This window comes from Camelina sativa, chromosome 15 (assembly GCF_030686135.1).
Source record: "Camelina sativa cultivar CO46 ecotype springtype chromosome 15, ASM3068613v1".
In the NCBI taxonomy this organism is placed as follows: domain Eukaryota; kingdom Viridiplantae; phylum Streptophyta; class Magnoliopsida; order Brassicales; family Brassicaceae; genus Camelina; species Camelina sativa.
Window position 1 is genome coordinate 28659243 of NC_141894.1, and position 122558 is coordinate 28781800.

General features: G+C 38.0%; 13 protein-coding genes, 3 long non-coding RNA genes and 8 pseudogenes across 51 annotated transcripts; 17 read left to right on the forward strand and 7 right to left on the reverse strand.

Moving 5' to 3' along the window:
- The first annotated feature begins 12291 nt into the window (after positions 1-12291).
- Positions 12292-12392, forward strand: LOC147927265 (small nucleolar RNA R71; annotated as a pseudogene).
- A 2420-nt stretch (positions 12393-14812) lies between these two features.
- On the forward strand, positions 14813-16876 carry LOC104774230 (bifunctional fucokinase/GDP-fucose pyrophosphorylase-like). Of its 4 annotated transcripts, none has more exons than XM_087486694.1 (5): positions 14823-15193; positions 15450-15686; positions 15866-16212; positions 16324-16450; positions 16545-16876. In XM_087486694.1, the coding sequence occupies exons 3-5, from the start codon at positions 16180-16182 to the stop codon at positions 16850-16852; spliced, it is 468 nt and encodes a 155-aa protein (XP_087342820.1). In that variant the 5' UTR covers positions 14823-15193; positions 15450-15686; positions 15866-16179; the 3' UTR covers positions 16853-16876. The 4 variants fall into 4 exon arrangements, with proteins under 4 accessions (XP_087342819.1, XP_087342820.1, XP_087342821.1 ...); XM_087486695.1 differs by having other exon boundaries at positions 14823-15175; XM_087486693.1 differs by having other exon boundaries at positions 14813-15175; positions 15866-16450.
- Positions 16877-18321: 1445 nt separating this feature from the next.
- On the forward strand, positions 18322-18804 carry LOC147927266 (uncharacterized). The gene is made up of 2 exons (XR_015581306.1): positions 18322-18423; positions 18525-18804. It is a non-coding gene; the product is annotated as an uncharacterized LOC147927266 (long non-coding RNA).
- Positions 18805-21128: 2324 nt separating this feature from the next.
- Positions 21129-22256, forward strand: LOC104773935 (putative F-box protein At4g21240). The gene has a single exon (XM_010498607.1). It carries the CDS (start codon positions 21129-21131, stop codon positions 22254-22256), a length of 1128 nt encoding a protein of 375 aa, XP_010496909.1.
- Positions 22257-27897: 5641 nt separating this feature from the next.
- LOC147927267 (uncharacterized) lies at positions 27898-29025 on the forward strand. The gene is made up of 3 exons (XR_015581377.1): positions 27898-28302; positions 28402-28477; positions 28806-29025. It is a non-coding gene; the product is annotated as an uncharacterized LOC147927267 (long non-coding RNA).
- A 5435-nt stretch (positions 29026-34460) lies between these two features.
- LOC147927268 (small nucleolar RNA R71) lies at positions 34461-34561 on the forward strand (annotated as a pseudogene).
- Positions 34562-36196: 1635 nt separating this feature from the next.
- LOC147927269 (uncharacterized) lies at positions 36197-41551 on the forward strand. The gene is made up of 5 exons (XM_087486912.1): positions 36197-37354; positions 37606-39457; positions 39535-39681; positions 39790-40319; positions 40427-41551. The coding sequence occupies exons 2-5, from the start codon at positions 38746-38748 to the stop codon at positions 41327-41329; spliced, it is 2292 nt and encodes a 763-aa protein (XP_087343038.1). The 5' UTR covers positions 36197-37354; positions 37606-38745; the 3' UTR covers positions 41330-41551.
- Positions 41552-48886: 7335 nt separating this feature from the next.
- Positions 48887-50140, forward strand: LOC109129199 (bifunctional fucokinase/GDP-fucose pyrophosphorylase-like). Of its 2 annotated transcripts, none has more exons than XM_087486913.1 (3): positions 48887-48961; positions 49141-49725; positions 49820-50140. In XM_087486913.1, exons 2-3 carry the CDS (start codon positions 49455-49457, stop codon positions 50125-50127), a joined length of 579 nt encoding a protein of 192 aa, XP_087343039.1. In that variant the 5' UTR covers positions 48887-48961; positions 49141-49454; the 3' UTR covers positions 50128-50140. The 2 variants fall into 2 exon arrangements, with proteins under 2 accessions (XP_087343039.1, XP_087343040.1); XM_087486914.1 differs by lacking the exon at positions 48887-48961 and having other exon boundaries at positions 49157-49487; positions 49599-49725.
- Positions 50141-55631: 5491 nt separating this feature from the next.
- On the reverse strand, positions 55632-76104 carry LOC104747594 (uncharacterized). 26 transcript variants are annotated; one of them, XR_015582947.1, is made up of 18 exons: positions 75846-76104; positions 75723-75754; positions 75575-75626; positions 75192-75359; positions 75021-75099; positions 74878-74935; positions 74598-74762; positions 74365-74442; positions 68836-68896; positions 68568-68671; positions 68342-68376; positions 68086-68119; positions 67875-67943; positions 67155-67227; positions 66975-67034; positions 64162-64197; positions 63763-63819; positions 62721-63037 (listed from the first exon to the last, which is right to left on the reverse strand). It is a non-coding gene; the product is annotated as an uncharacterized LOC104747594 (long non-coding RNA). The 26 variants fall into 26 exon arrangements; XR_015582946.1 differs by lacking the exons at positions 62721-63037; positions 74878-74935 and adding an exon at positions 55632-55989 and having other exon boundaries at positions 68314-68376; positions 75026-75099; XR_015582938.1 differs by lacking the exons at positions 62721-63037; positions 64162-64197 and adding an exon at positions 55632-56084.
- LOC109129314 (protein IN CHLOROPLAST ATPASE BIOGENESIS, chloroplastic-like) lies at positions 58999-62515 on the forward strand. Its single transcript, XM_087489112.1, has 6 exons — positions 58999-59158; positions 59378-59470; positions 59655-59734; positions 59965-60068; positions 61454-61511; positions 62240-62515. Exons 1-6 carry the CDS (start codon positions 58999-59001, stop codon positions 62513-62515), a joined length of 771 nt encoding a protein of 256 aa, XP_087345238.1.
- On the forward strand, positions 69789-74108 carry LOC147927270 (uncharacterized). The gene is made up of 6 exons (XM_087489114.1): positions 69789-70596; positions 70694-71297; positions 71376-72034; positions 72124-73198; positions 73285-73857; positions 73997-74108. Exons 1-6 carry the CDS (start codon positions 69789-69791, stop codon positions 74106-74108), a joined length of 3831 nt encoding a protein of 1276 aa, XP_087345240.1.
- Positions 76105-81758: 5654 nt separating the features above from the next.
- Positions 81759-82340, forward strand: LOC147927271 (secreted RxLR effector protein 161 pseudogene; annotated as a pseudogene).
- Positions 82341-83162: 822 nt separating this feature from the next.
- LOC147927272 (RNA pseudouridine synthase 1 pseudogene) lies at positions 83163-83537 on the reverse strand (annotated as a pseudogene).
- A 1436-nt stretch (positions 83538-84973) lies between these two features.
- On the forward strand, positions 84974-85658 carry LOC147927273 (FRIGIDA-like protein 4a pseudogene; annotated as a pseudogene).
- Positions 85659-85746: 88 nt separating this feature from the next.
- LOC104747596 (FRIGIDA-like protein 4a) lies at positions 85747-87323 on the forward strand. The gene is made up of 3 exons (XM_087488510.1): positions 85747-85880; positions 86240-86415; positions 86513-87323. Exons 1-3 carry the CDS (start codon positions 85835-85837, stop codon positions 87020-87022), a joined length of 732 nt encoding a protein of 243 aa, XP_087344636.1. The 5' UTR covers positions 85747-85834; the 3' UTR covers positions 87023-87323.
- A 1641-nt stretch (positions 87324-88964) lies between these two features.
- Positions 88965-90234, forward strand: LOC104748819 (prefoldin subunit 2 pseudogene; annotated as a pseudogene).
- On the reverse strand, positions 89443-90619 carry LOC104747597 (mitogen-activated protein kinase 11-like; annotated as a pseudogene). Its single transcript, XR_015582284.1, has 4 exons — positions 90439-90619; positions 90226-90355; positions 89997-90140; positions 89443-89906 (listed from the first exon to the last, which is right to left on the reverse strand). The product of XR_015582284.1 is annotated as a mitogen-activated protein kinase 11-like (transcript).
- Positions 90620-90921: 302 nt separating this feature from the next.
- On the reverse strand, positions 90922-93541 carry LOC104747598 (uncharacterized). Its single transcript, XM_010469258.3, has 5 exons — positions 93274-93541; positions 92992-93189; positions 92809-92910; positions 91841-92096; positions 90922-91750 (listed from the first exon to the last, which is right to left on the reverse strand). Exons 1-4 carry the CDS (start codon positions 93475-93477, stop codon positions 92025-92027), a joined length of 576 nt encoding a protein of 191 aa, XP_010467560.1. The 5' UTR covers positions 93478-93541; the 3' UTR covers positions 90922-91750; positions 91841-92024.
- Positions 93542-93839: 298 nt separating this feature from the next.
- On the reverse strand, positions 93840-98197 carry LOC104747599 (serine/threonine-protein kinase STY8-like). Of its 2 annotated transcripts, XM_087488511.1 has the most exons (16): positions 97603-98197; positions 97121-97235; positions 96939-97018; positions 96739-96849; positions 96580-96634; positions 96339-96449; positions 96172-96222; positions 95809-95981; positions 95616-95723; positions 95295-95368; positions 95032-95207; positions 94844-94939; positions 94636-94716; positions 94487-94540; positions 94248-94396; positions 93966-94201 (listed from the first exon to the last, which is right to left on the reverse strand). In XM_087488511.1, the coding sequence occupies exons 1-16, from the start codon at positions 97803-97805 to the stop codon at positions 94090-94092; spliced, it is 1749 nt and encodes a 582-aa protein (XP_087344637.1). In that variant the 5' UTR covers positions 97806-98197; the 3' UTR covers positions 93966-94089. The 2 variants fall into 2 exon arrangements, with proteins under 2 accessions (XP_010467561.1, XP_087344637.1); XM_010469259.3 differs by having other exon boundaries at positions 93840-94396.
- A 2085-nt stretch (positions 98198-100282) lies between these two features.
- On the forward strand, positions 100283-102691 carry LOC104747602 (uncharacterized). Of its 3 annotated transcripts, none has more exons than XM_010469261.3 (4): positions 100283-101636; positions 101727-101992; positions 102109-102197; positions 102323-102691. In XM_010469261.3, the coding sequence occupies exons 2-4, from the start codon at positions 101750-101752 to the stop codon at positions 102471-102473; spliced, it is 483 nt and encodes a 160-aa protein (XP_010467563.1). In that variant the 5' UTR covers positions 100283-101636; positions 101727-101749; the 3' UTR covers positions 102474-102691. The 3 variants fall into 3 exon arrangements, with proteins under 3 accessions (XP_010467563.1, XP_010467564.1, XP_087345728.1); XM_010469262.3 differs by having other exon boundaries at positions 100283-101613; XM_087489602.1 differs by lacking the exon at positions 100283-101636 and having other exon boundaries at positions 101643-101992.
- Positions 102692-103674: 983 nt separating this feature from the next.
- Positions 103675-104775, reverse strand: LOC147927274 (uncharacterized). Its single transcript, XM_087487373.1, has one exon. The coding sequence runs from the start codon at positions 104773-104775 to the stop codon at positions 103675-103677; it is 1101 nt and encodes a 366-aa protein (XP_087343499.1).
- A 1503-nt stretch (positions 104776-106278) lies between these two features.
- On the forward strand, positions 106279-108720 carry LOC104747603 (prolyl 4-hydroxylase 5). Of its 2 annotated transcripts, XM_010469263.3 has the most exons (8): positions 106279-106781; positions 106878-106971; positions 107368-107465; positions 107556-107653; positions 107803-107932; positions 108016-108203; positions 108297-108406; positions 108500-108720. In XM_010469263.3, exons 1-7 carry the CDS (start codon positions 106588-106590, stop codon positions 108368-108370), a joined length of 876 nt encoding a protein of 291 aa, XP_010467565.1. In that variant the 5' UTR covers positions 106279-106587; the 3' UTR covers positions 108371-108406; positions 108500-108720. The 2 variants fall into 2 exon arrangements, with proteins under 2 accessions (XP_010467565.1, XP_087345729.1); XM_087489603.1 differs by having other exon boundaries at positions 106349-106781; positions 107368-107653.
- Positions 108721-110048: 1328 nt separating this feature from the next.
- Positions 110049-111010, forward strand: LOC109129202 (putative defensin-like protein 256; annotated as a pseudogene). The gene is made up of 2 exons (XR_015582956.1): positions 110049-110182; positions 110749-111010. The product of XR_015582956.1 is annotated as a putative defensin-like protein 256 (transcript).
- A 6700-nt stretch (positions 111011-117710) lies between these two features.
- LOC147927275 (uncharacterized) lies at positions 117711-119606 on the reverse strand. Its single transcript, XM_087487374.1, has 4 exons — positions 118962-119606; positions 118717-118854; positions 118229-118421; positions 117711-118102 (listed from the first exon to the last, which is right to left on the reverse strand). The coding sequence occupies exons 1-4, from the start codon at positions 119604-119606 to the stop codon at positions 117711-117713; spliced, it is 1368 nt and encodes a 455-aa protein (XP_087343500.1).
- Between the last annotated feature and the right edge of the window lie 2952 nt (positions 119607-122558).

Below are 122558 nucleotides of genomic sequence, written 5' to 3' on the forward strand. Positions count from 1 at the left end.
TTCCGTAAAATTACCAATCCTCTCAAATTTGATTATAACTAAGCAGAAATTATCACATATTTTATTTATTTGAATCAAAACTCAGTTATATATTCATATAAAAAAAGAAAATATCTATTTTCATAAAGGCAGTATTGTAAATGAATATAACCATCGTTTTATAGATGAAAAATATTTTTATATAAAACAGCCTATAGTCATTAAACATTTTGGCAATTATAATAGATTATATATATATGGTTAATCCAATATTGAATGTACTTATTACTTATTTTTCTCCGCGTAAGATGCTGGTTAATTATCCCGAGTCACACATAAATAAATAGTATAATAAATATTAGAGGGGAAGAATAATAGTTAGAACTTATAACAATAACATTTAGGTATATGATGTAGCATCACAATGTGTGCGTCTAAGGAAGATGGTCGGCAGAGGACGGTCGGGTTCATTGCTCTCACACACTCCTCTTTTTTTTTGGCAGTCAGAATCCAAAACTTTTTCAAACTTTTATAATATTTTATATTCAGTATCTTTTGTTGTTAAGATTTCAGTTTGAATGTATTATGACTAGAACTAAATATACAAATTCCTTTAACCTATATGAAGTTGTAGATAAGTCTTTGTCGTCAAGATAGTTTATTGGACAATCATCTCAACCGTCAATCTTTCTGTTGATCACCGGTTTTCATCTCCCAATAAACTGAATATTCCAACTGTAGAAAATATAATAGAACGAACTGTGATATTTTATTTTTCTTTTTACCTTGATACTTCATAATCAGATATTTTTAAAAAAAAAATAGAAATATAGAAATCCATATTGTTTTCTATAATACAATTAGTTTTCTAATTAAAAAAGCATGGAGTAGACATATATATATATATATATACTTGTGACAAAAAAAATAAACAAACATATACGAGCCAATATGCTCTCATTTTCTGAAATACCAACTTGAACAACATTTCTTAACAGCTAAAAACAAAAATTTTGGTTTGGATTCATACCAATAGAATGATAATCCTCGATGAATAGATGGTTGTATACCTAGAGACTGAATATAATTAAATATTACAACAATTAACAAAATATATCAAACTGCAATAAATTTCTCACAGTGATGAGACGTCATTTCTAACTAATTCTCTTTTAACTAATACAAATATAAAGAAAATTTAAATACAATGATAAGAAGTTATTTATATATAGATTAAAGATGTAAACATTTGAACAGACACAACTGTTTGTAAAAGACACAACTCTATATTCAACAGACTCAACTTTTTAGAGAGACGCAACTGTAAAAATTTTCTGTCAAAAATATAAAATAAGAAAATTTGAGTACAATGATGAGAAGTCACTTATATATAAATTTATAAAAATGTGAATATCTGAGTAGACACAACTATTTGTAAGAGACACAACTCTATATTTAACAGACGCAACTTTTTAGAGAGATGCAACCGTTGAAATTTTCTGTCAAAAAAAATATTTACATAAATATTTCACGAAAAGGTACTACGAAAAATCGCAATTGTTGTTGACATTTTTTCAGATTGTAATTATTATATTTGAATACAATGATGAAAAGTTATTTATATATAGATGAAACGACCGACTTTTTAAAAAAAAAATAATAATAATAAATATAATATAATATATAAACTACAACTAGTGGTCTCATACCCACTAGCTACCTAACCACAATCACAATCAATAGCGGAATAACAAACCAATAAATATCCAATAAACCAATAACCAATAAAATAATATCCAGTACAACATAACCAGATAACCAGCAATCCTAAACAATGTTCTAGGACTCAACTCTAGCAACCTAACAGAAGCCAGACAACCAAGCGAACCACTAGAACATCCTCCTCTTCATTGCCTGGATTCCACGATCGCACTTTGCCTTTACCTGCACCACAAACACATATTGCAATGCATGAGTATTTTATAAACACTCAGTAAGGCAATCCTCCCATCTACTGGGCTATACACACAAGCAATAGAGTATCAATAACCAACACACAACAATCAACAAACGACAAGTAACCAACCAGGACTCAGCATCGACCGACGCCAACATGCATCGACCGATGCCAGATGGGGAAGCATCGATCGACACAGAAGCTGCATCGACCGATGCAAGTGTAACTTGCATCGACCGATACCCAATCCGCATCGACTAATGCATGCTCGACGTAACACGAAAACCATAGAGTTTTACGCGCCGTCCTCGCACTTGCATCGACCGACGCAAGATATGCATCGATCGATGCAATGTCGAGCACCGTGTTTTCCCCGAAGCTTCTCGCCGGATCTTCGTTCCTACAACCACAAAACTCGATCCCAAGCCACAAGAAAGCTTCCTAACGTCCATAGCAACGATCTAACAAGTCTAACATCACACAACAAACAGATTAAAGAGTCCTCTAGCTTAGATAAGCCATGGTCATGCACTTACCTTTGCCACAGAAGAATCTGAACCTCTAACAGACAAGAACAAGCCTCTAGGAAGCTCCTACAACGATCCCAGCTACAGATCTCACCAAGAAACGTCTCAAATCTCCAGAAAACACCAAGAACTCTCAAATAACTTTTTCTCTCTTTTCGTTTCTCTCAATAACGGCCACCACCCACGAATGAGACAAAAACTCGCATTAAGGGTTTTTCCTTCACCCAAAATGCAGCGTTTGACTTAAGTCAAAACGCAGAGAATTGAGTCAGCATCGATCGATGCTCCAACCGCATCGATCGATGCACACCCTAAACCGGGATTCCGGTTCGCGGGTGTTACAATTCTCCCCCACCAAACTAGATTCGTCTTCGAATCTCGAACAACCATCAGCCAAGGACTTCCGTGCAACCGTCTCCATGGTCCACACTCGTCCGACCGATCTACAGAAGGTCACCTCTAGGCGATAGACTCAAGCTCCAGGCGTCATTTGCTCTCAACTTTTTGGACTTTCTTTTACTCATAGGCCTAGACCTTGAGTTCTTATTGGCTCCTCATCATACCTAAGTCAGCATGCCAAATGTTGGCTCCTTATCGGGCCTAAACCCGCATGCCATAATATATAAGGAAAAATCCAAACTCGTCTCTCGGGTCGTCACCCTACAGCGCGCCTCCGGTCCGTCGTCCAAAGTCGATATACCAACCATACTCCCAAGCCACAAAGTCTCTGAATATGGCAGTATTAGGAGAACCTAAGTCCTTCAAGAGCCGCGAGCAAACAATTCTGAACACGTCTGAGTCCTATCCCTATCCAGGTTTCCTTCCCGTGGCTCGCGTAAAACATCTCAGTGTCCTACCAACTACATATCCCCTCACTGGAATACCTCATGACCACACAAGGATCATATACATGCCACAAGGGCCGCCACAAAGGCCAAACAAAATGTCCTAAAGAGGACCGCCACCAAGGCCAAACAAAATGTCTACATTTAACAGACGCAACTTTTTGGAGAGATGCAACTGTTGAAATTTTTTTGTCAAAGAAAAAATATATTTATATATATAAGAAAAGGTACGACGAAAAATCGCAACTGTTGTTCGCATTTTTTCAGGTTGTTATTATTATATCTATTAAAACTTTTAAAATTTTTAAATATTATAATATATTTTTTGAAACTTTTTAAAGTTTTAATTTAATTAAATTAAAAACTGGATCAAACCAAATATACTTTTAAACTTGGACGCCTGATAAATCAAGGTTTCCTGCTCATTCGTTGTTGGAAACATATTTGTAACATCCGTGTTCCGGGAATAGAATTTGGGATGTGTTGAGTAAACCAAATGAATGGGTTTTAATTGATTTTTAGTTTAATTAAATCCTGGTTTAATCAAATTAAACCAAAAACCCTTAATCTTCTTCATAAAAATCACGCCTCCTCTCTTTTTCTTACTTTTGTCGACAATATCAGAGAGAGGGAGAGAAAGTGTGAGAACCCTTGATTTTTGTGGTGTAAAGGAGGAAGAGATCGAGAACAAGCTTTTTCAGAGAGAAATAGAATTGTTAGAGTTTGGGAGAAGAAAGATCCGACGGGTCAAATCATTTCGAAAGGTATCGAGTTTTGGTAGGGTTGTAGCTAAGAGATTTTCGTACACTCTCCTTTTTACAGAAGTGAATTTGGGTTAATATTCTAGGAGATATTGGAAATTTCGTGGGGCGTTTCTTTTCATTCGCGGATTGAGATCAGCGGGTGTTACGGGGACGATTGCGGTTTCATCTGTTATCTAATCGTGCTGAAATGTTTTGGGCAGCTTCTGGACGTATAGTCCTTGCTTTTCACCGGAGGGATTAGAAAGTTAACGGTTCGTTTTGATTTCGTAGTTTCACTTGTGAGGTTGTTCTTTTCTGATTTTTCTATCAGTTTGTTTTCAATGTTTGTTTGTTGTTGTGATTGGTTGTAAGAGCGAGTTTGGTTGTTCTTGGATATTGGAGAGCCTCTCATTTGGTTGTAGTTATTTTCGTGAATCACTTGTTAAGGTAAGTGTAGGACTATGGTTATCTAAGCTGGAGTTTTCTCTAATCTGCTTGTTTATGTGTTGTTTGGCATGTTGATTGTTGATTGTTGATTGTTGATTGTTGATTGTTGATTGTTGATTGTTGATTGTTGATTGTTGATTGTTGATTGTTGATTGTTGATTGTTGATTGTTGATTGTTGATTGTTGATTGTTGATTGTTGATTGTTGATTGTTAATTGTTGATTGTTGATTGATGGTTAGAGATGTCTCTATCGCTTGTGTGTATAGCCCAGTAGATGGGAGGATTGCCTTACTGAGTGTTTATTAAATACTCATGCATTGCAATATGTGTTTGTGGTGCAGGTTAAGGCAAAGTGTGACCGTGGAATCAGGGCGATGAAGAGGAGGATGTTCTAGTGGTTCGCTTGGTTGTCTGGCTTCTGTTAGGTTGCTAGAGTGGAGTCCTAGAATGTTGTTTATGATTGCTGGTTCTTTGGTTTATGTTGTTTGGATCATTAGTTTATGATTTGGAATTAATAGAGGCTATTTATATTTATTGGATATTGGTAATTGGTATTTCCGCTATTGATTGTGATTGCGGTTAGGTGGCTAGTGGGTATGGGCCCACTAGTTGTAGTTTATTTATTACTATATTATATTTATATATTTATTATTTATTATTTTTTTCTAAAAAAAAAGGTCGGTCGTTTCAATATTAATCTTATTTATACTGGTTCTGAATCATTGTCTAAAAATTTTCTAGCCGATGTGGGATATTGTACGTAGTTCTTTTATTTTCATAAATTTAAAATTTTCCTTTTTCTAAAAATTTATGGACATTTAGAAAATGTTAATGAATGACATGTCAAATCCTGATAGTAGTCCTGGACTTTCGGTTTTCTCGGTTTAACCGGGTCAGTTTATTCGGTTTTTCAAAATTTCGGTTTCTAAAAAATCCTACCGAATTAAACCGAAATTTTATTCGGTTCGGTTCATTCGGTAATCGGTTTATTTGGTTCGGTTATCTGCTTTAAAAACTATTCCAAAGTAAACCGATTCATGTTTTATTTCGGTTAATTCGGTTAACCGAATATGAATAACAATCATTTCTCTATGGAAATCATAAGATCCAATGGCTTTTGATCGAAATACCGAACCAAACTCCAGCTTCAAACACAAAAACAAGGGTTTCACAGCTTTAATACGCTTAGGGAATTAGATGGAAAAGTTAGGATTCAAGCGACATCAGAACTGAAAAAATATGAAGCTTTTATACTGCTAAAACTTGAAAATCGGGAAAATGAAAGAGATTTGTTCTCTCACTTTTGATTATCAGATTTGTGAGAGGCAAAAAGAAATAGAGAAACGGCTGAGAGAGAGGCAAGAGTGGAAGAATAACACAGTAGAGTTAGAGTTTTCTATTTATTAAATAGATATTAAATGGTTGGGCTGTAATAATATTGGGCCTAACCATACAATTTATCCATATAACATATTCTCCATTAGATAAGCCTAAAAAACCTAGATTTATTTAAACGCAACTAACCTATGCGTTTTGTTTATCTTTCTTTTTTCTTCATTCGATCGTCTTTCTTCAGTCATCCGGCGGATCTGCAACTCGATCTCGTTTCAACAGCTTAACCATGGCGGATCTTCAACGATAGGTGATGGTTGGAGGAGAACCAAATAACCTTTTGGTTATGGCTTGCCGAAACGAACCGAACTGATAACCGAAATTCTCAAAAGTTTATGCCGATCGGTTTACTCTTTCTCACAAGTTTTGGCGCCGATAACCGAAAAGCTCGGTTTTCTCGGTTATCGCCGAACGCTCAGGACTTATCTGCACTAGTCATGGACGTTCGGTTTTCTCGGTTTAACCGGGTCGGTTTATTCAGTTTTTCAAAATTTCGGTTTCTAAAAAATCCTATCGAATTAAACCGAAATTTTATTCGGTTTGGTTCATTCGGTAATCGGTTTATTCGGTTCGGTTATCTACTTTAAAAACTATTCCGAAGTAAACCGATTCGTGTTTTATTTCGGTTAATTCGATTAACCGAATATGAATAACAATCATTTCTCTATGAAAATAATAAGATCCAATGGCTTTTGATCGAAAAACCGAACCAAACTCCAGCTTCAAACACAAAAACAAGGGTTTCACAGCTTTAATACGCTTAGGGGATTAGATGGAAAAGTTAGGATACAAGCGACATCAGAACTGAAAAAATATGAAGCTTTTATACTGCTAAAACTTGAAAATCGGGAAAATGAAAGAGATTTGTTCTCTCACTTTTGATTATCAGATTTGTGAGAGGCAAAAAGAAATAGAGAAACGGCTGAGAGAGAGGCAAGAGTGGAAGAATAACACAGTAGAGTTAGAGTTTTCTATTTATTAAATAGATATTAAATGGTTGGGCTGTAATAATATTGGGCCTAACCATACAATTTATCCATATAACATATTCTCCATTAGATAAGCCTAAAAAACCTAGATTTATTTAAACGCAACTAACCTATGCGTTTTGTTTATCTTTCTTTTTTCTTCATTCGATCGTCTTTCTTCAGTCATCCGGCGGATCTGCAACTCGATCTCGTTTCAACAGCTTAACCATGGCGGATCTTCAACGATAGGTGATGGTTGGAGGAGAACCAAATAACCTTTTGGTTATGGCTTGCCGAAACGAACCGAACTGATAACCGAAATTCTCAAAAGTTTTTGCCGATCGGTTTACTCTTTCTCACAAGTTTTGGCGCCGATAACCGAAAAGCTCGGTTTTCTCGGTTATCGCCGAACGCTCAGGACTTATCTGCACTAGTCATGGACGTTCGGTTTTCTCGGTTTAACCGGGTCGGTTTATTCAGTTTTTCAAAATTTCGGTTTCTAAAAAATCCTATCGAATTAAACCGAAATTTTATTCGGTTTGGTTCATTCGGTAATCGGTTTATTCGGTTCGGTTATCTACTTTAAAAACTATTCCGAAGTAAACCGATTCGTGTTTTATTTCGGTTATTCGATTAACCGAATATGAATAACAATCATTTCTCTATGAAAATAATAAGATCCAATGGCTTTTGATCGAAAAACCGAACCAAACTCCAGCTTCAAACACAAAAACAAGGGTTTCACAGCTTTAATACGCTTAGGGGATTAGATGGAAAAGTTAGGATACAAGCGACATCAGAACTGAAAATTAGATAAGCCTAAAAAACCTAGATTTATTTAAACGCAACTAACCTATGCGTTTTGTTTATCTTTCTTTTTTCTTTATTCGATCGTCTTTCTTCAGTCATCCGGCGGATCTGCAACTCGATCTCGTTTCAACAGATTAACCATGGCGGATCTTCAACAATAGGTGATGGTTGGAGGATGATATGCTCAAATTTACCCTAGAGCTACTCTCTCAAATTAAGAGATCAATGCAGTACTTAGGGGTCGAATTCCACAAGGACTAAAGACTACACAATAAATTATAGAGTTTTATAATTAAGCTAAACAGATAGATTTAAATAAAGAAAAGCAATGCAAAATATTAAATAAAAACTGTTGTAAAATTAATGGATCAAAAAGCTAGGCTTAGGGAATTTCTCAGGAAATTATGAATATTAAATCAATCAATTAATTAGGATTCAAACAATTAAGAACAGATCTAGAACTCTAAACACTTTTGTAAAATAAATCAGTTCTCACTGCAAATATTATCTAAATTTAAAACCAGAAAATCCAAATCTCTTTGTAAAATTCTAGGTAATAAATCAGCTTTAAAAACAAGTTTAGATTGTTCACAAAATTATTAAATCAAATCTCTTTGCAAGAAATAATTTTGCTCATCAAAAGGTTTTATCAGGAAAATCAATTATATTCTCATATCAATTTATTTTCCTAGGGTATTAATTCTAGATGGCCAATCAAGGATTAATATGAAGAATAACCTAAGATTAAGATCTAGATAGATAAAGAATCCTAAATAAACAGATCTAATAATTCATAAAATCCTTGTGAAAAACCTTAAACCTAACAAGCAAACTACTCAGACATAATCAATGAAGAACAAGACATGATTCTGAATAATAAGCAATAGAGATTAAAAGAATAAGAAGGAGTTTAGAAATTCTTCTCTACAAAGCAGATCTCTCTCCAATAGCTCTCAAAAATCTCTCAGGGTTGCAGGAAAAATAAAACTTGATAGAATAAAACTTGAGGGTTCGGAAAACCTAAAAACTATATATATATGTCCTAAAACACGTCAGGGACTTGTGTTGCAATTATGGAAAACTTTGGGCAACTTTGTAAAACTTCCAAATTTGGCTCTATCGTCGGTTTAGACTGGGTGTCGATCGATGCTAAGGCAGTGTCGATCGACACCATCTCCTCTGATCGATTCCAAGTTGATTTCTTGAGGATTATTGCTCCAAACTGATCTAGATTGCTCCACTTTGCTCCTTTCATGCTAAAAACCTGTAAAGACTCAAAAACAATCTAGAAACAAATGAAAAGACACTAAAAGACTCCTTATATCATGGTTAAAAACCATAAAAACCATGATATATCAACTCCCCCAGACTTAGCCTTTGCTTGCCCTCAAGCAAAACATAAGCTTAGACCTTTGAAAGAGGTTTGAAAACAAGGAACTCACTCAATTGCATAATGATTCTTATTTGCACTCTTCATTTACCTGACTCAAGAACTTACTTCTTATACTCAACCATAATTTGCATCAACATTCCTTACTCAAATCCCACAATCCTTTGGAATCTCTGAAATCTCCATTGTCATCTCATTAGTCAATATTAAAGCACAAATAAGGTGAATTCTTACCTTGGGTGTATCGAACAGTGGCATATGGACTCTTTTCAGGCCAAGACATTCTTCTTACATCTCCTTTCCTCTCTCTTTTCTCACTTCCATTATTTTTTTTTCTCTTTTCTTATTTTTTTTAGCAAAGGTATAAGCGAATACCGGGGTCATCGGTAATTTACCTACCCCTCGCTTCCAAGCTTTGTGTGATCATTTGACTCAAGAGTAGAATAATGAGGTCACTGGTAATTTACCTACCTCTCTAAACTGATCAAAATCGTTTCATCTTTTATTCTCTTTTTTTCTGATTTTTTTTTAAAGCACTGAAGGGAAGAGAGAGGGGAGACATACTTTGAAAAATTGCATTGTCTTGTATGGCCTGAAGAAGAAGTCTAGTCCACTGATTTCCAACCCCAAAGTAAGAGATTAAGTCCGGTTAAAATCTTGATAAAAGTTGAGACAACGTTAGATCAATCAGATATCCATTGAATAAGGGCTTTCAGGATTGTTGATAAGGCTCATAGTCTTTCTAAGCTTCAGTTCTGAGATCAAGCATAAACAAATAATCATTAGAGTGTTAGCCAAATAAGAGAAATCATTAGTCAAGATCATAATTCCCAAAGACAAAAAGAAAATTTTTGAAAAATTTGACTCAAACTTTATGGTTTTGACTGACACAACTGAAACTCAAAAACAGAAATCATAGTTAGTAACTAACCTCCCCCAGACTTAAACAACACTGTCCCCAGTGTTATCAAGTAAGAGGGAAGCAAAAATAAAAATAAAATAAATAAAAATCAAAATCAAAAGAAAAAGAAAAACCTACCAGTGGGTTGCCTCCCACTAAGCGCTTGTTTTCAGTCATTAGCTTGACTGTGTTGGAGCTCAGGCATCCGGAGGATCAGAACATGGCATTGAGGTCCTCTTCATCCAAGGTGGTGTATAAGCTTTAGGTGCATGAGGTCTGCCAAGGATGTTAGGAACAGGACCAGGACGGGACTTAGGTATGGGATTGCTTCTCTTATGTCCTGCAAAATCATCAACAGAAGAAACAAGCGCTCTACGATAATCTCGTGGCTTGGTTAACTGCAAAACAGTTTTTGTCTCTTTGAAATTCTTGTTGATGATAGGAGGAAGTTTAGGAGAAGAAGATGCATACCTTGGCCTTACCTGAGGGCTCTGGAGTGTGGATTGATGACTCTTCTGTTTGGGAACAGGTTTCTGACTTGAAGCATCAGTTTTGGACAAGCTTTGTCGCGGTCGTGGAGGGGTGTCGATCGATACCCTCTTGGTGGCATCGATCGACACTGAGCTTGATGCTCGTGTTGCAGAAACTTTTTCAACAGAAAAAGTCTGTCCATCAATAGTAGGAGCCCTCCTCAGCTTATCCATCTCAAAATTCAAACTCAAACCATCCACATTCAGTGCTATATGTCCCTTCTTCACATCAATGATGGCACCAGCTGTAGCCAAGAAAGATCTTCCTAAGATGAGAGGATCTTTAGGCTCTTGATCATACTTCAGCACCACAAAGTCAGTGGGAATCATGAAGTTGCCAACCTTAACTGGAATATCCTCTAAAACACCTTCAGGAGTTCTTCGGGAGCGATCAGCCAAGATAAGAGAAATCTAAGTTGGCTTGAATTCTGTCATCCCAAGTCTCAAAGCAACAGAATGTGGCATCAAGTTGATACTAGAACCAAGGTCACAAAGTGAGTGTCCAAACCTTCCTGTGGAGATAGAGCAATCAAGTACAAAGCTTCCAGGATCTGGTAACTTCTTAGCAGTCTTACATTGAATGATTGCACTCACTTCCTTAGAGATAACCACCTCCTGCTTTCTCTCCTTCTCCCTCTGAACAGGCTGGTTCAACAGAATTGCACTGACATCCTTAGTAAGAAGTGCTCCTTCTTCAGGACTCAAACCATTGGATACCATTCTCTTCACATACCGCTTAAGAGGTGGTGAAAGCTTTACTGCATCAATTAAAGGCATCTCAATCATCACCTTGTCCATCATTGATTTGCATCTAGCTTCCTCCATCTCTTGCTTAGACTTTCTTGGCTTGGGAAAAGGAACCTTAGGTTGGTACACCCTTTCAACTGTTGGAACCTGAGATTTCGCAGCTTTTGGTTCCATCTGAGATGAGTGTCGATCGATACCCAGGTGGTGTCGATCGACACCATCATCTGAAACCGAGAATTTTGTCGATTTTTCACCCAGTTCGGCAGAAGCAATTTCAACAGCATCTTCATCCCTCACAGATATGGCATTACAAGCATGCTTGAGATTTGACTCAGTTCTTCCAGGAAGAAAACCCTCTTGTCGTTTTATAGACCCAGCAGTCTGAATAACCTGATTCTCCAACTTCTTGACATGAATGTTCAATGCTTCTATCTTCCCATTCAGCTCAGTGTAGACATTGTCAATCTTTCCATTGAAAGTCACTGTCAAATTCTCTTGACCTTGTAGAAGCTGCTCAAGCATGGCCTCCATTCTACTCTCAGAAGAAGTCTTAGGAGGTGGAGACTGATAAGATGAGTTCCCATAGGTTCTTGTATAGCCATTGTTCTGTTGCTGCTGCTGATACTCTGGCTTGGAAGTGTAGCCTAAAGAGTTCCCACTGTAAGGCCTATTGCCTTGCTGATTACTGAATCTCTGACCCTGATTTCCATAGACAAAGTTGACATCTGCTTCTTCATTCCTTGTCTCAGGTTGTGGCTCAAATGTCTCAACGTCAGCAGCAAAGTGAACTGACTTCTTGCCCACAAGGAGATTATGCACTGAATCAAGCTTAGCATTAACAGAAGCTAGCTGGTTTGAATCATATCCTCCATGTAATCTCTTCCTTTCAGCATCTGCTCTCTTAGTACTATTGCTAGCAGCTAAGTTCTCAATCAACAATTCAGCATCTTCTGGCATTCTTGTCTTGAAATTCCCATGACTTGCAGCATCTAAAGCCAACTGATACTCCCAGTCACACCCTCTGAAGAAGATACTTAGCAATTGAACCCTTGAGAAACCATGGTGTGGACAGTCCCTTTGGTAAGCCTTGAATCTCACCCAAGCTGCTTTGAAGGCTTCATCTGGTCTTTGCTTGAAAGAAGACAGCTTGATTCTCAACTCATCTGACATTGCATCATCATAGAAGTGGTTGAGGAAGGCCACCTTGACATCACGCCAGCTTGTCAATGATCCAGCAGGCAGCTGTTTCAACCACTGAGATGCCTCTCCTGCAAGTGAGTAAGGGAAGAGTTTGCAGAAGATGTAGTCCTCAGTTAGCCTTGATGCTAGTCACCAGATCCTCAAAATGCTCAATGTGATCCAAGGGCTTCTCATTGGGCAAAGCAGAGAAAGGTCTCTGCCCAACTAGTTGAAAGTACGCAAGTTTCAACTCAAAATCATTCCTCTGAAAAGGGGGAGGAACAATAGCAGACCGGTTCTCATACACAAGATCAGCCCGGTTGTAGTCAGCAATGGTCCTGATCAAGTCCCGGTTTTGCTCCTGTCGTCGAACTGGGTTTTGTACGTGGTTGGCAGCTCCACGCACGTCTGCAGGTGGGTGTCGATCGATGCCACCTGGTTGGTGTCGATCGACACCAAGATCCGGCTCATCAACGACACCAGCTTGCTGGTTCACGACAGCCTGTTCGTTGACAACAGGTTCAACAATCACGTTTCCTTCAACATCAAGCTTTTGGCCCTGCTCATTGCGCAAGTGGCCCTCTTGATCCCTCAAAACACCAGCCTCATCACGCATCAGAATGATCGTATTAACCATCTTCAGAGATTTAGCTGCTTTTCTGTTCTCACGTTCAAGTTTTCCCAACTCTTGGTTTGACAAATTCACAGTAGGACCAGACTTGTTGCTCCTTGTGTGAGGTCTAGGAGGCATGCACCTGAAACACCAAAGAGAAGAAAAACAAAAACGTGTAAGTTTCAAATAAAAAGAAAAATTTAGACAAAATCTAAAACTCAAATCTAATGGTAGATCAAAGAGTCCCCGGCAACGGCGCCAAAATTTGATATGCTCAAATTTACCCTAGAGCTACTCTCTCAAATTAAGAGATCAATGCAATACTTAGGGGTCGAATTCCACAAAGACTCAAGACTACACAATAAATTATAGAGTTTTATAATTAAGCTAAACAGATAGATTTAAATAAAGAAAAGCCATGCAAAATATTAAATAAAAACTGTTGTAAATTCAATGGATCAAAAAGCTAGGCTTAGGGAATTTCTCAAGAAATTATGAATATTAAATCAATCAATTAATTAGGATTCAAACAATTAAGAACAGATCTAGAACTCTAAACACTTTTGTAAAATAAATCAGTTCTCACTGCAAATATTATCTAAATTTAAAACCAGAAAATCCAAATCTCTTTGTAAAATTCTAGGTATTAAATCAGCTTTAAAAACAAGTTTAGATTGTTCACAAAATTATTAAATCAAATCTCTTTGCAAGAAATAATTTTGCTCATCAAAAGGTTTTATCAGGAAAATCAATTATATTCTCATATCAATTTATTTTCCTAGGGTATTAATTCTAGATGGCCAATCAAGGATTAATATGAAGAACAACCTAAGATGAAGATCTAGATAGATAAAAAATCCTAAATAAACAGATCTAATAATTCATAAAATCCCTGTGAAAAACTCTAAACCTAACAAGCAAACTACTCAGACATAATCAATGAAGAACAAGACATGATTCTGAATAATAAGCAATAGAGATTAAAAGAATAAGAAGGAGTTTAGAAATTCTTCTCTACAAAGCAGATCTCTCTCCAATAGCTCTCAAAAATCTCTCAGGGTTGCAGGAAAAATAAAACTTGATAGAATAAAACTTGAGGGTTTGGAAAACCTAAAAACTATATATATATATATATATATCCTAACACACGTCAGGGACTTGTGTTGCAATTATGGAAAACTTTGGGCAACTTTGTAAAACTTCCAAATTTGGCTCTATCGTCGGTTTGGACTGGGTGTCGATCGATGCTAAGGCAGTGTCGATCGACACCATCTCCTCTGATCGATTCCAAGTTGATTTCTTGCGGATTATTGCTCCAAACTGATCCAGATTGCTCCACTTTGCTCCTTTCATGCTAAAAACCTGTAAAGACTCAAAAACAATCTAGAAACAAATGAAAAGACACTAAAAGACTCCTTATATCATGGTTAAAAACCATAAAAACCATGATATATCAGAGGAGAACCGAATAACCGTTCGGTTATAGCTTGCCGAACCGAACCGAACTGATAACCGAAATTCTCAAATGTTTCTACCGATCGGTTTACTCTTTCTCACAAGTTCGGCACCGATAACCGAAAAGCTCGGTTTTCTCAGTTTGGTTTTTTCGGTTATTGCCGAAGGCCATGACTTATCTGCACCATAGAAGAGTTTAATCATTTTTATTTAACCTTTCCGTACAACATAATTAATCGCATGAATTGGGCTTTTGTAAGCCAGACGAGATACCTTAAATAAGCCCAATAAGATAGGACAGTGGAAACAAAAAAGAAGGGTTTCTCATAATGTTGAACAATCAGTAAAGATTGGGGGTTATAATCGAAATAAGAGAAACTATCGGCCCCTTATTAAAAAATTCTGTAAAACGGCGACAGGCGACTGAGGCGAACGAGCTAAAGCGACGGCTCGGCGACGGTGGGATTTGTTTTCCCGGAGGTAACTAACTGACTTAGCCACAGTTTCGCGCAAGTCATGGTACCATTTTAAGGCTCTCGGTGCGCCATCCCACTAGGTTCCCGACTTGGGATAGCTAGCTCCACTGTTACTTTGGCTGCTCCTGATCCGGATGGCAAGCGGATCGGGTCTGGTTCTACCACTCTTAACGCCATTCCATTATGAGCAATTAGGTTCCAATCCTGGTCCCGAGGTAAAATTGTGCTGCCAGGTTAGATAAATCCATAATTTTGAACAAAACAATCCTTGCATGAGTTTATTATATATAGAATGATCAGTAGTTGTGGAACCTATAGTTATTTGATGAATCTGGGGTTTACCAATAACAAAGTAAACTCTCTGTGTTTCATGATCTGGATAATTAAGTGACAAAACCCACTAGATCTATTTGTTTGATTAAGCATTATATAGCATTTTTTTTTTTTTTTTTTTTATAATGATTTGATGGTTATGTTGATGATCATCAGGTGGAAGTTGCAAGTGGTACTTGTCCTACAGAGTCCTCTCCAGAGTCTTGGGTTAGATTCCTCTCTGAAAAGCATGTACTGATGCTTCATGCTGGAGGTGACTCCAAAAGGGTTCTATGGGCAAATCCTAGTCTTCCTCCCACTTCCTTATCTTGCAGCTGATGATCCTGTTCCTCTCCTTTTTGATCATATACTGGCAATAGCTTCATCAAGACAGACAGACTTTCAGAGATGAAGGTGAATTTCCCTACTTTATTGCAGTCTGCAAGTGACATATTGAAATGTTCTCGTTGTCCATTCTGCAGCTTGCCGTTTAAGCTACATAAATCAGACAAGAGTGTGTTTCGTCGTGTGATACTTATTACCTATTTTTAAGGGGTGTCTGGAGACTGATCTGAACTTTTTAACTTGTGAAGGTGGTTTATTCATTATGACTGGAGATGTCCTCCCTTGTTTTGATGCATTTAAAATGACTCTCCCTGAAGGCGCAGCTTCCATTGTTTCTGTGCCTATCACTCTTGATATTGCTTCCAACCATGGTGTCATTGTCACATCCAAATCTGAGTCCCGTCCTGAAGGCTTGTATTGTCAGTTTAGTTGATGATCTTCTGCAGTAACCTACAGTAGAGGAGCTTTTCAAGAAAGATGCAATCTTACATGATGGACGGACGCTTCTTGACACTGGGATAATATCTGCAAGTGGCAGAGCATTGGATGCTCGTGCCAACCCATGATCTCTGAGCTTCTAGGCAGTAAAAAGGAGGTCACTTTCTCATATTTAGGCAGTTCGTTGATAAAGAATGACCTTGTTCATGAACATACATTGGCTTCTTACAGAAATTTTGGGGTTATGGAATGGTTTCTGACTTTACAGATGAGTTTGTATGAAGATTTGGTGGCTGCTTGGGTTCCTTCAAGCCATGATTGGCTGCGAACCAGACCTTTGGGTGAACTTCTGGTTAACAGTCTCGGGAGGCAAAAGATGTACAGCTACTGCACCTGTATGTTTGTACTGTTCCAAGACTAGCTAACTAAAACAAAATTTTCGATTGTACATGGTTACTTTTCTAATCCCTTAGTATCATCTTGTGTCAGATGATTTGCAGTTTTTGCGTTCTGGAACATCAAGTGAGGTATTGGATCACTTAAGCGGAGATGCTTCAGAAATTGTAGGTCGAAGACACTTATGTTCCATCCCTGCAACTACGGTTTCAGATATTGCAGCGTCTGCAACTACGGTTTCAGATATTGCAGCGTCTTCTGTTATTTTGTCTAGTGAAATTGCACCTGGTGTCTCCATTGGTGAAGATTCACTTATATATGCTTCAACAGTTTCTGGTGCTGTACAGATTGATTGTAGATTTGTGAATGATTTTTGGGATATTTCTTTTACAGAAAATTGATTTTTAGGAGACTTTTACAGAGAATTGATAGGTGAAGATGGAGTTTTGTCCTACCTGTGGGAACTTGCTGCGTAACGGGGGTGGTAAATCCAGATTATTCTGTTCCACATGTCCGTTACAAATAGATTTTTTCACTTAAACAACTGGAAGTAGCTGCTACTGGCTAGTGTATATAAGATAACCTTAAAAAGTCGAACTAGTTTGGAGTAAAAAGTTGAAAGTTCAGAGAAGTAATAACTAAGTAAACGAGGTAAGAGGGAGAGTCAGCGAATAAGACTCAAAGGTCAGAGCAATATCTTGAATGATGTTGCAAATCTTGTTGGAAATTTCCTTCTTCCAATGGCCCTCGGAGGAGGAAGAGGGAGGTTGCACATAACTAAGCGTGAGGATGGAGCCATCGTAATCCGGGTGGATGCTGAGTCCAAAAGCAGAGGTGATAACGGAGGAAACATCGTCTTCATTGTTGAGCGATTCTGAATCCATTTGAGCGGTCACCACAACACCTCCGGATTCGTCGAAACTGGTATCACGCACCATTCGTTTATCTCCATGCTCCGTGTGGCGGTGGAGAGAGATGCAATTCTTCTCATAGTAAGAGGGGATCTGCAAAAGCTTCTCACCAACCAAACGATCTGTTGACAGGACCAATTCCAGTAGCTTCTGATGTTGCATCATGCCGAACTTGGTGGACTTGGCGGCAACCCAGTAGTTAGTATCCATGGCAAAGGACATGCATTCATGAGCATCATCATCAATTGGTACGAAGCGTGGAGTTGCACACGCAATGCCGGAGTAGAAGCGTGTTGTCATCTCCTTTGCAAGGATGACGAGGCGCTTTAGAGTTGCCACTGAATTTACAAATCACCCATAGTAGATTAGATTAGAGTTAATATAAAGGAACGAAGGAAATTAGTAAGTAGTAAAGAGGAAAAAAAAAAAAAAAACTATTAGAGCTGATACCTCCTTCGTCAGGAACAGAGAGGCCCAGAGGTGAGAAATACTGATCATAACTGTGTAGACGCAGACATTCTCTGGAGAGTGTACATAACCAACGTTGGGACCAAAGAGTTTGACAGTACAAAGGGTGGACTTCATTAGACTGATATTGAAACATTTCGACCCATATCACCTTTGAGAACCCAAGAGTTCTTGATGAAGGACACACAAGTAAGCTCCGAACGAAAGGAAGCTGGCAGCGGCTTGAATCATTGATGTGCATCTCATAAATGGGAAGATCCACCAATAGCCATCCTCGTCGGTCTTTCAGGCGATAACAAGTCCTCTTGAATATTGTTTCTCTCAATCCAACCAAAGGAGTGAGAATTTGCAACTGAGCTTGTATCTGCAAGTCAAATTAATAGGTTTTATAAGAAGCATGGATTTCTCTATTAGTAAAAAGGTACGATTACTTGTTTTATGTGCTGCATCCATACCTCTATATCTGCTAATTTTGTGTCTTGATTGATCTTTGGAGAAAGCTGTCTCCCACCAGAGACCACCACTGAAGCATTAACTACGATGGAAGGGAAAAGATCTTTCCAGTATTCCTAACACCATGACAACAACAAGAGGTTAGTGATTATTTGAGCCTAAGTAGTATCAAAATGTAACTTCCTTAAAATTTTCCCTCAAAGTATAATAAGTACCGTGTTCATGAACATTCTTATCAAAGGTAAAGGAGTGGTCATAACTTCACGCGAGGTTTTGGACGCTACAGTGCTAACGCCAGCCTCCATCGGAGGCATCGGGAACCACCTCGCCGACTCACTGCAAAACTGGCGTCGGTATTCGCTCATATCGAGGAATTTGGTGCTTGCACTCAGAGAATTAGATATCCACAGTGGTTCCTCTAGCAACGAAATTCTCTCTAAATGGTTTTGGACGGAATCCATTGTGTTTCAGAGCCAGAAAATTTGAAACCTTTTTTGCCTTTTAACTTAAGAAAACTTTAGTAGTACAATTCACCAATAGCTAGACATATTTATACAAAGATATATATAACTTCACAGAGGAAGAAGGATAAGAAGCAGGAGGTGGTTGTCTCTAAGGAAGTAAGTGCAGTGATTCAGAGTAGGATTGCAGAGAAGTTACCAGATCCTGGAAGTTTTGTGTTAGATTGCTCTATCTCCACAGGAAGGTTTCCTCACTCTCTTTGTTATCTTGGCTCTAGTATCAACTTGATGCCACATTCTGTTGGTGTAAGACTTGGGATGACGTATTTCAAGCCAACTAAGATCTCTCTTATCTTAGCTGATCGATCCAGAAGGATTCCTGAAGCTGTCTTAGAGGATATTCCAATCAAGATTGCATGATTCCCACTGACTTTGTGGTGTTGAAATATGACCAAGAGCCTAATGATCCTCTCATGTTAGGACGCTCTTTCTTGGCTACAGCTGGTGCAATCATAGATGTGAAGAAGGGACACATAGCCTTGAATGTAGAAGATTTGGTTATGAACTTTGAGATGGACAAGCTGAGAAGGGTTCCCACTATTGATGGTCAGACATTTTCCATGGAGGTTGTTTCTGATGATAATCCAATCATAGAGCTTCATGGAGACATTACTGCTGGGTATGACAAAGAGTTGGAGCCTGCTGAGAAAGTTAGCAAGCAAGCTGTTAAGCTTGAAGATTGGAGTAGGGATCATCTAATCAGTACTAGATGTTAGGTTGAAATTTTGGCCCAAGGACACATCGTATGCATCGACTCAAATAAACCACAACTCTTTTAACTCATCAATAAGAGGTTGGAGAAAGACATCAAGACTAGCTCGCCGATGGTTTGCACCAGAATTCAGAATTGTAAGAAACAAGTACTCAGTATCCATGCACATACCAGGGGGTAGATTATATGGCGTCAATATTACTGGTCATAATGAATGGTGACGAGATATCCCAAATGGATTGAACCCATCATTACATAATCCCATTTAGCGACTAATTTAGCGACTAAACTGTTTTGTCGCAAATTTGTGACTAATAAACGACTATAAGTGTATAGTCACAAATCAATCGGTAATTAGTGGGTAAATTATCGCTAAATTTAACGACTACGCTTTTAGTCGCCGATCGTAGTCGTAAAATCCATGTTTTCTTGTAGTGTATCGACAATCTCCACCTCTCACCAAAAGATATACACACCATATGTCTTTCTCTATATAACAATTATACATTAACACTCTAATTAAACAAATATAATTAGAGATGATACTTAAACGTAGTACCCAAGAAGAAAATAATCGAGAGTAAATTATTAGCTTTAACTTCTCTCAAAGCTTCACGGCAAACTCTGATCCAACTCGATCGGCGGTTTTCGGATTGTTATCTTCTGGTGCATTATAATTAAATACTTTTGTAAAATATTATATATGCATGATCAGTATAGATCTTCTTGTGTGTGTACTCACAGCGTCAAACAATTTAGTATATGAGAAAGTAGGACTTTAAAGTTTAGATATATAGCCTGTAGGATCACTAAAATATTTGTTGACTTAAGGAAGTGACCAAGGATCATGCTACCTTTTGTTGCTCCTATCCTATATGATAATTATATATTCGGTTAATTAGGTTACTGATCGGTTAAACATGTCCAAATACATTCTAAACATAATATTAAACTGTCAAGTATCTATCATCAATCTAAAGTAAATCTGTGTCTATGTCTAATATAAGATAAATATTGAATAACACCATTTTTTAGATATCATACAAACAACAAAAATATTTCCTGTAAGAATTTTATTGAAAGCAATTATTCAGTATCTAAAGACCTAATAATATTCCTAGTCATGACACAATCTATATAATGAAAGATGGCCAACTCTCTCCATATGAGTGACGCGTTAGCAGTGGAGAGAGTGCCACCTATTTGTCTTTCTTAAAAGCAAACAAACTTAAACTAAAAGGAATATGAAACATCTTTCATGTCTTTTATTATTTTTTTATATTACAAACTGTTTCAATATTTAACTTAAGAAATTAGAGAGGTTTGGAACATGTCTCACAAAAATAGATGCATCACCAAAAGGCAAAAAAGGGTATTAGGAGTGAATCAAAGAGCCATTTCTTACTCTTGGCGTACCATGAATGTATGAACATATAGTTAATGCGTTACAATTTTGTCAATAGTTTGAAGAGTTGCAGCAATGATCGTGATATTGGTTAATATTGTAGAGAAATTCATGAAAGTTTATCCCTAAAAAAATAAATTTTATATATATATATATTAGATTAGATTTTGAAACCGCCGTACGTAGAAGAGTTGGAAGAGAATAGGCATGAAGACAAAATCATCCTCATGGATACCTCTTGACGTGATGATAGAAATACTGTCAAGACTACCAGCGAAATCAGTGGTAAGGTTTCGTTGTGTGTCGAAACTCTGGTCAGCCGTCACCACCACTCCAGACTTCATCAAGTCTTTCCATACTCACTCGTCGGCTCGACCGTCTCTTCTCTTGGTCATGAAAGAAGAGGATAAGCGGGTCTTCTTCTCGCTCCCGCATCACCAGGATCCCGCAAGACGGTATACTCGCGTCGATAAATATCAGATGATGCTTCCGACAAAAGGTCCCAAGTTGGTGGGCACCGGTAAAGTCTTCAGCTCCATCCGCGGTTTGATCTGTTTTGAAGATGTTAACCTGCAAGTAGTCATTTGGAATCCTACCTTGAGACAACATGTGGTTTTACCCGACCCAAAACTCTCGAGGCCTTTAATATCTCTTCTTGGATACGATCCCATCGACGACAAATATAAAGTGTTGTGTATGTCAGGTAGGAGAGAAAATCCTAGGGTTCTTACATTGGGGACTCAAGAATCATGGAGAATGACGGAACCCTTCTCTCCTGGTCTGCATTGGTATGGGGGCAAGAACAGACGTGTGATCGGAGGGATATGCCTCAACGGGATTATTTACTTTTTTAAACAAGATTATCATATTGTAGAGAGTTTTGATGTGAGGTCTGAGAAGTTCAAGGAAATACGGATACGAGACGATGTGTTTCATCCCTACAAGGTAGGCGAGCAATATATCATAACAAGCTACCATGGAAGATTAGCTTGGCTCTGTTGTACGGGAGGAATTTGGGTTCTTACAGATCCAGAAAAACAGGAATGGTCCAAAGGCTTGTATTCACTTCCAGAGTTTTATAGGCTTCCTCGAATCGACGACGATCCTTACAACTGCATATATCTACCACCACTTTGTGGTGTGACTGATTCTGAGGAGATTACTTTTATGGAAATACCAAGAGGAAGACCGATTAATGCTTTCTATCATGATTTTAAGAAAAAAACTACAAGATGGGTCTCTTACGAAGGATTTGCTGACTGTGATTGTCGTTTTGACAGTTTTCCCAATCACATTGAGAACCTCATGTCTCTTAAAAATATTTGTTTACCTTGAATTTTGAAAGTTTTTTGCAAGCTGTTTTAAGGTTATCTCTGTCATATGTATTTTATGTTAACTAACAAGCCGGCATTCATATATTGTTGTTGCGCAACGTGTGATACCATCTCTAGCTAGTTACTCTCTTTTAAAATAAAGAAAGAAAAGTGAGGCTATGTTTTTTTTTTTTTTTTTTAATCGATCCAACGTGCGTGTGATAGTACCATCGCCAATATCTCCTCATGCACCTCCTCCAATTCCGCCAAGCCGGCATTCGTCTAAAAACTCACACTCTCCCCACACATCAAAAACTGTGGATATAGCAAACACAAACTCCCCATCCATTTTTGTACTGAACTACGGGCACACACACAAAACCAGTTTTAGTCTCCTCCAAGAGAAACTTTGAGTTACCAATGGAAATAACTGAGTAGTGTAAGACGTACCTGTAGTAACTTGAGGTTTCTTTTAGTATTTTGAGGAAGAACAGAAACGTGTTTGCTGACAAGAGATTCCTTCAACACACTAGCCCTTGTATGAACGAACGATATCGGTGCTGGTGAGGGTACTTTCTCCCTGTCGCCTACTGATGGATTTCACTAATGTGCTAAAATCTCGTGTTTGATCGGTGTTCGTCGCTTGCTTCACTTTCCTCAACTTGGTCGTCAGAATTAACAATGTTATTTGGTACTGACACCTTATAAGAAAAATAAATGCAAGATAGAGATGGGACTTCTCCCGTGTCTCCATCCATACTTGTTGTTCACAGTAAGCTATTCTGCGAGGTAGGATTGACACATTCAGCATTTCCTTCACCAGAAATTGAATCAAGATATATTGTGAATGGAGGATAAACAACCAGAAAGAGGGGAGGTGATCTGATATTGTTGCAAGAGAACAGGCAGGCCCATGTATGTGAAGAACCGAAAATAAGTATTAACTTTTATTTATTAATTTTAAGGAGAAAAAAACAACACCTTCAAATTCGCTAAAATAACTTTCATAAGTGAAAAACTCCTTTGAATTTACAGTTGACGATTTGATGTTATTGATAATGTCGTATAAATAATAACCACAATAATGTTGTCTTTTTCAAGCCTAAGACCTTTCACCATTTATTTAGGCCGAGCCAAAATCAAACCCATCCTTTTTTGGACATCAGTCGAATCTACCCATATGAACGTACCGCTTTGAATTAAAATTTAATAATTCAAAATACCTGGGAGATTTCATGCATGGAGGACCAGTAAATGATGTAATGTAACAAAGACCATGAAGCGTGAAAAGGACCATGACCATATGTCCGAGCCAAATATGGTATTTGATGCTTGACTCCGAGGTTAATCCCACCGCTGGTAACAACGATGATCCACGAGCCACCGGTAAGAACAAAAACGCTAAACATATGTTTCCTATCAGCCCCAACCTTAGCGCCTCTGATTCCAGCTTCGCTTGCCACCTTAATTCATCAAAAAAATTGACTATGTATTATTATTACAAACATCTACTAACCAAGTTGTATACTTCTCTTCATTCATTTATTAAAGCTTGATTTGCTCCACACATGATTTTGTAGGTGATAACTATTTACAGTACCAATTAACTATTGAATTACAAAGAACAAATAATTAATCTTGAAGTGTAGAAAGAGTTGCTTACAAAAATTGGCCATGTGTGGCGAGTGATTGAGGAGTGATAGTGGCGAAGCTATTGCGCAAATAAATGATAAAGCTCCAATTAAAGAAGAAGAGCCACAAACATCGCCAAGAAGGGGATCTCAGTCACTGAGACTATCCCTAATGGTCCCTTCACTAACATTGGCTTCACAGTGCACTCCACACTCCTCCCTTCGTCTCCCTTTTTTTCGATTAAGAGAAACAAGTTGCAATAAAAGAAAAGTGATGGAATTTTTACACATAAGTTAACTGATTAATTGTTTAGCTATCGATATGGTATGACTTTCGTTTCTTAAAGTGAAGATAGACATATCCCAAACAAGCTACGACCATCATTGGAAACATATACATGAAAAGTGTCGTCCCTGCCGTACAAAGCAAGGAAAAAATATATTTGAAAATCATTTCCTTTTGCCGGGGAAAATAGACGAAGAGAGCTTCGTTTATCTTTTATATATAATTAGTAGTTTTACTGAAAAAAAAATGTATTAGGTGTTTTATAGGGAATCAAATTTTATTCAAAGATCGTAAAAAAAAAACAAAAAACGCGAAAAGATTATATTACGTTCACAATAACCAGATGTCTATGACCACAAGCATATACATGTTTAGTTTTTGGTTTAAATTGAGCTAAGAATATTGGAAAATATTGATCATATACAATTACTTAGGGAACCAAAATAAGTTGATGTTCCAAACTTAATACGCATAAGAGGCAACCACTTGGTTCCATAGGTTAGAGTTGGCATCATGATCCAAAGCAAGATAGTTCCAAGGAAAACCACCATCATTAGGAACTTAGTCACTCCCTTGATCATATCCTTAAACTATTCTCCTGCAGATGGGTTCGAACCACCATTATTGCTTTTGGTGATCTCCATCTTCTCTCTCCTATCAGATTACCTCTCTCTAAATATCTATTAGGATATGTGTAAATTTTATGATTCCTATATTCACGTAGATATGAGTCTATCTTCTAGCTAGGCAACTATGTATAAATACTGTGTCAACATATTGAATACAATAACAGAGATTACATTCGTATATCAACATATTACATGGTATCAGAGCATTAAGCTTCTGTGACCTAATTTTTTTTTTCTTTTTCTTCAATTCGTGCAGCCGCCGCCGTTGTTCTTCAACAACTGCCGCCGCTAAATCTCTATTTGTTTTGTTCGTTTTCTTCAACTCTTTGATGGCTGCTCCTCCACAAACACAAGTGGTTGTTGCACCACCACCTTTCCCGTATACATTGAGTTCCTCTGACAATCCAGGAGCTTTGATATCTTCTGTGATTCTACAAGAAGATAATTATTCTGAATGGGCTACTGAGCTACGCAACTCGTTGCAAGCTAAACACAAGCTAGGTTTTATCGATGGATCTATTCCCAAACCTACCGCTGACCCCAACTTAAGCTTGTGGCGTGCTGCGAACTCTATGATCGTGGGCTGGATTCGAACTTCCATTGACCCTAAACTTCGATCCACCATTTCCTTCATTGCTGAGGCATCGACGTTGTGGGAAAGCCTTCGGTCACGGTTCTCAGTTAGCAATGGTGTGCGTAAACAAGTTCTTAAGGACGAGATCGCCGGCTGTAAACAGAACGGTCAATCTGTTTTGGACTACTATGGCCGCCTGTCAAAATTATGGGAGGAGCTGCAGAACTACAAGACTGGTTGTGACTTTAAGTGCGCTGCTGCTCCGGGTATTGCTCAAGAACGCAAAGAAGACCGAATCCATCAGTTCCTGTTTGGCTTAGATCTTTCTCGCTTCAGCAACATCTGTTCAATGATTACTGGAGAAGATCCTAAGCCCCCGCTTACTCAAGTATACTCTCGGGTCATTCGAGAGGAGCAAATTCTCAATGTCGTGCAATCCAAGGAACTTATCCCATCAGAGGCGGTTGGTTTCAGCGTCAAAACAGAGGTTCATGTTCATGTTGCTGCTGTTACGGTGCCTCGCTTTCGTGATCGTGCCTCTCTGTCATGCACACATTGTCGGCGCCAAGGTCATAAAGCATCGAAGTGCTTCCAACTTCATGGTTTCCCGGACTGGTATTTTGACAACAAAGGTGGTACTCGATCGGATCTCCGAGACACTTCCAATCGTCCAGTTCAGCGAGGAGGACGTCCAACGAGGGGTGCTGGTCGCGGTCGGGGTCGTGCTAACAATGCTCGCGTCGGTTCTCCTAACCAAGGTGGTAACAATCAGATAACGCATCTCATCAACTTGCTTGAAGCTCAACGTTCCAACACGTCTTCAGAGAAGTTGTCGGGTAAAACTCACTTGTCTGATGTTGTCTTAGATACGGGCGCCTCTCATCACATGACGGGTGATCTCTCTCTTTTGGTTGATGTTTTTGACATCATTCCATCACCTGTTACGAAACCTGATGGTCATCCATCATGGGCTACTAAGTGTGGCTCACTTCCGTTGAGCTCAGCTTATTTACTCACCAATGTTTTGTTTGTGCCTAATCTCAACTGCACTTTGATATCAGTTTCGAAACTTCTCAAGCAAACTGGTTCCTATCCCTATCCAGGTTTCCTTCCCGTGGCTCGCGTAAAACATCTCAGTGTCCTACCAACTACATATCCCCTCACTGGAATACCTCATGACCACACAAGGATCATATACATGCCACAAGGGCCGCAACAAAGGCCAAACAAAATGTCCTAAAGAGGACCGCCACCAAGGCCAAACAAAATGTCCTAAAGAGGACCGCCACCAAGGCCAAACAAATGTCCTAAAGAGGACCGCCACCAAGGCCAAACAAATGTCCTAAAGAGGACCGTCACAAAGACACTCTGGCCAAACAGCCCGTCACAAAGACCATCTGTCCCGAAGGACCGTCACAAAGACCATCTGTCCCGAAGGACCGTCACAAAGACACTCTGGCTAAACAGCCCACCACAAAGGCCACACAATTGGCTAAACAGCCCGCCACAAAGGCCACACAACGGCTAAACAGCCCGCCACAAAGGCCACACAACGGCTAAACAGCCACAACTGTTACAATAGATTTCTAAATATAGGAACATTAGAATAGACACAATTGTTTGTAAAATACACAACTCTATATTCAACAGATAACAAAGAGACACAACTCTACATTTAACAGACTCAACTTTTTAGAGAGATGCAACCATTGAAATTTTATGTAAAAGAAAAAAAAATATATATATATATATATATATTTATTTATATATATATATATATTTTAAGAAAAGGTACGACGAAATCGCAACTGTTGTTGGCATTTTTTCAGATTGTTATTATTATATAGAAAAGAGAAAAGATGAGAATATTTGAATAGACACAACTGTTTGTGCAATACTCAACTCTATATTCAACAGACACAACTTGTTAGAGAGACGCAACTGTAAATTTTTTTTGTCAAAAATATAAAATAAAGAAAATTTGAATACAATGATGAGATGTCACTTTTAAATAAATTTGTTATAGATGTGAACATTTGAATAGACACAATTGTTTGTAAGAGACACAACTCTACATTTAACAGACGCAACTTTTTGGAGAGATGCAACTGTTGAAATTTTTTGTCAAAGAAAAAATATATTTATATATATAAGAAAAGGTACGACAAAAAATCGCAACTGTTGTTCGCATTTTTTCAGGTTGTTATTATTATATCGATTAAAACTTTTAAAATTTTTAAATATTATAATATATTTTTTTGAAACTTTCTAAATTTTTAATTTGATTAAATTAAAAACTGGATCAAACCAAATATACTTTTAAACTTGGACGCCTGATAAATCAAGTTTTCCTGCTCATTCGTTGTTGGAAACATATTTGTAACATCCGTGTTCCGGGAATAGAATTTGGGATGTGTTGAGTAAACCAAATGAGTGGGTTTTAATTGATTTTTAGTTTAATTAAATCCTGGTTTAATCAAATTAAACCAAAAACCCTTAATCTTCTTCATAAAAATCACGCCTCCTCTCTTTTTCTTACTTTTGTCGACAATATCAGAGAGAGGGAGAGAAACTGTGAGAACCCTTGATTTTTGTGGTGTAAAGGAGGAAGAGATCGAGAACAAGCTTTTTCAGAGAGAAACAGAACTGTTAGAATTTGGGAGAAGAAAGATCCGACGGGTCAAATCATTTCGAAAGGTATCGATTTTTGGTAGAGTTGTAGCTAAGAGATTTTCGTACACTCTCCTTTTTACAGAAGTGAATTTGGGTTAATATTCGAGGAGATATTGGAAATTCCGTGGGGCGTTTCTTCTCATTCGCGGATTGAGATCAGCGGGTGTTACGGGGACGATTGCGGTTTCATCTGTTATCTGATCGTGCTGAAATGTTTTGGGCAGCTGCTGGACGTATAGTCCTTGCTTTTCACCGGAGGGATTAGAAAGTTAACGGTTCGTTTTGATTTCGTAGTTTCACTTGTGAGGTTGTTCTTTTCTGATTTTTCTATCAGTTTGTTTTCAATGTTTGTTTGTTGTTGTGATTGGTTGTAGGAGCGAGTTTGGTTGTTCTTGGATATTGGAGAGCCTCTCATTTGGTTGTAGTTATTTTCGTGAATCACTTGTTAAGGTAAGTGTAGGACTATGGTTATCTAAGCTGGAGTATTCTCTAATCTGCTTGTTTATGTGTTGTTTGGCATGTTGATTGTTGATTATTGATTGTTGATTGTTGATTGTTGATTGTTGATTGTTGATTGTTGATTGTTGATTGTTGATTGTTGATTGTTGATTGTTGATTGTTGATTGTTGATTGTTGATTGTTGATTGTTAATTGTTGATTGTTGATTGATGGTTAGAGATGTCTCTATCGCTTGTGTGTATAGCCCAGTAGATGGGAGGATTGCCTTACTGAGTGTTTATTAAATACTCATGCATTGCAATATGTGTTTGTGGTGCAGGTTAAGGCAAAGTGTGACCGTGGAATCAGGGCGATGAAGAGGAGGATGTTCTAGTGGTTCGCTTGGTTGTCTGGCTTCTGTTAGGTTGCTAGAGTGGAGTCCTAGAATGTTGTTTATGATTGCTGGTTCTTTGGTTTATGTTGTTTGGATCATTAGTTTATGATTTGGAATTAATAGAGGCTATTTATATTTATTGGATATTGGTAATTGGTATTTCCGCTATTGATTGTGATTGCGGTTAGGTGGCTAGTGGGTATGGGCCCACTAGTTGTAGTTTATTTATTACTATATTATATTTATATATTTATTATTTATTATTTTTTTCTAAAAAAAAAGGTCGGTCGTTTCAATATTAATCTTATTTATACTGGTTCTGAATCATTGTCTAAAAATTTTCTAGCCGATGTGGGATATTGTACATAGTTTTTTTATTTTCATAAATTTAAAATTTTCCTTTTTCTAAAAATTTATGGACATTTAAAAAATGTTAATGAATGACATGTCAAATCCTGATAGTAGTCCTGGACTTTCGGTTTTCTCGGTTTAACCGGGTCAGTTTATTCGGTTTTTCAAAATTTTGGTTTCTAAAAAATCCTACCGAATTAAACCGAAATTTTATTCGGTTTGGTTCATTCGGTAATCGGTTTATTTGGTTCGGTTATCTGCTTTAAAAACTATTCCGAAGTAAACCGATTCATGTTTTATTTCGGTTAATTCGGTTAACCGAATATGAATAACAATCATTTCTCTATGGAAATCATAAGATCCAATGGCTTTTGATCGAAATACCGAACCAAACTCCAGCTTCAAACACAAAAACAAGGGTTTCACAGCTTTAATACGCTTAGGGAATTAGATGGAAAAGTTAGGATTCAAGCGACATCAGAACTGAAAAAATATGAAGCTTTTATATTGCTAAAACTTGAAAATCGGGAAAATGAAAGAGATTTGTTCTCTCACTTTTGATTATCAGATTTGTGAGAGGCAAAAAGAAATAGAGAAACGGCTGAGAGAGAGGCAAGAGTGGAAGAATAACACAGTAGAGTTAGAGTTTTCTATTTATTAAATAGATATTAAATGGTTGGGCTGTAATAATATTGGGCCTAACCATACAATTTATCCATATAACATATTCTCCATTAGATAAGTCTAAAAAACCTAGATTTATTTAAACGCAACTAACCTATGCGTTTTGTTTATCTTTCTTTTTTCTTCATTCGATCGTCTTTCTTCAGTTATCCGGCGGATCTGCAACTCGATCTCGTTTCAACAGCTTAACCATGGCGGATCTTCAACGATAGGTGATGGTTGGAGGAGAACCAAATAACCTTTTGGTTATGGCTTGCCGAAACGAACCGAACTGATAACCGAAATTCTCAAAAGTTTCTGCCGATCGGTTTACTCTTTCTCACAAGTTTTGGCACCGATAACCGAAAAGCTCGGTTTTCTCGGTTATCGCCGAACGCTCAGGACTTATCTGCACTAGTCTTGGGCGTTCGGTTTTCTCGGTTTAACCGGGTCGGTTTATTCAGTTTTTCAAAATTTCGGTTTCTAAAAAATCCTATCGAATTAAACCGAAATTTTATTCGGTGTGGTTCATTCGGTAATCGGTTTATTCGGTTCGGTTATCTACTTTAAAAACTATTCCGAAGTAAACTGATTCGTGTTTTATTTCGGTTAATTCGATTAACCGAATATGAATAACAATCATTTCTCTATGAAAATCATAAGATCCAATGGCTTTTGATCGAAAAACCGAACCAAACTCCAGCTTCAAACACAAAAACAAGGGTTTCACATCTTTAATACGCTTAGGGGATTAGATGGAAAAGTTAGGATACAAGCGACATCAGAACTGAAAAAATATGAAGCTTTTATACTGCTAAAACTTGAAAATCGGGAAAATGAAAGAGATTTGTTCTCTCACTTTTGATTATCAAATTTGTGAGAGGCAAAAAGTAATAGAGAAACGGCTGAGAGAGAGACAAGCGTGGAAGAATAACACAGTAGAGTTAGGGTTTTCTATTTATTAAATAGATATTAAATGGTTGAGATGTAATAATATTGGGCCTAACCATACAATTTATCCATATAACATTCAATATTAGATAAGCCTAAAAAACCTAGATTTATTTAAACGCAACTAACCTATGCGTTTTGTTTATCTTTCTTTTTTCTTTATTTGATCGTCTTTCTTCAGTCATCCGGCGGATCTGCAACTCGATCTCGTTTCAACAGATTAACCATGGCGGATCTTCAACTATAGGTGATGGTTGGAGGATGATATGCTCAAATTTACCCTAGAGCTACTCTCTCAAATTAAGAGATCAATGCAGTACTTAGGGGTCGAATTCCACAAGGACTCAAGACTACACAATAAATTATAGAGTTTTATAATTAAGCTAAACAGATAGATTTAAATAAAGAAAAGCAATGCAAAATATTAAATAAAAACTGTTGTAAATTCAATGGATCAAAAAGCTAGGCTTAGGGAATTTCTCAGGAAATTATGAATATTAAATCAATCAATTAATTAGGATTCAAACAATTAAGAACATATCTAGAACTCTAAACACTTTTGTAAAATAAATCAGTTCTCACTGCAAATATTATCTAAATTTAAAACCAGAAAATCCAAATCTCTTTGTAAAATTCTAGGTAATAAATCAGCTTTAAAAACAAGTTTAGATTGTTCACAAAATTATTAAATCAAATCTCTTTGCAAGAAATAATTTTGCTCATCAAAAGGTTTTATCAGGAAAATCAATTATATTCTCATATCAATTTATTTTCCTAGGGTATTAATTCTAGATGGCCAATCAAGGATTAATATGAAGAACAACCTAAGATTAAGATCTAGATAGATAAAGAATCCTAAATAAACAGATCTAATAATTAATAAAATCCCTGTGAAAAACCTTAAACCTAACAAGCAAACTACTCAGACATAATCAATGAAGAACAAGACATGATTCTGAATAATAAGCAATAGAGATTAAAAGAATAAGAAGGAGTTTAGAAATTCTTCTCTACAAAGCAGATCTCTCTCCAATAGCTCTCAAAAATCTCTCAGGGTTGCAGGAAAAATAAAACTTGATAGAATAAAACTTGAGGGTTTGGAAAACCTAAAAACTATATATATATATGTCCTAAAACACGTCAGGGACTTGTGTTGCAATTATGGAAAACTTTGGGCAACTTTGTAAAACTTCCAAATTTGGCTCTATCGTCGGTTTGGACTGGGTGTCGATCGATGCTAAGGCAGTGTCGATCGACACCATCTCCTCTGATCGATTCCAAGTTGATTTCTTGCGGATTATTGCTCCAAACTGATCTAGACTGCTCCACTTTGCTCCTTTCATGCTAAAAACCTGTAAAGACTCAAAAACAATCTAGAAACAAATGAAAAGACACTAAAAGACTCCTTATATCATGGTTAAAAACCATAAAAACCATGATATATCAACTCCCCCAGACTTAGCCTTTGCTTGCCCTCAAGCAATACATAAGCTTAGACCTTTGAAAGAGGTTTGAAAACAAGGAACTCACTCAATTGCATAATGATTCTTATTTGCACTCTTCATTTACCTGACTCAAGAACTTACTTCTTATACTTCTTATACTTAAGGACGGGACTTAGGTATGGGATTGCTTCTCTTATGTCCTGCAAAATCATCAACAGAAGAAACAAGCGCTCTACGATAATCTCGTCGCTTGGTTAACTGCAAAACAGTTTTTGTCTCTTTGAAATTCTTGTTGATGATAGGAGGAAGTTTAGGAGAAGAAGATGCATACCTTGGCCTTACCTGAGGGCTCTGGAGTGTGGATTGATGACTCTTCTGTTTGGGAACAGGTTTCTGACTTGGAGCATCAGTTTTGGACAAGCTTTGTCGCGGTCGTGGAGGGGTGTCGATCGATACCCTCTTGGTGGCATCGATCGACACTGAGCTTGATGCTCGTGTTGCAGAAACTTTTTCAACAGAAAAAGTCTGTCCATCAATAGTAGGAGCCCTGCTCAGCTTATCCATCTCAAAATTCAAACTCAAACCATCCACATTCAGTGCTATATGTCCCTTCTTCACATCAATGATGGCACCAGCTGTAGCCAAGAAAGATCTTCCTAAGATGAGAGGATCTTTAGGCTCTTGATCATACTTCAGTACCACAAAGTCAGTGGAAATCATGAAGTTGCCAACCTTAACTGGAATATCCTCTAAAACACCTTCAGGAGTTCTTCGGGAGCGATCAGCCAAGATAAGAGAAATCTGAGTTGGCTTGAATTCTGTCATCCCAAGTCTCAAAGCAACAGAATGTGGCATCAAGTTGATACTAGAACCAAGGTCACAAATTGAGTGTCCAAACCTTCCTATGGAGATAGAGCAGTCAAGTACAAAGCTTCCAGGATCTGGTAACTTCTTAGCAGTCTTACATTGAATGATTGCACTCACTTCCTTAGAGACAACCACCTCCTGCTTTCTCTCCTTCTCCCTCTGAACAGGCTGGTTCAACAGAATTGCACTGACATCCTTAGTAAGAAGTGCTCCTTCTTCAGGACTCAAACCATTGGATACCATTCTCTTCACATACCGCTTAAGAGGTGGTGAAAGCTTTACTGCATCAATTAAAGGCATCTCAATCATCACCTTGTCCATCATTGATTTGCATCTAGCTTCCTCCATCTCTTGCTTAGACTTTCTTGGCTTGGGAAAAGGAACCTTAGGTTGGTACACCCTTTCAACTGTTGGAACCTGAGATTTCGCAGCTTTTGGTTCCGTCTGAGATGAGTGTCGATCGATACCCAAGTGGTGTCGATCGACACCATCATCTGAAACCGAGAATTTTGTCGATTTTTCACCCAGTTCGGCAGAAGCAATTTCAACAGCATCTTCATCCCTCACAGATATGGCATTACAAGCATGCTTGGGATTTGACTCAGTTCTTCCAGGAAGAAAACCCTCTTGTTGTTTGATAGACCCAGCAGTCTGAATAACCTGATTCTCCAACTTCTTGACATGAATGTTCAATACTTCTATCTTCCCATTCAGCTCAGTGTAGACATTGTCAATCTTTCCATTGAAAGTCACTGTCAAATTCTCTTGACCTTGTAGAAGCTGCTCAAGCATGGCCTCCATTCTACTCTCAGAAGAAGTCTTAGGAGGTGGAGACTGATAAGATGAGTTCCCATAGGTTCTTGTATAGCCATTGTTCTGTTGTTGCTGCTGATACTCTGGCTTGGAAGTGTAGCCTAAAGAGTTCCCACTGTAAGGCCTATTGCCTTGCTGATTACTGAATCTCTGACCCTGATTTCCATAGACAAAGTTGACATCTGCTTCTTCATTCCTTGTCTCAGGTTGTGGCTCAAATGTCTCAATGTCAGCAGCAAAGTGAACTGACTTCTTGCCCACAAGGAGATTATGCACTGAATCAAGCTTAGCATTAACAGAAGCTAGCTGGTTTGAATCATATCCTCCATGTAATCTCTTCCTTTCAGCATCTGCTCTCTTAGTACTATTGCTAGCAGCTAAGTTCTCAATCAACAATTCAGCATCTTCTGGCATTCTTGTCTTGAAATTCCCATGACTTGCAGCATCTAAAGCCAACTGATACTCCCAGTCACACCCTCTGAAGAAGATACTTAGCAATTGAACCCTTGAGAAACCATGGTGTGGACAGTCCCTTTGGTAAGCCTTGAATCTCACCCAAGCTGCTTTGAAGGCTTCATCTGGTCTTTGCTTGAAAGAAGACAGCTTGATTCTCAACTCATCTGACATTGCATCATCATAGAAGTGGTTGAGGAAGGCCACCTTGACATCACGCCAGCTTGTCAATGATCCAGCAGGCAGCTGTTTCAACCACTGAGATGCCTCTCCTGCAAGTGAGTAAGGGAAGAGTTTGCAGAAGATGTAGTCCTCAGTTAGCCTTGATGCTAGTCACCAGATCCTCAAAATGCTCAATGTGATCCAAGGGCTTCTCATTGGGCAAAGCAGAGAAAGGTCTCTGCCCAACTAGTTGAAAGTACGCAAGTTTCAACTCAAAATCATTCCTCTGAAAAGGGGGAGGAACAATAGCAGACCGGTTCTCATACACAAGATCAGCCCGGTTGTAGTCAGCAATGGTCCTGATCAAGTCCCGGTTTTGCTCCTGTCGTCGAACTGGGTTTTGTATGTGGTTGGCAGCTCCACGCACGTCTGCAGGTGGGTGTCGATCGATGCCACCTGGTTGGTGTCGATCGACACCAAGATCCGGCTCATCAACGACACCAGCTTGCTGGTTCACGACAGCCTGCTCGTTCACAACAGGTTCAGCAATCACGTTTCCTTCAACATCAAGCTTTTGGCCCTGCTCATTGCGCAAGTGGCCCTCTTGATCCCTCAAAACACCAGCCTCATCACGCATCAGAATGATCGTATTAACCATCTTCAGAGATTTAGCTGCTTTTCTGTTATCACGTTCAAGTTTTCCCAACTCTTGGTTTGACAAATTCACAGTAGGACCAGACTTGTTGCTCCTTGTGTGAGGTCTAGGAGGCATGCACCTGAAACACCAAAGAGAAGAAAAACAAAAACGTGTAAGTTTCAAATAAAAAGAAAAATTTAGACAAAATCTAAAACTCAAATCTAATGGTAGATCAAAGAGTCCCCGACAACAGCGCCAAAATTTGATATGCTCAAATTTACCCTAGAGCTACTCTCTCAAATTAAGAGATCAATGCAATACTTAGGGGTCGAATTCCACAAGGACTCAAGACTACACAATAAATTATAGAGTTTTATAATTAAGCTAAACAGATAGATTTAAATAAAGAAAAGCCATGCAAAATATTAAATAAAAACTGTTGTAAATTCAATGGATCAAAAAGCTAGGCTTAGGAAATTTCTCAGGAAATTATGAATATTAAATCAATCAATTAATTAGGATTCAAACAATTAAGAACAGATCTAGAACTCTAAACACTTTTGTAAAATAAATCAGTTCTCACTGCAAATATTATCTAAATTTAAAACCAGAAAATCCAAATCTCTTTGTAAAATTCTAGGTAATAAATCAGCTTTAAAAACAAGTTTAGATTGTTCACAAAATTATTAAATCAAATCTCTTTGCAAGAAATAATTTTGCTCATCAAAAGGTTTTATCAGGAAAATCAATTATATTCTCATATTAATTTATTTTCCTAGGGTATTAATTCTAGATGGCCAATCAAGGATTAATATGAAGAACAACCTAAGATGAAGATCTAGATAGATAAAGAATCCTAAATAAACAGATCTAATAATTCATAAAATCCCTGTGAAAAACTCTAAACCTAACAAGCAAACTACTCAGACATAATTAATGAAGAACAAGACATGATTCTGAATAATAAGCAATAGAGATTAAAAGAATAAGAAGGAGTTTAGAAATTCTTCTCTACAAAGCAGATTTCCCTCCAATAGCTCTCAAAAATCTCTCAGGGTTGCAGGAAAAATAAAACTTGATAGAATAAAACTTGAGGGTTTGGAAAACCTAAAAACTATATATGTATGTCCTAAAACACGTCAGGGACTTGTGTTGCAATTATGGAAAACTTTGGGCAACTTTGTAAAACTTCCAAATTTGGCTCTATCGTCGGTTTGGACTGGGTGTCGATCGATGCTAAGGCAGTGTCGATCGACACCATCTCCTCTGATCGATTCCAAGTTGATTTCTTGCGGATTATTGCTCCAAACTGATCCAGATTGCTCCACTTTGCTCCTTTCATGCTAAAAACCTGTAAAGACTCAAAAACAATCTAGAAACAAATGAAAAGACACTAAAAGACTCCTTATATCATGGTTAAAAACCATAAAAACCATGATATATCAGAGGAGAACCGAATAACCGTTCGGTTATAGCTTGCCGAACCGAACCGAACTGATAACCGAAATTCTCAAATGTTTCTACCGATCGGTTTACTCTTTCTCACAAGTTCGGCACCGATAACCGAAAAGCTCGGTTTTCTCAGTTTGGTTTTTTCGGTTATTGCCGAAGGCCATGACTTATCTGCACCATAGAAGAGTTTAATCATTTTTATTTAACCTTTCCGTACAACATAATTAATCGCATGAATTGGGCTTTTGTAAGCCAGACGAGATACCTTAAATAAGCCCAATAAGATAGGACAGTGGAAACAAAAAAGAAGGGTTTCTCATAATGTTGAACAATCAGTAAAGATTGGGGGTTATAATCGAAATAAGAGAAACTATCGGCCCCTTATTAAAAAATTCTGTAAAACGGCGACAGGCGACTGAGGCGAACGAGCTAAAGCGACGGCTCGGCGACGGTGGGATTTGTTTTCCCGGAGGTAACTAACTGACTTAGCCACAGTTTCGCGCAAGTCATGGTACCATTTTAAGGCTCTCGGTGCGCCATCCCACTAGGGTCCCGTCTTGGGATAGCTAGCTCCACTGTTACTTTGGCTGCTCCTGATCCGGATGGCAAGCGGATCGGGTCTGGTTCTGCCACTCTTAACGCCATTCCATTATGAGCAATTAGGTTCCAATCCTGGTCCCGAGGTAAAATTGTGCTGCCAGGTTAGATAAATCCATAATTTTGAACAAAACAATCCTTGCATGAGTTTATTATATATAGAATGATCAGTAGTTGTGGAACCTATAGTTATTTGATGAATCTGGGGTTTACCAATGACAAAGTAAACTCTCTGTGTTTCATGATCTGGATAATTAAGTGACAAAACCCACTAGATCTATTTGTTTGATTAAGCATTATATAGCATTTTTTTTTTTTTTTTTAATGATTTGATGGTTATGTTGATGATCATCAGGTGGAAGTTGCAAGTGGTACTTGTCCTACAGAGTCCTCTCCAGAGTCTTGGGTTAGATTCCTCTCTGAAAAGCATGTACTAATGCTTCATGCTGGAGGTGACTCCAAAAGGATTCTATGGGCAAATCCTAGTCTTCCTCCCACTTCCTTATCTTGCAGCTGATGATCCTGTTCCTCTCCTTTTTGATCATATACTGGCAATTGTTGATGTCCCTTTTGGTCACAATTAGTATCGTTTTAGTTCGGTTAAGAGGGTCGAAGATCTCCTTTATTATATTGGTGCCGAGACACAAAAGGACGGGTTACAACACGACTTAAACGGATTACAAAGATGGACGAGGATAATAGACGAGCTGATATCTCGTCGATTCTACGAGCTATAAGCTTGAAACCGTTGACTTTTGCTTGGATGAGCTGGATCCTTGTACTTGCTGTACCAATTCTCCTGCTTTTTCTCCGATCCCTTTTTAAGAGGCCGTACGCCTATATTTATAGGAAATCGTGTCGGTTCGTCCAGGAAAAATACCATAATACCCCTTTCTCTTGAAAGGGATATTTGTGGGCTTTTTCCTGGGCCTGGCCTCTTTGTTGGGGTGGGATCCACCCCTAACAGTAGTCCCCCCCCCTTTGCCTTTAGTTCGTAGTCTTTAGGCGAAGGACTGCATGGGAAAATGCAGGGTTGCTGTTCTGATGGGGCAAACGAAGAGTCGCGCGTGAAGGTGCGGTTTCCAATGTTGAGGGTCGAATCGTCGCGTTCGGTGCTTGAAGCGCGTGAAGTCCGGAAGTTGTATCGTCATTGAGCGCGTGCTGTAATGATGACGTTTCTGGATTCTTCTTTCCTCCCCTATAAATATCACTTCTCTTCTGATCTCATTTACCTTCTTTTCGTGTCTTCGGTGCTTTCGTCGTTCAAGTATTCTCCCTTCTTCCTATCTCGTCGTTATATTGCTTTCTGTGTGTTGTACTTTTTACTATGGACTCTCCATGATCCGCATCGTCTAATCCCTCTGCCGGGAGCCACCTTCGACGAGCGACGACTTCCGAATCTGGCGGTTCTACTAGATCTGTTCGCCGTCGGACTCGTTCTTCGAACTCTTCTGACTCGTCTTCGGCGGATTTAGACGCGGCTTGCTTCGAAGAGATGAAGCGTCGTCTTACTCCTGGATCGGCAGTCCCTAGCTCGTCGGGGCATTCTTTCAAAATTCCCTCATTGATAGACGAGCCCCTAAACGACGACCCATCTTCTCCTAATTTGGACGACGTTCCTTTGCCGATCGTCAACCTTTTCAACCACATGCCGCCGACATCAATAAAAATTGACGCGGCGGTTGATGCAGTTCGCGTCGGGAAGTTAAAAATTGACGTGACAACTGATGCGGTTAGTGCCAAGATACTAAACACTAGGCCGAAGATTTTGATTCCGGCCTCATTTCAGCGTCCCTGGGATGCACCTTCCGGCTTTATTTGCCTTTCAGAGAAGTACTTAACCGAGTGCGGACTCACCTTCCCCCTGCCTTCCTTTTTGATGACGTATTTCGCTCGTCGAAAGGCAGCTATTTCTCAATTTGCCCCGGCGACCTTTCGAAACGCTGTCGGTCTTTCGATCATGGCCGAGGCTGCGGGGGTCACGCTTACTTGTGATCATTTTGAAGAGCTGACGTGTCTAAATCTATCGAGTCGAGAGAAAACTCCCGGGCTTTATTATGTAGCGTCGGGAAAGAAGACGACGCTCGTCGAGGGTGCCAAGGGCAAAACATATAACTGGAAAGGCTCGTATTTCTTTCTGGAAGTTGCCGCGGGGGTTATGGAGGATCCGTCGATCCCTTGGTTTTCTGGGTGGAACCCTTCACCCGGTAGCCGACCCTTCTTGCTTACTTATCTTCGCTTGCATCATCTGGTTCTACTTAACATTTCTTTCTTTCATTTTCAGTTGTTATTCCGAGGTGTTTGCTTCCGTTCCCTTCTTCTTTGCAAGCCGAAATAGACGCGATTAAGCTCCATTGCCCTTACGTGTGGCCGGGTACTGAGGGTAAAAAAGATCGTCCACGGAAGTTAGCATCTAGCCGAAGACCAAGAGGTTTTTTTTTGTTTTTTCTTTTTTTTTTTTTTTTTTTAGCCCGTATATATGTGTTGTGAGCTCTGTTTTGATATCGTCCCCATCTTCCTTTTTTTTGTTTTATTTTAGCCAGGACAATGGGAAAGATGAACATGAACGTCCCTAACGCATCTGCTCGTTATCGTCGAGCTCCGGAACCGTCGTCTCGGTCGGCTCCCCGTCAGGATGCTCGTCGAGGTTCTGATCCCCCTGCTACCGATTCGTCCAAAAGGACTCTTCCTTCCTCTCGTCAAGCTGTGGACGATCCTTCGAGGATGCGTCAAAGATCTCCTCCTCCTAACCGCCATACTGGTCCCGAGGAGACGCTCTTGAGGAGGAAGACGGACGGGACTTCTGGTCGCATTGCCGATCCTCCCAAAAGTTCGCAGAAGAGGAAGGATGGTCCCGAACAAGAGCTGCCTGCCCCAGTAAGGAAATCAAAGCCGGTCGACTTTAGCTGGGACTTTACTCATTCATCTGGGGCCCGTCCTTTCCCGGATGACTCGCAGTCTTGCGCCGAGTTGTTCTGGAAGATCCACTTTGGCGATGGTCGTCTTCCTTCTGTTGAGAGGATGAAAGAGGCCGATGCTGTCACCGAGGTCGCTCAAGCATCTTTTGAGGTCCGTTACCTAAACCAACACACTTTGAATCCTCCTTTTACGTAGTTACTCTTTTTTTTCTTCCTTCTTTTTTTTTAAAATGGTTCTCACTCCCTTTTATTTGATAGTTTATCGCGCGTATTAACCGCATGGCCTCCCGCTATGAACGCCGTGTTCGGGACCTGGAACGTTCGGGGGCGTCAAATGAGAGGATTGAGCGTCTCGAGGCTCAATTGGGGGAGGCGGTTCGGTCAAACCAGAGATTAAGCGACCTTGTGGCCAAGCTCGAACATCACCGGAGTGGGCTGATCAAAGAGTGGGATTCTCTTACGGCGAAGCTTGAGGAGTCCGAAGCTACCTGTAACGGTCTGAAGCTCACCCTTAGCTCGGAGACAAGTAGGCTCAGGGATCGGCGTGATGAGTATGGGTACCACGAGCGAATCAATGCTTTTCACGAAGTGGCCGGTCGCATGCGGAAGCTATTGTCGAAGCACAAAAGCCGCGCCGAAGCGGTTGAAGCGTCGCGGGAGAAGTTCCTTGAGTACAACCAAGCTGTTGGTAACGTTCAGATGCTTGAAACGCTCGTCGCCGAGGGTCGAATTTCTTTACTTGATGAGGAGATTAAGGACCAGGTTGAGGCCGCAATGAATCAACTGAAGGGCGAGGTTGAAGAGTTTGATCTGCCAGATATCACTGAGGCTGACTTTGACCTGTCTCAGGTTTTTGTCGGGCCTCTTCCCCCAATCCCGACTTGGAGCGCCTCCCCAACCAGCGGGAATACCGAGGTTTTTAATGATGAGGAGGGAAACAACGGGTCGGAGAGTGGGGAAATCGGTGGTGAAGAGCAGGACGAGCATGAACAGGACGAGCAGGAGCAGGTCGACGATCGTCCTTCTGACGGAGTTGAGGTGCAAGTTGCTAACCATCCTGCTGAAGGAACGGAGGAGCAAGTTTCGGTCTGTCCTGTCGAAGGATCACCTCGTCCCTCAGCTCCTGGGCGCGAATCTCCGGTTGTTGGCTTAGTTTTGTGATTGTGCTGTTGTCGCCGTGTTGAGGGGTCGGCTCCCTCGTACTATCTTTCTTTTGCCGCGTTTTGGGGTCGGCTCCCACGCATTTTAATGCGCCGTGTATAGGGGTCGGCTCCCTTAAAAACTTTATTCGTACCCTCGGGGCATTAATTGCGGGTTCCATTTAATGCCTTGTTTTTCGAAACGTTGCTTATTGGTGTCATTAAATGCATTTTCTTTTTGAAACTTACGCCTGTTGGGACTTGTGCCCTTTGTTCTATAAGTAGCCTTTGTATTTTCCTTAGATCAGTCCTGTCTTTGTTGTTTGTTGTTCTTTCTTTTTTTTTTTTTTTGCAGGGAGTAGGAAGTTATTCTGATGCCGGTGACGACGAGATCAGCATGGTTGCGCAGGGCACGGGCAGAGCTCGGCGTTAGATCCGACGAGGTGATTCAGTCGGAACTCGACTATTATAATGCACGCATTCAGCGGCTAAGGGCCTACATCATTGCCACCCGTCGTTCGTTCGAACGCTACTACGACTTCTGTCGTGTTGATGGGGTCGTGGAATGTCTTGAACCGTTGATCGACGAAGGGCTTTTCTTCCCGAAATGGCGATGGGATCGTTTGGTGGATGAGCGTACCCGGCGCAAAGATCTTTGTGCGGAAATGGTGGTTCCCACGCTTGAGCAGGGCGACCTTGATACCCTTGGTCGGAGGCCATTTGAAGATCGGGAAGAGATCGAGGCCTGTCGTGATCGTATCGACGTGCTTCGTCGTTATGTGGCGCAGTTGGAGAGCACAAGTCACAACTTTAGCGAGAGTAATCGCGTCAACGGGATCTGCGCGTATCTCGAGGATATGGTTGGACGAGGCATTGCTGTTCCGATGAAGCTGCTGAAGGATGTGAAGGACTCGTGCTGCTATTGGCAGACGGTGATTGGTGGGTTGGTTGTTTTTTGTTTGTGCCGTAATGGGGTCGGCGCCCGTGTCAAACTGTTGCATCCCCTGTTTTCAATAAAGTTATATTTCATGCTACTTTTGGAAATGCTACATTTTCGAAAGTGCGACTTTTGATGGTCGGCTTATCTCTTTTATGCGAGTTAGGACTCGGCTTATGTAACTGGGGGCGACCGTTAGCAGTTGGCTTACCCTTTTTGTGCGAGTTGCGACTCGGCTTAAAATAACCAGGGGCGACCGTTAATAGTCGGCTTATCCTTTTTGTGCGAGTTGCGACTCGGCTTAATTTGATACGTCGGAACGTCGGGTCGTTACCGGGCCAGGATAACGACCGAAATAACTTACAAACGACGACTCATTCTTGTGAAAAAGAAATTTTATATTATTGGCGGCTCTGTCTCGTAAAACGGGACTGCCTACGTACCCTCCGATCAGGAGGGATCAAGCCGGTCGTAGTTCACATTTACATGCTTATTCGAACTATAAAAGGGGACGAGCTGGATGTAGTCGAGCTCGCTTTTTTTTTTTTTTAGTAGTAGTAGCGTTTGAGATGCATCGAATTCCAAGACCTCGGTACTGGATCGCCACCCATTGTTAGGAGCTCGTACACGCCGGGGTGAACGACCTTGGATACTAGATATGGACCTTCCCAATTGGCCCCCATTTTTCCGGCGTCTGGTTCGGCGGTATTTTCGAAGACTTTACGGAGGACAAGATCCCCTTCGTCGAAATGCCGATTGTGGACTTTCTTGTTATAGTACTTGGCCGCGGCGAGTTGATAGTTCTGAATTCGTAGGAGTGCTTTGTCTCGTTCTTCTTCTAACTCGTCGAGTCTATCTAAGAGCATCTGACTGTTGAGCGCGGTATTATGAACGAGCATTGTTCGTCTGAGGCTCGAACTGCCGACCTCAGCTGGTGCCATTGCTTCCATCCCATAAGCTAAGGAGAATGGGGTTTGGTTAGTGGATGTCCTTGGGGTTGTTCGGTAGGACCAAAGTACTCCGTCAAGCTCGTCGGCCCAGGCACCCTTCTTGGCGTCTAGTCTTTTCTTGAGGCCATCAAGTATGGTTTTGTTTGTAGCTTCGGCTTGGCCGTTGCCTTGTGGATACCTCGGCGTCGACTTGCTTAGTCTGATTCGCCATCTTGCGCAGAAATTCTCGAATTGCAGTGAAATAAATTGCGATCCGTTGTCAGTTACTATCTCGTACGGGAGACCGTGGCGGCAGATTACGTATTTCCAGACGAAGAGTTGGACATCCCTGGCTCTGATGTTTGCATAAGATTCGGCCTCGACCCATTTGGTGAAATAGTCGGTGAGGACGAGTATGTATCGCTTTTGTCTGGAAGTCGGTAGCGGGCCAATATTGTCCATCGCCCAGCGCATGAAAGAGTAAGGAGCTGCTCTGGCTCGCAGGAGTTCAGTCGGCTGGTGAATAACTGGGGCGTGTCGCTGGCATTTCTCACATTTGGCGACAAACTTCTCGCAATCAGAGATCATCGTCGGCCAATAATGACCGTGCTTCTTGATTCGTAGTGCCAAGGCGCGGCCACCTGAGTGGTTTCCCCCAGCTCCTTCGTGTGTCTCCATCATGACTCGTTCAGTATCGTCGCCGTGTGTGCAAAGCAAAAGGGCTCCTGATCCCGTCCATCGAAGCAAATGGTCCTTCATCAAGGTGTAGTGGGCTGCCTTGGCCTTTAGTCTTCGTCTAGCCCATTTGTCTGTTGGTACGTCGCCGTCGGCTAAGTATGCTCGGATTTCGACTCGCCAATCTGTCGTGTCGCTGCCAGATGCAGGTTCGCATCCTCGGTTTGACCTCATCGTTCGATAAGTGGTCCTGATTTCGTTGGGCTGGTGGAGTGCGAGACAAGTCTCGGCATGCGTCTCACTTATGCTCGGCGTATTGATGCTTTCTACCGGGATGATTCGTCGAAGATCGGGATCCGATGTCGAAGCGAGTGCTGCCAAAGCATCGGCCGGAGCATTGTCTCCTCTGGGGATTTTGATGAGCTCGAATTCATCAAAACGTTTTGACAAAATCTTAACGACGTCAAGGTAGGCGGCCATGGGTTCACTTTTGGTGTCGTACTCGCCACTGAACTGGTTAGCGACGAGCTGAGAATCACAAAAAGCTCGTATCCGCTTGATCTGCATTCTGTTAGCGAGCTTAAGCCCGGCTATAAGTGCTTCATACTCGGCGACGTTGTTGGTTGCTTGGAATCGGAGACGGAAGGATTGCTCCAAAATTTCTCCGGTTGGCGAAGTTAGTCGAATCCCTATCCCTGACCCGAGATGAGAGGATGCTCCGTCCACGTGCAGGGTCCACCGATCATCTGATGGGTCAGTGGGTGTTGGTTCGGCTTCCCCAAGCGGTAGCTAAATCAGAAAGTCAGCGAGTACTTGGGACTTAGCGGCTGGACGAGTTCGATACTCAATGTCGTACTCACTAAGCTCGACTGCCCATTTCGTTAGTCGGCCCGACTGGTTTGGGCTGTGCAGTATAGATCGTAAAGGTTGGTTGGACAAGACAGCGACAGTGTGCGACTGGAAATCAGTCGGAGCTTTCTTGCGGACGTGACGACTGCTAGGGCAACCTTCTCGATTGTCGGGTAACGAGTTTCCGCGTCGTCGAGTGATTTGCTTATATAAAAGATGGGTCGTTGCTCTCCTCGCTCGTCCTTGACGAGTACACCGCTGACAGCCGACTCTGAGACCGCAATATAAAGAAATAAGATTTCGCCGAATTCCGGCTTTGCTAAGATTGGTGGGGTCGATAAATAGTTCTTTAGCTCGTTGAACGCGCTGTGACAGGCTTCGGTCCATTCGAACTTGCCCTTCGTTTTGAGAAGCTGATAAAATGGTAGACACTTGTCGGTTGATCTGGATATAAAACGGTTTAGAGCAGCGATCCGTCCAGTTAATCGTTGTACTTCTCTGGCGTTCTTTGGTTGTGGTAGATCAATGATCGCCTTAATTTGCTTTGGGTTCGCCTCGATGCCTTGTCTGGTTACCAGGTACCCAAGGAACTCGCCGGACTTGACTGCAAATGTGCATTTGGCCGGGTTAAGCTTCATCCCATACTTGTTGAGGGTGTCGAAGCATTGTCGCAGATGGGTAATATGATCTTTTGCGTGCTGTGATTTGACGAGCATATCGTCGATATAGACCTCCATAGTCCGGCCGAGTTGCTCGGCAAACATCTTATTGACTAGCCGTTGATATGTCGCTCCTGCATTTTTCAGGCCGAAAGGCATGACCTTGTAGCAGTACGTCCCTCTATCTGTGATAAATGATGTTTTTTCCTGGTCGTCTTTGTGCATGAGAATCTGGTTGTAACCAGAGAATGCGTCCATAAAGGTTAACAGCTCGTTGCCTGCAGTTGCTTCGACAAGCTGATCGATCCTTGGCAATGGGAAACTATCCTTTGGGCAAGCCTTATTAAGATCGGTAAAATCGACACAAATTCGCCACTTTCCATTCTTCTTTTTGACGACCACCGGATTAGCTAGCCACTCTGGATATTTTACTTCTACGATTGACCCGGCGCCGAGGAGTTTGTCAACTTCGTCGTTCACTGCTTACGACCGTTCAGGACCTAGCTTGCGCCGTTTCTGTTTGACCGGCTTATGCGTTGGGTCGGCATTGAGCTTGTGGGTCGTGACGCTTGGGTCGATTCCTTTCATATCAGTCACGCTCCATGCGAACGTTGAGATGTTGGTTTTGAGGAATAGTATCAACTCGTTTCGCATGGAGGACGTTATTTCTGTGCCGATATTTACGCATCGTTTCTTGTCGTTGTCGTCTAGGCTCACCTCCTCGACCGCGGCGACGCCCTGTTGGACGGCAGTCGGCTTTCCATCTGTCGGTGACGTGCTACTGTCGCCGACTCGTTGCTTTGATTGCTATAATTTCTTTCCGGTACGAAGCTTATGCTCGATCAGGAAGCAGGCTCGTGCAGTTTGCTGGTTGCCGCGCAACGTATACACCCCTTTTGAAGTTGGGAATTTAACACACTGATGATACGTCGATGGAACGGCTTTCATCTTGTGGATCCATGGGGTGCCGAGGATGACGTTGTAGATTGTCGGCTTATCGATAACCGCGAACCGGAAGTACCTGGCTATCCCCCCGACGAAGATTGGCAAAGTGATTGTGCCGACGGACAAAAGGTGATCCCCGTCGAAGCCCGTCAAAGAGTGACATTCCGGCATAATGTCCTGTTCGCCGATCTCCATTTGTGCCAAGACGTCTCTGAAGATGACGTTGACCGAGCTTCCGGTGTCGATCAATATTCTCGTCACCTCGCTTTCGCCGATCAAGAGCTCGACGACCAACGGGTCGTTATGCGGTAAATCCAAACCTTCCAGATCTTTCCCGTCAAAGGTGATTGGCATGCTTTCAGCCTCGAACCGCGACGGCCAAGACTTTGTCATCTCGGCTTTCTTAGTATAATCTCTGATTGCTCTGACCGAATCGTTGCATCCGGCTAGCCCGCCCATTATCATGTTGATTCGTCTTATAGTCGGGGGACGTTGATCAGGCTTACGATCTGTATGCGGTCGTTTTTCGTGACCGCTGTCTTCGCGTCGTTCAGCGAGTAGGTTTGGAATTTCCATCTCGTCTTCACTTTGGTCGGCTAGTATCTTTGAATCTTGATGAACTTTCGAGCGATATTTTCAGCGCGCTTGGCGTCGTTTCGTCCAGGTCGGGTTGTCTTGCTTCTGTCGGGCTCGACGACTATCTTTCCTTTCTTATATCGCTCCATCAAAACCTTCTGGAGGTAATGACATTCGTCAGTCGAGTGGGTGGTACTCTGATGGTAGTCTCAATACGAGGTTGCACTATTTTCACCTCCTTCTTTCCGGATATACTTGTTTTCGCCGATCGCAAAGGTTCGGCGAGTTCGATCTTGGTCTTGGTGAAGTGCTGTCGCGGTTTGACGTAATCGACCTTTGGAGCTGCGGCTATAGGCTGTTTGGTTATTGCACTCGCCTCTGAGGAATGCTTCTTGGCGTTGATAGCCTTCTCCTCCTCGAGCCCAATGTGTTTTGCAGCTCGGAGTAATGCCTCGGCTACGGTCTCGACATGTGTCAAAGATAGTTCTTCCTTGAATCGAGATTCATACCATAGCGCGTTTCGGAGTGCAACGATTGCGGCCGCATCCGGGATTGAGATGTTGACGTAAATCTCCTTGAATCGTCCGATAAAGGACCGAAGCGATTCCCCCTTGTGCTGAGTTAAGGCATATAAGTCGGCGTGGGAATTCTTGTCCTCAATCAAAACAGAAAACTGCTTCAAAAACTCAGTTATCAGCTCCCTGATACTGTTGATTGACCCTGGTGGTAGCCTTGAGAACCAGCTCAAGGCGGTTCCCGTTAAATGCTCGGCGAAAACTTGACAAGCTCCAGCGTCGTATTCCGCCGGGCTGAACTGTAATGGGCCGAGGGCCACGCCGAAGGTGAGTAAGAAATCTCGTGGATCGACCGTTCCATCGTAGTGGCCCAACCTTGGCTTAACCGCTCGTTTGACCGCTGTTGTAGCGAGTCGTCGAGAGAATGGAGTTTGCTGTGTTGCTTCGAGCATGAGTCCGACTTCGGGTGCCTTATCCGTTGCTTTCTGGATCATCGCGGCCATTTCTTTCATTTGTTCTTTAATTTCTATTAGCTCGGCATCCTTCGTTCGATCTGCCAGTTCGTTACTTCGCTCAGCAGGACGCTGGATAGGGTTACGTTCTAATCCGCTAGTCTGGACATACGACCCTGGCGTTGTTCTTGCCGAGGTGAAGTTCATTGGGTTGAGCCGAGCGTTGTGGAGATGATTGATTTCATCTTGCGAGTTAAACTGTGCCGCAGTTAGCGCATCTAGCCGGCTGTTAGTTCGCTCTTCTTGCTGGTCGAGGCGTGCTAAGATTCCGCGGAATAGCTCGTCTATGTTGGAGACGGGCTGGTTGTTGAGCAAAGAAAGTTGTGTTGGCGCCAATGGTGGCTCTTCGGTCGGAGGGGTCGTCAAGTTTGTAGCTATGACGAAAGTCTCTAGGCTTTCCACCGTCACGACCTTTCTCGGAGCGTCCGGCGTGGGAAGGACTGTCTGCTCCATTTGATTCGTTGACGGGGTGGTCGTTCCCCCCGATGAGCTTGCTTCTTTTCTCCTTTCCTTCTCAGTTACTGTCATCTCGTCTAGTCGGTGTAGGTCCGTTCTTCAATTCTTTAGAGAAATTCGACTTGGCTCCCCCTACCTGGCGCGCCAAATTGTTGATGTCCCTTTTGGTCACAATTAGTATCGTTTTAGTTCGGTTAAGAGGGTCGAAGATCTCCTTTATTATATTGGTGCCGAGACACAAAAGGACGGGTTACAACACGACTTAAACGGATTATAAAGATGGACGAGGATAATAGACGAGCTGATATCTCGTCGATTCTACGAGCTATAAGCTTGAAACCGTTGACTTTTGCTTGGATGAGCTGGATCCTTGTACTTGCTGTACCAATTCTCCTGCTTTTTCTCCGATCCCTTTTTAAGAGGCCGTACGCCTATATTTATAGGAAATCGTGTCGGTTCGTCCAGGAAAAATACCATAATACCCCTTTCTCTTGAAAGGGATATTTGTGGGCTTTTTCCTGGGGCTGGCCTCTTTGTTGGGGTGGGATCCACCCCTAACAGCAATAGCTTCATCAAGACAGACAGACTTTCAGAGATGAAGGTGAATTTCCCTACTTTATTGCAGTCTGCTAGTGACATATTGAAATGTTCTCGTTGTCCATTCTGCAGCTTGCCGTTTAAGCTACATAAATCAGACAAGAGTGTGTTTCGTCGTGTGATACTTATTACCTATTTTTAAGGGGTGTCTGGAGACTGATCTGAACTTTTTAACTTGTGAAGGTGGTTTATTCATTATGACTGGAGATGTCCTCCCTTGTTTTGATGCATTTAAAATGACTCTCCCTGAAGGCGCAGCTTCCATTGTTTCTGTGCCTATCACTCTTGATATTGCTTCCAACCATGGTGTCATTGTCACATCCAAATCTGAGTCCCGTCCTGAAGGCTTGTATTGTCAGTTTAGTTGATGATCTTCTGCAGTAACCTACAGTAGAGGAGCTTTTCAAGAAAGATGCAATCTTACATGATGGACGGACGCTTCTTGACACTGGGATAATATCTGCAAGTGGCAGAGCATTGGATGCTCGTGCCAACCCATGATCTCTGAGCTTCTAGGCAGTAAAAAGGAGGTCACTTTCTCATATTTAGGCAGTTCGTTGATAAAGAATGACCTTGTTCATGAACATACATTGGCTTCTTACAGAAATTTTGGGGTTATGGAATGGTTTCTGACTTTACAGATGAGTTTGTATGAAGATTTGGTGGCTGCTTGGGTTCCTTCAAGCCATGATTGGCTGCGAACCAGACCTTTGGGTGAACTTCTGGTTAACAGTCTCGGGAGGCAAAAGATGTACAGCTACTGCACCTGTATGTTTGTACTGTTCCAAGACTAGCTAACTAAAACAAAATTTTCGATTGTACATGGTTACTTTTCTAATCCCTTAGTATCATCTTGTGTCAGATGATTTGCAGTTTTTGCGTTCTGGAACATCAAGTGAGGTATTGGATCACTTAAGCGGAGATGCTTCAGAAATTGTAGGTCGAAGACACTTATGTTCCATCCCTGCAACTACGGTTTCAGATATTGCAGCGTCTGCAACTACGGTTTCAGATATTGCAGCGTCTTCTGTTATTTTGTCTAGTGAAATTGCACCTGGTGTCTCCATTGGTGAAGATTCACTTATATATGCTTCAACAGTTTCTGGTGCTGTACAGATTGATTGTAGATTTGTGAATGATTTTTGGGATATTTCTTTTACAGAAAATTGATTTTTAGGAGACTTTTACAGAGAATTGATAGGTGAAGATGGAGTTTTGTCCTACCTGTGGGAACTTGCTGCGTAACGGGGGTGGTAAATCCAGATTATTCTGTTCCACATGTCCGTTACAAATAGATTTTTTCACTTAAACAACTGGAAGTAGCTGCTACTGGCTAGTGTATATAAGATAACCTTAAAAAGTCGAACTAGTTTGGAGTAAAAAGTTGAAAGTTCAGAGAAGTAATAACTAAGTAAACGAGGTAAGAGGGAGAGTCAGCGAATAAGACTCAAAGGTCAGAGCAATATCTTGAATGATGTTGCAAATCTTGTTGGAAATTTCCTTCTTCCAATGGCCCTCGGAGGAGGAAGAGGGAGGTTGCACATAACTAAGCGTGAGGATGGAGCCATCGTAATCCGGGTGGATGCTGAGTCCAAAAGCAGAGGTGATAACGGAGGAAACATCGTCTTCATTGTTGAGCGATTCTGAATCCATTTGAGCGGTCACCACAACACCTCCGGATTCGTCGAAACTGGTATCACGCACCATTCGTTTATCTCCATGCTCCGTGTGGCGGTGGAGAGAGATGCAATTCTTCTCATAGTAAGAGGGGATCTGCAAAAGCTTCTCACCAACCAAACGATCTGTTGACAGGACCAATTCCAGTAGCTTCTGATGTTGCATCATGCCGAACTTGGTGGACTTGGCGGCAACCCAGTAGTTAGTATCCATGGCAAAGGACATGCATTCATGAGCATCATCATCAATTGGTACGAAGCGTGGAGTTGCACACGCAATGCCGGAGTAGAAGCGTGTTGTCATCTCCTTTGCAAGGATGACGAGGCGCTTTAGAGTTGCCACTGAATTTACAAATCACCCATAGTAGATTAGATTAGAGTTAATATAAAGGAACGAAGGAAATTAGTAAGTAGTAAAGAGGAAAAAAAAAAAAAAAACTATTAGAGCTGATACCTCCTTCGTCAGGAACAGAGAGGCCCAGAGGTGAGAAATACTGATCATAACTGTGTAGACGCAGACATTCTCTGGAGAGTGTACATAACCAACGTTGGGACCAAAGAGTTTGACAGTACAAAGGGTGGACTTCATTAGACTGATATTGAAACATTTCGACCCATATCACCTTTGAGAACCCAAGAGTTCTTGATGAAGGACACACAAGTAAGCTCCGAACGAAAGGAAGCTGGCAGCGGCTTGAATCATTGATGTGCATCTCATAAATGGGAAGATCCACCAATAGCCATCCTCGTCGGTCTTTCAGGCGATAACAAGTCCTCTTGAATATTGTTTCTCTCAATCCAACCAAAGGAGTGAGAATTTGCAACTGAGCTTGTATCTGCAAGTCAAATTAATAGGTTTTATAAGAAGCATGGATTTCTCTATTAGTAAAAAGGTACGATTACTTGTTTTATGTGCTGCATCCATACCTCTATATCTGCTAATTTTGTGTCTTGATTGATCTTTGGAGAAAGCTGTCTCCCACCAGAGACCACCACTGAAGCATTAACTACGATGGAAGGGAAAAGATCTTTCCAGTATTCCTAACACCATGACAACAACAAGAGGTTAGTGATTATTTGAGCCTAAGTAGTATCAAAATGTAACTTCCTTAAAATTTTCCCTCAAAGTATAATAAGTACCGTGTTCATGAACATTCTTATCAAAGGTAAAGGAGTGGTCATAACTTCACGCGAGGTTTTGGACGCTACAGTGCTAACGCCAGCCTCCATCGGAGGCATCGGGAACCACCTCGCCGACTCACTGCAAAACTGGCGTCGGTATTCGCTCATATCGAGGAATTTGGTGCTTGCACTCAGAGAATTAGATATCCACAGTGGTTCCTCTAGCAACGAAATTCTCTCTAAATGGTTTTGGACGGAATCCATTGTGTTTCAGAGCCAGAAAATTTGAAACCATTTTTGACTTTTAACTTAAGAAAACTTTAGTAGTACAATTCACCAATAGCTAGACATATTTATACAAAGATATATATAACTTCACAGAGGAAGAAGGATAAGAAGCAGGAGGTGGTTGTCTCTAAGGAAGTAAGTGCAGTGATTCAGAGTAGGATTGCAGAGAAGTTACCAGATCCTGGAAGTTTTGTGTTAGATTGCTCTATCTCCACAGGAAGGTTTCCTCACTCTCTTTGTTATCTTGGCTCTAGTATCAACTTGATGCCACATTCTGTTGGTGTAAGACTTGGGATGACGTATTTCAAGCCAACTAAGATCTCTCTTATCTTAGCTGATCGATCCAGAAGGATTCCTGAAGCTGTCTTAGAGGATATTCCAATCAAGATTGCATGATTCCCACTGACTTTGTGGTGTTGAAATATGACCAAGAGCCTAATGATCCTCTCATGTTAGGACGCTCTTTCTTGGCTACAGCTGGTGCAATCATAGATGTGAAGAAGGGACACATAGCCTTGAATGTAGAAGATTTGGTTATGAACTTTGAGATGGACAAGCTGAGAAGGGTTCCCACTATTGATGGTCAGACATTTTCCATGGAGGTTGTTTCTGATGATAATCCAATCATAGAGCTTCATGGAGACATTACTGCTGGGTATGACAAAGAGTTGGAGCCTGCTGAGAAAGTTAGCAAGCAAGCTGTTAAGCTTGAAGATTGGAGTAGGGATCATCTAATCAGTACTAGATGTTAGGTTGAAATTTTGGCCCAAGGACACATCGTATGCATCGACTCAAATAAACCACAACTCTTTTAACTCATCAATAAGAGGTTGGAGAAAGACATCAAGACTAGCTCGCCGATGGTTTGCACCAGAATTCAGAATTGTAAGAAACAAGTACTCAGTATCCATGCACATACCAGGGGGTAGATTATATGGCGTCAATATTACTGGTCATAATGAATGGTGACGAGATATCCCAAATGGATTGAACCCATCATTACATAATCCCATTTAGCGACTAATTTAGCGACTAAACTGTTTTGTCGCAAATTTGTGACTAATAAACGACTATAAGTGTATAGTCACAAATCAATCGGTAATTAGTGGGTAAATTATCGCTAAATTTAACGACTACGCTTTTAGTCGCCGATCGTAGTCGTAAAATCCATGTTTTCTTGTAGTGTATCGACAATCTCCACCTCTCACCAAAAGATATACACACCATATGTCTTTCTCTATATAACAATTATACATTAACACTCTAATTAAACAAATATAATTAGAGATGATACTTAAACGTAGTACCCAAGAAGAAAATAATCGAGAGTAAATTATTAGCTTTAACTTCTCTCAAAGCTTCACGGCAAACTCTGATCCAACTCGATCGGCGGTTTTCGGATTGTTATCTTCTGGTGCATTATAATTAAATACTTTTGTAAAATATTATATATGCATGATCAGTATAGATCTTCTTGTGTGTGTACTCACAGCGTCAAACAATTTAGTATATGAGAAAGTAGGACTTTAAAGTTTAGATATATAGCCTGTAGGATCACTAAAATATTTGTTGACTTAAGGAAGTGACCAAGGATCATGCTACCTTTTGTTGCTCCTATCCTATATGATAATTATATATTCGGTTAATTAGGTTACTGATCGGTTAAACATGTCCAAATACATTCTAAACATAATATTAAACTGTCAAGTATCTATCATCAATCTAAAGTAAATCTGTGTCTATGTCTAATATAAGATAAATATTGAATAACACCATTTTTTAGATATCATACAAACAACAAAAATATTTCCTGTAAGAATTTTATTGAAAGCAATTATTCAGTATCTAAAGACCTAATAATATTCCTAGTCATGACACAATCTATATAATGAAAGATGGCCAACTCTCTCCATATGAGTGACGCGTTAGCAGTGGAGAGAGTGCCACCTATTTGTCTTTCTTAAAAGCAAACAAACTTAAACTAAAAGGAATATGAAACATCTTTCATGTCTTTTATTATTTTTTTATATTACAAACTGTTTCAATATTTAACTTAAGAAATTAGAGAGGTTTGGAACATGTCTCACAAAAATAGATGCATCACCAAAAGGCAAAAAAGGGTATTAGGAGTGAATCAAAGAGCCATTTCTTACTCTTGGCGTACCATGAATGTATGAACATATAGTTAATGCGTTACAATTTTGTCAATAGTTTGAAGAGTTGCAGCAATGATCGTGATATTGGTTAATATTGTAGAGAAATTCATGAAAGTTTATCCCTAAAAAAATAAATTTTTAGATATAAAGAAGAATGGGGTTTTGTTCACTATCAAATGGAAAATAGTTGAATAAAATTGTAGAATGTTAGTTTAGAAAAAGAAAATACAGAGACAAAGAGGAAGATAGTTGAATAAATTTATGAATGTTGGTATTCATATTCTAATATTTAGAAGTTGTCAAAAAAAATTATATATACTTCTTATTAAAAAAACAAATTCTAGAGTTATATTCAAGAAATTGAGGAGCTAACATAAATGTAAAATTTAGTTAACCAAAAACTTATTTGTTACAAAATATGCATCCTTATCAAGTTTTTATTCGATATATTTTTTTGAATTTTTAGACAAGAATTGTAGACTGGTTAAATCTCTCAAAACAAAGTTGTTCATTCATGTATCTAATCATTCAATTGCAAAATAAGAAAACTTATGTGAAGTATTAAAAAAATGAACATCAAATTATATTTTCCAATTTAAGAAAACAAAAATAATCTTTACATATATTAAAAAAACAATAGCAACATTATTTAAAAAATGATAAATCATAAGCCTGAACATAGCGTGGGTATTGATCTAGTAATTATTAAAAGGTGAAACATAATTGCTAGATTTGGCGAGGGATTAAAAATAATGAGATATCCCAAATTTTTTTTTTGGATATCCCACATTAGATGGTTGTAAAGAATCTGGTCCGAATGTTCGGTTTTTCTAGGTTTGTTGGTTTGAGTCTTTGTATAAAGATTTTTCTCCTAATTAGTTGCAGACGTTTATTCCTAATTATGGTCCCTTCACTAGCATTGGTCTTCCCAATACACCAAACTACCAAAGTTGTCTCTCTTCTTCTCCATTCCGCTTTAAAATTTACGAAAAAGAAGGAATTAATTAAAAATTTAAAAGCTATATAAAAGTATTAATCAAAGAGCAATCAGTTGGTAGCTAAGGCGTTTAATTTACGTATTTAAATGGTTAACCGTCGTTTGTTTCTTCAAGTGAAGGTAGACATATCGCAGACAAGCCAGTAAAATCATGGGGAACATGTAAAGCAAAAGGTTCACTCCTAATAAAAGAAAGAAATTAGTTATATGTAATTGATCATATATTTGTATAAATAAATTTAAGATTATATATATATATATATATATATATATATATATATATATAAAGAAGATTGATAAATTGTATAAATAAAGAACAATAATAATTTTGTGTTTTCTTAGTCCTCAACAGAAGAAGAAGCTTAAGACTTTTCATTTTTTGAACTTGAGTGTGATTGATAAATTTTATAAATATAGAATAATAATAATGTTGTGTTTTTCAAGCCTAAGACTTTTCCATTTTCTTGCTTTTTTTTTAATGATGTGTTTGAGATTTTGGACAGTTTTTTTTCAAAAATATCAATATAAATTTGAAATTCAGAAGCTTATAACTAATAAACTGAAACTAAAGATTCTCAGCCGAACACGAAGAACATATCATACACTGCTTCCATAACCGTTCATCACCTCATGCACCTCTTTTCCAATGGTTATCACCGACTCACCGTCCTCACCATCCTCACCATCAGGAAACTCCAACGTTACACAATCATCCTCAAAACCCACATCAACCACCGCCTCCAGCGATAACAGCCCACCAGCGTTGTTTCCGACCACCCGCGTCATCCGTGATCTACATACATCCGGGAGATCTTCCAGTCATATTATCATTTTGGTCACCCGTACCCAAAATCGCCCCCTCGCTAATCCTAGCCGTCATATTTTTTACTATGAACCCACAAAAAGATAAAGAAAATATAAAGATAAACCACATGTAACTTAATATAAAAAGGAGAAAATATTATTTAATTAATCATTTCCTATAAATTCGTCTATCGCAAATTTTTCCTTTATTATTATTATCTTCCGGAATCCAAAAAAAAAAGAAAAGACTAGAAAAAAAAGGAAAAAAGAAACAGGAAAGCACCAAGTAAATTGATATATAAAGTAGGCATATATCGGGACATGTAAACCGGTAATTGACGAAATTAACCGTCTCTATTGCATATTTATTGACGGTTTTTGTTGGTTACGCGTCTCTTAAGAGAGAGCTTTTAGCCCATTAAGGCCCATCACTCTTTTTTTTCCTCTTCCCCACATCAGACCGAAACAAAATCAATGGCTATATTTTTGCTCAACTGCTGCTAAAAGCTGAATTTTACTAATCAAAACTTTTGGACATGCGCACTACACTATGTGTGAGGTTGAGGAAACAGAGTGAAGAGAAGCATGGCCCTTCGCTTTTCCTAATAGTTCAAGCACTTCTGGTGGTAAGTCTTTCTCTTCTTGACCTGAAAACAAACCTTCCTTAAAGATCATTAGTTGCACCTTGTCCTGTGAATTAATTGATTTCAAAACAGTAGAAGGTGTTATGTAAAGATTGGTTTTGTTTGACTTAGCTCCCTTTGACATGGTCTGTTGCATTTCATGCACTTCTTGAGGGGTGAGTGGAGCTAGAGTATGCTTCTTGTTGTTGTGCGAGAAAGTATAGTAGTTGGTTCGACCATTGTGTAAAGTCTCCTTATCAAATTGCCATGGCCGTCCTAGAAGAAGGTGTCCAGCTTGCATAGGAACCACATCACACACAACTTGATCTGAATATTTGCCTATGGTGAATGGTATGGTGACTTGCTCGGAGATCCTTAGTTCAGCCTCATCATTGAGCCACTTAAGTCGATATGAATGGGGATGCTTTGTCTTTTGTAGATCTAGCTTATCAACCAAATACTTAATGGCTACATTAGTACATGAACCACCATTAATGATTAAGCTACATACCTTGGAGTTCATTGAGCAGCGAGAGTGGAAGATATTTTCTCTTTGAATTGTTTCAGGATCAAAAAGAGTGCTAAGAGCCCTCCTTATAACTAGAAGCTCTCCCATCTCTGGATAGTCCACAATATCCTCCTCAGATTCAACATGTTCTTCTTCCTCATCTTGTGATTCATACTCTCCATTGGCTTTAAGGATCATTACTCGCTGGTTTGGGCACTCCCTTGCATAGTGTCCTTTGCCCTGACATTTAAAACAAGTAATATCACGAGCTCTTTGGTTAGTAGGCTTACCTTGCTCTGGTTTGGTTATTTTTGATGCCTCAGGTGCAGCTCTTTTAAATCTCTGGTCCACATCAAGAGATTTTCCCTTGTCTAAAGGTTTCTGAGGTAGCGGTGTCCATGGAGTCTTACTGCGGTTAGTAGAAGCTGTCTTCCTTTTGATGTGTTGTTCAGCTTGGACTGCTAGGTGCAACAACTCTTCAAGATCATGATATGTTTGTCTTTCCACCTTTCTAGCAATCCGATCATGAAGACCATCTAGAAACTGTGCCATCAAGTTCTCCTCAGACTCTTCTACCTCCAACCTGTTTTTAAGAGATTCAAACTCTTCAAAGTATTCCTCAACAGATTTGCTTCCTTGTGAGAGCTTGCGGAACTTCTTTTGTAGCTCCCGATGGTAATAAGCTGAGACATATCTCTTTCTTAGCTGAAACCTCATATCATCCCAACTAGTGATTGGTATATGTCTATGCCTCCTCCTCTCACACATCTCTGTCCCACCAAGCTAAGGCATTGTCGGTAAGTTGAGCAGTAGCTAGGGATACCTTTCTCTGTTCAGAATAGTTGTAGTAGCCAAAGATATGCTCCATACGTCTTTCCCAATCATCGTATGCTTCAGGATTAAACTTTCCAGCAAATGTCGGCGGATTCAGCTTAAGATCATAGCCTCCTTCTCTTATGTTGCCTTCATCTCGTCCTCTACCTTGTTGATAGTGTCTCCTTGGCCTTTGGTGTTGATTAAGATCTTGATATTCTTCCTTTGAATCAGACTGATCTCAATTATCAACCTCATGGTTTCCTCTTGGCAAGTTACGAACTGGTGCTCTTGGCGCAGGTAGGGGTTGTTCAATTTGTGTCATGCGATCACCAAGTGTTTGGAGTTGTGCTTGAATAGCTGTTAGCATTTCAGCCATGTTCACCTCTCCTCCTTGTTCTCCCATGGTTCAATACGTTTTGATTTGGAGCGTTTAGCTCTGATACCAGATGATATAGGATCCCAGATGAGGGAACCCACGTGGATAGATGGAAATAGGCAAAGGGTTGATAACACTGTTCTGCCTATTTGATGGATGATAGATGGAATGCATCAAAGAGATGATAAATAGACAAATGGTTGAAAACACTATTCTGTCTATTTGGTAGCAGTGGAAGATGAAGAGATAGATGGGTGGATTGAAGGACGCCACACAGATCTGTGAAAGGATCTATGATAAGTCAAGTCTCAGTCTTCAAGGATTCACACACAAGAAGAAGGAGAAAAGGGTGGTTGCTTCTATCTCAGAAGAAAACCTAAGAAAACTCTCATTTTATTTCATTAAAACTTGAAAGGTTACAATGCTGAGAAGGGACCTTATATAATGATCCAGCAGCGGGGACCTTCTAGGGTCGAAATTTATTACAAATAAAAGGACTAAACTTGCAAAAACAACAGACTCGATTTTAGGACTTAAATAAATAAAAGACTCATAAAGACCCAACGGTCGATTCCTGCAAACAAGAAAATAACGACCATTTATTATTTGAATTCAAACACTTACCTTGATAATAGCTCTCATGCACGCTCCAGCCCTTCACTGATTGCTACGGAAATGATGAAAAGAACGTGTTCTTTAATTCCTTGTAGAACTGGGAAAAATGATGCTTGTGGAGTCTTCTCTTTGGAATCTTCTAGTTCAATGAGAGTAATCAGACTTGCAATGGACTTTTTGAATTGTTCCCTTAAGGTTCTTGCTCCCAACCTTGTCATAGGTTTGTGTATCATTATTGGCAGAATGGGTTCTTCAGGAAATGGTAGAACGGGTTCTTCAAAAATTGGTAGAACGGGTTCTTCAGGAAATGGCAGAAAGGATTCTTCCAGAAGTTTACTATTGATGTCCTCATCACTTTTGTAGGAAAATGCAGTGACTATCTCTATAAGTATGCTTGGTGGGAGAGATAACAATTTTAAAAGAATGTGTAACACATAAGTTCGTGCAGGGCATGTATCATTTATCAAAGATGTAGCTGCCACTGAACCTCCAATGCATCTTCAGCACTTACTCAAAGTGCTTCAAACAAGAGGTTAATAACAATCTCAATTTGTTACTCATTAGGTCCAAGCTATGTGTGTTTGGGATATAGAACAGTTTATGCAAGTTCTGGCTACTAATTCCCTATTAGTGATATTAATTGAGTACTCTGGCTTTGTAATATTGGAAAAGGGAAACTTGTGGATCTTAGAATCTCTCTTGTTTTCGTTCTGTAGGTGAAACAATCATCTCTCCTGGAGCTAAGCAGGGACTGATACCTCTTGCTATTCCGCTTTCGAAGAATCCTTCAGGTAAGGTCACACATTTGATCGAATCCATTTGCTTTTTATTTTTATCAGGATCTTTTGTTTAATCTTGTGTGTTTCTGGTTTATTGTCTAAGTAGGCTTACTGCACTTGTGAGATGGCCTACTGCTCCTCTAGGGTTAGAGAGATTTGGATCATTCTTGATAACTGTTGCAATGGTAAATAAGTATATGTTGTTGGGATTTTCTTGATTTTAACTTTTGCTATATGAGAACATTAGAACAGAATGGATATGCCAGTTGTGGAAGTTTGGAGGAGTGGTGATGTGATTCTTGATGCTCTGATACCACTTGATGTGATTCTCCCAAGGATCAACACTCTAAGGTAGGTAGACTGGTAACCCTAGAATTCCGATGGCTCGCAAAGCTGGATGATAAGGCGTGAGATAAACTCGAAAATCCTTATGCCCCAAACTCTCTTAAAACAAACCAAACAAAGTAAGGCGGTGGAACTTTAGATAAAAGCTTCGCGGAGACAGATGATAAGGCGTGAGACGAATCCCAAAAATCCTTGTGCCCTAGACTCTCTTATAACGACTCTTCAATCCTCAGCTAGTGAATGACAACGTCGAGTGCGGCGGAATCACTTGATATACCGAAACTCTTTGATGTAACCCACCAAGGAGAACTCTTTGATGTAACCCACCAAGGATAAAGAACAAGTTAAGGAACAAAGGAGTTTACCACTCTCAAATAAAAGATAAAAGATTTCTTGATTGAATGATTTTCTCAAATGAGATTACATGTGTTTATAAAGAGACAGAAAACTTGGTCACAAAGCCAAGTATTTCTTGAAACTAATAAGACATTAAAGATAGTAAGTTGAATGAAGATTCAACTCTTGGTGCATGTATCTCTTATAATCGTCACTCTTCTTTGACCACAAAATAAAGTGATTATTTTGGGCTTTCTTGGACTTGTATTAGGCTCAAAGTGGACTGGACTTGATAGATATCATCCCCAATATAATTTCCTATGTTTTCTTTGGCCATAAGCTCTTTAATTGACCTAGTATGTGTTTCCTTGATCATCTCTCTTTGACTCTTTGATCCAATTTGCTGATGAGAAACAACATGGGCTGTATGATTTATTCCCTTTGGGCTTAGTAGAAACAGCTCTTGGTTGCCAAACATAATTCTGGGAGCTCCTAAACCAATTAGACCTAAAACTCTTAAGGTGAAGAACTAGATTGACCTCCTTTGGCAAATGAAGTGTATCTTTGTGGTTTGTTGGCCAAATCTTGTTTTCTTGGACTTTTTGGAAAAATACGAGATCCATTGACATCCTCCAACTGATTTCGTGTCGAAATTGTTGATGAGTTGGTCTATGTAACACGATATTTGGCTCAAACGTGAAACTGGAATTGGGATAGATCCACTGACTTGAAATATCCATATCTTTCACATATGAACTGATATTAAGGTGATTCCTATTCTCTGTGGTTATGTAATGGATAAAGATTCCAGAACAGTTTGGTTCATACCTTGAATCCTTCTGACCTTCTCGGAATCCTCCGTTGAATGCTCGTAGGTCCAAATCGCATAGCCATGATTTCATCTGATTTGTAAAATGAACAACTCCTTCATATGAACTCTGATTGGACTGATTCCACTTCGAGATATGCTCTAAGTGAGGTAAGAATGTATCCCGAATAGTCGTTTGGCTGGAAGAATTGATCTTTGAATTCGTTTGTGTTGAACAAGATTGAAGGATCTTCTTAGATGGTCTCATGATCATATCAAGTGGAGTCCGGCTTATAGCTAGAAATGTAATGACTTTTCATTAGCTTAACCTTTTTTAGAGGACAATGTCTCTTGTTTTCGTTACCAAGTGTAACGCCCCGACCGCCACCTCTTAGTGGGTCCCTTGTCCAATCCCAGTCCATGTCCAATCACAGTTCCGCCAGTCACTTCCCGGAAGGTCACCCATCCTTAGACTACTCTAGCTCAAGCACGCTTAACTCTGAATTTCTCTCAGGACCCTTGACCAAAAAGATAAGTGCACATAGGTGACATAGGTGGCCAAATCAATTCTTTTAAACCTCTCCGCAAGTCTCTGAAACTGGGATGTCACAATTCACCCCCACTAACAGATTGCAACGTCCTTGTTCCGCACCAAGACCGTCACCCCCGACGGTGTGAGCCCACTCGACTCCACACGCGTCTGGGTTTGGCTCTGATAACGCCCCGACCGCCACCTCTTAGTGGGACCCATGTCCAATCCCAGTCCTTGGGTCCACCTTCCTTATTGGGCCCCACATCCTCTCACTAGGCCCGTGAGTCCATCTCTATCCAACGGCCGGATTTCTACGTCCGGGAGGCTATAAAGAATTGTTAACATCTCTACAAATCACCATATGATCTTTTCCTGTGTTTTGTCCTCACTCGCACAGTTCCGATAGTCACTTCCCAGAAGGTCACCCATCCTGAGACTACTCCAGCTAAAGCACGCTAAACTCTGGAGTTCTCTCAGGACCCTTGACTGAAAAGATAAGTGTACTTTGGTGACATAGGTGGCCAAATCAATTCTTTTAAACCTCTCTGCAAGTCTCTGAAACCGGGGTGTCTCACCAAGAAGCAATTTTTAACATTTTCTGATATTCAGGTAGGTGAGTATATTCACCGGATTCTGGTTGAAAAAGATGCAAAAGAGTTGACAGTACTTTATCGTGCTTCAGCAAAGGCAGGTGAAAAACTTTACAAAAAGGGTGCTTTTGCTGAATCTCAAATTGACAATCTCAATGTCTACGTCTTGAAGAAGGTAAGACTTTAAAAACCAGTAGGATAGTGTCCGCGCTACGCCGCAGGGTTGTTTTTGTATTTTTTATTTTAAAGATAAATTTTTGTATGGTGTTTGTAATTAAAATTTATTATTAATATAGTTTTTGACAATTTTATTGGTAATATTTTGTTTTAGGTTTTTGTTATTATTTGTTTCTGGTTATCTTTTATTTTATTATTGTAATGAAATTATAGACTAAAATCAATTATGTTTTTATTGTATTATGATGCATTGAAGCACCATTATTAGTGTTAGCTTTCACACCATAGCTCATCAAACCTATCTATACTATTAATTGGGGAGTACACTTAGGATTAAAAAAAATACAAATAACGAGTATTCCATATTATGCCCTCACGCAGAAAATAAAGGACGAACAGAAAAAAAATTAATTTAAGTGCATATATGTAATCAAACTGGAGCCAAACACGCAGATCCTTATTGTTAGGGATTATATTATTCGGATCTTTGATATGTTGGTGACCAAGAACCAAATAACCGACTGATCTGAACCTAAAAATTCAAACCGTATCCAAATCAAAATTCTATAAATATTTGATCTGAACCTAAAAATTCAAACCTGAACCTAAAAATTCAAACCGTATCCAAATCAAAATTCTATAAATATTGTGATCGAAACCTTACAAAAATACCATCCCTTATCAAATCAAATAAAATTGGAAACAAAAATATTGATATCCCACTACTTAAATATTGTGATCGAAACCTTACAAAAATACCATCCCTTATCAAATCAAATAAAATTGGAAACAAAAATATTGATATCCCTAATCATACTCTCTAATACTACATGTAAAATATATCAAAAACGGCAACTACTTAAATATTGTGATCGAAACCTATACAAAAATACGATTCCAAAAATATTTAAAAATATGTTTACAAAAATATAGCAAATATACAAAAATATTGCAATCCCTACAATCTAAATAAACAAAAATTTACAAAAATATAAAATATATCAAAAACGGCAACAACTTAAATATTGTGATCGAAAATATAGCAAATATTACGTTAATGCAATTACGAAATCATATCAATCTAGAACAAAAAAAATGGGAACAACTTATATACGATCCCTTATCGAATCAAAAAAAATTGGAAACAAAAATATTCCAATCCCTAATCACACGCATCTTAAACTACTATAAAAACAATATGATAGAGCGTTACAAACAAACACATCAAAATTCTAATTTAATAGTTCAGAGAATCACCTTCGTAGAAGAGATGGCAGCTACCAATGGTTTGACTCATGTATCCGAACTCAAAGCCTTCAAAACAACATGGAAGATTTGTGTTAAGATTGTCCATACATGGAAGCAATATACTACTTTCAGTGGAGACACAATTGAAATGATTTTGGCTGATGCTAAAGTAAGTTTTTCTGGTTTTTATTTACTTTACACAAATTTGAATAAGTTTTATCTACTAACAATATGTTTTTCTGGTTTTTATTTACTTTACACAAATTTGAATAAGTTTTATCTACTAACAATATGTATATTGTTTCAGGGTACTCTTATTCATGCCACCATTAAGAAACAACAGATGAACAAATTTCAAAGGCTAATTGTTTTTGGAGAATGGAGAACAATAGAAAACTTTCAACTCACAAAATCATCAGGGAAGTTTCGGGCAACCAAACATCCCTACAAGATGAACATCATGAACTCAACCATCATAACCCAATGTCCATCTGTATCAAATGATTTTTATTTGGATCTAGCTTCGTACGAGAATATTCTCGCAGAAGATGGATTGAATGAACACATTCTTATAGGCAAGTTTACTAACATGTGTTTCGTTGTAACTATAGTTATATATGATTATGATTATAGTATAGATACTAATAATAATTGAATATGCTCGACTTTAGATGTTGTTGGTCAGGTGGTTTCTATTGGGGAAATGAAAATGACAGAGCTCAATGATAAACCAAAAAAGAGATTAGCAGTTGAACTGCGAGATACCAGGTAATGAGATCTAAATCATAAAAGTTTACTTTTTAATATACAAAATTTTATAATTCTGTACATTTCGGGATGCAGTGATGTGCGATTATCATGCACCCTATGGGGTAAGTTTGCTGACCAGATGTGGCAAGCATGTCATGATGCAAACGATTCAATGGTCATATGCTTAATTCGATGTGCGAAGATCAACAACTACAATGGTAATGTCAAGTTTACACATATTTGACTAATATTAAAAATTTTGATTTTGATAATACAAATTTACAATCCTTTGTAGGTGAGAGAACAATCTCAAATGCTTTCGATATGTCATTGTTGTTAATCAACCCGGACGACTACAGTACTGTAGATGATTTTACTGAGAAGTACTATTCTAAACTACTTATTTAATTACATGTGATTAAATTTACTATTGTCATGATGTGAGTTTAATTTACTATTGTCATGATGTGAGATTGATTTTTATGGTATACAGACTACCAAGAGATGATTTGAAAATCACTTGTGCGGACAGAAACTCTTCGTGCGTAAAGATGTCAAATGACAAGGACGATTATATCAACCAGTACCCACCAAGCACAATTTCTGATCTTCTCGAAGCTACCATGGTAAAATTAATTTTTAAAAACTCTTCCTTAATAGTATAACTTATAATTCTAATTTTGATTGCATGTTCATTTTAGGAAGGGAAGTTTAAAATATATTGTACTATCTATCACATTGACATGGAGTTTGGCTGGTACTACTTTACCTGTGTAAAGTGTAAACAAACATGCTTTCTCAAACCAAAAAAGGAGAACGAAATCATCACCAAAAACAAAAAAAAGTCTCTTTGAGTGCAAGACTTGCAGCCAAGATGTTTCAAAAGTTGTATGCAGGTAAAGTAGTATATTGATTAAAAATTTCTTTGAAAAAAGACAATGGTAAAGATGTTTTGGTCTAACACTATAATTTTTTTCATAATTTTCTATTTTAGGTACAAACTGGTCGTGGATGTCATGGACAGCACTGGTGAGTCAAAGTTTATTCTCTTTGCACCAATGCTATAAAGGTAGTTAACCAAACTTCACTAGATGTTCTAGGAGGACAGTATGATGAGGTATGTATTAAAATTATCTATAATACTAATCGATAAGGGATTATTCTTAGTATACAAAAGTTAATATTAACTAAAAGAAAATATTTTCAATATCTTTTTGTATAGATACGAGATCCTACAATTGTGCCAAAACCTTTGCAAGAATTGGTAGGAAAGAATTTCCTATTTCTAGCTTCTGTAGAAACCAAAAACATTCTGGATGGTAAAGAGACTTACAAGGTGTCTTACATTGAGTTGGGTGATAACACTACACAAGTTGACAATATTGAAGATTCCGAGTGTCAAGCTGATCCTAGGGATGTTATATCTACTGAAGTTCAGGTAAATTACAGCAGTCTCTTTTTAAACGTTTAATGGTAATATTATATAACTATCGACATCTGTTTTGTAGGAGCAAGTTTTGGTGGGCAATGGAAATGAAAGGACAACACCTTCTTCAAAACGGAAAGAAGATCATGATGAGCAGTCATCAACTTCAAAAAAGATCTGCCTACCATCGAATAAAGAAGCCATTGAAGAGGCTATTGAGAAGATTCCAGAAAAGGAAGGGGGTGATGCTTAAGATTTGGATAATGATCTGTACTTTTAAGGTCGAATTTACTTAGGTTTTATGGTTTTTTAGAATAAAATAGTATGGTTTTTTTTAGTTTTAACTTGACCTATTCCAAAAGAATTGGCTAAGTTTAAAACTTTTTTCCATCCTATTCAATTTATTTCTTGGTTGTAATACATTCTTTTTAAACAATTTAATAATTTTCTACCTTAGAGGGAGGTATTGGTTTAGGATTTAGAAAGAGTTTTAATGACTTTGTGTTTTTAAAAATCTTGCTGATTTTTAAAATCATAGAAAATTAGAAAGTAAAAATGAAGGATTCTATAAGAGATTGTTTAGGAAGTTATTTTAAATCTTGCTGATTTGTGTTTCCTAATCTTGTAAAATATTTCATAAAATCTTTCAAAATCTTTCTATTTGATGAAAGAGTTTTCATGACTTTTGTTATGAAGGAAATGTTATAAAATCCTAAACCAATAACACAAAATTTGAATTCATTAACAATCCATGATTCTTTTGTTTTAATTGAATAACATAAAACTTTTAATGACTTTATAAGACTCTTAATCCAATAACACTAGATTTATCAAGATTTTAGATAACTTTTTACAAATCCACAACCAATAACACCAAATTTTTAAAGAATTTTAAAAAGTCTTGATTGAATAACAACATATTTTACATAACTTTTAAAATCATTCAAATTCTTTCTAAATCCTAAACCAATAACCCCCCTTAGTTCTTTAACTATCATGATTGTTTCAATACAAAATTAAAAAGCAGTAGAGATTTCAGACTAACCAAATGTGATTGTGATTCAATCATGCTGCTTACTCTGAATGTCGGAGATCACATCTCCTTCTTCAAGTCCTCATCAAGGAAAGATTTGTAATATTAATACACAGAAAATCATTGACATGAAATCCATACTAAATCAATTAAAATGGATCGAAATAATAAAAAATGACAGAAAAGACTAACCTGAACCCTTTTAATTATTAAGTTCCCTGGATTTATGATACATTGTGATGAAACATCGTGAACATTGCATCTCCTACATGAAATTAGAATAATTCAATTATAAATTACTATACAAATATATTTGCAAAGTAAAAGAGTGATTTAGGGAATGATATAGACGAAGATTAAATGTTGATGAAATCATTAGGATATGGCAAACTATAGTATAAACTTTATTATAAAATCACCAGCGTCAAAAATTATTTTTAAAACCATGTCAATGAAGAATAGAATATTTTCAGTTATTTAATACTATAGATTGGAAAAAATATATCTCACTTCCTTTCTTAATAGGATAGAATTGTCCAAAACTAAATCTCAAAAAATATTATTCTTTTAGTTGCTATAACCATGGGACAGTTTTACCATCAAGAATGGTAACGAATCAGCAATAATTGTACATTATTCTAAACAACTAAATTTATACACCAAAAGTTACTCTAAGGATTCTTCTATAAACACTCTGCAATGTTTACGACTATAAGAAGAACTTCTTAATACAGATTAAATTTTAGAAGATAAGAAAAATGAAGAAGAGGAAAACTAATGCTCAATCTGGATCTAAAAAAAAAACACATACGGGTAATGAAATCATTAATGCTACCATACTGAGGAATCATTCAAATGTTATTAATGTTGCAGATGTTTTCATGAGAATTTATGATGGTTTAAAGCACAAACCTGAAATTTTCAAGACGGTTTCCCACCCTCAACAACCGCCAATGCCCTCTCATGGCCAAATCATGAGACCTGGTAATTAATATAGATAGTTGTGTCATAAAAACATTTGATAAACAATTATGTTTGAAAATCTTTTACTATTGTATTTTTAACAGGTGCTACTACTACATACTCACAGAGAGAAAGACCAGTATTGTTAGCTGTTACATACCTACAATGCCTTCCCAATCCTCAGCGTGCAGCACCTACCAAGAGAAAACCAACACATCAATATATTCAATATGAGAATCATCCATTTGAAATTAGCAAAGAAGTTTGGTGTTAAAGACTTAATATCTGAATATAAATAATATATTTATGACTACTGTTTTATAAAACATATGAAACTCCATTGTTAAAGAATTATCAGGAACAACTCAAAAGACTGGGATCACTTCACTGGAAAATCCTTCGCAAGAGATAGCTACCTCGAATCATTTAACTAATACAGAATATACACCACCTACCAAAAGAAGACATTCAAGAAGAATAATTTCAGAATTTAGTCCTCCATCTGTAAATAGCAAACAAGGTACTAAACCATATTTTCAGGTCAATATAATGTAACCTTGCTAAAGTCTTATGTATGTACTTTTTTGTTTGTTTTTGTAACATATCAGTCACGAATTTAGCATCAAAAGGAAGATTACTTACCAGACCCAAAACAGGATTAAGGCTTGCAAAATTTCTTGCAAGGCAAAAGAAACCGAATGCTCCTTCAATCTTTGAATCATCAACATGCACTACGGATGATGGATCTAATAAATGCCAAAAAAGAGATTCACTAAACACAGGTTAGAAGTAACCATCTTTCTTTATAGAGTGACATTTTTAAAAATTGTATGTAATTCAAATTCAAAATACTAACTTTAGTTAATTATCAAACATAGAAGGAAATGTAGTGCAAGAGCAACAAACATACCAATGCAGCAGCAGTTCCGACAATGATGATTCAGAAGATGACACTGATCTAGACGATGTTCCTGTTCAAGTTATGAAAGGGTATCAAATTTTAGACATTTTAGATGAAAGCTTGACCAAAGCTTTTGGATCCAAACCAAAACAAAATTGCAGAACTAAAGCAAAAAAAAAAAAAAACAGGTAGTCTATACAATTTATTTGTTTTATTTGTTTTATTTGTTCTATGTACATATACCCTAATGTTTCTCTTATAACCCGAAATTTGATGTGTTTGCAGAGTATCTTGATCATGGAGACCCTACCTACTCATGTTCATATTGTGGCGCTATTATGTGGTATGGTGAGAGAATAAACAGGCACAAGAGGGATAAGAATCCTACTTTCACACAATGTTGCTTGCAAGGAACAGTAAAGTTGCCTTTTCTACACAATCAACCTGAGCTGTTATTTGCGTTGCTAACAAACGATGACGAATTGAGTAGACACTTTAGGGAAAATATCAGAGCCTACAACATGATATTTTCATTCACTTCACTAGGTGGGTGTTGCGAAAATTCAGTTGTCAAGGGGCGTGGTCCAAACATGTTTCAGATACAAGGAGAGAATTATCATCTACTTGGTAGTTTGAAGCCTGTAGAAGGTGATTTCCCAAAGTTTTCACAGTTATATATTGTGGATACAGAAAATGAGGTCCAAAACAGAGCTGGTATCCTAAAGTATGTTAAACACCTTCTTTTTTTTAATCATTATTTTATTTTCTGTTACTATAGTAATTATATTTTATTATAAATTTGCAGCAAAGCTAAAAACTCAGGAAAATATAAAAAAAAACAGAAGTTAAGACCGGAAGTGATTGCTGCTATTATCAAGATGCTAAATGATGTCAATCCATATGTAGAAAACTTTAGGTCAGCTAGAGAACGGCTAGATACTAATCCAAAAGAAAGTTTTCATATGAGGATAGTCAGCGATCGAAAAAAAGACGGAAGAACCTATGCTGTCCCCACATCATCAGAGGTTGCAGCATTGATTCCCGGAGATTTTCATGTCGCAATGCCTACCAGAGACATTGTCGTTGAGGAACAATCAGGAGAATTACAAAGAATAAGTGAAATTCATCCAGCCTACCTAGCTCTACAATATCCGCTGTTATTTCCAAAAGGAGAGGATGGTTACAGAAATGGAATACTAAAAGCACCTGGTGGTTGTAAAAAAAACCAAAAAAATCGAGAATCAAAGCAAGAGAGGAAGTGCATCAGTATGCGCCAATGGTTTGCATTCCGTATTCAGGAAAGGAAGAACGAATCACATAATTTGTTGATGTCTAAAAGATTGTTCCAGCAATTCTTAGTGGACGCTTATACTACTATAGAGACTAACAGGTTAACTTATCTGAAGTTGAATCAGTCTACTTTGAGGGCTGCTAATTATAATACAGTGAAAGATGCTGCTAATGAAGGCAAGACAAATCTGAATGATCAAGGGACCAAATGTTATTTGCCAGCTTCTTTTGTTGGTGGACCTAGATATATGAGGAATATGTATCTAGATGCAATGGCAGTTTGTAAGTATTACGGATTTCCAGATCTGTTCATTACATTCACTTGCAACCCTAAATGGCCTGAGTTGGTCCGATTTTGTTCTGCTAGAAATTTGAATACTGATGATAGGCCTGAGATAATTAGCAAAGTGTTCAAAATGAAGCTAAACTCTCTAATGGATGATCTAACAAAGAAACACATGTTAGGAAAGACAGTGTCATGTAAGTATAGATTTTACTCATATTAATGTCGTACGGTTTTATTTTTAAACGATAATTTTATTATTTCTAATGTGTTGTTTTTTCAAATGCTTTCCAGCAATGTATACCATCAAATTTCAGAAGAGAGGCCTACCTCATGCACACATTTTATTGTGGATGCATCCAGATTCAAAGATGCCAAAATCAGAAGACATCGACAAAATGATATCAGCTGAAATCCCAGATAAGCATAACGATCCTGAGCTATATGAGATAGTTAAGGAGATGATGATTCACGGCCCATGTGGGGCAATGAACATGAATTCACCATGTATGGAAGAAGGAAAATGTTCTAAGTTTTTCCCTAAGAAGCATGTTGATCAAACCACAGTTGATAAAGAAGGTTTCCCAGTTTACAGAAGAAGGAAAACAAAACATTTTGTTGAGAAAAATGGTTTTAAGTGTGACAATCGTTATGTTATACCATATAACAAAGTTTTGTTACTACGATACAGGGCTCACATTAATGTTGAGTGGTGCAACCAAACAGGTTCTTGCAAATACTTATTCAAGTATGTTACTAAAGGGCTGGACCGTGTTTCAGTGGTTGTTGAGCCATCTCAGAAAAAAAAGGCTGAGAAAGGAAGACCTACTACCAACCAAGTCAGTAAGGAGACATCAGTTACAAGTGTTGATGAGATTAAAGATTTCTTTGATTGCAGGTATCTTCAAAAATTAGGGATCATAATTGTTTAAAGATTTAGTTATAATTATTCTAATTAACGAATTTTAATTGGCAGGTACGTTTCTGCTTGTGAGGCGGCTTGGAGAATATTAAAAAACCCAATAACTTACAGATCAACATCCGTTCAAAGATTATCTTTCCACCTAGAAGGGAAACACCTTATTTATTTCAAGGGAGATGATGAAGTCCAAACCGTTTTGGATAGAGGGGAGTTAGTAAATTCTATGTTCCTAGCTTGGTTTGAATTGAATAAGGTCTGCTCATTGGCGAAAACAAAGACATATGCGCAAATCCCTGAGTTTTTCACATGGGATGGGAAGAAAAAGAAATTTAATCTACGGAAAAGACCAGGTACGGCAATCGGTAGGATAAACTATGTACCCTTAGGGATGGAAGATGGATATTATTTACGTGTTCTCCTTAACACTCAGACAGGTCCTGAATCCTTTGATGACATAAAAACGGTTAAAGGAGTTGTATATCAAACTTACAAAGAGGCATGTTTTGCTTTGGGGTTGCTTGACAATGATCAGGAATATATTGATGATTTAGTCAGAACAAGTTTTTGGAGTACAGGTGATTTCTTACGTCGTCTGTTTGTGGTCATGCTACAATCTTTTAGTTTATCACAACTAGAAGTAGTTTGGAAAAAAACATGGGAATTACTAACCGAAGATATTGAGAAGAGACGGAGAGATTACTTTAAGCGACCAGGTATACTTACGTCTTTGGTTTTTAAAACCTAAGTCTATAATTATTGTGTTGAGATATCTAATCTATATAAAATATGTTTTTTTTTAAAGATCTCACTCTATCTGATGAGGATAAACAGAAGTTTGGCTTACAAGATATAGACAGCATGTTAAAAAGCAATGGTACATCTTTGTCTGCTTTTGCAACAATGCCTAAGCTACCAGAAGATATCATCGATGATACTAATCTGCTGATTGTTGATGAGAAAGACTATGATCGGGCTGAGCAGCAAGAAAAACATGACACATGGCTAAAGTCTATGACAGACGAGCAGAAACAAATATATGCTGAGATCATGGAAGCAGTCAATAATGACATGGGAGGGGTGTTCTTTGTTTATGGATTTGGTGGAACTGGTAAAACCTTTCTCTACAAGACTCTTTCAGCAGCATTACGAGCAAGAGGATCCATTGTCTTAAATGTTGCATCCAGTGGCATTGCTTCTCTTTTGTTAGCAGGAGGAAGGACAGCACATTCTAGGTTCGGAATTCCAATTAATCCTCATGAAAGTAGTGTATGTACCATGACTCCTGGATCAGATCAAGCACAACTGGTAGCGGAAGCATCTATGATTATATGGGATGAAGCTCCAATGATGAGCAAACATTGTTTTGAATCATTAGATAGAAGTTTGTCTGATATCATAAAAGGAGCAAGTAATCGACCTTTTGGTGGAAAAGTTGTTGTATTTGGAGGAGATTTCAGACAAGTGTTACCCATCATCCCTAATGCTGGAAGGGCAGAAATATGTATGAGTGCACTAAATGCTTCTTATTTATGGGATCATTGTAAAGTATTGAGGTTAACAAAGAATATGAGGCTTCTTGCAAAGAATTTGAATCCCACGGCTGCCAAGGAAATAAAGGATTTCTCAGAATGGATACTGAAAGTTGGTGATGGAAAGATAGCAGAACCAAATGATGGCGAAGTGATGATAGATATCCCCGAGGAGTTTTTAATCACATCAGCAGACAATCCTATTGATGTAATTAGCAGAGAGGTTTATGGGGATCCTAAGTGTCTAAAAGATAAAAAAGATCCTTTGTTCTTTCAAGAAAGAGCAATTTTATGTCCAACAAATGAGGATGTTGGCATTATCAATGAATATATGCTTGACCAGCTAGAAGAAATTCATTTAGTCGAATAAACATAGGCTTCGAATATGTGTAATATTGTTTAAATTTATTAAGCAACGTTTTGAATCTGTTTGTAGGTGAGGAAAGGACATACCTAAGTTCAGATTCTATAGATCCAGCTGACAAACGTTTTGAAAACAATCCGGTGCTAACACCTGATTTCTTAAATAGTTTAAAGGTATCTGGTGTCCCAAATCATAGAATAAGATTGAAGGTTGGTTGTCCAGTAATGTTGTTAAGGAATATAGATCCAAGAGGAGGACTAATGAATGGTACAAGATTGCAGATCACACAATTGGCTGAGTTTGTTTTGGAAGCTATTGTGATTACAGGAGACAGAGTAGGCGACAAAGTGCTCATACCAAGGATATTGCTAACTCCTTCAGATACTAAATTACCTTTCAAAATGCGTCGAAGACAGTTACCTTTAGTTGTTGCATTTGCAATGACTATTAACAAAAGTCAGGGACAGTCATTGGATCATGTTGGTTTGTATTTGCCTAGACCATGTTTTTCACATGGTCAGCTTTATGTTGCAGTTTCAAGAGTGACTTCTAAAAAAGGTTTAAAGGTTTTGATTGTGGATAATGAAGGAAAACCTCAGAAGGAAACCATGAATGTGGTATTCAAAGAAGTATTTCAGAATTTGTAATGAGTGGTTTAAATGAAGAGAAAAGGTTTGGCAAGATAACTATTGTTTTCTTTCTTTTAAGTGAATTGTGTAAAGCAATGGTACATATTTCTCTATATTTGCGAATACATAATTTGATTTGTTTTCTAACTATAGGATGTTTAGCAACGATAAAAACACTGTCGAAGATGCTGAGGATGAGAAGTTACTGCACAAGAACTTTCTTTGGAAGGAGTATCGTGGTTTGATAATAGGGATTATGTTCTAATAATTTAGTATGGTTTTTATATGTTTGAACTAAACCTACAGTATCAACAACTTACGGTTTAGTTTCAAACTTTTTTCCATACTAAGGATTATTTACTTTCTTTAAATTTAATATGTTGACTTTGCTAATATTTGAGAAATTGGTAATTTTAATAAAACTTTTACTTCTTAATAACTTTACTAACATATATACTATCTAATGACATAGAAAAGGAAAAACAGAAAAAGAAAAGATCTATTGAATTTGAATAACTTACCAAGGATATATAATAGATTTCTTCATTCTACTTCTATTTTGAAAGTTTAGCTTATGTATCCCTGTAACAGAAATTACCCTAACATAAAAAAAACAAATTGACATTAGACTTTATTGGAATGAAATATAAGCTAAACTTTATAAAACTAAACAAAGTTTCGGTGTCTTATCTTTAATTTGGAAACTGCTTGCAAGGCAAAAGAAATCCAAAACTACAGTTTCTTATAAGCCAACCTTCGATCCAATTGTTGTGTCCACTGATCGTCTTATTGAAAGTAATTTAACCTACACTTAGAGAAATTAAACATTAGAGTTTTACAAGATTGAAGTAGAGTCATAAACAAATCAAGAAAAAGGTTTTGTTACTTATCTTTGATGTAGTGTTCTTCATTGGTTGTCCTGATTTGAAACAAAAGAAAAAATTAGGACAAATATAAAACTTGAATTTAAATCTATACGTTTATCGATGTGAACAACAACAAAATTCAACACCAGTTTTGAAAAACATTCAAACCTTTGAAAGAAAACTCATACTTGATTATATATCTTCAAGCTCAACTCAAACGCAACAACTATACATCAAAGTTCAAATAAATGATAGATATAAACAGTTTGTGAACTATAAGGCAGAAATAGAAAGAACAGATATAGATATACCTTACTTATACATTATAGACGAAAGATTATCTTCGAACACCACAAACATGGAGTTACGACATTGACAGGTGTATGCCCGCTGATACAAACACCAACAAAATCAGCTGAATTAAAAATCGAGGGCATGACTAAGTAGTATAAAAAACAAGATTTTTATTAAAAAAAACTCACCTCTGCGGCTGTCGAGGTTCCACTGAAACCGGAAGTAGAATTGAACTGAATTTAACCCTGACAAGGTAAAATTCAACATTAGAGATTTTAAAGAATGGTGTGAAGGCATTTACAGACAAAAAAAATGGGTAACGTTACTTATCTTTTCTTTAGTGTTCATTGGATTTCCTGATTTTTAACAAAATGAAATCATTAGAACAAACAGAAACCTTGAATATAAAACTTGATTCTATATCTTCAAGCTCAAATCAAATTATATAATCATACATCAAAGATCAAGTAAAAAAAACAGTTTATCCATTATATCTTAGTTTTTGCATATACTGTTTTGATCAAGTAGTTTCTAGAAAACAGAATTAGGAATATTAAAATATATGTATTACCTTAATTATCCATTATAGACGGAATCGAAGAATTTGATCTTCATTTTTTTTTCTGGTTTTTAATTAAAAAACAACAAATTAGAAAACAACAAAAAAAAAACCCAAGACTAATTTGCAGAAAGATTCAAACATGTACGCAAACCCATACCTGTTTTAATATCTTCAAGATCCAGATCCACCCTGTAATGAAGCATAAAAGAACAAGTAAACCACGAATCTAAACATTTTGTGAACTATAATGAAAAATAGAAAGAACAGATCAAGGTGTTACCTCACTCGATTATTGAAGACGAAATCGGAAACTCCATACAGACAGATCGATGATTAATCCTAATGGGGGTTATCCAATTGGTGATTGATCTTGAGGGATTATCCAAACTCGATTGAATTTGACCTATTTTATCGCGTCGGTTTTTGTATTGGAGACAACTCTTTCTTTTATTTGCGGTTCATCATTTTTTTTTGTCTTTTGGCTTTCACCAACGTAGATAATTGTTAAAAGCAAAACAATTGGGAATGCTAATGGGCCTGGAAAAAAAACCAACAACTACTAAATGTTATATTCAATTTTAGTGTGGCCCAATAATATTTCCAACAATTCTCAAATATTGAATGATAATATTCTAACTTCAACATAACTTGCAAAATATATATAATTATACAAAATACCAAAATTAAAAAAAAAAATCCCGCACGTACGTGCGGGTCTTTCACTAGTAAACTATTATAATCAATCCTAATTTTCCAAATATAGCAACATGTATAGAAAGAAATTTAAACAGCCTTTCTTTATATAGGTAATGAGCACAAATCACTGTTAAAAAGTTATCATACTTGGAATATACCCTATATGTAAATGCAACAAAAATAAACAAACAACTTGATTAGTTTATACACATCATACAAAATGGGTATGTGCAGTATTTTTTGTAAGATGTGTTTACAACTAATCAAATAAACAATAAATTGGTGTTTCAGTCTCTAACACTTAACAAACTAATGTTATTTACTCTAGAATCATGGTCTCTTACGTATTATTCTTTTGAGATAATCAAGACGATTAGTAGATCTATTGGAGAGTTTATACGAAATTTTGAGTAATATTTTTTGTTAATATTTCATGAAGAAACTGAAACAAGAGATATATAAATGAGAAGACACTCGGTCGTACTTACCTCTATTGCTTTCTCACTAAATCTGGGTTCAAACTCAGTCTTTCTCAAAGACAAACGTATAATTTATAATGTTGTAAAAAAAAAGATATATTACTTTAAATGATGAATGTATTGTATAGTGATTGTATTTGTTTTTTTCTTATGTTTTTAGTGTATGTATGTGTATAACTTTTTACAGATAATTAATTTGTCTTTATATTGTAATATATATATGTGTACATTTTCATCGACTATCACACTTAATAAAACCTTTTATACATACTTGGAATATAGAAATTTAAGATGATTTAAGATTTATAATTTTTAATTGCTCCCATTTTAGTATTTTTATTTTACTATTTTATTACAAATGCATGCATTAATAAATACATGTTACATATATTAGTTTTACACAGTAAATATAATGTAAAGTCCCTACATGTTTACATTTATGAATAGTAGTTAGTAAAGTCCCTGCATATATTTTGTATGCACTTGTATAGATAACTAGTGATGGACTCGCACGTACGTGCGGGGTTTATTTTATAATTTTTTTTAAAAAAAAAATCCAACTCAGAATCCGATCCGAAAACTGGGTTCGGATTGGGTACGAATTTACCTATAAAACTCTATTGAGTTCTATTTTCCAATACATGTGGGTTCATGTTAGGATCAGATAGTACCCGACATCTGTTTGGGTATCCATCAAACCTGAATATATAAATATATCTAAACATATTTATAATATTTAGTATCAATATAATTCAGTTATCCAATAATTTTGACTACAATTAGTTTTATACCTAAATATCAAAAATAATCTAAATATTTATTTTTTTAAAATAAGCCAAAATTTAGTTAAATTTAATTAATATTAAATATTATTTTTTGGATACCCGGTAGTTTAGGTACCACTAATCAGGTTATGAAATTTAATCCAAACCGATAGTCCAATAGTACCCAAACCAAACCGAACCCATATATAAAAAATATTCAACAGATTCTATTTTTCTAAGCCCGCTTACCTGAACCCGATCTGGTAATACCTGAAAGGTTACCCGAATGTCTATCTTCACCGAAGGAAATCGACAACGATACCTGAAAAGTTACCCGAATGCCTACATGTTTACATTTATGAATAATAGTTAGTAAAGTCCCTGCATATATTTTGTATGCACTTGTATAGATATTTCACGTAATGTTTTCAAACTCTTAACGTCGTCATACCACTTAAATGGTTCGTTGCATTTGTCTAAAAATCATATGCAGCTTCTAAAGCAAAGCATTGCAAAATCTTCTAGGCCGGAAAGTCATATAAATGCCCTTGAATAAACTTTATAAGAGAAGAGAACATTGTGCTTTTTGCATTCCCAAAACTCATGTTAACATGGCAAAGCCAAAAAAATCATTTTCAAGAAAATTAAATTAAAAAGACTAAAACTTTAGCTGCAGAAATTAAGAACAAATAATAATAAAAAACAGTTCCAATTCTTTGAATGACCAACTAAATCCACAACAGTGGTCTAACGCAATATTATGCAAGTTAAGCAATAATTAGGAACAAAACTAATACCAAACAAAACAGGAACAATAGTCTGACTCAGATTCTAAGATTATGATATATGCTTTAATAGGCTGTATAAACATCATCAAGAGACAAAGACTAATATCTGGCATGCCTTCAATCTTATCTCTCAATGACAAATCCAGATCATTCTTCCATCATCAAACTCTTCTTTTGAAAGCCCTCTGACCTGAAAATATATAATTTCATATCATGAGATGTAAGAAAACCAATCAACAATACAGAAGAAAAAAATCATCAAGTTTTTAAAATATAGCCTTTTGATCTAAAATTAGGTCACGAAAATAAAAATAAAAACCTATTTGAGAGCAATATTTTGAAGTTTTGGAATTTTTTCAAGTAATCGAGATTTGGTTCTTAAAATCTCTGCGTTCATCGCCGCAATTGTCGCCTCCTCTGTTTTTATAATGTTCCTCACAGTCTTCCATTTACAAAAGAAAAAACAAATTCACAAAAACAAAACAAAATCGGATAAAAAAACTGAAGAACAGTCGTAAGAAATCGTCTTCTTGCCTTATTGGTTGCCATGGTGTTATCCATGGAATTTAATAGGAGTTACCATTCATCAAAGCACATTTGAAGCAGTCTTTTCATAACCTTGATAGTGTTATCATAACTGCAAGAAAACAAAACATCCGTAGTGGATTAAAAAAGATGAAAACTAAAAAAATGAAGCTTTCTTCTTTTGTGTCGGATACTGCAGAAGCTTGAACTATATGCTTCTCTGTGAGGGTTTTCGGGGACCAAGCACGACGCTCGACGGAGTTGCTGCCGCTTATGTTTGATGGCGCGTCCTTATTTTTTAGAACTTAGGTCAAATACCCTCATTCGTGGCTCGTGACATTTCTCTACATATTCACATATTTATAATTTTATACAACTACATGAAACACACCAAACCAAATCGATCTACTAGAAAAGTTCAAGTTTAGTATTTTATTTATCCTTCATGGACCAACTAACTTGGGCTATTTAGATTCAAATTTGTTTGCTAAATATATTTTGACTTAACCGATTAACTCTTATAGATTTTATAACATTTTATTTCTTATGGTCTTTAATAGAATATCAATTAAAACGAAAGAGTAAAGTGACCTGGAACTGGTTATTATTGGAACAGAATGATGAGCTGTATTAATTAAAATGTTTTCACTGGTTACTTGTTTTAATTGATATGTCATCTTGCTTCACAGTGCTGATGTGTCAGAGAAACATTCAAGTTTTATAATATTGATTACTTATATAGATCAAAATGTGTTATGTACACCACAAATAAACACCTTTAGGTTTATTCACAGCCATGAAGTGTTCATCTTCGTATAATACATCGTCTCTTGTGAGATTGAAAAGACTCAATTTTGACAAGGACTTGGTAAAGGGGTTACCAAGTTTTAAAGTCAAGAAGGAAGTGTGTGAGGCATGTAACCTTGGGAAGCAGTCACACAAAAGCTTTCCAAAAGAATCTCAAACGAAGAAAAAAGAGAAGCTTGAGATTGTGCATACAGATGTATGTGGGCCGATGCAGCGCCAATCACTTGATGGAAGCCGTTATTTTCTATTGTTGCTGGATGACTATACTCATATGTGTTGGGTATACTTCCTAAAACAAAAATTGGAGACCTTCTTATTATTCAAGAAGTTCAAAGTGATGGTGGAGAAACAATCAGATTGTACCATCAAGACGTTGAGATCCGATGGAGGTGGTGAATTCACTTCACAAGAATTCAACCAATTTTGTGAAGAAGAAGGAATCAATAGGCAAGTGACTTTGCCTTACTCACCACAACAAAACGGTGCAGCAGAACGGAAGAACAGATCCTTGATGGAGATGGCAAGAGCAATGCTTGTGGAGCAAGGATTACCACTCAAGTTATGGGCAGAAGCGGTATATACTTCGGCTTATCTACAAAACCGTCTACCATCAAAAGAAATCGAAGAAGACATGACGCCAATGGAAAAGTGGTGTGGACACAAGCCAAACGTGTCACACTTGAAGATGTTTGGAAGCATATGTTATGTGCATATTCCAGATCAGAAAAGGAGAAAACTAGACGCTAAGGCAAAGCATGGGATTCTTGTTGGCTATAGCAAGCAATCTAAAGGCGATAGAATCCTCATCTTGGAGAATGAAAAAATTGAAGTGTCGAGAGATGTGGAGTTTTAAGAGAATAAGAAGTGGAGTTGGGATAGACAAGAGGAAGTCAATAAGATCGTTGTCTTACCCATCAATGACACACAAGAGTCAAGAGATCAACAAGGAGAAACCTCCAGTCCTGCTCTATCTCAAATCAGTGATCATGCGAACAATGAAGAAAGAGAAACCTCCAGCCCAGTTTTGTCTCCAACCGATGATCATGTGAGCGATGAAGAAGGAGACAGCTTAGAATTTCCAAAGAGATACAGATCTGTGAAGGAACTCATGAGAAATACACAAAAGGTGGTTCTCAAAGAAGCAGCTCACGTCATAGAAGTTTGTCTTCTTGCTCATGAAGAACCACAAACTTATGATGAAGCTTGTGATGATGAAGAGTGGAGAAGGGCCATGAGCGAGGAGATAGAAATGATCGAGAAAAATAGAACATGGAAACTAGTAGACAAGCCAGAGAAGAAGAATGTGATAAGCATGAAGTGGATTTATAAGATCAAGACGGATGCAAGTGGAAATCACATCAAGCACAAGGAAAGGCTAGTTGCAAGAGGTTATTCTCAAGAATATGGAATCGATTATCTTGAGACTTTTGCCCCTGTCTCAAGATATGATACAATAAGAGGCTTACTTGCGTATGCGGCTCAATGGAGTGGAGATTGTATCAAATGGATGTGAAGTCTGCGTTTCTAAACAGAGAGCTTGAAGAAGAAGTTTATGTCACACAACCACCTGGGTTTGTGATAGAAGGCAAAGAAGACAAGGTGTTAAAGCTCTACAAAGCTTTATATGGTCTTAAACAAGCCCCAAGGGCATGGTATGGGAGAATAGATTCTTACTTCATTCAAAATGGTATTGAAAGAAGTATGAATGATGCGGCTTTGTACACTAAGAAGAAAGAAGAAGACGTGTTGATCGTTAGCTTATACGTCGATGATCTCATCATCACCGAAAACAATGTTCAACTCATCAACACATTCAAGGAGAACATGAAGAGCGAATTTGAGATGACTGATCTTGGTTTGCTGAACTACTTTTGGGATGGAAGTGAACCAAGTTGATCGTGGCATATTTCTTTCACAAGAAAAATATGCAAACAAACTTATTGATAAGTTTGGGATGAAGGAGAGCAAAAGTGTAAGCACTCCGCTTACACCACAAGGAAAATGAAAAAGAGGAGAAGATGAAGACAAAGAATTTGGAGATCCATCGAAGTATCGAAGCATTGTTGGAGGACTTTTGTACTTGTGTGCATCAAGACCTGATGTGATGTATGCAAGCTCCTATCTATCAAGATACATGTCATCACCACACATGAAGCACTATCAAGAAGCCAAAAGGGTGTTAAGATACATCAAGGGAACCTCAAGCTTTGGCGTGTTCTTTACAAGGAAAGAGACACCAAGGTTAATAGCTTACTCGGACAGTGATTGGGGTAGTTGTCATGAAGACAAGAAAAGCACCACATGCTATGTTTTTAGTCTTGGATCAGCTATGTTTTGTTGGCAATCTTGTAAGCAGCAAACGGTGGCTCAATCAACGGCGGAAGCAGAGTACATCGCCGTATGTGCAGCAACAAATCAAGCCATATGGTTACAAAGACTATTGGAAGACTTCGGTTTAAAGCTTGAAGAAGGGACTCCCATCTTCTGTGACAACAAGTCTGCAATAGCAATTGGAAGGAATCCGGTGCAGCATCGAAGAACAAAACACATAGAGATCAAGTACCATTTCGTGAGAGAAGCTGAGCACAAAGGACTCATTCAACTTGAGTATTGCAAAGGAGAAGATCAACTCGCTGATATACTTACCAAGGCTTTAAGTGTCACAAGGTTTGAAGAGCTTAGAAGAAATCTTGGAGTGAAGCCGAGATATGATTAAGGGGGAGTGTTGAAGCATAATCATATCTCGTATGACAAGATATTTGCATAACATAACATATTTACATAACACAACACATTTACATAACACAACACATTTGTATAAGTTAGTTATTTGATTAAGGGATGCAAGTTGTTCTGTTTTACAGTTGTGACTTTTGATCAAAGAGTTGTGTTTGGTCTGTTATCACAACACAATGGTTCGGTTCATATAAGTATAGATCAAGTCTTTCTAACACAACACAATCGAGTCTGTAATACATTCAAATTTTAGATCAATAAAAGTAGTACTTTCTTACTCTGTTTTTCATCATCGTAAATACACAAACACAAAACATCAACAAATGTGAGACCACATTTTTACTGTGAAATTCATGAGTTTCCATATATGGATGTGAGTTTCTTCATTGAGGAGGAGAAGAAGGTTGCTGTGATTTCTGAAACCTACGAAGGAGCACTCTGCCATACTACTAACAACATAGCGTACATTGTTGAAGTGGATATTGGCCGAACCTTTAAAGAAGTGGATCTCGGAGTATATGTCAACCATTCTTACCCATTTGCATGCTCTTATGTTCCAAATTCGGTGCAGCTTTAGTTAAATTTATTCTATCGTGCATTTCTTTTGGTACTGGATCTACTAACTAAATTGTAGATTGAAGTGGTGTGTGGTAGCGCAACACCCTTTGCCATACAAATGTTATTAATATGAAAAAATCTTAGAAATGGATTCTTTAGTGTCTTGCTCCTTGCTTAACTTTTCCAGATAAATGAGATTCCGGAAAACAGAATGTAACCAAGGTCAAAATCTTCACACTATTCGTTAAGCATTACATTTACAATCCTCGGCTGCCCAACACGGAAGCGGAGCACGGATAACAATAGGATCATTGGTAACCGGATGATCTAACGACAAACACTCAGCGTGAAGCTCATGCCCCTCAAATGTTCTTCCACTCCACTCATACCTTCCATGATACTTAACATCTCCTCTAATCGGAATCCTAAGATACTGACAATGTAACCTAATCTGATGCGTCCTCCCACTTCGTGGAAACGTCCTAACCACAACAACATCATCATCATCATCTCCATCACAACTCAATTCTTGCTACCTCTCAACAACAACCACATTCTCCACTTCACAAGATTCGGTCTTTACACCGTTTACAGATACAACTTCAAACCTTGTCTCCATATCTCTAACGAAAGATCCACCAAGTAAGACTTTACCAACGTCAGAAGCAGCATAAACACGTGGTCGACCAGCCGATCGACCAAATGGTCGATCACGATCGAGGGACCAATCGACCAAGTGGTCGATCAAGCACAATTTTGAGACCAAAATCCGGTTTGTTCCAGTTTTCTCTGAATTGTTTAATTTCAATCCGGTTTGTTCCGGTTCAGTTTATGTTTTCCTATAAATACTCAAACCCTAATTGTGGAAACTTATCTCTTATCTTATCTATTATCTCTTGTATTAGTTTTTGTTAAGTAGCTACCTAGGGTTCTTAAGCATTTCCATACTTGGTTTTGTTGAATCTTTGGTGGATTTTCCAGTTTTAATATCAGTTTGTCTTTCAATCTCTTCATCTACAAGCTTTTATTATGATTTCACAAAGACAAACCTCTTTCCTTTGTGTGATCATGATGATTAGTGAGTGCTATTAAGAACTTTGGGCTTGGTAGATTAGGGAGATAGATGGTTGATCATTGATGTCTAGGGTTTATTTTATGCATTTTCTATCTTGATTAGTGATAATATTGCTAGATAGCCTTGATCAAGCTGAAATCTAGGCTTTAGGATTTCCATGCCCACAAGGTGTTTGATGGAATTCCTGAACCAAACTTTTCAAGAGCTTTGCATTCCTAGCCAATGGAAATTGATGATAAGAGTGCTTAGTGGTATTTGAACTTGTTCTTAATGCATGCTTGTCTTGTGATTACCTTTGGAAATTATTGATTATCATTTGACTAGCATATGATCTCTATCATGGAAATGGATTGATTTGCATAAGTGTTCTAGCCATAGGATTGTTCTCGATTATTAGTTAGACATCCAGGATTGATTAGCTATCTCCCAAGTCAATTACCTTACCCAAGGTTCTCTTGTTAATTCTTGATTTTCAGTATTATTGCTATTTGTGTTTGTTTGCCTTGAGTTTGCATTGTCTTGTTTTCTTTCTTTGAATCATTTTGTTAGTTAAGATTGTGACTAAAGAACTTTCCTTGTTTAAGAATAGATTAAGCATCTTTGTGTATTCTTGGTTTGTTCATTAATGCAAATTGTGGATTGATGATAATTGATACAAAAGCTACTACATTGCTGGTTCACAACTCACAAGTTCCCTATTTTGTGAGAAAACACAAAAGGGCAGAGCTTCTCAACAGCCTGGTTAAGCCTAGCGGCTGCGGTAAGAGAAGCTGCCACATCACCAGGATGAGTAGACAGGGTTGTTCCTCAGCTCAGCGCTTACAACTCCCTCAGCATCCTGCCTCGTCACAGCTTTATCCGCGGATAACTTCCCCGGTGCTCCTGTTTCTTCAATTTCACTCTCTCTTTTGAGTTTTCTTCTTTCTCTGCTCTCTGTATCAATCGAATCGACAGAAGTTGAGTCGTTACCTTAAAGATTTATGGAGATGGGGTGAGTCCCCGATCCAGGCGAGTTGACTGAGTTAGCTCAGCCGAGTTTCGAGGAGTTTCAAAAACAGACGTCGCTGATGACGAGCTGTACTCTTCTATGGCAAGAGCTCTCCGATCACTTCACTTCTCTAGAGCAGAACCTCATGAAAAAATCCGAGGCGTTGAAGCAGATGATTGAAACCCTAGATAACCAGACTCAGACCTCGCTCGAGTCACTGAAACGCAGGGAGGTTACGATAGACCACAGCGTTGAGATCGTGGCTGGGAAAGTTGGGGAAGGAGCTAGAGCTGCTCTCGAATCGCTGGAGAAAGCTAGAGATGGTTGTGGTTCTAATGATGATTCCGGCGAGGTTGATGATGAAGAAGGGCTTCTCTCTGCTTTGAAAGCTCTCTGTCTTAAAATGGACGCGAGAGGATTCTGGAACTTTGTGACGGCGAGGACAAAGGAGTTAGAGAATCTCCGGTCAAAGATTCCGGCGGCGTTGGGGGATTGTGTGGATCCGGCGATGTTAGTACTTGAAGCGGATATCTGAGGTTTTCCCGGTGGATAAAAGAGAAGAGAAGATGAGTAATGATTACGGATGGGCTTGTGTGGTGATTCTCGAGAGTTTAACACCTGTAATGGTTGATCCAGTGATTGGGAAATCGAGGCTGCTTGTTACACCGAGGCGTTGAGGAGAAGGCTAAGGAGATTGCTGAGACGTGGAAGAAGAGAGAGGAATGGTTGAGAATGTGAAGACTCCTGATGTTCATACGCGTTTCTTCAGCATCTTGTTACGTTTGGGATTGTTAGAGGTGAAGATCTTGCTTTGTATAGAAAGCTTGTTGTTGGATCTGCTTGGCGTAAACAGATGCCTAAGCTTGCTGTTTCTGTTGGTTTGGGTGATCAAATGCCTGGTAAGCTCTTATCTCCTTTTTTGGTTTTGATCATGTGCAATGCTCATTGTGAGGTCACATTTGGCTTTGTAATTGGCTTTCTTGTATGGAGTTTACTGAGAGTTTACCACATCTAGATGTATAGATTTGGTAGGTTACAAATAGTTTACGGTTTTGATTAGTTCAAATTTAAGGTTGTGTGGAGAATTTCTAACAACCTTTGTTTAGTATAAAGTATGAATTTGGTGAAGTCTGAGACATTAGTGGCACAATGTGTAGTAATTGACTAGAACTGATCATAAGCTGTGTGAAGTTGAACCCTTTTCTCTGTATCTTATTTTATAATACTTAAGCTTATGAGTTGTTAATGCTGTCCGCAGATATGATTGAAGAATTAATCAGCAGGGGACAACAGCTTGATGCTGTTCATTTTACTTATGAAGTTGGCCTTGTGGATAAGTTCCGTCCTGTTCCTTTGCTCAAAGCCTATCTAAGGGACGCAAAGAAGTCAGCTGCTTCTATCATGGAGGACTCTAGCAATACTGGCCGAGCTACGGTATCTACTCATTTCATTCATAGCATCTATTCATTTCTGTTGCAACTAAAGATCTTATCTATGAATTACTAATATTGAATGTCTTTCTCTTCTTAAGCATCTCGTGGCGCGCAAGGAGCAATCAGCACTTAAGGCGGTTTTGAAATGCATTGAAGAGTACAAACTGGAGGAAGAGTTCCCTCCAGAGAACCTCAAGAAGCGATTGGACCAGCTAGAGAAGACCAAAACCGAGAAGAGGAAACCAGCAGCTGTTCCCGCAAACAAGAGAACCCGAGCCAGCTACAACGGTCCAATGCCACCAGCCAAAGCCGGGCGTATCACAAACGCATACGTCTCTTCCTTCCCGTTCATCAGATCACCCTCTCACCCTCCTCAATACGCTTCACCAGCAGCTTACCCATCCCCACCGACAACTGTCTACAGCAACAGGAGCCCGCCTTACCCATACTCTCCAGAGATCATCCCGGCCTCATACCAAGGCTCTCCTATTGGTTACCCAGCTTACAACGGTTATTGCAATTGTCCAGTTCCTGCTCCAGCTCCTCCGGTTTACCACCCACACCATCATCAACACCACCAATTCCACCAACAGCGACATTACTACTGAATTTTAGAGACAGCGTGACAACAAAGCAAGAAGGGAAGAAGATGGTAATAACAATAAAACTGATACCGTGACAAAAGTTACCCTACTCTGGTGTCCTCTCTCTGCTCTGGCTCTTGCAAATTTGTCTTTCTGCGTCTTTGTTTTTGTCTGTAATATCTCTTCCAAGCCTAACAGTCTCTTTCTCTCTTAGTAACTTAGCTTTATAATTTCTCTGGTGTGTTTATTACTTACATATTAAGAAAACAAAACTCAAGCTTTTGTAATGTCTAATATTAAGTTCAACAACTTATCTTTCTGTTAATCAAAGTTGACAACTCCTCTTTGTCACTTATTACTTGACCAATCTCTGTCGCCTTCTTCACTCAGTTCTGTCTCTGACCATACAATCTAAACATCAGGACCACACGTTAAAAATTGCATTTATTCGTCGTCGTGCTCTAGTCTGCCGTAAATTTTGGTACAAGACACAGAGCCAGTGGTGTTAAATTCGTTTTACCAACCTTGTCAGAAGAAGAAACAAAGATGAAGAAGAAGGAAGTTCGTGAGGAATACAAGAAGAGAAATGAGCCCACCGGCGAAACAGATCATCCTAGTAATGCAGTAGCTGAGAAGAAGAGAGAAAGAACGTTTACGTTTAACCAACTCACGGCTCCTTTTCACTACCCGTTTTGCTTAGACATATACATCTCAAAGGCCTCGGTTCGAGCATGTGTGATTCACAGGGTGACTAGTAAGGTTGTCACTGTAGGTCATTCCATTTCGAAAGACATGAAGTTTGATCTTCTTGGTTCGACGAGAAACGCTGAAGCTTGGAAGATGACATACATGAAGTTATATATACTCCTAGGAAAGGCGATAAAATTGAAGGTAAGCTTCAGGTTGTGCTTCAAGCTCTCATTGACAATGGTGTTAATGTTAAAGTGAAGCTCAAGCAGAGAAAACTTAAGAAGAAGACTAATCATCTAACATAGCGGTTCTTCTCTCCTTAGAAAAATCAAGAGGAAGACTCCAACAAAGTTCGAGCTCCTCCCCATTTTCATCTATAAGTTGTACCAAACAATGATTCAGTTACATTAATATAAATATTCTTAGTACCAGGACTACGGTTCACTTTACACATCTAGTTAAAAATAGAATGTGTCACAAACCATGATTTAAAAATTCTTAGACTTGTATAAGTGTTGAATTAGTCAAAGGGGAATGTAAGATATGTTTCTGTTTTTAGGTATGGAGCCTTAAAATGTTATCATCAGTTTCGTTTCTACGTTTATCGTCGGGTCAAAGTTTTGTTCTTCCATAGCCCCACCCATCAACATCTGTTCACGACTCACCTGTGATTTTATCGATTCTGGTATTTATATCAATCATCTGTTATGGCTATGAGATCTTTTCAGATATTGATTACTTTTGTAGGTTTTACTCTGAAATTGTGGTATTCATATCAAGGAGTTTGATATTTAACAATTAGTATCTATCTTTTGTGAAAATTTAAGCAGTGGTCTTGAAACATGGCTTCAGGGACTTCTAAAATCGCCAAAGATGTTACTGAAGTAAAAAGCTTCTTGTTGCTTGTTCAGCTACGTCTTGTCCGTAAACTGTTTTTATGTTTTTAATTATTTTTGACTATTTTGGGGGCAGTTAATAGGGAACACTCCATTAGTGTATCTAAACAAAGTGGCAAAATATTGTGTTGGCCATGTTGCTGCTAAGCTCGAGATTGCCTTGCCATGTTTTGCATTTATAACTTGTTGAAAGAATATTGAATTGATTTTGAAGCTTCCTTGTGGTTGACAGTTTCAGGGAACTACTGTGTTTTTTTTTGTTACAATATGTAGTTATGTTCGATGCAAATGTTTCTCTGAGTGTTGTTAGAGTTGTTCTCTTTTTCCTTAACTATGCAAATATCAAAGCAATTCCTGATTTCTTGAACTTAACTTTAAATTCGTAGTAGGATCGAAGCAAATGGCTAGCAAATCTGGAAGTGGTGGCCTAAGAGAACCACCAAATGAGCAAGCTGTTCTGAACATCTATGAAGGCATGAGATCAGAGCTAAGCCAAATCTACTCCAACATAACTGAACTCGAGATGCAAGTGAGCGAACACTCTTTGGTTATTAACGCCATTCAGCCTCTCGATCTCGATTAATCGAGGAAATGCTTCCGCATGATAGGAGGCGTTCTTGTCGAGAGAACCATCAAAGAGGTACTCCCAGCTGTGCAACGCAACAAGGAAGGGCTTGAAGAGGTTGTGAAGAAGCTATACGAGACATTGGAGAGGAAAAAGAAAGATCTTACGGAGTTTGAAGCTAAGTATAAGATCAGGATAAGGAAGAAGGACGATAACAAGTAAGAAGGTAAGAAGAAGGAAGGTAATGCTCAAGGTGTTCTTGCACAATAGAACCAAAACTAGACGATGTTACATCACAAGTTCCCTATTTTGTGAGAAAACACAAAAGGACAGAGCTTCTCAACAGCCTGGTTAAGCCTAGCGGCTGCGGTAAGAGAAGCTGCCACACCACCAGGATGAGTAGACAGATTAGGGTTGTTCCTCAGCTCAGCGCTTACAACTCCCTCAGCATCCTGCCTCGTCACAGCTTTATCCGCGGATAACTTCCCCGTTTCACCGAGTATACAACCAACAGACCAAATATCGATAGTTGCAGTGTACTCTGAGCAATTAAGGAGCAACTCTGGAGCTCGGTACCAACGCGTAACAACGTATTCTGTCATGAAGTTTGTCTCTGGATTAGTCCTCGCGAGTCCAAAATCCCCAATCTTGAGGTCACAGTTTGCATTCAGGAGCAAGTTACTCGGCTTTAAGTCACATGCAACACATTGGCTGAATGCACATACTTGAGTCCTCGCAACAACTGATACAGGAAGAACTGCACAAACATGGAATCTATGATAATAAATCAACCTGAGAGCGTTCGAACCAAAGAGAATAACACATGCAGAGAGGTTTAGGTGTGTACCCGTGAATGATCATCGGTCAACGGTTGGTTTGAGCGAATAATGAATATGTGATGAAGATCAGTGTCCATTAACTCAAAGACAATGTGAACATCATTGAAGTTGTCTAGCTGCGGTGGTCGTATTATGTCTTTAATGGCAATGACCTGTGAGATGAAGTATCATCACTCCGCAACCAGATCATCATCTACAAGAAGAAAAAACGTTTGGAGAATAATATAAAAGTTTTACATTGTCATGATCCATATGCTTAAGAAGCTTAATCTCTCTCAAAGTTCTCTTAGCGTCGATGATGTTGCCAAATGCATTACCAATCTTCTTGATCGCCACTTCCTCGCCCGTCTCCGAATTCCATGCAGCACTAAATCAAATAACATACATACATACATAGAGATCAAGAAATGATCCTTCATATAAAAAGGCAAATTAAATTTAAAGACTGACCAGACGATGCCAGAAGCGCCTCTGCCAATAGGACGAAGAGGAGGAACATACTTTTTAGAAACTTCGAAGAGATTGCTATAGACATTATATTATACTGAACATAACGACCACCAATGATACTCACCCCTCTGTTGCTGTCATCACTGAAGTATGCCTCCGTCGACATATCTCTCTTTTCTTCCAACAGATATTGAATTGAAGATATCAAAACTTAGAGCTACAAATAACGCGGGAATAAGAAAAAAAAGAAAGCTGTCCAACTTTGATTGTAAATTTAATATTCGACCTGCTGCTTTCAAATTCTTGCAACTTCTTGGAAAATTTCAAGGTCTGTTCCAAGGTCATCTCATCTCGGTAAAAGCACGAGACGGGAACGTGATTCGAGTTTATGTGTTGTATATTAAACGATATCCTAGAGAAAGAGAAGAAGAAAAAGCTCATTCTCGACTCTTTTCATACCAAAATGACCTTAGAAACTCATAGTTGCTGAAAAGAGTCAAACAATCGAGACTCGAGGGATAAGAGATAGTTAGTTACTAGTTTACTCAAAAGAGTCAAACAACCGAGAGTCAAAGGGATACGAGATAGAGATAGTTACTCAAAAGAGTCAAACAAGCGAGAGACTCTAGGGATACGACTTACGAGATCGAGAGAGTTAAAATATTACAAAAGAGATAGAGATAGAGAGAGAGTTATCAGACAAGGACCGACTCCTTGATCTTCAAAGTGATGGCATCGATCTCCACACAGACATCTTGCCTCCAATCAGGTTCATTCCCAGAAGGAACTTGCACACAAGTGACGGTCAAAGAGGAGGAGCGTGGAGCCATGTAGCTTATAACATATCCAACCAGAGAGGTGATGACGGAGGAAGCTGAAAGTGAATCCACAGAGGAAACGGATCCTGTCACCACAAGGCCTTCATATTCATCAAAATAAACCTCCCTGACAAACGCTTGGCTAGTATTTGTGTTTCTGTGGAGAGAGATGCAATGAGTCTCTTCTTCAGTGGGAATCTGCATCAGTTGCTCACCAATGAAAGGATCCAAAGACTTCACCACTTCAAAGAGCTTGCAAGCAGGCACATCAAAAATAACAGCTTTGGAAGCAGTCTAGTAGGTACTGGACTTGGTGTCAACAAAGAGTGGATAACTTGATGTTGGGAGAGACTTTGGGTATTTGGAGCCAATGCAGGGGGCAAGCAAAGAGTAGAAGCATAGAGACTTCGGTGTTGCAGATGCAAGTGATGAGAAGAAGCATGCACACATCCTTCTAGCCAGCATCAAGAGGAGTTCAGGACTTGTTGTCATCCCTGAGTGTTAGAGAGATTAGAAGAGTTAACAGAAAGGAGAGATTAGAGGAGTCAAGTAGAAAAGAGAAGTTAAAAGAATGAAAGATCTACCTTCTTCATGAGAAAGAGAAGAGATGGTTGAGAGGTATCGCGCATGGTTAGCTTGTCGCGGAGTGCGCGAAACCAACGGAGAGAGCCGAATCCTCCACCAGCCTGCACGAATTTGAAGTAGGAGGGGTGGACTTCACTAAGGCGGATCATATGTATGTCAATCCAAATGACCTTTGATGCCCCTTCAACATTGTCCGACGGAGTGAAGACTATCTCGGACACACCAAGGACAGAGGGCCTGAATCTCGGCCTTGATCTGTCAGGTCAAGTAAAATATAATGTTACACATTGTAAATAAGTAAGAAGCATATGCGCTCAATTATCATTGTAGAAAAGCAGAGTTGCCTTCCGTAGAGTGCATTGGTCACACATATTGAATCAAACACCTTTGATAGAAAGTGAATATTATTCCTTGACTATTAACAATGAATTACATATAGATAGAATTAGGGAAGTCTCCTAAATCAAAACACAATCAAATATTAACATTATTATCTAAATATGGAATGATTGGTATCACTATATATCTCATGGACCCTAAATATATGAAACGTAAGAGAGGATTAGGGTGCATTGGACACACATATTGAATCAAACACCTTTGCATTCTGTATATAGAAGATAGAATCTCTGATTTTCTACACATATTTGGTTTCTCTCTTAGAATCATATATACATACACATTTCATCTACAGTGATTGGTTTCACTATATCTCATGGACCCTAAAAATATGAACCTAGGCTGCATTGGTCACACATATTGAATCAAACACATTTGGGTTTCGTATATAGAAAATAGCATCTCTGGTTTTCTACACATATTTGGTTTCTCTCTTAGAATCATATATATAAATATACACATTTCATCTACAGAAATCAGAAACACACATATTTCTGTGATCACATAATCACTCTACTTGGCATATCCATATTATAATGTAAGAAGCATATGTAAAAAGAGTTCATACCTCTACTTCTGCAAAGTCTCTAATGTCTTTAACATTGGGAGCCACAGCTGAGACCATTGAAGCATCAACCACAATTGATGAGAAGAGACTTTTCCACTTATCCTAACACATCATGACAAACAATTGGTTAACTACAATTGTCACAATCCCTTCCAGGTAAATATTCTCTGTCAGAAGACTTACCACATTCATCATATTTTCAACCAGAGTGTAAGAATTCATGTTGACCTCTCCTGAGGTTCTGGAAGCAATTGGCAGAGCATCAGGTTCCATTTCTTTAAGCCTAAACCAGTCGTCGGCTTCAGGAATCCTTGAAAAGTATTCTTTGAAATCGAAGTCAAGCCCTTCCGTATCTCCATAGATCTTGTTGTTGTCCACACACTAAACGAGGGAGGATAAGTGAGAACCCTTGACTGTGATAATTCTGTATCATAGAAAATAAGAAACCAGAGGATTTACACTTACCCTTGGGTTGGCCGTGGCCGATTTAAACACTTCCACGACCTTTTCTTCAGGCATCCAGTACAACGCAGCTTCAAAGGACTCAAAGAAACCAGGATCTTTAGTATACTGTGGGAATTCCTCCGGCATTATTTTCTCGGACCCCCAGGTTGGTAACCCAAGGTTACTCAGCGCCTCCATCTGCTCCACTAGCCTAAGATCTCCCATTTTTCTTTAACTCTTTTCCTTCTTTCTCGTGTTTTTCCTTTTTATTCTGGAGAGTGGAGACCATAAACCCTATTTTTTTTTGTTAGCAAAAATAATTTTGTTTGTGGGCCGAATGTGAGCCCATTAATATTCAAAAAAAAAATGTAAAAAGGAATAGGCTACTCGTTTGTAGGAATGTTCAAAAAACATGAATATCGATACAAAGTTGGACTCGTGGAAGAGCCCAAGTACCGTGTGTTTTTAAGATGGAAAAATATAATAACTTTTTTTTTTGGTGAACGGAAAAATATAATAACTGGTTGTGTTATTCATGTATGTATTCCCTTGTCTTCAGTTTTAAGATCCAAACAATGAGAAAATGATTTATAGTCAAAAGAATACGCAACTCTATTAAACTTGCTTTCTTTATGAAAGGAAAAAGAAAAAAAGAAGTGACAGAAGAAAAGGGTTTCTAATTTCTTCTATGTGAAAATGAATCAGGGAGCAACTAAAAAAGGAGAAAACGCTCTCTAAAGGTCAAAAACTAGATCCTCCCCAATGAAAAAAAGAAACTGTACAAAGGCCAACAAAATAGTGCCTTCAATCGTGAAACTGATTTTTTTAGTATCAGAACTAGTAACGGGGCTTTCTAAAGGGAGTAGTCAGGAAAGACATGCACTGGTTGTCCTTGCTAGGGTCTTCATCTCCAACCTGCTTTGTTTCCACCACATCCACACATCCTGCTCTGAGAATCTCTCCTTGTAAGGGTAGGGTTTTTACTCTGGGATCACACTACGGCGTTTACCTCATTCATTATCTGTTGCAGCATTTCTATGATTTCCTCGAAGAGTGGTCTCTGTTCTGGGTCTTGGTGCCAGCATCTCTCTAGAAGTCCTTTCACTTTTGGGTGTGTTTTCTTTGGAATTTTTGGTCGAAGCCCCTGAAAAGCAAATTCAATTTTTTAGCCTCTGGATCTGGAGGAAGACAAACAACTAGATTCACTCAATGTTCTTCTCTGATAAGTGTATACCTTTTGGACAACGCCAACAGCTGCTTGTAGCGGAGTCAAGAAAGCATACGGGATCTGTTTCCATTTACAAATGCATGATTCATCAGTATCACTTATTAGCATGAAAGATTCAGACAACAAAAGAAAACTGTAGTCAGATAGATTCTTACGTCACCAGTCAAAAGTTCCCATAGCACTATCGCATAGCTGAACACATCTGCCTTATGGTTGTAAGGTTTGTGCTCAATGACCTGGGTTTCGCAAGTTTATTGTCAAAGTAAAAGAGCCAGATCAAACAGAGGACTCCAAAATCTTATTTTTCCACAAATACGTAAAAAACGCTGATCAATGTATTTGAGGTTCGAAACTCATACATACCTCTGGAGCCATCCACCGGTAAGTCCCTGTTTCAGCTGTCATGACCCCTGATTCAATCTGCACTCTGGCAACTCCGAAATCAGCAACCTTGACAAGCTGCTCAAAATTATCCCAAGGTTAGAAGAATCCTAGAGTGTAATAAAAGAGGTTCACAGAGGTAATATGAATAGCCAGAGAACAAGTCTTACTCCATGTTCATCCATAAGAAGATTCGCAGTCTTAAGGTCCCTGTGAATAATGTTGTTTTGATGCAAATAGCTCATTCCTTTTGCCACATCAAGTGCAACTTTAAGCAAAGTCTGAAGTTTAAAAGCGCATTTCTGTTTGTGAAGAAAATCATATATGCTCCCTCGAGCCATAAACTCTGACACAAACATCAAAACCAGTCAACTCAAATACATTTTGTGGTTACAACTCAAACCAGTCAACTCAAAAAATACTAAGAACTTACCAGTCACTATACAGAGAGTTGGAGATCTTGTGCATGCACCCAAAAATTGAACGACGTTTTTGTGTCTAACTTTCCTATAGACAGTAAAAGCGTCAGTAACAAATGACAATGAAGCATGCATGTTGGTTACTTAATACATCAAAAGTGATTTAACGTCAGACAAGGAATAAAAAAATTCAAGCCTTCTCCTGAATATAAAATGTCAGACAAGGGTATTGTTATGCTAGGCATGTTTCTGTATATAAATTATGAACTGTATTTAGAATTCATGTAAACTACTATGGGAATATCCACATGATGCTGAGAACTAATTTCACTGACCTCATTATAAAAACTTCTTGAGAAAATTCTCTAAGCATATCAGTGTTTACACGCTCAGGCTTGAGAAATTTGATAGCTACTTCCTGACTGCAATAAATGCCTCTATGCCTGCATAGCCATCAAAAACAAATTACTCACTTCTGAATAAAAAATTTCAGTTCTCAAAACGAGCTTAAGAAACAATAATACTCACAGATCCCCATATGAACCAGATGCAACTTTCTTTTCAATTTTGAGCTGTGCTACGTCAATTTCCCACTCATCCGTTCCATCCGTGGGTATTTCAATGCAGGCGGGTATAAGCTCATTGCTTGATTTGTCATGCTCAAAGAAAGCAATAGATTTATATTTTGAACCAGGTTGATCCTGTAGAACAGACAAGGGAAAATATTGGGAGAGGACAACTGTCAAATGTTTGAGGTAAACGAGCAAAAGACTATGTCTAGTATCACACTAAGGTAGGGTTTTCTCGTGAAGTAGCATGGCATCGTCCTAATTCATATGAGGCATCTCATGAAGATCATTAACGTTTAAAAAGTTAAGATATCAAAAATACCTTAAGCTTCAGTATCTCTTTGCTCAATGCATCCTTTAGACCATCTGTTTCCTATAATTCCAAAGTGCATAAGTTTCTCAAAATAACAGAGACAGTAAGGTGGTATTCACGATCAGATTAAGTCATTCACTGTAACGTGATACTTCAAAAAGCTAAAACCACCATACCTCCTGAGACCAACCATCTACTACAAAGACATCTAGAGAGAAACCATCCACCGTGGAAAAAGCATGAGCCTCTTGTATATTCAGTCCAAGCTCACCAAGTAGGGAAGTTAGCTGAAAAAGAAACCATTTTCTCACTCAAATAATCTCAGATATGGAAGAACGAAGCATCCATTCTCTATGAAGTAACTTCTATGGCAAATTTTATGCAGAAAACAGTTCTATTAGACTAAGAATCACCAACCTGGCTAAGGAGTTTGGGCTTATCAATGGTTGAAAATGTGATCTCGTGCATCGGTCTGCATGATAGACAACAAAATATAACATCAGCGCAGATACTATTGTAATTAAACATGAGACAAGATAGAAAAAACATGACGAACAACATAACAAGAAATCTCACCGAGTAGACAATGTTACATTTACAGCACTATCGACATCTTCAACAATTTTATTTCCCTGAGTAATAGCCTCAAAATTTGGAGAAGAACCAAAAGTCGGAGGAGCAAGAATCCTTTTGACAGAAAGAAAGGGCAAGACAAATTACAATGTTGAAAAAGGCTCTAAGTTTAAGATCGATCTCAAATTGATAGAACACAATACCCTTGCCCACTTGGTTGGTGAGAGCTTTGGGCATCTTCCTCCACAGCAGGGTCAGAGTCAGGAGAAGTTCTTGGAGGAACCTATAAGCAAGAGGACCCAGAGAAACCAATTAACACAACAGAAGCAAATATTAAATCTTATACATAAACCTTTCAACATTATAACTCAAAGCTTTCTGTTACCTGTACACTACGAACTTCAAACACAGGCCTAGTCGCAGGATCTTCCGCCAATTTTAGCAATCTCTGATGTGTAAGAACATCTTCCGCTCTCTCAACTTTAACATCAAGAGCATACCTGAAACAACATGCAACAACAATGCACAAAACTTAGAAACTAAACCAAGAAGCTTCATTCAATTGATCAAGACACGTGTTGAGAAACGCAAAAGATTTATCATTTTTTGTAAACAAACAACATATGACTCAAGAGAGAGAGAGAGAGAAAGAGATCGATCAGTCACTGTCGATGAACATATACAAAACTTGGAAACGAAAAAACACAAAATCGAGTAGAAAAGTAACGAAATTTCCAAGATTCTACAACTTCTAGGCTCGAGAGTAAACAAAACCCTTATCTTTAAACTCCAATTTGAATCAAACCCCAAATAAAGAAAGAAGAGAAACAGAAGAAAAAACCCTAAATGAATGTAGAAGAGTATTACCGAGCAGGAAGACGATTGAAATGGAGCCAGAGCTGATCCTCGAAATCAGGAAGAGTTGCTTCTTCGTAATTAGATTCTTGAAGTCGCTGTAAAACCTCACTGTAGACATCGAGTTTCATCCGGTAATGTCTAGGGTTTTCTTGAGACGCCGAAGCAACGACGGCTCTGCTACCGCAACTCTCCGACTCATCTTTGATCGTCATCGTAACCACCAAAAACCCACGGCGGCGGATCGGAGAAGAGAGGAAAGAAAAAGAAAAAAACGAAACTTTCTGAAAAATCCCTAAAGAAAGAATGATCTTTAGAGAGAATGATCCAAGAAGATTCTCAAACAGCAAATGATGAATGAGAGATCTTGAAGGATTCTTATAAAACGCTGAAAAAAAAACACAAAATAACCCAAAAAAAAAAAAAGGATTAAAGAGAAACTGAGAGAGAGAAAGAGAGATTGGAGATTTTTTGGGCACAGAGTGAGGAGAGGAACGTTACTGTGTGTGGTGTTACACGTAGGGACTAGCCACGTCATCATTTGTGTGATTCTGTTTCGTTTTTTTTTTATAATTAATTTGAACTTATTACTTTATCTAATTGGCGTATTTAAAATATTTAAATTTGATATTGGTAGAGTTATGATTATTAACTCTAGTGATGTGATTTTATTAGTTTTTAGTTTTATTGGTAAGTTTACTTATTATAATCAACTTTAAAAGCTGTATGATATTAAAAAATTTTACAATTTTTTGTATTGTACTTTTTATTATTTATAGCTTTTTGTATTGTTAAAGTTTTGTGTTATCAAACAAAATCCAGTATAATTAAAGTCATTAATGTTAACATTTTTAGGAAAAGAAGAAAGATAAGAGTTAATTTGTTTTAATGATTTTTTTTAAGGTAGTTGAGATTAAATTTATTTTATTTTTTAACTATTTATATTTACTGTTCAAAATGTCAACTATAGTACTCAAACACAATGACCATACTTGCATTACTTTTGTCGAATAGTATCGATCATCCCCCCAGCTACTTGGAGCTCATAAATATGAATTGCTCTCTTGAAACAGTTGTTAAATCTATTTCAATAGTGTCGTTGTTGAATAATACTAAAATCCCCAAAAAACGTGTAATTCCCATCCGTTAGGTTAGGTCAAACATATTCATTTGGAAACGATTATTATTTTGTTGGTGTGACACAATCTTTGACTCAAACCATTGGTGTTAAATTGCTAATGGGAGTCCAAAATATTTAGGTAATTTTTTTATAATCATATTAACTAATCGAGCAAAATCAATTATTAAAAAACAATGAGTGGGATAAGGTAATATGGAAAAAGAACAAGGTTTTTTTTGTCAGTACTCTTATGAGTTTATTGTTTTAATTTATTTTAGTATTATTTACAGTTTATTTTTGTTACTAGTTTTTTTACCTATTGTTAAGTATAGATAAGCTACATATATATTCTATAAATATTAAAATATATAATATACTTTTTGTTGTTGTTAGGATATCTCCAATTATTCTCTATTTTTGCCTTTATAATAGAGGAATTCTATAGTTGAGGTGAGTTTTACTCCAATGGTACTCTATTCTCACCTCTAAAACAGAGATTGCTACCATTGGAGTAAAACTTACCTTTATTATAGAATTTCTCTATTATAGAAGAAAAAAATAGATAAAACCATTGGAGATGGTCTTAATAACATAGAATATAATATAGTACGAGTTTAAATTTAGATGGTGACACAACTATGATATTGACACAAACCGGTTACATGCTTATATTGGCCCTTTGAACAAAAAAAAAAGCTTACATTGGCCAATATAACAATATTATTGAAGAATTTTAGTCTACAAACAGATTTAAATTTTTGTATTCATAGTGGAGTTACTTAATTTGAAAAAAAAAAAACATATCCTACCATTTAGTTAGAAGATTCAATGAATGCTAATTCTACCATTTTTTTTTGTCAACTATTTTATGAATCTTTTAAAATTAAACATGTTAATTGTCCGACCACTTGCACCATATTAGTGGTCCATGAGTATATTTAATTAACATATCCAAATCACTGTTTGCTCTAATTTTGTAATACAGTAAACGAATAAGATTGTCGACGGTACCCGACACCACTAATGACAAATTGAAAAACAGTGACTGGATCACAAATTATTGGACGAGAAGTTTTGCCTTACTAATTAAAGATATAATTGTGATTAAGTAATCAATTAGAGAGTGGAAAAAGTAAGATTTGAGGAAATATTCTAAGGAATATGCTGACATCGACACACATAAACAAATCATGCACATGTGTCTGATATATAAACATACATTGTATATGGGCTGTACCTTATAGTTTAAATGATAAGTTGAAAGAAACATCTCCAAAATCTCCTTTATTTGTATTTTAATCTTTGATTACACTCAAAAAGCCGTACACACCACTCGTCTTATATTAGCTACGTTATGAATTTAAAATGTCACCTCTTACATCAAACAAGGCTCATCATTTCTGTAATCCAAGAGATAAGGCGGAATCATACAAATCATTCCTATAGAGCTATCAGATCATGCACAAAGCCATCAAATTAAACCAAATCATGGATTAAGAACATAGGCCCAATTTAATAAGTCTATAGGCCCAATTTAATAAGTCTATAGGCCCAATTTGACTACGGTAGAGAGATCTCCGAGCCAGTTCCGACGGCGCTGACCGAAGAAACGCGTCTCTCTAGAGAAAATTGAAAATTCCGCAGAGTGAGAAAATAAGAAGAAGACGAAGACGAAGAATTGAGAAAGCTGTAACAATGGCGTTAACGATCTACACATGCAAAGAATGCGGAACAGATCTAAATCTGAACCCTAACGATTTGTTCCCACCGGATTTTTACTTCGAAGCCGGAAACAAAAAAACACTCTCATTCGCCGCCGTCGACGCCGACAAGTTCCGATTCGAGAAAGAAGATAAGATCGTGCTTTTCTTCGAAACCCTAGATTACTGGGGAATCCATCGCAAACGGACCAAGATCAAGTGCAGTAGCTGCAACCACCTCATCGGTCACATCTACGACGATGGTCCTCCTCTCACTGGCGGTATTGGTCAGTACGGATTCGGTCCTAGTCAAGTCATCCCTCGTGCTCCTCGCTATCGTTTCAAAACCAAAGCCATTGAACAAGTCTCGTCTCAGACTTGAGCTGAAGCAGAGAAGGTTTAAAAGGCTCTTTACATAGTTTATATAAAAACTTGTCAAAAGGGTGAACATGATTGTAGATGTTGTTGCTTACTCAGATGTGATTAACATCTACAATCCTATTCCCTGCTTTGTATCCTTTGTCTATTGTAGAATAAGGTATGGTGAATTGGATGGAGTAGCTAGTTTAGTTTAAGATATGGTTTCTTTAAGTATGTGGTATGGTTTGGATTTTGATCATATTTGTAGTGTGTTTGTGTTTGTTGTGAATTGAGATTTCGATGGTGTTGATCATATATGTGATGTTTGTGTTTGATGTGAATCACATGGTTGAGGCTCGTCTTCTTTAATCATTGCTTTGTTTTTGTTTGTGATTCGTTTCTTTGGTTGTGACTAAGTTTACTATTCAGTTGTTGAACTTTCGTACGAGGAACTTAAAGCTTGAATTTTTTTAATGGTCTGTGGGTTTGAAAAGATTTAAAGTGAAGAGAAGAACAAGAACCAATAGTGTTGTTTAATGGAGGACGACGTCATATGAAAATGTCATTTCGGTGATATTGATTGTGACAGCCATTAGAGATTCAATTCAACGGCTGTGATTGAATGATGTACCCACTAGTTGCTTCAAAGCCATATATTTTGTATTATCCATACACTTACCTAATTGCTTAAATTATTGTTGATGTTGATGAAGATTAGAAGTTACGTCTACTTGTCTTTTCTTGGACAGTTGAGTTTATAGTTTGTCTTAACGTCCAAGATAATTTGAAAGGTAGACGTAGACGTTGGATAATTTCCTTTGGTGTACTCTTAAAGAATCTTAGGTGGGTATCTCTTTGGTTTGAAGGTTAGATTCAGAATCTGCAGATTCATTAGCTTTTTGTCCTTTTTTGTTGTGATTTCTGTGTTGTATATAAAGTTCAAAGTGAATTTGTAGCTGGTGAAAGGTGAAGTTCTGGTATGAATATGAAGAAACAGATCATGGATGAGTCTGAGAAGTTGTGTTTTAAGAAGACATGTATGCCGCCACCTCCTCCTCCACCGCTTCCTTCATCTCCAGGATATGGATCAAGACAGATGGATGGAGACAGCATAACCAATAAACAGATCAAGAAGTTCTGGAGGCAGAAGCAGATCATTGAAGAGGATCATCTCTTTTCTGCTATTAAGGCTGCAGCTCGTGTCAGAGCTCGTAATCTCTCTGTATGTCCTTTTGGTTTTAACAATTCTTGTGTGGTTATTTAGATCATTGGAGAGGAAATTTCGATATTTCTTGATCTTTGAGAAGCTCTTTGTTCTGATGTCGAGATCTATCGCAGGGTGAGGACTACAAACGCTTTGAAGAAAGTTTGTTGGACTTGGACGTGGAGGACCCGGAAACCGAAGATCATCAGGGATTAAAAGACTGGTCTCCGTTTAATTCTCATCCATGTTATCTTTACACATTTACATATATCTTGAACCATTATATGAGCATATAAAAGAAGAACCAAATGATTTAACTTTGAATTTCGATGTGTATCTTGGATTTAGGTGGACAAAGAGCAAATACGCATACTTGAACCAGCCAGCTCTTGGATCTGCAGATTCGCTGAAGAGAAAGAGGTTTTCGACTTATACACCAAACTGTTTCTCTTTCAAGCCTTGCAATCCTCTCTACGCAACTTCGCTCAATGTCTTTTGAACCATGAGCAAACTCAGCAAGATCATTTGTTTTGCAAGTATGTATATAGATGTGCGTGTGTGTGTTGTCTGTGTACATTCATGTGTTACGTAGTGCTTCCATGTTAATGGATCTGGACATTGGTGCGTGGTTCTTGATTTGTAACTGTTGAATAAAACTCAAGTCTTTCTATGGAACATTAAATTATTTTTGTTCCATAGATGATAAAAGTTATTGTACTTCGGTGTTTTTATATTTCTACCCATAGAGAGATTCAGATGAATGATACATCTTTGATTTACGGAACTGTTGCTAAATCAATCCAATCTTTAGATTTGAGTGACTAACAGTTTCGTTTTTCAATTATACATACTATATAGCTATTGAAGTTAAAAATTTGTTATTAAGATGTTTTGTCAGTTAATAACTTAATATGGCTTAGGGCTTGGCTTCCTACTACTTTAACCTGCCTGATTTTCTTTTCTCTCATTGGTTTTCGACTTATACATTTTATGATTTAGGGTGGAGATGATTTAGGAGTTAAGAATTGTTAGGTTAGCTAGAGTTTAAAGAGATTGATTGGTGAAGGGCCAACACAAAAATGACAAAAAAAAAACTAGGCATGCGAATTCAGTTTGGGGTTTCGGTTTAATCGGAAATTGAAAACTCTACCAAAACTAACCGAATAAGAAGCAAACTCTTTTTTTATTTTTTTTGACAACAAGCAAACTCTCTTTTACTATTATTTTTAATATCAACTCTTGTGATGATTTCTTATAGAAAATTAGAACTATTATTATTAATACACGAAAGAGGAAGAATTAGAATGTGGATGGTAAAGAAGTGATGGGTTTATAAAATTTTATGTCATATTTCTAAAAATGCAGACTAATTGTGTTGTACAATCCGTGAACAAAAATGAGTGACGTGGTGAATATTGAGATTGCAGATTCTTCGATATAAGAATAGTGAATTATCAGAAAAATTTGTACTAATAAATTTTTTTGAATATTGAGGTTTGCGTAAGATTTTCATGTATTACACATTATCTGATGATCATTTAGGAATAACAGGGTATATGAGAATAACAAGGAAAAAATTAAAAACTCTAAAGCATATATATATATATATATATATATATATATATATTTGTCTTTGGATTGAGTTATATATATATATTAATTTTGATAAGTTTTTTTTTTTGTCAAACAAATGCTTTCATTCATTCAAGATAGCCAAAGCTACAAGTACAAACAGCAAGAGTTCCAGAGTTTAAAGCAATACAAATAGAGGCATTCCCCAGTGCCAAAAGATTAAAAAGAAAATACATCAACTGTAAATTCAAGAGAGCTGTGAACCATGGGCATGAAAGCACCTTGGTACATGAGAGATCATGAGAAGTTGATAGGCCACCCTCGAGAAGTTCGACGGACGGTTGGTTAGTCACGGTCATAAGACGCTGAGACGTTGAAGGAATAATCGATGCTTTGGAGTCCACCAGGGAGAGAAGAGCTACCCACAGTAACAATGCAACAAAGATTCGGGAGACTAAGGTTTTGAAGTCGGGACAGGGTTGCTTTACCAGCCAAAGCATAAGGGTTGGATCAAACCAATAAGTCGCAACTGAGATTAAATGGTCTAAGATCCGAGTGATGGGAATGGTACGAACTGGATGCTTGGAATCATCAGTTGTCCAGCTTGAGTGAGTTTCGTCGATGAACATAACTAATTCAAGGCCAAGTGTATCACTACTGCTAGAGTAAATCGAGAAGCGCAAACTATAGAACCGTATTGATTTATACTCAATCCATAAGCCCCTAAAAACATCTAAAGCCAGGTTCTGTACATGATGAATGAGTAACCAAAGCAGAGCTGATGTTACCTTTCGCCAATGGAGTCTTTGACCATCGGTTATTGGGGAACATGGCAGGTCATGGCAATGGCAATTCATAGACGGTGAGGAAATGGGCTTTGATTTGCTATTGATGTATATAAGATAGGATTTGTTGGTCTCAGGGCTTTTTTGGCTTAATGGGCCTATACTGAATACTAGCTCCACTAGGGAAAACCCTAGTTTCAGAAGGAGAAACCGCAATGCTTGTCGAGATTGGTCGCCGCCCAAGAGCTTCAGTGAAAGCTGCGGTGCAGGAGACTTCTCTGGTGAGTGATAGATCGGCGGCATCATGTGGTAGCCGTGGTGAGAATCGCCATTGGTAGTTAGGTCCATTGGGGAAAATCCTAGCTGAACAAACGGTTGCCAAGTTGGATCAGGAAAGTGACGACTGCCCGAGAATAGCGAAGGGATTTGTGCTGTAGAGCGCATCTCCGGTGGCTGAACGATCGGTGGGAACAGCAGGTGACCTCGGTTTGGATCGGCGATGGATTCTAGGTCCACTGGGGAAAATCCTAGATCCGCTTGAAAGAACCACTGAAAGGGTTGAGTATGTTTGATACCCGAAAGTTGTGAAGAGATTCTCTCCGGTGAGTGGTAAATCGGCAGGCTCATACGGTTTCTGGTGGTGTGATTCGAGGCAAATTTTATTAGGGTTTGAGAATGGTTAAAAAAGAAAACAAAATAGGGAAAAAAATTTGAAAAGACGACACTAAAGGAAGTAGAAAAGAGCTGAGCAAAGGATTGGTCGATTTGCTCCCGACGCCGGTGGCCAGAGACCTCACCGGCGCCGGAAAACGGTGATGGGTAAGGGTTCTCGATAACCGTGTCTGGGAGACTTTTTACAGGATATCTTTTTTTTTTCTTTTGTCTTTCTCTCTCTATTTACATTAATCGTAGTTTGTATATCTTATATATTATTAATTTTGATAAGTATTCCAATCAATCTGTTATAAATCGTATTAACATAAATATTATTCTTTCCAATTCATTTAAAATTTGTTTACACATATTAATTATTTTTTCTTTTTTACCGTACAAATTTACTATATATTTTGTTTTCATTGGTCAATATATTATAGTATGATGAATAATATTAGAAATTTATCAAATATTTATACTGAAAAGATAAAAATATATTATTATGAAATAAATTTAAATTATAACACTTAATATGAAACGTAGGAAATACATGTCATTGACTTGTTTCTAATAAACAATAATGGTTACAAAAGTTGACCATCTAAATTTACGACAAATAAATAAACTCAAAGAAGTGACCAAATCATGCATTGGTAATGTCTAACATGTTCTAAGCACATCGAATTTATATAGTTATTAGACAAAGAGATAGGAAAAATAATAAAACTTTTTATACAAATGATGATAGTGGACCAAGAAACAAAGTGGGAGAGACTCACGTGCTGTTCCAATATTGACTTTAGCCTAATATATATTTAGGTTTCGAAATCTCGAAAATACTTAGCAATTTGAAATAAACCGCAACAAATCCTATTTCATACATAAATCTGCCAATGAAGTAACTATATAGTATATATGTAGAGTCTAATAACAAATAAGGTTAGCAAATTTAACCTTTTTCATCTTTTAGTTTATGTCACGATGTTTTGCAAAATTACTACAATGCATACGAAATAGACCTCAATCATTACAAAAATAAAACATAATAAATTTAATATCACCATTCACAACTATGACAATCCCACACAATTTCACAATCAAAGCATTCTTTTCTCTTCAAACAAATCCAATTTGATGCTAAATATTGTGAGAAACATGTCTAGACATTGAGCTTATGACCAATAATTACATTTGAGTAATGGTGGAAAGTCAAAATTATTGAATGTGACACAATTCGACAAAACAAACGGGGTAAATTATGAATACACAAAAAGTATCGGGAACAAAACCAGAAAAAGAAGAAAGTTAAAGACCGAGTCCAAAAATTCCAAAAAGTCAAAGCCACCTTCCTAACTTTGTCTGTATCTAACAAATACGCACACAAAGAGACGAAGAAGAAGAAGAGAACGAATCATTCAATCACACAAGATAACTATATAAATTCTTCTTCTTCTTCTTCTTCTTCTTCTTCTTCTTCTTCTTCATATCATTATTATATAAATAAGGAAACTTCAATCTAAGCTTCGTCCAATGTTCTTTTTTTAGATCTTAAAAGAAACCAAACAAACATTTTTACAGAAAAGATCGTAAAAAAACAACCAAATGGCGTCAAAATCGAAGCAGCATCTTCGTTATCAGCCGCGAAAGTCTCCGTCACGATCGATTCAAGCGTTCACAGTGCTTATACTTCTGCTCGTAGTGATTCTGATTCTTCTGGGTCTCGGGATTTTGTCACTTCCTAATGCTAATAGAAACTCATCCAAGACGAATGATTTGACCAACATTGTACACAAGAGGTTTGATTTGGACAATTTCTCCGATCTGGGTTTTTTGGTTTTGATTGTAAAGTTTTGATTTTTATGATTTGGGTTTTTTGTTTGTTTGTTTGTTAGTGAGACGAGTTATGGAGATGAGGAAGGGAATGGTGAACGTTGGGTTGAAGTGATTTCTTGGGAGCCTCGAGCTGTTGTTTATCACAATTTCTTGGTAAGTTTCTCTTTGATTTGATTTGGAGTTTGATTGCTTCTTTAGGTTCGTATTTCTTGTTAGGCAAGATAAAAGAGGTTTGAGATTGATCTAACTTGTTTCTAAATTTTGATCGTTGGAGTTGACTTTGAATCTTCTTCAATCTTACATTGAACAATGTTTAGTGAAAATGTTGTTTCTAAGTGTGAAATTTGCCACGTTTTGATGGATTGAGTTGACTTTTGTTCTGCACTAGAGTTTAGGTTTTAGATTTCCTTGAATCTTTCATTTGGGAATGTTCAGTGGATATGGTTTAGGGGAATGGAAACAGATGTTGTTTCTCTCATGAGGAGGACTGGGAATGTGGTTTTTCAGATTGTGATCTTGAGCTTTCTTTTTTCATTTTTCTAACTTTAGACCAATGAAGAATGTGAGCACTTGATCAGCCTTGCGAAACCGAGCATGGTTAAGTCAACTGTGGTTGATGAGAAAACTGGTGGGAGCAAAGATAGCAGGTTTGTAGCCGCTCTTCTCTTTTGTCCTTCTAGTTTAACTTGGAAAGGTTTGTTGTTTTTTTTAATTAATGCTGTATCAATACGGTGCAGAGTAAGGACTAGCTCAGGAACTTTCCTTAGAAGAGGACATGACGAAGTTGTCGAGGTGATTGAGAAAAGAATTTCAGATTTCACCTTCATTCCTGTTGGTAAGTGCCCCTTTACTTTAGTTCTCCAGTACTTTGATGCGCTCTAGGAAGTATTGAAACATCTTAAGATCACTGGTTGCAGTTACTTTTGATATCTTGAGTTGTGTTCCTTTAATAAACCTTATATGAGTTTGTGGATCTGTTTGTAGAAAATGGAGAAGGTCTTCAAGTTCTTCACTACCAAGTTGGGCAGAAGTATGAGCCTCACTATGACTATTTCTTAGATGAGTTCAACACCAAGAACGGAGGACAACGTATAGCTACTGTGCTTATGTACCTGTAAGTAATTCACAAAAGTCAGTATCCCTTGTTCACAGAGGATTTCTGTGTTTAATATTGGTTTTTTTTACTCGTTGCTTCAGCTCGGATGTGGATGATGGTGGCGAGACTGTGTTCCCTGCAGCAAAAGGAAACATTAGTGCAGTCCCATGGTGGAACGAGCTCTCAAAATGTGGCAAAGAAGGACTATCTGTTCTACCAAAGAAGCGAGATGCTTTACTTTTCTGGAACATGAGGCCTGATGCCTCTCTAGACCCTTCAAGTTTGCACGGTAAAAGACTAAATAGATTCAACACCCAAAACTCTCTTGAAGCTAATAATATCAGTCTCTAAACTTCAAATATCCTATGCTGTGATTTTTCAGGTGGATGTCCAGTGGTGAAAGGAAACAAATGGTCATCCACGAAATGGTACCACGTCCACGAATTCAAGGTTTAAAGAGAAACAAAACACGAAAACCTAAGATTTGAGGAGGTAATTAAGCTATCTGTCAGTGACATCTTGAAGATTACCTCAAGTCTTTAATCTTTATATTCAACCTTACATTCCCTTTTTATCACTCTGTAGGTTGTCATGGAAGCTTCAAATTTGTGTGGATAGAGTTAAACAGTGTAATGTGTATTTCCCTTTTGAAATGAGAGATCTTTAGGACGTTGGAGGCTGTTCTTTCATGGGGGACATTTGAACCTTTTCTTTTGAACTATTTGGATTATTTTTATTGTAAGGACATGTTCGGATCTGAGTTTTGTGACTTTAACAACTCAATACAACCATACAGTTTCAGTTTTTTTTTTTTTTTTTTTTTTTTTTTTTTTTTTTGTCAACAACCATACAGTTTCAGTTTACATGCACAATTTTATATTTCTTTAAGGTTTTTTTTCTTTAATCATACATTTTTTATGAGTGATCAAAAGAAAACAACTTAGAAAGTTTAATGTATCCATGAAATGCATAAACATTAGAATTTGAAATAATGGGTATCCACATAAACATGAAAAGCATAAACATTATGGAACCAATATCTCTATATGCTTTGTAACCTTGTTAAACTTTGTAACTTTATTTGCTCCTCCTTGTATAAACTCTCCTCTTTGAGGATTTAAGTTTTTAATGGAAACTTGTTTGACAAAAAAAAAAAAAAGTATCCACTCCGTTCCAAAGAGATAAATTATACATTTCTTTATAGATAAATGATCCATAAATAGTATAATTATGATTATATTTACAGATTTTAGAAACTTTATTTATCAAACTAATTACCAGTTCATTAAAATTTTGTAGTTATGATGCAATAATATACAACTAGGTAACAACTAGCACTATGTGCGGGATAAATCTATACAGATAACATTTGTGTTATAAGTTATTTTCGAGAATTCAAAAATTGTTTGTGTAAAAACAAAATATATAATCCGTGAGAATATGTTTAGATCAAACTACTATGTATCAACTAAATATATAATCCACTCTTTCTTCAATCTATGCAATATTTTTTTGTTTGTTTAAATTTTTTTGGTGTAAAGAATATGTTTTACCCGTGAAATATTATACTAATGGTATTAAATAAGTCAATTGCCTATAATAATGATTATTGTAATAATATTTATTTTGGAAATTTTAAACATGTGAATAGTAATCAGTTTTTTTAATAGGTGAATAACTTTAGTTTTTGAAAATATTTTAGATCTAATAATGTTAATATAATTAAATATGTTATAAAATGATTACAATATATTTTTAAATTGAAAATGTTTGATTTTTTTTAATTAATTGAAAAGGAATATTTTTAATCATTCAATAGCAATTATGTGTAAATATCCATAAAAATAAAAGCAATAAATTCATTGGTGTTTCGACCTTTCTAGCGACGACACATCAGCACTTTATTGAAAGTGATTCTCTATTAATATAGAGAGGATCTGCAATATGTATTAATTAAAATTTTGTTACTTTATCATGTTTATTGATAGTGACTATTTTTGGTTAGTCATATTATGACTCATATCTAGTAGTAACTAATTACACCTAAAATATTTCCACGTGGAAATATTCATTTATTATTATTTATTGTTCAAGTATCACCTAAATTGGACTATAAAAAGGGATACAAAGTACCTTCAACTTCACCACTGAAAGATTAACTAAAACAAAAAAAACAACATTAAAACTTGAAAAACAAAATTACTTTGAGAATGAAGAGCAGATTCTTTAAGGTTTTGTTATTGGTTACTCTTCTAGCCGCTATCTTCCGTAAGTATACCTTACCAACAATATCATTTTGAAACAAGCCAACTGAATTTTCATTTTTTTACCAATAGTTAAATAAACTAGTCTTTGTTAATAAAAAATAATTAGGTTTGCACAAGACAAATTAAAATACTAGTTGGAAATCAATTTAAAGCTTGCCGTTTATATAATAATATATTACCTTTTTAGGAGGGGGTATTGAGTGACTGAATTTAAAATAATTAGAAAGAATAGAAAAATAATTTTTTTACAGTATTTGACATATTTTATATTCAAATCACACCATAATAAGTGGGATTTGATTCTTCAGATTTTTGTTTGTGATTTCTATTATTTCTAGTCAAAATTACATTGTCGTTAAAATAATCCTAATATTGAATAACAACTAGCATTTAATAGAATTCTAAAACCAAACAATACAATTTTTAATAAATTTAGAATAACATTAGAATTCTAAAGTATTCAAATTCAATAAAAATTATACTTTCAATAACCCCCTAGTAATTTTTTTTTTTTTTTTTTTTTTGTTACCCCCTAGTAATTTCGTTATCTTGTTGGTTATGTTGAAGGTCAAAACTATGCGGTTGGGAGTTATTGTACTAGAGATAGTGATTGCGAGCCAGTATGCATACCACCGTATGCCTGTAACATGACCCGTCAAGTTTGTATGTGTCATCCAAATAATTTTAGTTCTTCTAAAAAAGTGTATTCCTGAACATAAAGGTTGTGCTGGGGGAGGACCTCCACCACATCAATTGAAATTATAATAACAAAAATGGTATATATCCTGATAGAAAGTTATTTGAATAAAATATAATTTATTTTTAAAAATTTGATGATTAAATGTGCTGATAATCTTGTGAACAAAAAAAAGAAAAGTGTTGATAATCGTAGGTTGTGTATGTATACAACGCTAAATCAAGATAATAATAAATGTAGTTTTTTTTAATGTCAATATCAAGTTCTTCTTGTATGAAAGAGTAACTTGAAAAAATAAATTTTTGGTTTTCTCCACAATACATCAAGTATATTTCACTATAATTTTTGAAACAACCTAAAAAGGGGTTACAAGAGGGAGAGTAGTTCTTCCTCTCCGTCAACAGCGGCGTGGAGTGATCCCCATCGATGTACTCTTGGCTCCGGAGAAGCGGTGGAGGAGATTTGCAGCGGGGCTTTCGGTTTGAAGACACCGAGAGATGCTTTGAAGACCCTTTAGGTTCAGCCGTCATCTATGGAAGCCGTGGCTACGACGAAAGTTGGTGAGGTAGGTGGGTTTCGTTTTTTGTCGAAGTGGTTAGCGGTAGATCCTTTGCAATCTTAGATGACCGATGAGGAGTTTGGAGTTAGAGGGTAAGGTTGAGCCCCCGCCGTCTAATTCTACCGCGTTGTCCGGAGTGAAGAGAAACTGCTCTGGAATCGGCGGGATATGGATAAGAAGAAAAAGGATAAATCTGTGTGTGCTAGGTTGCTAGGTCGAGACCTAACATCGCAGAACCAATTTGTCGGAGTGGTTTTCGATCTCTCGCTGTGGCCACAAAGCTGTGGATCTTGAGACCGCCATATTTAATGCGCCAGCCGCTCTGCTTTCGATGAGCAGCAAGATCCGAACTGTTTTTTCCTTTTTCGGCGAGTTTTGTCGTTTTTTATTTTGTAACTGGATCTTTTTTGTCTGTGTCTTGGCCCTATTTTGTAACTGGATCTTTTTTGTCTGTGTCTTGGCCCTATTTCGGCGAGTTTTGTCGTTTTTTATTTTATTTTCGATGAGCAAGATCCGAACTGTTGGGATGTTTGTTTGATTATTAGTAATATATTTTAATTTATATATAAAAAAACAAACAATGAATCTTTGGTTGTATTTCTTCATAACTTAAATTTTGTATTTCTTCAAAAAAAACAAAACAATACAATACAAATTAATATTGTATTTCTTCATAACTTAATTTTTTTATTCGGTTAGTAGTTAGTTTGATAAATATTTTTTCTCAAAATTTTATAAATATAATAATAATAATAATTAATTTAACCATTTATGGATATATTTATATAGAGATATAAATAGATGTATATATTTGCATATTTGAAACATATTGGATATATAATCGTATAAATTTTTGTTATTGATACATATTTTTTTGTTCATCCCCTATTTAACATGTCACAAGGAAGAGTCTACAAGATATAATTGATATGAATTATAAAGTGATTAGTAAGAAAATACAATTTTTTATGAAACAATAAAAGGAAATTTATGAATCTCAACTCCATTGATAGCAACTAAACCTTAAGAGCATTTACATCAGTAATCTTTGTTTGTTGTGTCTTAACTATAAAATTGATATTAAATTTAATATTTAATTTGATCCTATTAATTTTGTTGCCACGTGAAAAATTAAGAGAGAAGGAGAGAGTTAGAGAAAGATAGACTAGTAGATAAAAAAAGGGCAATTGACAAAAACAGCACAAATTTAAGTTTTTAGTCTAATATTAGCACACATATTTAAAAGTTCCAAAAGTAGCACAAATGTATATATCATTAAAATATAATTATATTAAAACAAAATCGTGACATTGCTATCTCTCTCACTCTTTCTTCTTCGAGGATTCCAAACCAAGATCCGAAGAGCGATTAACACCGTGAAGGCCATTAGATCTGAAATTAGATTCCAAACCAACCTCAACCTTTGAAACCATTAGATATGAAATTAGTGAAGGCCTGAGATTTTGTGACGGCGGAGAGAATCGTATTGTGATTTACACGACATCGTTGTGCGGCGGACGATGGAGGCATGTAACACCGTGAGTGCTGCTATTGAGAATTTTGGTGTGGTGGTATGTGAGAGAGATATGTCGATGGATGGGGATTCAAAGAAGAGCTTCAAAATCTAATGGCCGGAGAAAGAGACAATGGTGGTGATGTTTCAGCGGCAGCAGAGGTGTTGTGGTCGAGGGTTTTTGTGAAAGAAAAATACATTGGTGGAGGAGAGGAAGTGATGAGTTTTGTGGAAGAAAGTTTCTTCCCAGAAAACCAATTGTTGTAGTTTGATATTGTTGTTGGTATAAATTTGCTTTTTAGACTATGAAAGAGAATCCTCTTCTAGGTCCTTCTTCTTTGATGTGGATAACTATAATGATCTCATCTTTTCCTATTCTCAGAAAGATTCCAAATTGAAATTATTCAAATTTCTGATGGGTTCTTTTGAACAAAGCTACTCTTTTCTAATTCTTTGAGGATGAGTTAAAAGTTTATAAGTGTGTGTGTTTTTTTAATACAAGATTGGAGAAGATGTGGGCTTTAGATATATCAATGGTGGTTCATAAACACCATGTGTGGCGTTTGTTTACTTGTGATGTTGTAGTGGTCAAGATGGGGACTTTAGATGTATCAAATGATGTTTTCATATGGTGTTTGTTTTCATTGAGATTTTGGATAATAAAGCTAATTTGGATGGTTTTCACCATAAAACTTATTTTAAAACATACTCAAGAAGGTTTTGTATTCAATATTTGGATTGGTAGCTACACTTTCATCGGTAAGCATATAAAAATGTTCTCAATCAAACATTCAGGAAGAATTACAAGAAATTTAGAAAGGATGTCTTAAATTTAAGGAAGGCTTTCATTAAAAGGAAAAAAACAAAAAAAAAGGAGCATACACGCTACCATATTGAGTTTTGTTGATAGCTCGCATAATCCCTTCTCATGTTCTTGTAACTTGAAAAATCAGCACCCAACATCCATCGTCCAACACTCCTCGGAAATTTAGGAAGGAATCCACGAAATTCAGGAAATATTTCTTGAACTTCAGGATGATCTTCATAAAAAGTTTGGATTTCATGATGAACTTAAAGTTTGGATTTCATGATGAACTTAAAGTTGACCTTCATAAAAAGCTTAGATATTGGTAAACACCCAAATATTCACAAAAATGATATCATTACCCCTCACTGATGGAATATTCTTTCACATATTGAGGTGTGTGTTGACAATTTGTAGGATTGTGTTCCTTGATTCAATTTTATTTTCTATATTTTTATACATGTATGATGCTTGTAAAACATTTTAGGTTGTTTTCGTACTTGTATGATGTTTCTGCATCATATGTTTATGTGAACATTTTATTTTAACTGTGATTGAATTTCAGAAAAGATTATATGAAATTTGGGAAGGATTTTATACAATTCAGGAACACTTGTTTGAATCGGACTAAACAATTTGATTCACCTGGATCAATATCAATACATCGATCTATGTGAATTCAATATCCATCAAATCATGAACAGTGGCCTAATTTCATGAAATATCATGCTAGTTATTACTATTTGCTACCTTTATTGAAAAACACAAATATGTGCACAAAATCAAATCATTATACATCGCTAATGGAATAGTATGTGATACAATAAGACAAAACACATATAAAGAGATTTAAAAACACATTTAAGAAAAAAAATAGGAAGGATTTCATAGGTTTTAGGAAGGCATTCTTGAATTTTAGGAAAGCATTCTTGAATTTTAGGAAGGCCTTCCATAATGACATGAACTCAAGCTTCCACTCAAGTGCCCATTTTCCATCTTCATCATCAACTCTCTGCTTTGTTCTTAAAATATTTGCCATCATATATATCATCAATCATTTGAATTTAAAGCTAAAAACCTTATTCAACAGCATGATCAGTTCATGAATTCAATTTTAACAACTCATGACTTTTAGATTCATACCTACCTTGAATCTGAACTCTAACTGAAGAATCACCCAGAACATGAACAATTATTAGAACACCAAGTTCATTATCACAAGACGTTAACACTAACACCGTAGCCACCATGATTTGCCCTTTTGCAAATGAACTCTCCTTTAAAAACTTTAACATTTGAGCAACACAACCTTCATCTGTAATAATCATCTTACTTCAATAATTATCACAGCAAGAGAACCAAGCTAATACATCACATTAATTCTATCAACTAATTTCTCTATTTGAATTGAAACAATTAAAGACCAAAAAAGAATGTAAAATTGGATCATTCATAGCTATTAGATGAAGCAAAATCACAACTTCTTCACTATCAAAATCAAACACACTCTGAATCTTTTTCACATCACATCATAAACTTGCTAAGATAAATCAGAGACGAATAGAACAAACGTTCTAAGCATTTGAAAAAACAGATCTACATGTTAACTGACCTCGCCACACTCTGTTCTAAATGATTCATCTTCATCCATCACCATATGGATTCGCTCCGCCGTAACCGCCGTACCAGTCTACCAGATCTCTTCAATCGATACACCTCTTCTTCCTCCGCCGTTATCGTAACTGTCTTCGACGAGAAAGTGGTGGAAGATGATGGTGATTCGAACAAGCAAATTGTTCCGGCGGTGTAGGTTGAAGAGGTGGTTACGATGAAGAAGGAGATACTTCGGCCGGTGATGGAATCGACAAAAGCGGTGGAGTACAATGGTGAATCGAACATGGGGCTTCTCTGAAACATTGTTGAAGATGAAGCATACGGTAGAATATAATAATAATTATATAAATAACAATAATTTCAGAAATGCTAGATTAGGAATATTTAAACATGTGTGCTACATTTGGAAGAAAAACTTAAAGTAGTGCTATTCTAGGGTATTTCTCATAAAAAAACAAAATAAAAGTTGAAGACCAATAACATATTGCCAGGTCAAGTGTCTTCCAGGTTCTTTAAAATCTCTGCAAAGACAAGTATCTACACTGTTGTATCTTTTTTTTTTTTTTTTTTTTTGACAACAGCATACAGATTGGTTCAAACAAGCCAATACGAAGGAACATTGTTTACATAGGTAACTAAGTGCGGAACTGTACGAACTCGTCGCGCCAAATTGTCCGCTTTACCATTCTGAGAGCGAGGGACGTAGACTAAAGAAAACAAGACAAACTCCTCTCTATCCGCCTGTATATCTTCCAAATAAGGCGTAAAAGCTGGCCACTCGGAAGGTGAAGACACCATCTTCACTAAGTCAGAGCAGTCGGTAAGAAAAACTACAGATTGATTGTCAGCCCCAATCATACAACGTATCGCCCATATAAGAGCTTCAACCTCAGCATGAAGAGGAGAGAGACTGCGGCGAAGGTTGGCCGCGCCCATAGTAGGAACAGAACCTAAAGGTGTCATGCAAAACCATCCACGACCCGCAAAACTATCTGTTGCTTTCCAAGAACCATCCACGAAACAAATATAGCTGGAGAAAGACCTAGGAACCCCTAACCTTCCAATCCCATTGGGAACAACCAAAGTATTATCCATGGTATTTGAAACTGTACCCTCTGTCTGAGCCATAGCCCATGCGCGTGCCTCATACTCCGCTATCCGTAAAATAGCTAGGGGATTTGAATCCAGGTTACTAAAAATTTTGTCATTGCGTGCTTTCCAAATATACCACATAATCCATGGATATATTTCATGTGATGGAACATTGGTAAATCGCCAAAAGAGGGAATCCATGTTAGTGAAAATGGACTCCGATGGGAACACACCCAAGACTGTCGGAAACTGCGACAAAGCCCAAACCTGTTTGGCCGGCGGGCATTCGAAAAGTGCATGATTAATTGTCTCCTCCCGGAAACCGCAAAGACCACACGTGGCATCATCACTAATACCGCGTTTCCGTAGATTAGCCGTCACGGCAACACAACCCGAAAGCACTTGCCACATAAAATGACGCAATTTCAGGGGACACCGGATTTTCCAAACAGAGGCCTGAAGAGGTACAATGCTTGGCCCAAATACTTGGATTCGAAGGTATATCCGCCACATTGGACCGGAGGATATGATACCCGGATTTAACCGTATATTTACCAGACTTAGTAAAATGCCAACCCAACAAATCCGGTTTATCCGGTTGTCGCAATGGTAATGCAGAAATTATAGCAACATCTTCCGGTACAAAGGTAGCTATAAGTTGGGCCATGTCCCAGGAGTTAGACGTCCTGTCAATAAAGTTTGAAACTCGGAGCAAAGGGTCAGCAGGTGACCCCGTACTCAGTGCTGGTCTCGGGAGTTGAGCAGGGATCCATGGGTCTGTCCATACCGAGATGGAAGCACCAGATCCTACCCGTGTAATCAGTCCTTTATTAACCAGAGAGCGAGCAGATACTATACTCCGCCAACCATAAGATGGGGAATAAGACTTAATTGGATCCAAAGGATCAGAATGCCGATAATAGCAGCCTTTAAATACCCGTGCAAAGAGACAATCCAGAACAGAAATCAGCCGCCAAAGCTGTTTCGCCAGCAGAGCCGTGTTAAAATCGTCCAAACACCTAAACCCCAAGCCTCCTTCATCTTTGCTGCAACACAGCCTATCCCAAGCTATCCAATGGAGGCCCCTTGATTGCCCCGAGGAACTCCACCAAAAAGTCGAGATGGCACTGGTTATCTTCCTAGTTATCGTCTTTGGAATACGGAAACACGACATCACAAAGGTTGGAACCGCCATCGCTACTGACTTAATCATCACCTCCTTACCCCCTCTTGATAGCAACCGAGCAGGCTATCCACTAGCCCGTGCTTGCAACTTATCCTGGACAAACGAAAAAAATTTCGTCTTAGAGCCACCCAAACTCTCCGGGATACCTAAATAGGAGCTCATCCCATCCAAATTTGTTATTCCCAAAACTCCTTTTAGTTCCTCCCTAAGATTAACATCCACTGTGTGTCTAAATTGGACAGACGATTTTTGAAAATTAATTTGTTGACCCAAAACCCGTTCATACTGCTGAAGGATCCTCAACACCACCTCACACTGCTCCTTTGTAGCCCGACAAAAGAACAAACTATCATCCGCAAATAAAAGGTGAGAGATAGGAGGACTAGCAGTTGAAACCCGTATGCCGGTAAGAAGCTTAGCTTGCTCGGCTTTCCGAAAATGAGCAATAAGAACCTCTGTGCATAAAATAAAAAGATAAGGCGACAAAGCGTCACCTTGTCTCAGACCTCGATGAGGTACAATAGACCCATGAGGATGACCATTAATTAAGACCCTATACTGGACTGATGTCACACACTAGCCCTGAGACCAAATATCCGGGATCCGCGGATATCCGTTATCCGATCCGGGATCCGCTCCGAAAAACCGGATATCCGGTGGGACGGATCCGGATCCGGATAGTGATTTTTCAAATCCAGCAGATCCGGATAGTGATAATTTTTGGACCGGATATCCGGTATCCGTTATAATAACCACATTTACTATTGGGCCTGACTTCATTTTGCATAAATCCAGATTTTAAATGTTAATTCTGTTATTGGGATTATGAATAAAAGCCTTTTTCGTTGGGAAATAGGGTTTTTGGCTTTGGGGAGATGAATTCTCACGTCACTCTCATAACTCATACCGCCGTTTCTTTTTTTTTCTTCTTCGTTTCTTGTCTTTGTTTTTCCTAAATCATGGATCCGAAAGAATGAATAAACAAACTACACAAATCCGCTCACTCCGACGACATCTCTATCTTTCTTTAGCCGCCTCTCGTTGATTGTGTTTTTTCTATGATTCTAACGATGATTTCTAGATCTGAATCCACCGGAGATGTTAGAAGATAGAGTGTGAGAGACACAAGAATTGAAGCGCGGACGGCGGAGGGGAAATAGTTCCGGCGGTTCTCTTCATCGTGGCTCGTTGTCACACTGATGCGGAGCTTCAAGAGAGGAGAAACAAGATCTTGAAGATTTAGCGTTTAGGGTTTCTTTTGTAAAAAAAGAAAAACCGGATCCGGATAACTGGCGGATATCCGGTTTTTTTTACGGATATTCGAAACCCGGATATCCGAAGGAACGGATAGCGGATCCGGATATCAAAACTATGTTTCCGGCGGATACAGATCCGGATACGGATACCATCAAAAACCGCGGATATCCGGATCCGTCTCAGGCCTATCACACACCACATAGTCCAAGATATCCATTTTTCACAGAAACCAAATTTCCGGAGTAAATTCTCAACAAAAGGCCATTCCACCCTATCGTAAGCTTTACTCATATCCGTCTTGATTGCCATAAATTTGCCTTTGCACAAAGGGTTAGTTCGAAGCCCATGGAACATTTCCTGGGCAATCAAGATGTTATCTGAAATATGGCGACCTGCCACAAATGCCGACTGCGTTTCAGAAACTAATGATGGGAGAATAGCGCGAAGCCTCTGACATAAAACCTTCGAACTAATTTTATACCCCACATTGCACAAACTGATAGGACGTAACGCTGACATCCTGGTCGGTGTATCCACCTTCGGAATAAGGCAAATATTTGTCTCATTTAACCGTTTATCAAACACTCCCTCCTGGAAAAAAGAATTAACCATAAGCACCAAATCTGCCTTAACCGTGGCCCAAGCTTTCTGATAAAATAATGCCGTCATACCATCTGGTCCCGGAGCTTTATCTGGATGCATCATAAATAACACCTGTATAATCTCCTACTCAGAGACTTCCCTCGTTAAAGAATCATTTGTAGTCTGGTCAATCGAGGTACTAATCTCGGCAAGACTCTCCTCAAAATCTGATGGGTTCGACGAAGTGAAAAGCTCCTGAAAATACGATATTGCAGTATGTTCAATCACACTTTCCTCTGTCGACCAAGTACCATGCTGATCATGAAGACCGACAATCCGGTTCCTAACCCGGCGTTGCTTTGTCTGGGCATGAAAATAACTGGTATTATGATCCCCAAATCGCATCCACCGACTTCTACTTTTCTGATACCAATAAACCTCTTCGTCCCGATACGCCTCCCGTAGTCGCCAAGTAAGGTCCGCTATCTCATCTACCGATGTACCGTCACTGTAACGCCCCCGAACCGCTCTATGACCACAAAGGTCATCGGGCAGCCACGAGACGCCACTTGCGGAACTGTACCAAGGTGATCCGGCCGAGGGACGGAAGCTGCAGACTTCCCGACCGGTCCTCCCTAGCACAATCCCACCCGTTACCGAGGTTACTTAGGCTTTTCAACCCTCGCGGCCTGGTGCGTTGTGTTGGCCCGGACAAGGCCGAGTATCATTTGCAACTTGCCATGCTTTCCTGAAAACCGAATATATCACTTTAATAAAATATTTCCTCGAAAATAAATCATCAAAGTAATATACATAGATAGTCGGAAAACTTTACTCTTAGTCGTTTAAGAAAATATAGGGTTTTACAAGAAACGCAAGAAAATCCTATCCGGTAGCCTAACGTTTGCTCCGGCTCTAGACTCACTTAGGCTTTCCTGCAAGGCCAAAACGAAGAGTCATGAGTAATCTAGGATTACTCAGTGAGTCTGGGTACCCCTTTCTATCCTAAACAGGATACTACTCTTCCTAAGCCGACTACCCCGGCAACCAAAGAAAGCTAGCAAGCCACAAAGCTAGTGATAACATCAAAGCAACACAGCTGGAAGCTTTAGCGGAAGCAAAACAAACCACAACCAAGCGAGGCAGATTCGATCACTACGAACCAACTCGGAAGATCTCGACTCGCTACTCACCATGCAAGACGACTAAAGAACGCTTTAGACTCTTACTTAGACCCACTTGCTAAGACGTCTAGTATACTTGAAATACCGTAGACTCTTAGACCACACGCAACACACAACATGCAAAGACGACTAGACATAGACAAGGAACACTTGAATACTCTAGACTCTTTACACCTAGGGCCCTTCGATACCCTGTTCCATTCCAACACCTGCTCCATGCCGAGACCACACAGGTCACCAGCATGAGCCCACACACACTCAAGCCACATCGTCATGCAGCAGTCACGCCGGTAGCTAGCCAGCCGTGACAGTATCCCCGCGCGAGTGGTCTTTGGGAACTCACGCGTGACACTAATAATTGGAACAGCGGATCGATACCTTACTAGCTAAGACTCAAGAAGCGAATTCAAGAGACTAAGCTACCACCACACACACACCATCCTCAATTCAAGCCGTGATATACCAAGCACACCAGCTTTATATCACGCAAGAAAACTAACATAGAATAATCAACAAGAAGCAAGAAAGTAAATCAAGCAACTTTAAGATTATTCTACATGCATGCACCCCTCATGCTTAAACCATTCAAACCCACTTCTCGCATGTAGATTCAGTCGCTTTAACCACTTACAACCCTTATATCCAACTCACGCATGCGATCAATCTCAACCAAATTTTATGCATTAACATGCAATCCACTTTACTTCCCAATTCATGCATGAACCCGATTTTAAGCAAAGCTTAATATTTTCAAATCCCTCTAGGTTCGATCATGCATGTAACTCTTAAACCACCTTTTAAGAGTTTAATTTACCCAATCTCTTCTTTAACCGCACGTCAAGTGAATCCCCCATATTCACCGTGCAAATCAGCTTATTCTCGCATGCATGCAATATCCTTTAACCGCAACAAAAGAAGCGACTCTACATGCTTACCACAGACTCACCTTTACGCGTCGATGATTTCCCTCGGACTTCACTGCACCTCACGATCAGACAGCTTCTCCTCTTGATCACCTCGATCCACAACCAACTCCTTGACACCAACGCCTCTCCTTCGATCTCTCTCTCGATCGTTCTCGACCTCTTTCTCAACAATCACTTCGACACAATGTCGATGATTTCTTTCTCTCTCTCGATGATCTCTTCTTATTTCTCTCTCGAAATAACTTAAGAGTTTTTGAGTGTTTTTGTGCTAAACACCTAAATGAAATCGTTTGCCTTGTATTTATAGGCAAAATTTCGAGGCTGCTTCCTTAATGCCCTTCGATAAGTGTCACCTACAACCCTTGCATGTGCTGCGTGAATCCCACCTCCAATGGGAGCTCGCCATTAATCCACTAATCCCCCTTGTATTAGTGCATGAAAACTCCTCCATTAGTGCATGTAAAGCTTCTTATTAGTGCATGTCACTTAATCAAGGCTTAATCTTAGCTCTCAGCCAATAGAGCTCCGCCAAATCCTCTTAATCAGCTTGATTAAGTTAATCTTCCCACTATATCCTTAATCTCCTTAATTTTTTAATCCTTCCACTAACTCCACCTTAAATAAAATAATCTTCCCACTTTCCTTACTTCTCATTGGTCAGAATCTTGAGAAAAAGAATTTTCTCCCCAAATACTCGATCCTTTGTCCGGCACTCTTTCTCGGGTCATCGGCAAAATTTCTCGGGCTCTCGACAATTTTCTCGAGTACTCGGCAACTCCTTCAATCCTCGATAAATTTTCTCGAGTACTCGGCATCTCCCTCGATCCTCGACACATTTTCTCGAGTACTCGGCATCTCCCTAGATCCTCGACAAATTTTCTCGAGTACTCGGCATCTCCCTCGATCCTCGACACATTTTCTCGAGTACTCGGCAACTCCTTCAATCCTCGACAAATTTTCTC

Excerpts from the sequence above, each read along its gene's own strand:
- LOC104774230 (XM_087486693.1), top strand. The coding sequence starts at position 16,180 with ATGATCTCTGAGCTTCTAGGCAGTAAAAAGGAGGTCACTTTCTCATAT. Across the intron at positions 16,451-16,544 it reads GATGTACAGCTACTGCACCT|ATGATTTGCAGTTTTTGCGT; the intron begins GTATGTTTGTAC and ends ATCTTGTGTCAG.
- LOC104773935 (XM_010498607.1), top strand. The coding sequence starts at position 21,129 with ATGAAGACAAAATCATCCTCATGGATACCTCTTGACGTGATGATAGAA.
- LOC147927269 (XM_087486912.1), top strand. The coding sequence starts at position 38,746 with ATGAAGCGTCGTCTTACTCCTGGATCGGCAGTCCCTAGCTCGTCGGGG. Across the intron at positions 39,682-39,789 it reads ATCTAGCCGAAGACCAAGAG|CCAGGACAATGGGAAAGATG; the intron begins GTTTTTTTTTGT and ends GTTTTATTTTAG. Across the intron at positions 40,320-40,426 it reads TCGCTCAAGCATCTTTTGAG|TTTATCGCGCGTATTAACCG; the intron begins GTCCGTTACCTA and ends TTTATTTGATAG.
- LOC109129199 (XM_087486913.1), top strand. The coding sequence starts at position 49,455 with ATGATCTCTGAGCTTCTAGGCAGTAAAAAGGAGGTCACTTTCTCATAT. Across the intron at positions 49,726-49,819 it reads GATGTACAGCTACTGCACCT|ATGATTTGCAGTTTTTGCGT; the intron begins GTATGTTTGTAC and ends ATCTTGTGTCAG.
- LOC109129314 (XM_087489112.1), top strand. The coding sequence starts at position 58,999 with ATGATGAAAAGAACGTGTTCTTTAATTCCTTGTAGAACTGGGAAAAAT. Across the intron at positions 60,069-61,453 it reads CCAAGGATCAACACTCTAAG|GATCTTCTTAGATGGTCTCA; the intron begins GTAGGTAGACTG and ends ACAAGATTGAAG. Across the intron at positions 61,512-62,239 it reads TCCGGCTTATAGCTAGAAAT|TACTTTGGTGACATAGGTGG; the intron begins GTAATGACTTTT and ends AAAAGATAAGTG.
- LOC147927270 (XM_087489114.1), top strand. The coding sequence starts at position 69,789 with ATGAGGATAGTCAGCGATCGAAAAAAAGACGGAAGAACCTATGCTGTC. Across the intron at positions 71,298-71,375 it reads AAAGATTTCTTTGATTGCAG|GTACGTTTCTGCTTGTGAGG; the intron begins GTATCTTCAAAA and ends TTTAATTGGCAG. Across the intron at positions 73,858-73,996 it reads AAAGAAGTATTTCAGAATTT|GATGTTTAGCAACGATAAAA; the intron begins GTAATGAGTGGT and ends TTCTAACTATAG.
- LOC104747596 (XM_087488510.1), top strand. The coding sequence starts at position 85,835 with ATGCCTAAGCTTGCTGTTTCTGTTGGTTTGGGTGATCAAATGCCTG. Across the intron at positions 85,881-86,239 it reads TTTGGGTGATCAAATGCCTG|ATATGATTGAAGAATTAATC; the intron begins GTAAGCTCTTAT and ends TGCTGTCCGCAG. Across the intron at positions 86,416-86,512 it reads GCAATACTGGCCGAGCTACG|CATCTCGTGGCGCGCAAGGA; the intron begins GTATCTACTCAT and ends TCTCTTCTTAAG.
- LOC104747598 (XM_010469258.3), bottom strand. The coding sequence starts at position 93,477 with ATGGGAGATCTTAGGCTAGTGGAGCAGATGGAGGCGCTGAGTAACCTT. Across the intron at positions 93,190-93,273 it reads CGGCCACGGCCAACCCAAGG|TGTGTGGACAACAACAAGAT; the intron begins GTAAGTGTAAAT and ends TCCCTCGTTTAG. Across the intron at positions 92,097-92,808 it reads GAGACTTTGCAGAAGTAGAG|ATCAAGGCCGAGATTCAGGC; the intron begins GTATGAACTCTT and ends TTGACCTGACAG.
- LOC104747599 (XM_087488511.1), bottom strand. The coding sequence starts at position 97,805 with ATGACGATCAAAGATGAGTCGGAGAGTTGCGGTAGCAGAGCCGTCGTT. Across the intron at positions 96,635-96,738 it reads AATGTAACATTGTCTACTCG|ACCGATGCACGAGATCACAT; the intron begins GTGAGATTTCTT and ends TCTATCATGCAG. Across the intron at positions 94,940-95,031 it reads TTCTTATGGATGAACATGGA|CTTGTCAAGGTTGCTGATTT; the intron begins GTAAGACTTGTT and ends AATTTTGAGCAG.
- LOC104747602 (XM_010469261.3), top strand. The coding sequence starts at position 101,750 with ATGAATATGAAGAAACAGATCATGGATGAGTCTGAGAAGTTGTGTTTT. Across the intron at positions 101,993-102,108 it reads TCAGAGCTCGTAATCTCTCT|GGTGAGGACTACAAACGCTT; the intron begins GTATGTCCTTTT and ends GATCTATCGCAG. Across the intron at positions 102,198-102,322 it reads CATCAGGGATTAAAAGACTG|GTGGACAAAGAGCAAATACG; the intron begins GTCTCCGTTTAA and ends TCTTGGATTTAG.
- LOC147927274 (XM_087487373.1), bottom strand. The coding sequence starts at position 104,775 with ATGCGCTCTACAGCACAAATCCCTTCGCTATTCTCGGGCAGTCGTCAC.
- LOC104747603 (XM_087489603.1), top strand. The coding sequence starts at position 106,588 with ATGGCGTCAAAATCGAAGCAGCATCTTCGTTATCAGCCGCGAAAGTCT. Across the intron at positions 106,972-107,367 it reads TTGTTTATCACAATTTCTTG|ACCAATGAAGAATGTGAGCA; the intron begins GTAAGTTTCTCT and ends TTCTAACTTTAG. Across the intron at positions 107,654-107,802 it reads TTTCACCTTCATTCCTGTTG|AAAATGGAGAAGGTCTTCAA; the intron begins GTAAGTGCCCCT and ends ATCTGTTTGTAG.
- LOC147927275 (XM_087487374.1), bottom strand. The coding sequence starts at position 119,606 with ATGCATCCAGATAAAGCTCCGGGACCAGATGGTATGACGGCATTATTT. Across the intron at positions 118,422-118,716 it reads ATTCAGATCTAGAAATCATC|TCAGGCCCAATAGTAAATGT; the intron begins GTTAGAATCATA and ends TGCAAAATGAAG. Across the intron at positions 118,103-118,228 it reads CCCGGATATTTGGTCTCAGG|AGGTTCTTATTGCTCATTTT; the intron begins GCTAGTGTGTGA and ends TTTTATGCACAG.